The 113,457-nt window shown below is 33.4% G+C and overlaps 8 protein-coding genes and 1 pseudogene across 20 annotated transcripts; 3 read left to right on the plus strand and 6 right to left on the minus strand.

Annotated features, from left to right (window-relative positions):
- Positions 1–929: 929 nt before the first annotated feature.
- LOC126697160 (pullulanase 1, chloroplastic) lies at positions 930–16,941 on the minus strand. Of its 2 annotated transcripts, none has more exons than XM_050394038.1 (28): positions 16,541–16,941; positions 14,433–14,568; positions 14,249–14,301; positions 13,998–14,106; positions 13,286–13,422; positions 12,987–13,186; positions 12,657–12,806; positions 12,166–12,226; positions 10,857–10,977; positions 10,465–10,555; positions 10,283–10,376; positions 10,051–10,146; positions 9,315–9,455; positions 9,017–9,067; positions 8,535–8,605; positions 8,281–8,373; positions 7,836–7,926; positions 7,340–7,411; positions 7,025–7,081; positions 6,269–6,337; positions 5,141–5,197; positions 4,989–5,063; positions 2,777–2,865; positions 2,426–2,503; positions 1,949–2,087; positions 1,746–1,855; positions 1,565–1,664; positions 930–1,406 (listed from the first exon to the last, which is right to left on the minus strand). In XM_050394038.1, exons 1-28 carry the CDS (start codon positions 16,781–16,783, stop codon positions 1,302–1,304), a joined length of 2,889 nt encoding a protein of 962 aa, XP_050249995.1. In that variant the 5' UTR covers positions 16,784–16,941; the 3' UTR covers positions 930–1,301. The 2 variants fall into 2 exon arrangements, with proteins under 2 accessions (XP_050249995.1, XP_050249994.1); XM_050394037.1 differs by having other exon boundaries at positions 14,433–14,574; positions 16,541–16,940.
- Positions 16,942–18,314: 1,373 nt separating this feature from the next.
- Positions 18,315–23,889, plus strand: LOC126697161 (uncharacterized). 11 transcript variants are annotated; one of them, XM_050394042.1, is made up of 6 exons: positions 18,315–18,571; positions 20,567–20,613; positions 20,908–20,990; positions 21,721–22,105; positions 22,761–22,862; positions 22,953–23,603. In XM_050394042.1, exons 4-6 carry the CDS (start codon positions 22,034–22,036, stop codon positions 23,589–23,591), a joined length of 813 nt encoding a protein of 270 aa, XP_050249999.1. In that variant the 5' UTR covers positions 18,315–18,571; positions 20,567–20,613; positions 20,908–20,990; positions 21,721–22,033; the 3' UTR covers positions 23,592–23,603. The 11 variants fall into 11 exon arrangements, 10 of the variants coding, with proteins under 10 accessions (XP_050249999.1, XP_050249997.1, XP_050250001.1 ...); XM_050394048.1 differs by lacking the exon at positions 18,315–18,571 and adding exons at positions 23,610–23,675; positions 23,710–23,889 and having other exon boundaries at positions 18,578–20,990; positions 22,953–23,468; XM_050394040.1 differs by having other exon boundaries at positions 20,470–20,990.
- Positions 23,890–28,015: 4,126 nt separating this feature from the next.
- LOC126694049 (extracellular ribonuclease LE-like) lies at positions 28,016–29,088 on the plus strand (annotated as a pseudogene).
- A 4,583-nt stretch (positions 29,089–33,671) lies between these two features.
- On the minus strand, positions 33,672–36,757 carry LOC126697162 (extracellular ribonuclease LE-like). The gene is made up of 4 exons (XM_050394049.1): positions 36,485–36,757; positions 36,191–36,346; positions 34,171–34,369; positions 33,672–34,042 (listed from the first exon to the last, which is right to left on the minus strand). Exons 1-4 carry the CDS (start codon positions 36,590–36,592, stop codon positions 33,819–33,821), a joined length of 687 nt encoding a protein of 228 aa, XP_050250006.1. The 5' UTR covers positions 36,593–36,757; the 3' UTR covers positions 33,672–33,818.
- A 1,721-nt stretch (positions 36,758–38,478) lies between these two features.
- Positions 38,479–42,863, minus strand: LOC126697163 (extracellular ribonuclease LE-like). Its single transcript, XM_050394050.1, has 4 exons — positions 42,605–42,863; positions 42,326–42,481; positions 38,978–39,176; positions 38,479–38,856 (listed from the first exon to the last, which is right to left on the minus strand). Exons 1-4 carry the CDS (start codon positions 42,710–42,712, stop codon positions 38,633–38,635), a joined length of 687 nt encoding a protein of 228 aa, XP_050250007.1. The 5' UTR covers positions 42,713–42,863; the 3' UTR covers positions 38,479–38,632.
- Positions 42,864–62,030: 19,167 nt separating this feature from the next.
- On the minus strand, positions 62,031–63,194 carry LOC126697164 (uncharacterized). Its single transcript, XM_050394051.1, has 2 exons — positions 63,028–63,194; positions 62,031–62,908 (listed from the first exon to the last, which is right to left on the minus strand). Exons 1-2 carry the CDS (start codon positions 63,076–63,078, stop codon positions 62,207–62,209), a joined length of 753 nt encoding a protein of 250 aa, XP_050250008.1. The 5' UTR covers positions 63,079–63,194; the 3' UTR covers positions 62,031–62,206.
- Positions 63,195–68,656: 5,462 nt separating this feature from the next.
- On the minus strand, positions 68,657–72,279 carry LOC126697165 (SHUGOSHIN 1). The gene is made up of 11 exons (XM_050394052.1): positions 72,076–72,279; positions 71,145–71,311; positions 70,994–71,031; positions 70,771–70,879; positions 70,504–70,527; positions 70,336–70,401; positions 70,212–70,253; positions 70,002–70,113; positions 69,835–69,892; positions 69,583–69,717; positions 68,657–69,470 (listed from the first exon to the last, which is right to left on the minus strand). Exons 1-11 carry the CDS (start codon positions 72,125–72,127, stop codon positions 69,167–69,169), a joined length of 1,107 nt encoding a protein of 368 aa, XP_050250009.1. The 5' UTR covers positions 72,128–72,279; the 3' UTR covers positions 68,657–69,166.
- A 12,543-nt stretch (positions 72,280–84,822) lies between these two features.
- On the plus strand, positions 84,823–92,208 carry LOC126697166 (probable pectate lyase 18). Its single transcript, XM_050394053.1, has 5 exons — positions 84,823–85,513; positions 85,914–86,198; positions 86,295–86,916; positions 88,006–88,211; positions 91,901–92,208. The coding sequence occupies exons 1-5, from the start codon at positions 85,374–85,376 to the stop codon at positions 92,148–92,150; spliced, it is 1,503 nt and encodes a 500-aa protein (XP_050250010.1). The 5' UTR covers positions 84,823–85,373; the 3' UTR covers positions 92,151–92,208.
- A 7,497-nt stretch (positions 92,209–99,705) lies between these two features.
- Positions 99,706–110,663, minus strand: LOC126697167 (protein RNA-directed DNA methylation 3). Of its 2 annotated transcripts, none has more exons than XM_050394055.1 (18): positions 110,429–110,663; positions 108,015–108,268; positions 107,746–107,901; positions 107,465–107,623; positions 107,294–107,377; positions 106,469–106,536; positions 106,040–106,375; positions 105,894–105,945; positions 105,671–105,826; positions 105,413–105,565; positions 105,197–105,299; positions 104,952–105,101; positions 104,809–104,863; positions 104,651–104,715; positions 104,356–104,413; positions 102,761–102,794; positions 102,589–102,649; positions 99,706–102,493 (listed from the first exon to the last, which is right to left on the minus strand). In XM_050394055.1, the coding sequence occupies exons 1-18, from the start codon at positions 110,601–110,603 to the stop codon at positions 99,903–99,905; spliced, it is 4,710 nt and encodes a 1,569-aa protein (XP_050250012.1). In that variant the 5' UTR covers positions 110,604–110,663; the 3' UTR covers positions 99,706–99,902. The 2 variants fall into 2 exon arrangements, with proteins under 2 accessions (XP_050250012.1, XP_050250011.1); XM_050394054.1 differs by having other exon boundaries at positions 102,761–102,797.
- Between the last annotated feature and the right edge of the window lie 2,794 nt (positions 110,664–113,457).

Genomic DNA, 113,457 nt, shown 5'->3' on the forward strand with positions numbered 1-113,457 from the left:
TACCCTTCACGGTTATAAAACACGTCATACCATTTTAAATACTAGCCCACATGTATGGTCTTTCCCCTTTCCTTCCCCAGGCAATGTGGGACACCAAGATCATGTTACCTTTTGCACCAGTGTCACACAAAACATTGATGCTCAAGACTTCACATACTTTGCGAAGTAAATTATCAAGCTGACCTATCTAACCTGACTACCAAGAAAAAAAAGTTGAAACTTTTGTGAATAGCATTGTGCAAACAATATACACACACACACACCAACATTGTGCTTTGGTTTAATCACCTGATAAAATTCACTAACTTTAAATAAAAAACCTGAGATCAAATCCCATTTACACCAAATTAAAACTCATTAATGTTTTAACCTAACAATAAAGTGGAATCATTAAAGAGTGATTATTATAAGTAGAGAAAGCAATCCCTATTTATCTATTTTACAAGTGCATAAAATCGTTGACTTAAGACTATAATTTTACCATTTTATCGAAATATAGATGTTGTTTAACATGTAATAACTTACATTCATATAAAGGAAGATTTTGTACCTCTATGTTACCAACGAAGATCATAGCCATGTATCTTTAAATATTTTCAATTTTCACCATTTCTTCGTGAATACAAATAAAATTCTGAGAATAAAATACTCAGAAATAAAAAATTGTAATTATAATCATAACCATACCTTAGAAGTACCATAGAAAACCCTCCAATAAATACTTATGGAAAGGTTTGTTAGACTTCCCTCTTCTTTTTCTTTTTTAAATTCATTCTATTCATCATATGCCCCATTGGAAGTTTGGGTTACATAATGAGTAATAGCCCATCCCAAAAAACCTATTGGCCTCTTCTAATTCTTACGTGGATGCCTATGAATTTGGGTCTAACTATGTTATATTAACCGTTCATATGTTATAAGGTAATATGAAAGGTTGAAGTCTTAGTCTTTATTCATTCATCTCCAGTTTCAAGGTCATCTACATTGCTTATCTACAATTCGATCTTCAAAATATTTTGGCTAAATATTACACAAACATTTCATGAGTGCAACCAAAAAATAAAAGCCCTGGAAGCTTCACTCCATTGAGAACAGGCTTTAAAAAGAGTACAATATTTTTTTATTTTTTATTATCACACGTTTGGCGCTGTTGAAGTCACAACTAACTCCTGATAGATGAGAACTGTACCATTAGCTGGGAAGTCACCAGATTACTAGCTAATGATGGCTCCCAACCACTTTTAAAGTGAAATGAACGGTGAAATACCACAATTGATATCACAGACACTCAAATCTCAAATCTATCGGGGCTCAACAAACACAGATGTTGTCCTTGGGGGCACAGTGAAGCACCCAGAGGATCCTTCATATGTTGAGCTCTTAACTAGTTCATCTGTTGACATCACCTGCATGAAGTTCAATATAGGATACCCAAGAAGGTATGCCAACAAATATTAGAAGCTCTGGATGAACCAAATCATGAAAGGTCCATTTGGAAACTTCAAGGAACTTGAAGCATTTAACAGACCTAACCTTACAATTATATATCGAAATATCAGATTACCTGAATAGGATGCAATTTAAGAGTTCTTGCCCGTAATGCAGGGCAAGCAAATGAGACTTCAGTTGGACTTGCATTGACAATAACCACAATGTATGAATAGCTGTGAAGAACAAAGGATATCAGCTCTTTCATTAATTATATTATGCACAAGAAAAGAAAGTCAAAATTTATTTTTACGCACATGGGATCCAGTTGAGAGAACCCTGGGACACCTTCATAACCATCTTCAATGCTCATCACTATTGTACCAGGGATCCATGACGGTCCAGTATTGTGGAAGCGTACCCTTTCCTGAGAAGATATAACATATTACAGTTTTAGAACTTGGGGAGTTACATAGGTTTGTGAAAACGTATACTTTTCTGAAAAGATATGACATATCACCTGGATAGCATTTGCTGTCTTCAAACGGAAGAGCGGTGAAGAGTACCTTATACGCAACAGGTTTAAAAAATTATCCACAGCAGCAAGAATGTGAATTTTCTGAGGCTTGAAGGATGGATCTGCCAATCTTGGTTTAATTCTGTAACGGAAAAATAGATCCAAGATTATCAGTAAAAAATATGAAATATTATACCAGACGTTATAAAGGCAGAACAATAGCCAATACATAATAATAATGTTTGCTTCAAAAAGTAGTCATCAACTCATCACAGGAAGCTACTCATATTGTGAACCTCAAGGGATACAACAATCCTCATGCCTCATAAAGTGGAGGTCATTAGTTCGAATCTCCTATTTCCCCTCCCCTTGGGGCCAAAACTTATAGGGAAAAAAAATCAAACAAACTACTTCAATTGTGGCCTCAGACTAAAACATGCAAAATTATCAAGTAATGATTGGAGATAAGCGACTGCTTACAGTGGCCAGTTCTTTTCATTTTTCTCTTTTGGAGGAAGGCCAACACCCCAATTGTTAGAATTGTAAGTAAAGTCAAGCCTGAAAAGTATGAAAAGCAAAAATCAAATATGAGATAAAACTGAAAAATGTTACCTTTTGCACTGAATCCACAACCAGTGCCAAGAAGAAAGAATGTGAATGTCTACTTATGCTCACAGAAAGATCCCAATTTATAACTCTATTGTTATATTAACATGAAGAATATCAGATGCTCCTTTTAGAAGTCAAAATCAAAAGTGATAATGGTTGTCCAATATGTTTGATGAAAATTATTATTAGGAAAGTAACTTGAGCACAACAAAAATGGTGGACCTGTTGAACCAATCCCCAGAGTTGTACGAATCACGATCAAGAGATTTTGAGCGAAGCATCTCATCACCAGAGTGGAAAAATGGTATTCCCTAAGAAAAATGATTAATGGGGGTTATAAGTATTTCAGAAATAATGAATTATCTAAAGGATCAAACTCATGTTCTTTTTTTTTTTTTTTGATAGATAATAGAAGTTTATTCTTATCAAAAAAAGAAAAGAAAAGAAGAAGTTTATTAATGAAGAAAAAAGAAACAATGTGTTCACAAAGGTGAATCCACTGCACTTGTAACAAATCAAAGAGAAGAACTAATAGAAAATAAAAAATGGAAATAAACTGCTTGAACCCCCAAGTACGAGACTATCCAAACAAAGTTCCAGCTAGCATAGACCTCAAGAGATCTACAAGTCTCTCAATATCTTCAAAAATACGGGCGTTGCGTTCCCACCAAATTAACCACATAAGGCAGGCTGGTACCATATTCCAAACATTTGAAGAACTTTTCCCCAAAACAGAAAAGAGAAACAATTGTATCTGGCATCACCCATTGAACCCTAAACATCAGAAAAACTTCACTCCATAAAACATGAGCAAACTTACAATGAAACAGAAGATGATCTACAGTTTCCCCATTACAATGACATAAGCAACACTAATCAACAAGGGACTGAACCCTTAAAACAAGGTTATCGATGGTGAGAATGCTACCCCTAGCAGCTGTCCATAAGAAGAAAGACATCCTTGCACAGAAGGTATAGACATGACAGCATCTTGGAAGCAAGTGACAATTGAAGGCAAACAATGTCACTAAGTATCTTGTCCAGGATGCTAAGGTTAGAGCTGGAAAAATCCCCAGGACCCAGTTCTAAACTGCTAAAATTAACCAATTTATACCCCAACAATCAACTAACTATACATGGCTCCTAGCTCTGACACAAGGGCACCACAAAAAAAGATGCCTTGTTATACTAGTGTGTTCATGTTTGGGGGCATTCAAAAGGCTCTGATTGGTGGACCACTAGGACAAGACCAGACAGGAGGACTCAAGGGAAAATGTGCATATTAAGGGCACTCCCACTCTCTTTATCCTCTACTTTCCCTCACCTCCTTCCCTGACTGTACTCTGCTTTGATCCTTTCTAGCATGAACTACTCCAAAGAATCCCGAGCAGAAATAATCCAGGACAACCTTCTCATGAATAGGTTGAATTCGACTTAGTCTTACGCACTCAATGACCCTACATCTAAAGACCATGATCATTTTCAACTAATTTATTTTTTAAAATAAATTTTGTGGTAAATGGTAATGTTATTTAATTTAGTGTTACTGTCCAATAAACTAAGTTAATTGGGGTGGCTAATCAGTTTGACATGACCCCTAACAAATTCAATAAATCAAGGTTAATCCATTGAAGTTGTTAATCAAATTATAAACAGGTCATGCTTAAGCAAGATAGTTCCTGAACCAATCTATTTAATGAACTGTCCCTTTATTCACTCAACATCATGAGGACCTGTACCACTTCTGAACACATAATGGATATAAATGCATTAAGAGGATCAGAATTTGCAAAAGATGGTGCACAATCAATCAACTCATTGTCCATAAAACTCATGTTTTCCAAAATAACCTACTTATGCTCTCATTGAAATTAGCTTATTACTTAACATAAATATTTTTGTCAAAATGAGAAAAGACTAAGGCTTTATTTGGTTGGGAGAATGGAAAAGTAGGAGGATAGAAAATATGTGTTTTCCATCATGTGTGTTTAGTAGAGAGGATGGAAAAGTGAAAGGATAAAGAGTTAATTACGATTATGCCTTATTATAAAAAGTAGAAAGATGGAAAAGTGGGGAGTAATTTTGACATTTTGCCTCCCTCAAGTTTTCTCCCATGTTTTCTCTCTATTTTGGAGAGAATTGTGGGCCTGGAGAGAAAATTCCCCAACCCCTATCTTCCTTCCACCATTTTTTATCCTCTTACCAAACAAAAGAAAGTGGCATTCTCTCCTCTTTTCACTCCCCTATTTTCCATCCTCCCTAAAACACCTCCAACCAAACACATTGTAAAATTCATTAGTCAATTCATAAGTCTCAATAAGCTATGAATTACATTAACTTTAAATGCTATGATGAATGCAATTGTATAAAGCAAACAGCAAGAAAATAAATTACAAGATTTTATCACTATTTAACATTTTGGAACGGTTGGAACCTGTGATAGCGCTATTACACTTGTTGCCAAATGATTTATCCTGCATCTCTTGTCTACAGAGATTTCCGTTGGAGTCTAAAAGTAAAGGACCAAGTTAGATCAGAATTAAACATAATAATATAAAAGCAACTGCAAGAAAATGTTGAGCATACCTTCAAACTCACTATGTCAAACAGGGTCTCATTGTCATGAGCAGAAACATAATTAACCTTGAAAATAGAACAACAGTTAAAGTGTCAATCAACCCAGTGGTTTAGGACTAAGAATGAAACCTTGCAATCTCTTGCAGAAGCATCAGTTATGTAATCAATAATTGACTGCTTTATGGTCATTTCTATCAAAATCTTAATGTATCTGAGATCTTAGCTCGATATTTTTAACACAACACCACTCCACCTAACAAAATATTTTTAAGAGTAAGAAAAACCTTTGGTGTTTTTCTCATAACCCATGGTATGTAAGATCAACAATACTTTAGAAAGAGAGATGTAAGATCAACAATATTTTAGAAAGTCTGACAGTAAAAATTTGACTCCAACAAAATGTGTATGCTTTTAAGCACCACTGCAGCAAGCAGATGAGTGGTAACTGCACTTGTTCTCCTCACTCAATGGTCGGGCTTGAATCCCAGTCCACTAGAGTTATGGTGGGAGGTATCTAGATCTATGGGGTCAGGCAAGTATACCCTTCTTAGGGATGCCTTTTTGAGGCCATGGGAAGGGGTGCCACCAACCGCTCCTACCCATTGTTACTTGGCCAAAAAGAAGTGTATGCTTCGAAAGCATGTACTCCCACATTATACTCAAGATCAATTTGAAGACATGGAGTGCACATCAACACAATTGCAAGCATTCGTCATTAGTTCTCTTTATGAGTGGTCTTTTGTGTCGGGTCTCACAGATAGTAACTCTATTCATTCTTTCATAGATTCAATCCATATGTAGATAGTTCTCCATTTGTAATTCTTTAGGTTACTTTGTGCCTATTTTCACGAGGTAGTCTCATTTCAATAAAATTATTTTTACCTATAAAATAAATAAATAAAAACTAATAAACTACAAATTGTCCAAAAGGCTAGGAAATTGTGAATTTAAGCATTTAATCATCATTCTAACACTCCCCCTTACGTTTGGGTTGAGCCCCCCACCCCCTCTCTCCTTTAACAAGATGGGGCCCAAAACATAAGATTTTTAACTTTTTAAATGGAAGGTAGAGTAGAAAAAGGGTATTGATTACTATTTAAACAATAACAAAATATGCATACAAAATAAGATTCTTACTGTTTCTGTGGGAGATAAAGCATATGCAACAGGGGCCCCACCATAAGTTAATACCTCTGATCCTTTTACCTGAGCAGATAACTATCATTAAATGTCAAAGTAATGTATACCCTAGTTATAACATGATTGTACTAGGATCAATTTTATTAAAAGAGCAAGTTTATACTATAGGTTTGTGTGTGTATCACAAGGCAGGAAATGTAACCGATAAGTCAGGATAAGCCTTTCAAATGTGTGTGTGAGCATGTGTGTGCGTGTTGTTTCATAATAAGTCAGAATAAGCCTTTACAATATGTGTGTGTGTGTGTTGTCCGTGCACATTTATATGCTAAGAAGACTAGGTGAAGTTGCGATAAGAAAGTTGTTTGTTCTTTTCCCAAAATATCACAAAGGTTGTAGGGGCCCATGTTTTGCATAGTTGATCATGCATTTGGTTCTCCACCATTCAAAACAATGTGAATTTGTGATAACATTCACACATATGACATGTCTTTGTATATATATAAACATTAATCCCCAAAAAGCAAAGGATTGCTGTATCATTTAGTTGCAAATAGCAACTGATCTTCAACAACCTCAGGCAACTCACTTAAATCATAAGACTCATTTTCTGCAAGTAAACTTTCTAAGCAGATAAACACATATCACAATATATACAGCAATGAAAAACAATATTTTCCCAATTTATGTGGTAAGTAAACAAAAGCTGCTCTAAAGCAGAAATTTAGATGAAAACTGCATCAAACCATCACATACCTCTTTTCCTTCAAAATTAGTTAGCACAAAATCCCTCAAGTTTGCAGCCATGCCAACCTAAATAATGTGAACATACTTTAGTTTATAGTTAATCCAAGAAATATATATATATATATATATATATATATAAAACTTAGGGTGACTTGAATAATGCTTGCAAAGATAAGTAAATGTGCACCACTACTTACACGATTCCATGATTAATGTACATGGACTAAGAAAACTAGACAAGCCATGATGCTAGACCTGAAATTTTACTTCAAAAATCATCCAATTCAACACTACTAAATACAATGATTTTGTCAAGCAACTTACCTGGATGTGATCCTTTGCCACAGCAAGCATGCATTCTGCATTAGCTTCTGTACCATGATCATGACCATTTGGCTGCAGAAGAACAACTAATTAACTATTCAAACTAGTTGAAAATAACCAATTATTATAAAGAAATTGTGCAAGGAAATTTTTTTCCTCCAGAAATAGTCAACTTCTAGTAACAGAAATCACTATTTCACTGACCACAAATAGAATCGTTAGTCATAGGCCAAGAAAATGTGGGCAAGAAGCAGACCATCACCGCATTTCACTGATAATTGCATAATAAACATATTTCTTCAGCTCATTCAATAAATCTTCTCAATTCATACTATGTAGAATGTAGTAGTCATTTGAAAATTTAGTTCAAAAGGCTATCACAGTTTCTCTACTGATGCAAATTTTTCTCTAACAGAGGAACAATATTACAAAAAAAAAATTCATCCATAAAGGAAATCAAACATAAAACCATTGCAAAGAAGAAATTATTGAATACCTGCAAAAATAGACCAGTAACAAATCCTTGCTGAAGAGGATGGCCAAATGGAGATCCACCAAGCATTGCATCCCGAATTCGATCATTAAAGCTGAATAAATTCCAAAATAACTCATATAAACTAAATGCTTCATGCAGAATGAATAAAGAGTGCTAGCCAGTGATCAAAGAGTACGTAGTTTCCATTATATTGAAATTTGAATGGAAGCCATTGCAGTCAGACTTCAGGTCCAAAGCAAAATGCATCTAAATTTTCAGTGTCGAGATTGCCAATTATTTCAAATCAAACTTGAAAAACAGATGTTGATAGTATCCTCTGAGTGGTCAACAAGTCAAGCATGTAAAGTTGATTACAATAGTATACCCATTTTATAGTTAAATCCTGCATCAGATTTGCTTTGACACAGTAAGGAAAGAATGATATGAAATGAAAAAAAAATCTTACCTCCCAATTTGAGTTCCACTAAGATTGAACTGAGAAGCATTTACCCCCCGTCCATTTTTGGCAACTTCACCAAAGTCCCATCCTTCACCATATCTGAGAAAAGGAACAGTACATAGCAAAAATGAAAAAACACACCATGGGTACAAGTATTAAAGAGAAAAAAAATGGTTCACAATGAAAAGCCAAGCACCAACTCCAGTGCAGTAATGATGAAACCTAAAAGAAGATAAATCAGTTTATGATTTTAAACGTACATATAGATACTTGAACCATCAATCCCATCCCTTTCCTTTGTTAGGCTGTGGAGAGCATCCTTGGCTTTCACCTATACATAGGTCATAATATTATCTTGTAGTTGCATGGCTCTTGTACAGTAGCTCATTGCACCACCCTAAATTGGTTGAGAATCCCAAAACATGTTAACTATAATCTTTTATCTTACTAGCATTTCAGAGGATCCATCGTATAAAAGAACACATTGAATACACTTTCAACTACCAAGACATCTACATAGCAAACTTATATCCATGGATGGATGGATTGATGCAGTTGCAACATCTCAAACCAAGCAACTTCATGAAGCCCTTAAATGTGACATAAGTAACTAGAACATAGGTGGCTAGTATTTCAATTCACAGGATTTTTTATGGTTCTCACAAGTCACCAGAGAGAAATGAACTTAGATCTCTCTATAGTTTTGTGCAGTAACAGAACCAGAAGTCAGAGAGGCACGTACCATTGTACTTTTCATTATATGACCCATGAGGTCAAACCGAAACCCATCAACCTGAAAAATCATGACTCATTATCAACTATTTACATATTTCTGGGTTAAAATCTTAAAGCGTAACTGCAAAAAAAAAAAAACAAAAACAAAAAAAAAACAAAAAAAGAGTTGAAATGATAAACCTGCCTTAAGCCAACAATACACCAGTGTACTATAGAAAGAAAAAGGCATAAGCTTTCTAACTATATCAGAGTAACAGAGCCAAAATTGAGGTACTTAAGAAGACACCATAACACTGTGCAATCACCTTATAATGAACTGCCCAGTGAAGAAGATCATCAAGAATCAGACGCTCAACCATAACATGCTCACTGGCAGTGTTATTCACGCATGTACTATTCTCAATAAGACCATCAGTGTTCTTTCTCAGATAGTAACCTGGAACAATCTAGAGAGAAACCTTATGTCACAACAAAGAGCAGACAAACCTTCCAGGAAAATAAATTACATTATAGAGGATATCACTTATATACACAATGGAATGTTACAATCATGACTTAAAACATGTATCCAAAAACCATAAGTGGACATAAAATATTAAGGGAAATTTTTATTTTAAACTCTATAGTTCGGGATGTAACAAATTAAACCCTGTAGGTTCAAAAGTAAAAACTTAAACCATAAAGTTTTAAAAAGTAATAAATTAAACCCTATTGTTTCAAAAGTCACAAATCAAACCCTGAGTTTTCAAAAGGTAAACATTAAACCTCAACCCATTTAAGTGAAACAACATTATGTTTGGGGTTTAATATAGGCTGGGGGTTTTAGTTTGTTACTTTTTGAAAACCCAATGATTAATTTGTTACTTTTCAAAACTTCGGGGTTAAAGTTGTTACTTTTGAAACTACAAGGTTTAATTTGTTACTTTGTAAAACTTCAAGGTTTAAGTTATCATTTTTTGAAACAACAGGATTTAATTTGTTATACCCTAAATGATAGGGTTTAAAATGTAATTTTCCCAAATATTAACAACAGATCATCACCTTATCAAGGACCGAATTTTCATCAAAGGGCCCACTTCCATGCACATGATTGTAGACAACATCCAATACAATGCGAAGGCCAATACGGTTAAGTGCCTATAATGAATGTAGATCTTGATGAGGAACAAAGCAACAAAAAACTACTTAAGCTGATTGCAGACATATGTAAAACCCAAATATCTATTCTGCACAACACAAAGATCAAAATGAAAAGAATACAAACAATCCACACCTGAATCATCTTTCTAAACTCAATTATACGGTATGGACCATTTGGGTTACTTGCATAACTTCCTTTAGGGACCCCCCAGAGCACAGGATTGTACCTACATAAGACAGAGCAGACAACCCAATCAAGCAAACACAATATAAAGAAACTTGATAATGGCATCCAATTCAGCCCCAGGAGCTTACCCCCAGTTATACCCATCATTGTCTTGGATTGCCGTAATTAGATCTTGTTGCTGAACTGAATCAGGTGGTAATTTTTCCAGCATATTGGTATCTACAAAAACCCTAATGGTATTGAGATGAATGATTCCACTAGATAAACAATTATAAAAAATTGAGCCCAATCAAAATGTTCAGTTATCAACATGTCCAGAATGGACAATTAACTCTTTATATGGTGCCAAAGATTGACTTGGCCAAAACTGAACTATTATACCAATTAAAGCTGTGACAATTAACATTTTCAAAAACTACAACAGTAGGTCAAAGCATTTGCTCATCACCATAATAAAGTTTTTTTTTGGGGGGGAGAATGGAGAAATGTTTAAGAATCAGTAGATGAAAAACAATCTTACCCACACACTTCCAATTCTCCTTCTCATCATCAACACCAGCAAATTGGAAGGTTGGCAATAGATGGACATGAGTGAGACCAGCATTTGATAATTTTTTTAGATGGAGCACACCTGATGAATCCTTCAAGCAATATGCTTACTATTAGATAACAAATTGTTATAGCAGTCTTTCCACATGACTGTTTAAAAGCAACATAACTAAATGAGTTTGCTTATGTATAATCAATATTTTCTCAAACTTATTGTTACTCTTCTTCAGCTTCTTAGGCTTAAATCAATACAGCAATTCAGCTTCTTAGACTTAAATCAATACAGCAACAACAACAACCAAGTCTCGGTCCAAAAATTTTGGGGTTGGCTTTAGATATTGAACAAACTAGTGAGAGTCGACCACATGTATTCTTTTCCACCATTCTATTTTATCTTAAGTCATACTTTTTGTTACCTCCTTAATTGTCATATCTTTTTCACTTCTTCTACTAATGTTGTGATTTTTTAGGCCTACCATCTGTCTCTACCTCTTTTCGTTCCCTCAACATAAATCAACTCACTTTTTCTCACTAGTGCAATCACTCTCCTCTACACATGCCCAAACTGTCTCAAGCAACTCTAACCCATCTTTTCATAAGTATGGGTCACCCCTATTATTAGCAAATTTCCTCATTTCTAATCCTATCTACTACACTCATTTTATGAACATTTTGCTTCTTAACAACCCAAAATTCAGTACTATAGAGCATGGCTAGTTTTATGACAGTCTTAGAAAACTTTTCCTTTAACATAATAGGTATTCGACGATCACACAATACCCTTGATGCACTTCTCCACTTGATCCACCCTACTCTTATCTTATGGTTCACATCCTCTTCAATCTCTCCATCTTTATGAATTATTAATATAAGATATCGAAATCTCAAATCAATATATTTTGATAAATAACATAGTGAAAACCTTATTGGTAAAGACCATGGCTATTGTGCCAAAAGCATAAAGTTTTTCAAATATCAGCAATTTTACAAATATTCTCCCTGGAAGAGAACCACCTCAAAGATTGTTTCTGGCACCATAACTATGGAATTTTCCAAAACCTTTTTTATTATATCAACCAAGAAGACCAGCCAGGAAGGGAAAGAGAGACAGAGAGAGACTATCGAGGAAAGCAAAAACAATGACAACAAAGCAATCTCAGGTCTGAAAATCTATGTTTAAGTGCAGAGACAATATCTGTTATGGCATAGAAAGGTGGAAAAATATTTTTATTCTTCTAAGAACAACTTTGTCAGTAATCAGGATTGAAAGAACATAAAACCTGCAAAGTGAAGGCCAGATAACCACCACGAAATTCGGGATGCACAGTGTAGTCATTGGCACTGCAATAGCAACACTGAATATTAAAGGAACACAAACCTACAGAACTCAGCAAAAAGAAAACAAATAGTGAAATCAAGCAAGCAGTAACAACACCTATTAATTGAAACCTCCCACTAGCAGGTAAGTCAGACTTAAAATTCTTAGTTATTATTTGTATAAAGGTAGCATGAAATATGTCTCTAACTAAGGTGCAACATCAAAAGAAATGCAAGGGCAAAAGCCGCAAAACTAAAGACCAGTCAATTATGTTGTAGTTAGAACACAATATAAATGTAGAAAAAGCAGGCTCCACTAGTGAGTTTGAACATAAAAACCCTTGGAGGCCAAACTTCTCATTTAAGAGTTCCATGAACTATTGAAACAAGAATGAGGAAGTCCACTATCTGCTGATCTTCATAAAGTAATAAGCACAATAGATTGAGTTTGCACCTGAAATCCCTTATATGCAATTCATATATACTTATGTCAGAGAAAGAGAGTATATCAGATTTCTCATTTGCCAAATTATCCCACTCTTCAGGTTTCAATGTATCAGAATCAAGGTTGACCAAAAATGTCCGCCTGCCATCTGATGAGAGCCTGCTTCAACAAGAAAACAATTAATAAAAACATCACCGGATGTGCCCATGTGTATCTCTGTAAATACAATACACCATATGTAAACATGTATTGGCAGATGGTAGTCCAGTTTAACTTTAGAATGTAGAGACACCTTAGCCATATTCAGTAATTGTTGGCTAATTGAGACAACCAGCATACCCTCTAGCATATGGATCATTTACATGACATTTATCAATTCGCAAGGTGCTAGGATGATATACAGATACTTCATAGACATAATAACAGCCTTCCCATCTTTTTGGTCCTTTGGTACTCCAAACACCATTAACCTCCTCAAGCTGGACAATTTCCAGAGGATTCCCACCTACTGGATCCCTATAAATGCAAGCACATACTGCCTGTATGGACAAATTAATAATCAAGAAAAAGTAAATGATTTTGAGAATAACAAAAATTAAACTAAAGAAGGCAGAATTCTTTTAAAAAATATGATATACTTGAGCAGTAGGAGCCCAGAGGTAAAGTGACACAGATTCTTCTGAGTAAAGTGCACCAAGGGGACCATTGTATGAGAATAAGTCGTCAAGCACCCCAGGTAATTGCAAACCAGTAACATTTATGCATTTCCCATCAGCTGTAAGAAAGAGACACAAAGGATATGATTCAATAGACAACAGTAAATACAAGTGACCACAATAGAAGCCTTATTTTGATTCACAGCAAAAGAGAGTTTGTGCCAATGAGCCAGGGCCCAAATAGCACTTCCTCCTCTTGCAAGCACAAGACGGAGTATTAAATCATGGGTTCAAGACCCACTGGGTGTATGTGATACTTATCAAAAAAGAAGATCAAAAGAGATTTACATACACACACACATATATACAACTTCATTTAATGTTCATGCAACTACATAGCTGTTAATGAACCATGCAATAAATCAGATATCGTTTACATAATCATGTGATAAGTTATAGCTATAACTTAATACATCAAGCTGAGAGATATTTCTTATTATATTACATGAGAGGCCTGTAAATTTGTTAACAGATTGATCCACAAAATGAGAACTAATATATAAATATAAACCTCAACAGGCATACTAAGGATTCTATTATATCACTTGTTAGAGTGATATCTAGAACATTTATTCCTACTATTCTCCACTGGTACATATTCATGTTAGGAAGTAAAGTAAAACAAAATGCTTACAATTGAAAGTAGCAACTGCTAACTGGCATTTGAGGAGAGTTTTGGCATCCAAAGTAGAAGGCACTTTGAAAGCTCTGTAGTCTTGAATATGAGGAAATTTTCTAATCACCTAAAAAGATTATGTTTAGAAGAATAAGTTAGGGATTAGTAGTTCTTAAACTAGCACATGTAAGCAAACAACTACAACATCAGCAGTAACTATCAGAGCTAGGTCTAAATACTATAATTTGTTCTACAAATGACTATGTTACATTTTCTGGAAGCCCACAACTGTCTTCTTCAAGCTTAATTTGCATGTCCTTGCCTGTAGCACAGAAATCAGTTAAATTTGAATTGCAGTAATTTGCTCTCAGAAAAAATAAAAAATAAAAAATAAAATTCTTTCACAAAATCAAATGACCATATTAAGGAGGTAATCATTAGTAAAGTTTATACCTTCAACGCCATCATCCACAATTGCTAAAGCAGCAGTTTTACTAGCGAATAAGAAGCAGGAACCATCTCCAACATCCACATTCCAGGCAATAATCGATTTACTAACCCAGTATGCTCTTGAAAACAACAAACTATCCTGCAGCTGAGATCAACATTTTTTACCACGATATCAACACAAGAAAAAGGCAGTCTATACAAAATTATACCCAATATTCCATATCAAGGAGACAAAACCATATATGTGTGTGGTTTTGGGAGGGGGTTAGGTTTAAGTTACACCTAATATAACTTGGTTAATATAACCCCACCAAATATCGTTGCATTAGCTAAGTATTTCACTAAAACCCCCATTGAGTTATATGTTTTTCCACAATCTATTATGCTAATCAAATATCAAGATGATCAAGGATTAAGAGCCATCTCATCTATCAATTTCCAAATGCATGAATTGAGGATTTGATTGTAAATAACTTTTTATCAATATAAAATTTTACATAAATGATGAGCATGGAGTGAATACATCGTCCAAAGGTTACTTATCAAAAAATACATAATCCAAAGGTACGATTAACAAAATATAAATCTCATGTAAAATTATAAACGGTGTAACTTTAACCAATATATCCAATGCTAACCCAATGATTAAAAGGAAAATCAAAGGGAGGGGCCCACAACAATGACAAAACAACCCAGATAATCCACCCCTTTGCCAAGCAGAGTGTCTATATAGATCCTATTCATGGATTAACAAAAATGTGCAAAAGCTTTATTTGCCCTTATAAATGGGAAAGAAAAACAAGAGATACTTTTTCTCAAAATACAGACAAATGGAAGTTTAACTCCTAAAGAAGCACTTTATGAAGCCTAGATGCTTTTTCTTGAAACAGGGTTCTACGGTTGGTTCATGACCACTGGATGCCGAAGGTTTACTCATTGAGTCATCCATGTAAATTGATATGTTTTCATTCATAACCAACCATCACCAATTTGCCAATAAGCTCTAGTTCCAATGACACTTCTCCCAAAAGAATGGGTGAAAGGTGAGGTCACAAATTCAAAACCCAATGAGTGTGTGGGCAACTCACCAAATTATAAAATAAATAACCCATCACCAATCTACAACTTCAAATGTGAGCTCAACACATATTTTGTCAACTATCAATTGATGAGAATTGAGAAGTAACTAATTGACATAATATATATTGCTAAGCATGTAACAACCAGAGATGGAGCTATAATATATATATATATATATATATATATATTTTTTTTTTTTGTGTGGCCTCTCCAAAACTGAAATCTAGGCCCCAACATGATTAACATGAGCCCAAAAAATCCCAAAAAAAAATGGTCACCAAGTGTGGATGGTGGCTCCTCCCAAAAACAAATAGCAAAAATTCTCTTCTCCTAACAAATTTCTAAAATTTCATAAGAAGAAAAAAAATATATATATACTTATGCTTTTTGCCAATTACAAGAATTAGATCATTGGTTTAGTGGCATGCAGCGAAGTTGATTATTCTTAACTCAGTTCTAAATCCTCAAAAAGCATCCGAATGTCTTTAGACTACAACACTTAGGTACAGCTTCTTATGTATTATACACTACGTTTTCCAACTAAATTCATCCACGTGATTGCATTGATCAACCAATAAACAGCATTGTTGAATTTAATTGGAGGATAACACTATCTGTGATTCATTAGTCAATTCAGCCACATAATTGGATCTAATAAGAGTGATTCTAGAACCACAAACTATTCTACAACTTTTTTGTTACAACTCTGACATAGCAGACTGTGAGTGTTTCCTATTGCTCAACATCAATGTACTATTTTTCTTCACCACTCACACTCTATCGCGTCACATCACATCACAGTAGTGACAAAAAAGTTATGAAATAGTCCGTGGTACTAGATCTTTTCATCTAATAAGAACCATATTTACTGTACTAAAGAACTGTAACTAGGTTTTTTTTTCCAATTTTAGAATTGATGATATTTGTAGCAGCTAAGTAATTCGATGGTTTTTTCATCACAATACGAAGGAATCGTTTGGTCATTTTGGCTAAAAGGTGATTTTAAATTGATGGCAAAAACATGAACAAACCTGGGAAGTAGGAGTGGAGTTCTCAACAGACATGGAAGAGGAACAGCGAAGAGAGAGGTGAGTACTGTTTGGTTCGAGAAGGAGACGGCGTCGTATTGGAGAAGATGGACACGTGGACGATGTAGAAGTGCGATGAGGAAGAAGGAAGTGACGGTTGGACTTGGACTTGGACTTGTAAGGGAAAGGAAAAGGAGGAGGAAAAGGTCGAGTTTGTGATGAGAGAAGAGAGAATGAAACAGACATTACTGTTATTACTGTTAATTAGGATTTTGAATTCCTTGGGGTTTTTAGATTTCTTGCAATTGCAGTTGCAGAGAAAGAAAAAGAGTATTTTCTGTTCACTTTTCTTACTTCACTCTTTTATTTCTCTCGCTTTCTCGATCTTTCAATTTTCTCTCTCTTTTTCCTGTTTAAGATTTTTCTCGTTTTGTCTCTTCTAGTCGCTTTTGCGTGTTTTGTAGTACGACGGGTCGGTCTTTCCAAGAACTAAACGACCCGTGGCTTTTTTTTTTTTTCTTAAAAACGTTATTGTCGTTTGTCTGGATTCCCAACTCCTCACTATAGAACGACTAGTCGTTTTCTAAGGTTTACAGCCCTGTTTGGTGCGAGCTGGGTTTGTATTCATTTTCTATTCTCATTTTCTGTCTCAGGTTCAAGGTTCACATTCATCAATATACAACGACTATGGTTTTAATTTTCTTAGATGTTCTTGGTTTTGGGTGTGGGGCGTTAGAATAACGCTTAAATTATTAAATTCATTATTCCTAAATAACTTTAGTTTTTAGAATTAGTAGTAATTAGTCACAGACTCACGTGATGTGTGAGAATAAATAATTATTTTGTATTATAATATAATGTATACTTTTTTCTTTAGAATTTTTTGAAGATAATTTGTTCTTCCTAAATATTAAATCATTTTTATTTGGTCCAATTAGATCTATTTCGGTTTTATTCCAGTCAATTTCAATCCCTTGGGGGCTATAGTCACGTCTACAAAAAAATTGCAACTATAGCTAACCTAAGTGTGTAGCTGTGGTTTTTTGGATAGGCCTATAGCCATGTTCAAAAAACGTGGCTATAGGTTCATATGGAATTAAATTAAAAAAAAAAAAAAAAAAAAAAAGAAGAAAAGAAAGAAAAAGAAGGAAGAAGAAGAAGACTACCTATAGCCACTTTTGTTAAACACGACTATAGGTGAGTAAGGAAAGTTTACCAACAAAATTATTAGGGTCAGATTTGTAGGAGAATTTTTGTTTTTATTTTCAAAACAATATAAAAACAATTTCAAAAAATTGAACTTAAAACTACTTTTCATATAATAATTTTTATATTTTATGTGTTTGGCTCCCACTTTTAACAACAGTTTTCAAAATACTAAAATCAAAAATAATTTTTTGGGAGACCATTTTTATTTTTGAGATTTAAAAAAAAATATTAACAAAAAGTAATATATAGAATCTATAGATTACTTTTTTTTTGTGAATAATGATAAGGAAATAAATCTCATAATTTTTATTTTTAATGATAAGTTTCAAATTTAAAGTATGAAAATTTCATTTTGTGATAAAAATAAACTCCTAAATTTAAGAAATAAAAGAGTTTGAACAAATATATAGGATTCATTATTTTCAATTTATTTACAACTATACCATTAAAAATATTCTTTTTATCTTGAAAACATACTAAGTCGTTTTCAAAATCCTATTTTAAACAAGGATACAGTTTTTTTTGAAAACTATACAATGAATTCAAATATAGAACCCACCATTTTATGGAATACTATATTTAAATACTCAACCTAGTTCTCTCTCTCTCTCTCTCAAGTCTCAACTTCTCTCACTCTCCGCTGAGCGCCGATCCACGCCGCCGAGATAGCCCACTCTGAAGATAGCGCCGTTGTCCCTTGATCTTCCCGCCACCGAGCAGCTCCCTTCAAGTTCTCTCTGACTCTCCACGCCGCCGTCCCTTGCTCTTCCCCATTTCCAGAAGTTTGCTTCGATTAGAGAGCAGCAGATTGGTGGCATTGTTCAGGTACCTCTCATGTTTTTGGTAGTGGGTATTTGTTCCTCAAGTCGCTATTTTTCTCTATTTTCCAGCACACCCATTTCGATTCCTTGCTTATTTTCTATGTTACAACAAGTTTCCTGTATTGTACCCTGTTTGGTAGCTGAGAAAATTGAGGATAAATGGGGTGGAAGGAATGTTGTAACTGTGCAAACGCTGCTGTTGTGTTTTGATAATTGGAAAACATAGACAACTAGTGGTATAAAAGACTTATTGGGTGGCAAAAATGCTTTTGTTTGTTTTTTTCTTTTTGGGGTTCTGTGTTCAGACTAAGCAAAGATATTTGAGGAATAATTTAAACTGATGGTAGACAACTAGTTGTATAAAACACTAATGAGGTTGCAAGGTTGCTTTGAATTTAGTTTCCTTCATTCATAGACCAAACTAGGCTATTTGTTAGCTATTTAAGTTATTATCTTGGAGTTTATGTTACTGAGTTTGGTGTGGAATGCTAGGCTTGATTGATTACAATTTTGTAGTGATAAGGATGAAACTGGAAATGGATTAAGTAGAGATTGATAGTGAAAAATTGAGATACACCCATCTTCTCCAGATTTGGGAAAAATAAAATGAATAATAGTACATCTAAAACATAGGAGTATATGTCTTTCCTTTGACTTGCTTGTTTGCACATTGTATGTTGTTGATGATTTTATTTCGTTCTTGTTGACTTGTTATTAAATGAAGATATTGACATGTATACATTCTACAATTAATTTGATCCCTGCTTTCTTTGGAAAGTTTGAGTTTGGCCGAGAGCCTTTCACTGCAACTGGTTAACACTTCCTAGTGTTTCTAACGTAAACATCCAGAGTCCAAATCCCCCTCCCCTGATTATCGAATTATATTTGGGAAGTTTGAGTTTGGCATTGACTATTTGAACATCCAACCTTGTTTTGAAGTGGGTTTCTTAAATGCATGCAAACTTTTATGAACTATTTGCAAGCATTCAATGTAGATATATCTCTCTATCCCTGATAATGAACAATGGGTGGCTAAGGAAGCAGTGTTAGTTGACAGACTTGCTTAAAATAATTCATAAATGTTAATTACTTTTATCTTACTCAATTATCCTTTTTGTGGATCATTTTGGGGTCAGAACGAGACATAGAAACTCATAAAGGAGTTGAACTAGGTTGAAAATATAGATTTGTTGTTTGCCTCCCACTACAAAGAAGGAACACTTGATTTTCCAATGCTTATTTGCACCGTTTATTTAGTTGCTAATCAATGGTTTCCACTGGTGAAAGATCAATGTGAAGAATAATTAACTAAATTGACATTGATTTCCAATGAGTTCTAGCTCAAGAAGCACTTTCTTTTCCCATAAGAATGGATGGAGGGTGAGGGTGCGTGGGTAACTTACGTTTTAAAAAAGAAAACAAAATAATTACTAATTGTACAAAATCTAAAGGTGAGGTTGAGGATTCAGAGTCCCACCCACTTCTGTAACTTGCCATTAAACAAAGGCAAGCAAATTTGAAACATTTTACATGGTTATTATAGGACTGTATGCTTTTTTATATGATTGGGCTGTATAAAAATTTCATTTATTTATGTTTATGAATATAGTATCTTATATTATGCTCAATATGCATGCTAAATGCTTCAGTATTAATTGAAGTTGCTTTCGTATTGAGTTTGGGTTCATATGTAATTCTCTTTTTTATTATCTTGATGTGGATTAGCACAATGCTTGATACTCATCTTTTTGTCACCTGTTAATAGTCACCATTTAGACAGCTCTATCATCTGTGAACCTTGGCCAATAATAGGCTAGCTCAACAGTTTAACATTACTATTAAGAGAGTGTGGTACTTGTTATATCTTAGCCACGCTTTTGGCTTTTATCGATGACTCTGCAGATATGTCATTATCCAAGCTTGTTTGCTACTGAGACAACAATTAGATTATTATATTTCCTTTTGAGAGTATATTCATGGTTGTGTGCAAATCTTTCAGTTTGTCCATGCTTTCAGAGCTCAGATCCCTGTAACTAACCCAGGAAGGTATGTGATGTTTATCATATTTATGATATCAGTTATGAACTTATGATGCTTCCTACAAATAATTGTGAGTGCTAAATGTATTTGCATTGTAGACAATCAGTGGGACGACTATGTTACCTTTATATTTGCAAAAAATTTTGTATGGTAAAATGAATTCACATAAAACTCAATTTAGTGGTTGAAGGACTCATTAGCTCTTACTAATACATGTCTTAACATTGATGACAATTTTGCTTATAGTTCATTTCTTCTAGCTCAGGGACTAATCATAATTTTTGCAATTCCTCCATCTAGGTCTATAGAACAATCACATCTAACCTTACTACCTTGAGCTTTGCTATTATCTCGCTCTGTACACTTTAGTAAAATCAAATACGGTAAGTGTTTTAGGAGTACTATTACTCAATCCATTTATTGTTGTTCAAGTATCGTATGATTTTGAGATATATTATCACATGTAGTAGACAACTGCTTCATTTTTGGAAGTACTTATCTTTGTATTACAGATTTAATAATTATTACATTTACATTCATATGTGATTTGTTAAGATCAGACATACACAATTATGTTCAAATTTTTTAAGAACTTATCACACTAAGTTATGCTTGAATTAGTGCTATATGTTTTAAAAAAATTTAAGCATAAGTTACTCTTGAATTAGTGTTATATGTTCTAACAAATTTTAAGCATAATTGGGTATGTCTGATCTTAACAAATCACATATGAATCTAATTGTAATAATTATTAGCTCCATAATACCAAAATAAGTAAATGTGTTACCTAAGAGTTTGGCTTTACATTGTACCAAATGTATTAATGTTAAACCAACTGTAAGAGCATGTTATAATAACTATAATATATTACTTTATAATATTTGTATCTTTCTCATTTTTAAGGATCTTATGTGTAAAATTTTGGAAATTTCTTTATAGGGAAATTTTAAATTACAGTTTTCACCATATTTTGGAGACTGGAACTTTCAAATAATAGAAATTAGGAAAATATTTAGACATGTACATGTATATGAGAGATGCACGGATCAACACTCGTCCATAGGAACTTTGGATCTAACCCTTGTTATGTGCATTATTGAAATGTTGTTGTAGGTGAAATTCCGTAAATATTGTATAGCAATGGATAAATGTTGGATGGACAAGAGGAGGGATTCGATGGAATATGTTCAAGGTGTGGTCAAATTCGTGGAGTTTGCATCTCTAACTGCACGCAATGGGAAGATCTTATGTCCTTGTAACCACTGTGTGAATATGAAATTATTACTGCCCAATGTTGCACGTGATCATTGTTGGACTTGGGGGATGCTTAAAAATTACAAACTTTGGAAATTTCATGGGGAATCGGCGGCTGCAACGAAGGCTACCAAATGTGGGAGTACTCATGTGCAAGAAAACCTAAATCAATATGGTGATTTCTGTGGGATGTTGCACGATTTGTAACCCACGCATGAAATGGCACCCGAACCAACGGAACAAGGTGAAAGTGTACAACACAACCAGCTGAAGGTTTGAATGATGATGCAAAAAAGTTTTACAATATGATACTCCCCACCCCTCCCTCCAAAATGTTTATAATACTAATATTCTACTAGTCTCCTCAAAAGTTCAAATTACTTTGAAAAAAAGAGTGCAGTGGGCAGTGGCAGTGGCAGTATGTATCACATGACATGCAAATCTTATCAAGTGACCAAAAGTGGGTGAATAATGTTGGGGGATCCATAAAATTACATTATCAAGGTCCACTAAAGATTGTGTATCATTTTGTGTAGTTTCATTTCATTTCTTTTCTTTTTAAATATTTAATTCAAGTCAAAATGATGATCAATGTGGGTGATCTCTATGAAAGACCTAAAGTGCCAACTCAACTGTGGACACCTTACAGTTAATCCAAAAGTGGGTGCAGGTCAGGATTGGACCATGTTTATTGTCACTCTTTAAACTGTTAAATAAGTTGATGACATTTTATTGATGGCTGCGCTAGTTATTTATTTAATACAAGTTGATGATGACTATATATATATATATATAGCAGTAGTAGTATTTGTAGTTGAACATTGATAATGTTAACAGATATCACCAACATCAATTTTCACCCTATAACTAAAGTGCTGATCTTGTTGAACATGTTGTAGTCGAAATCAATAGAGGCGGCAATAAAGCGTGCAGTTGTTTATGAAAAAGTCTACAATGCCAAAGATGGGACTCATGTTACTGTCCGAGCGAGAGAGAACATAGTAAGTATTATTTGTATCCTATATCTTATGTGGAATTGTTTGTATTGTTTATAGAAAGTAAGATGTTATTTGGTTCTTGTGGGAAAACAGGCTAGGATGAAAGAAATTTTGAATGAAGAGGGCACACCACTACAAGGAGATAGTAGTGGTGGAATCCTATGGTCCAATGATGATGCGTTTGCTCGAGTGATGGGTCCAGAGCGCAGTGGACGTGTACGTGGGGTGGGTTTTGGACAAACCCCATCAAATGAAACGACCCAGAGGATTATGCAATTGGAGACTGCATTTGCATCTATGAAGGAGCAACTAGCCCAATTAGATGCGAGGCATGAAGAGCAACTCGCCCAATTAAAAGCGAGGCATCAAGAGCAACTCGCCCAATCACTAGCCCAATTAGAAGCGAGGCAACAAGAGCAACTCGCCCAATCACTAACCCAATTAGAAGCGAGGCAACAAGAGCAACTCGCCCAATTAAATGCGAGGCTTCAAGAGCAACTTGCCCAATTAGATGCGAGGCTTCAAGAACAAATGAGAGAAGTGATGTCGCAAATGAGAGAAATGCTGTCCCAATTAAGCCCACATATGCGTTCTTCACATCTTTTTCAGGTACCAAAAAAAATCTTCACATTAATGAAACTCAAGTTATTGCAATGCGTTGGATTGAAATTAGTTGTATTGTATTCTTTTTTTGCCATTTCGTACGAACATTGTTATGTGATATTAATATGATGCCTTTAATATATGTAGAATGATGATGATTTTGAGGATTGATGGGGACTCTCTACAACTGACGTTGATCAATGCATAAAGTAGGATAGTTAACTTCTTCTTTTTTTGAGAAAAGTAAGATAGTTAACTTAGTTCTTATATTTTTGGGATTTAGGAGAATTATTACTCAGTTATTGCTGATCATGAGTGAATATCTTAGGATATCTGTGTTAATTTGAATGTACATAATTTATTATTTTGATATGTTGGTTTGTCCACTGATTTATTTAGATGGACAGATTGATAAACTACTAAACAAGTTGATTTGTGATTTGCCTAAGGAAAAAAAAAAACTATAGCCGTGTTTATAAAACCCGCAGCTATAGTTTGAGGTCCTATAATCGCTGTTTTCAAACGTGGCTAATGTAAACCCTTTAACCTCGTTTATAAAATGTGGCTAAAACACGTGGTTATAGCTCACATTTTTAGTAGTGGGCCATTTAGTCCATTTTTAATTAATTGTCTTAAATTGATTTTTTTTTTTTTTTTGGTAAGTTTTCTTTTCAAGTTTAACTTTAAAAAAAATCTTAATTTTTAATTTGAAAAGTATGAAATTTTATTATATTTGGGCTAAGATCTTTAGTTTTGAGTTAAAAAATACAAAGAAAATACTAAAATAGACATTATAAATTAGAAATATGATCCTTAAAAATGCAATAAAAATTATTAATATTCAAAAGTCTTATTCGGTCTGCGTTGGTTCTATTTGGTCTATTCTGTTCCATTCGGTCTAATTTGTTTTATTCGGTACTGTTTAGTGCATTTTGTCTACTAAAGTTCTATTTGGTCCAATTTGTCTATTCGGTCTTATTCAGCCCACTTCAATCCAATTTGCTCCATTCAGTCCACATTGGTCCTATTCGGTCCATTATGTCTACTTTGATCCACTTCAGTCCTATTTGGCCAATTCAGTCCATTTTGTCCACTTTGGTCCAGTCTGTTCATGTCGGTCCAGTTTGACTACTTTAGTCCTCTTCGATCTAATGTTGTCCCTTTCGATCTATTCTGTGATTCGGTCTTATTCGGTTCACCTTGTTTCTATTCGGTCCATTTGGTCCTATTCTATCCATTTGGTCTACTTTGTTCCATCTAGTCCAATTTGGTCCATTCAGATCACTTCGATCTATTTTTGTACACTTATATGATGGGAAAAGACATGTTTAGGTTGAAAGCACCTAATCTAAATTTAAATTTATTAATATATATATATATATATATCAAACTACGGATGACAATTTTTACCTGACTCGCAAAACAGTAGGGTCAGGTCTAGGTTTTCAAAACCTAAAACAAGTTCGGGTCGGGTGCGGGTTTTAGTGATCTTGCCCCTAACCAGACCCGTATACATATATAATATTAAAAAGAAAAATTAAAAACCTTAGGTATAAATACTCCTCTTTCTCATTTCTCAATTCATTTCCCTAACCCTAATCCTTAACCTCTTAGCCGCCCTTTCTCTCTCTCAAGCTCTCACGCATTGCTGTCGCCCACCCTCTCTTGGCCTCACTTAGACGCTCCCCTCACAACCTCTCTTAGCCTCGTGGCCCTATGGCCTTATTTAGCCTCACGACTATTTTTTTTTTCTTTTTCTTTTGGGGTTCATTTCGTCTCTCATTGTTTTTTCTTTGTTCTTTCTGTTTGTGTTTTTGATTTTGAAAGGGAAAATCATAAATCTAAAATTTTTGGGGTGGCTTCAAATCGGTTTGGGTGGTTGGGCTTTGGATCGGCCTTGGCAGTGTCGGGTTGTGGGTTGTTAGTGGCTGTGGTGGGTCATGGTGGGCGTGGGGGCCATGGGGTCGTGGTGGGCGTGGGGCTATAGGGTTGTGTTGAGTCATTGATGTGGAATCGTGGTGGGTCTTGGTGGGCGTGGGTTGTAGGATATGAGTTGTGTGGGTTTGGGTTTTGGTGGGTCATTAGGTAGTGGAGTTCTGTTTGTTTGGTGGTAGATTGCGATGGTGGTTGCTATGTTTTTTGTGATTGGTGGTTGTGGGGTATGGTTTAGATTTGGTTTTTGTTTCTTTTTTCTTTTTTTCTTTTTTTGGGGTTTGTGAGTATGGATTTGGCAGTGTTGGTGGTGGTTGCTATGCTGTGGGTGAGGGTCGTGACTGCTATGCTATAGTAGTTTATTTATTTATTTATTGCTATGAGATTGATTTTTGGATTGATTTGGCATTTGGGCCACCATATAAATTTTTTTTTTTTGTTGGGCCACAGATTGGGCCCTGAAGTGGTATGGTTGGACAGGGCCCGCGGGGCCCGATGGGGCGAGTTTGGGGGTTAAAAAAAACCCATTTATTAAAAGAGGTGGGTTTGGGTAACAAGGGCAGGTTCGGGCATAAAGAAACCTACCCTGAACTCGACCCATTGCCATTTTTATCTCAAACTCGTAATATCTAAAATCTTAAGCATAACATTTATTGTTGCTACGCTTTTCTTGAGTCACATTAATGTAATATTTCAGTCAACTTCGGTACGATTAAATTTAAGTGAAAGTCTTTATAAACATAAAGGCTATGAATATATAAATGTAATCTTTAAGGCAGTTATTCATTTGTTTTAACGTTGTTACTTTTAAATGAATTGCATGAAGTTGATTATATATTTAAGAAAAATATATACATGTATCTATGTATGTATAATTTTTATTATTAAAATTCATTCTTTTAAAAGAGACTATCATGATAATCAAAACTCATATCAAACTTATACTGAATATGTATAATTTATTCTCTACATTTTATTGTAGAGAGAGAGATTACTTGTAATGGGAACTAAAAAAAACAACACCAAAACATATGAATCCAAAATAGAATTTTAAAAATCACAATGAGTTACAAGAAAGAATAAAAAATCATGAGAAAGAGAATAACCACTTTTTCAAGAAAGAATGTGAAAGAGAATAATAAGAAATTTATAGAAAATAATATAAGAAGAAAAAAAAGTAAATATAAAAAATATAGTAATAAACACCAAATTATCCAAGTCATATTATGTAATAAAATAATATTATATTCTTATATATTATCTTTATAATGCAATATGATAATTAACATCTATGAAATCAAAGAGAATTAAAAAGATAACAACTTAAAAACGCAAAACTTAATCATATCAACCCAAAGTAGAGTTTCAAATAATACAAAAATTCATCAATCTAAAGTAGTGATGCAAGAAAAATAGGAAAAAAAAAAAAAAAAAGAGGGAGAGAGAGAGAGAGAGAGAGAAATACCCTTTTGTGTGTGGAAAATGAGAGAGAGAGAGAGAAGTAACATTTTGCGTGTGAAAAAACTATGAATAGAATGGAAAAGAGAATTGTAAATTGATAGTAAGAAGAGGGGAATAAGAAAAAAAAATAAAAATAAAAGAAAAGTGATATTAAGGTACATAGTTGTAGGAAGATGAAAAGGTAAAAGGGAGGGAAGTTAGAAAAGTATAATTAACAAAAAGTTGGGAAATTAATAAGAAAAAAAATTAAAAATAAGCAAGAGAAAGTTGCAAATGAGTGGATGATGTGGCTGTTAATGTGACTCAATAAAAGTGTAAAAATAATAAATGTTATGCTTTAACTTTTATATATCCATCCCCAAAGCCTTCAAAGGTCCCCGGGAATCTTTCATGCCAAGACTGGGAAACAGAGAGAGAATATCAGACACAAACTTAACGAGGAAACAAACATTCCAATTTCATTTAACAGGCCAATATCTGATGTAAGATGAGCAAATCAAATTGTATTATCATTAAACACCTACTTGCCCAACATCGTACAAAAATAGATGAAACATATCCATCTTTGGAATCTATTTGTACAAATAAATTAGTACCAAAGAGAGGAATAAAGCCTTTTGTTGATTTGTACAGATAAATTGGTTCCAAAGAGTTCAATAAAGCCTTTTGTAATTTAGGCAAATCAATTCCTGTTAAAGTCAACTTTTAAACACAAAGCAAAGGAAAATGATGTGGCAGAAGTTGTTCCTGCTCTCAGTGAGGACATTTTTCTGGTCTGAGTGTCTTTTTATTGCTTCTTCTTTTTTTCTTTTTTTTTCTTTTTTTGTGGTTGGATTTCTCTAACTTTTTATGTAGCAAGGAAAAAAGAAGTCAAAGTTAGTTGTTTCAATATGATAAGTAAATAATAGTTTAATTTAATTTTTCACAAAAATACAGACAACCAATTGTGGGAATAAGCCAATAACTTTGTCCCAAACTCCCACTGTGAAAGGCTAATCCGGTGCATTTGTTTCACACATCGCAGGTGATAAATTAATAGCAATAGCAATAAGCATTTGCTGCACCAAATGTTCTGTACACCCTTACATTTTTGCCTATATGTACTGCCATTCATACCATGACACTACTACCCTAAGTTCAAAAGCAAATCCCAAAACTCACAGAGAGAGAGAGAGAGAGAGAGAGAGAGAGAGAGATGAAACCCAATTGTGCAATCTTCATCAAGCTTTTATTAGTACAATGCCTAGTAATTGGTTGTGTTTCACAAGATTTTGATTTCTTCTACCTTGTACAACAGGTGAGTGGGATTATTTAAGAGAGAAATTATCATTTTGAACGCTAATTACTCTTATTTGATGTTGTCAAAACGTTAGAACTTTTTTTATTTAATTTTATGGAAAACCCAAAACTGATTTCGGCATTCATGGGCTTTGGCCTAATTACAACGATGGCTCATACCCGTCCAACTTCAATCCTAACAGCCCTTATGTTCAATCCAAGGTACCAATGTTTTATTAGGAAAATGTTAAAGTTGTTATCAATTTTACTATATGAAACTTATAAACTAACTTGATAATAAATGTAATTGATGCTACATCAACAACATAAGTACTTAAATTCTATCACTAATAAAGTTCATTGTATATCATTCATTTTATAGATCTCAGACCTAATTAGAAGAATGCAAGTAAGTTGGCCAACATTGGCCTGCCCAAGCGGCATTGGTCCTCATTTTGGTCACATGAATGGGAGAAACATGGTACTTGCTACGAGTCCATCCTTAACCAGCATGGATACTTTCAAGTAGCTCTAAACCTCAAAGACAAAATTAGACCTCCTTTTGAAAGTGCAGGTAACTCTTCATCTCTATAGTAACTTGAAATTGGTTGTCCAAGCTTAATTTCATAAACCTTCTCCTTTTTTTTTTTTTTTTCATTTTAACATTGAGTGGGGAAAAAATTGTTACAGGGATCCACCTAGATGGGAGTTCTTACAGCTTAAGTAGAATAAGCGATTCTATAAAAGGAGCAATTGGGTATGCTCCTGGGATAGAATGCAATGTTGATGCATCAGGGAATAGCCAACTTTACCGGATTTATCTTTGTGTAGACACTTTGGGTCAAACCTCATCAAATTTCCTGTGCTACCAAAAGGGGGATGTGCCTCCAACATTGATTTCCCTACCTTCTAAATATAATAGAGGAAGAAAGTGGAATGTCTCTCTTAAACATCATTTGCTGAAAGTGTATTGGATATTTCGACCGTTACCAATCATTTGTATTCTCTTGTGGCATAATATAATTTAATGGAAAAATAATCACATCTATTATGTACACCTTTAAATTGAAGAAAAATAAAATTTTCATTATAAAAATGAAGCCTCTGAATCCTGATTCATATTCTGTGGGTTGATATCAATGATCTTATATTGAGTGAGGTGCCTCGCTTTTTTTTTTCTTTTTTTAATTCTAAGAATATTTGTTATATAGAAAATCCTAAATGGCCAATTTTTATGACCTTTGGAGCATGATACAAACATCTTACATTGACAATAGCACCAAACTGCAAGTAGTGTGTGCAACACATGTTGATATAATAAAAAGAGCGTCCCTTCCATCCCTTTTTTATACAATAAGGATCTTTTTCATTGAAAGTTATATATGGATAAGAAAAAGCCACACGTGGTTCAAAGAAAGATATTTCCACAACCAGCGGATGTGGTACAACTGGTAGGTGACTGCTAAGGCTTCACTATGTCCCAGGTTCGAGTTCTCACGAGAACTGTAATTGCAATTTCTGAAAATCCCAGAAACTAATAAAGCCTGGGGTGTGTGTGGATTCGGAGTTTCCGAGCTCCAGTTTGAGCTGGTGGTACCCATGGGCTTACCCAACTGTATCGTAGAGCGTGGGATAATAACTACTACACGCGAGTCCCCCCCCTTTTTTTTTTCTCAAAAAGAAAAAAAAAAAGAAAAAAGAAAAAGATATTTCCAACCTCAATTATTGGTCTAATGGTTTTTAACGCTTCACAAAATCCACGAAGTCTTGAATTCAAAACTCTTAATTAACATCTTGAAGTCATTTTAAATTAATATTTTTTCTATAATTATTTGATATGTATGAGAATTGAGATGAAGAGACTCTATATATACTCAAAGAAATAATTAGGTGATCAAAATTCGAAAGACACCAACATTAAATAATAAATAAATAAATAAACATTTTTAATCTTGATATTAAAATTGCGGAGAACATTGGCATGGTATTTACATACGAGGTTGAATAATGACACTTCCAAAAGAAACTTTAAGTCAAATACCACACCAAGTTAAATGACAAGTCATAATATAAATAATTGTTTAGAATTAGTTTTAAAATGACATTGATTACTAACATGTAAAATAAATATATATGAACATTTTATTTAAAAAAAAATTAAAACAGACGTTGTTTTTGACTATAGGTTATAGAATATCCTAAATCCCTTCCATCTAGTTCATATCCGAGGATTTTATCTCAATATTTAACTCTATAAACTAATGAGTTTAAAGGGTTATAGATTCCAGGTGGATTTTGTCGCTTTGAGTTTGGGTAGTTGGCGTGGCCCAAAAATTAGATCTACAAGGACCGCAACATCATTGAAAGTTAGAAACTATAGGCTGTTTTGCCTTTTCTTTTGGATAAGTAATCCTTAAATAAACATTTTTTATTCAAAGAGTCGCACGTAAAAAAAAAAAAAAAAAAAAAAAAAAAAAAAAAAAAAAAAATTCACAATTTTTTTCTTTTTTGGATAAGTAATCCTTACATAAACATTGCTATTTATTTATTTATTCTTTGATAAGTAATCCTTCCATAAACATTGTTTTTAGTCAAAGAGTAAGGCATAAAAAAAAATTCTCAATTTTTTTCATAGTTTATTGGAATGATAATTAAGTTATGAGTGATACACTGGAGAGTTAATAACTATTTAGCCTAAATGATTTAGGTATATGTTATGTGATTAAATCATATGTAAGTGGTTAATTATTAAAATCACCATATGGTGAGTTGGAATAATTTTCTTTGAATTGATTTAGAGGAGAGTTATCCATATAGATATAAAGTTAATTACCAATGCAAAAAAGAAGAAGATATAAAGCTATCTATAATGCTTTTTCTTTTTTCTTTTTAATAGGTAGATAGTGAGAGGGGAAGGTAGGATTCAAACTACCGACATAAGATACCATTGAGGATAACATTATTGTTGGACAATCACTTGAACCCTAAAGCTAAGTGGACATCCCAACAGGTCCAGTGTTCCTATGTATTAGACTCAATTCTTACCCATAAGCTAAGTGAGCATAAACCCGGCCAACCCGACCACCCCTTCAACCCAACACGACCCGAATGGTATTGGACAGGTTAGATGGGTGTTCAGGTTGGGTCTAGGCCAAAAAGTCGGGTCTCTTTTGGGTTTGGGTCGGTTTCAGGTCCAACCTGACCCATCCGATTATTAAATAAATAAATAAACAATGCACAGAAACTAATCTTTGCTTTTTTCCTTTAGACAAAACATGGAGAGAGAGAGAGAGAGAGAGAGGGAAAAAACATAAGGTCGATCGAAAAAAGTTATTCATCTTCTTTTTTCTTCCTTTTCCAATTCTTGTGTTTTGCTTTGCTTTCTCATTAAACTCGGATTGAGTGGTTCAAATGTATCCCAAGAAGGAGTAAGAGATAAAGAGAAAGATCCATGATATGTAAATGTTTGACAATAAATTTAATTATGACCATAAAACTCTTTAAATTCCAAAACAAACAATTAAAAATAGACTAATTTTATATAGAAATAAGTGAAAATTTGAAGAAGTCTTTAATTGATTCATAGGTCATAGCCATAGCCGCATATATTCCTAAATGGAATTTTTTTTTTTTGAGAACCCTAAATGGAAATTTGAAAAAAGAGCAACATGCACACCACTACTAATGGCAGGCATTATAAAAACTCTTTGTCCATATATACAACACTAAGTTAAACCTTTAAAAAGTTTCTCAAAAAAAATTAAACCATTCAAAATTATGAGCATTAACATTATCCAGCAAGTGATAAAAAGTTCAGAAATTCATTTTCCTATCTTGATATTTTTTAGGAAATAAACTAGCAACGTTTTTTTTTTTTTTTTTTTTTGTGAGAAGAAAAAACTAGCAACCTAGTCCTGTTGGAAGGAGAAATCGTTCGGTACACTAGGAGGACTGTTGATGTGGTCCTCCCAACCAAAAAGATGATGTCATCTATGTAAATATATGAGTGAGCTTCCTAATCAGTACAAGGAATAAAAAATAAAAAATTACTAGGTGATGTCACATTTGCATAAATAATTGCATTTTATTAGTTGAAAAGTCAGGGAAGACCATATCAGCAATCCTCCTAATGGACTTAATAATTTCTCCTGGTGTCGTGGAACTCAATGTTGGACAATATTTTAGTTAGTCCAACAAATGGAACTCAATGTTGGAAAATATTTTAGTTAGTCCAACAAATTCATTAATCCAAAATTTAAAATTTAAAATTTCAATTTTCAATGACAGCTGCAGAACTAAGTCCTAGGGTCTTGCAATTAAAATTATTTGAAGTATTCCTTATTAAGTCTACCATTCTTCAAGCAATTAAAATTATTTGAATATTCCTTATTAAGTCTACCATTCTTCTATCGATTAAAATAAAATAAAATTGTTTAAATGGAAACAATTAATGTATTTAAGGGTATAAGATATTTGTTTCAACGTATAAAGCATTGTAATTAGTCAAAGAATATTAAAAATGGCAGGAGCATTGTAATCGGAAATTAATTCCCTACAGTCATGGGATATGTTGTCAAAAATGGCGGGAGCATTGTAATTAGAAATTAATTCCCTACAGTCATGGGATATGTTGTCATTCGTTCCTTTTTTTTATACAAGATAAAAATTCTACTATAACATAATTTAGGTGCATATGTGTGTAAAGCTTCCTCTTGGAAACTTGAACCTTAGCCCTTGCCCATTCCCCCCCCCCCCTCTCTCACACTTCACAAGCACTTAAACTTGTGAAATGACTATTGTACCAAGGGTGTTGTCATTCATTCGCAATCATGGGATACGTTGTCATTCATTCCTACTTTCCTTATCTCTTTCCCCCTCTTTTAATGCAATTCCCAAGTTTTGAGCTCCAACATTAATTTTTAAAAGCTGGTAATTGGATTTAAGTTTTTCTTATTAATGTCAATCAATAAATTAGTAAAATAGCAACAACAAAAAACTGACAACTTTTAAAGGAAAGTTTGAATTATACAATAAGTAATTTTTCCCTATTAATAGCTCTTTAAAGTCCGGTTGTTTCAATGTTTCTATAAGACTTCTCATGGTTCACACGGTTTGAAAATTATATAATAAATAAAAAAAAGAGGCCCGACCCGACCATACACCCGCATATTTCGGGTTGGGTCAGGTTTTTCCTTGTTGAACCCAATTACTATCAGATCGGGTTTCGGGTGGCAATGAAACCGACCCAAGCTCAGTCCTTATTCAAGTCATGCTGTTTGGTTTTGTTTGGCATTTTAAAGGCATATACTTTAGTCAACTTTTTGATCCACTCAAATAAGAAAATGAGGTATTTCCAAAAGCAACCAAGTAATACTTTATATTCACATTTCATATTTTGTTATTGAGCCAAGAGCCTTGTATCTTAACTAGTTGGCAAGTTGAACTTCCTGGTGTTTCCAAATAAGATATAGTGAGGGTCAAATCCCTCCCAATTATAGAGTTATAAAAAAAAAAAAAAAAAATCCTTGCAGTTGAAAATTTATGAAGAAACACCACCCCCTTTTGAATTAATTAACATTCTTATATTAGTTGAACGTACAGTATTGGTCATCAAAACAATGATGACTTTGAATTGATGATAAGAGGGTAGAAATGATATCATAAAATGGTTATCACCACCATTTTTTAAAAGGAAGGGAACTCAATCTCTGAACCACATTTTCCCTTAGGAAACACAGGGCATTCGATTAGGCTTGACCCAGAAGTATCCACACAGAGGTAAATCTGGTAAAGCTGGCTATTTCCAGATGCATCCACATTGCACTCTATCCATGGAGTATATCCAATTGCACCTTTTATTGCATTTTTTATGTTCTGTAAGCTGTAAGAGCTCCCATCTGGATTTATTCCTGTATTTATTTTCACATAATGCATGAATTATTATATTGAGGACATTATAGGCAATCAAAACCTAAAATCCAGTAAACTAAGTGTTCCTTAGAAAACAAAACACTACAGTATTGAAAATTGAATTTACCTGCACTTTTAAGAGCTTTAAGGAGGTTTGTCTTCCCTTTCAAACTGAGAGCTGTATCAAAGTATCCATGTTGGTTAAGTACAGACTCTGAGCATGTCCCATGTTTCTCCCACTCGTGTGTCCAAAATTGTATACTGTTGCTACTGGGGCAAGCTAGTGATGGCCAATTTTTTTGCATATTGCTTATGAGGTCTGATATCTATAGCCATGATAAACAGGTTGACTGAAAATCATAGTTCATTCTAGAAAAATGTAAATAAATGATAGCAGTATTAACTAATTTAATTGAAGCCATCCCATAAAATAATAATAATTGAAGCCAAAACTCCAAATGTTTTTAAGATGGGAAAGGTTTGGGTTCATTTTGTCCTTAGTACTGAACCTAATATGATATGGACAGATGAGTCGTGACATAAACTGGACTCGTGGCAGCAACATATCTGGTCCAGTGCAAAAAACACTCGACTCAAGAGACGTCCTTTCAAGACACTACACTTAATTGTCATGATTGAAAACTATGCAGTTTCTACTTTTTTTTTTTTTTAGCCCAATGCACTTTCTACTTAAAAGTGATATCTTTAGAAAATGTTTTACACTGCTGTGTTTGGCAATATGTAAATTATTTTTCGAATGTAAAATATTTTCAAGTGAAAATATTTTTGAGAAAAGAAAATATTTTCTAGTATTTGGTTACATTTTGAAAATTGTATTAGAAAATATTTTTTGGTGTTTGGTAACTTTCTAAAAATGAAAACTTTCTACTAGTTTCTCACATTTTTTCAGCTTCCAAACAAATTTTATAATAGAAAATTTCAATATATAAACTTTTAAAGAAACAAAAATCAAAATAAAACCATTCATTAAACTCTCAAACTTGGCCAAACTGAGAGAGGGAGGAAGAAAGTGTGAGAGATTGAGGGAAAGAGAGAGGTAGATCGAGAAAGAGATAGAGATCAGGTCAAGGGGAGTCGATCTAGAGGCAGTGACGCCGATCTTTGGAGGTGACGACGAGATCAGTCATGGGTGGGTCAATTTAGAGGGTAGTGACGATGAGATCAAGAGAGGTGGAAAAGATGAGCTACAAGGTAGCAGTGACGAGAACGAGACGACAAGGCTCCAATCTAGATGGCGGTGATGACGAGTTTCAGGTGGTGATTATAAGCCAGCAGCGACAATGAGATTGTCCTAGGTTCAAGCTCTCTCTCTCTCTCTCTCTCTCTCTCTCTAGGTGTGTGAGTTGGAAAATGATTTGAAAGTAAATGAGAAGCATAAACCATTTTACGAGTCAAAGGGCTTATTTTACAGTCAAATTTTATTATTTTCAGTTTAACTTTAGTTTACATGTGCAACCAAACATATATCAGGGTGTAAAATATTTTTCTAATTAAATTTACACTCGAAACAAACATAGCCTTTGTGCAAAAATGATGTAAAATAATAAAGAAAAGTTAACGGATGCCAGTATTAGTCTAGAAAATATTTTTAGAAACTTTTAATAGGAAAAAAAAATTTAATTTTTTAACTGCTTTTTATAGTTTTCATGAAAATAATATCAAAACTTCTATAAAATGGTTGAACATCCATTGACGGGACCCATAATAATAAGTACAGGATGCCATTTCTCTTGCCATGAATTAAGGAATTAAGGAAGGAGATAACCAAAAATGTTTTAGATATGCATTCAATAAAAAAAAAAATAAAAAAAAAAAAAAAGAAGGAAAATAGGAGATCTCTATAGTAATAGTATACAGCTAATGCCTAATAGTCTAGTCATTTCCAAAAAAAAGGTCCAATTAATAAAGTTGCTGTTAATTACGTGGCTAGACTCGTAGAAATTGATGGAATTTCATAGCTAAATCACACTGTGTTATACTTGTGACTGGTCATCTCAGAACCTTGTTTCTTCTAATACAATAGAAACGATTCACAAAAACATTAAGAACAAAATTTGCTATGATTTTGATGCCAAAAGACAACGATATATGAAAAAAAAAAAAAAAAAAAGGAGGATTTCAAGTACCTTAGCCTGATTAAAGGAATTGTTAGGATCACAATTTGAAGGGTAAGAACCATCCTTGTAATTAGGCCAAAGCCCATGAATGCCAAAATTTGCAGAAGGCTTCCCAGTGTTTGGGTAGCAACAACTTTGCTTTGTGTCACAGTATGATCCAGGCCACTATAGAAATAATTGAAGATTAAGAAATGAAAAAAAAAAAAAAAAAAAAAAAAAAGAAGTTTCACAAGATTAATTTAGTAAAAAACAATGGACAAAAGAATGATATGATAGAGGAAAAAAAAAAAAAAACTGGCTCACCTGTTGGACAAAGTAGAAGAAATCGAAATCCTGTGATTGTGAAACACAAAGGAGTGAGAGACATTGTAGCATCAAAAGGCTTAGCAAGATTGAATTTTTGGACTCCATGTCTCTTTCTCTTCCTCTTGTCTCTGAGGGGGTTTGGAATTAGTAATGATGATTAAAGATGAGATGGTATATAATGGTTTAAGGGATAGCTGTATTTAAAAAGAAAATGGAAAGGTTTTGGGTAGAGCTGTATTTATAGAGAAAATGGAAAGGTTTCGGTAGAGAATCAGGGTATAGGATATGCTTGGCTTTAGCAATCATATTCATTTATGCCATCATTTAAGAGTTTATGTGTGTAACAGTCGGTAGTAATGATTGGTATATGTCGGCTTAACCCTTATGCTTGTCATATTAAATTTTGGCTACTATTTCCTTATTTGCCTCCTTTCCCAAAAATTACAGTGCCAAAAGCCATTAAAGAGAATCATGTCAACTAAAATAAAGCAAAATTAACCAGTAAACTTGTTTTTGTTTTCCAAGTGGTATAAAATAAGTAGGTTTCAGTTAGCTTAATTGGTAAAATCTCTAATGGTTGTATAAGAAATCTAGGGTTCAATCTCCGTTTATACCAAAAACTGACCGGTGTCTTCGTTTAATGACAAAAAGCTACCATTAGGAGTGGACGCCATAGATTGAAACTCTTTTTAAAAAAAATTTGGTATAAAATAAGTTATTATTTAGAGCTAGTATTAAAATGACATTGATCACTAACCTTTATAATAAATAAATATGAATATTTTATTTTTTAAAAAATTAAAACAGTCGTTGTTTTTGACCATAGGATATAGAATATCCTAAATCCCTTCCATCTAGCTCATATCCTAGGATTTTATCTCAATGGTTAACTCTATAAACTAATGAGTTTGGGTCGTTGGCGTGGCCCAAAAGTACAGAAAAGAACAAGGAAAGGAGGAAAATAAAAAATTAGATCCACAAGGACCACAACATCATTGAAAGTTAGAAACTATAGGCTGTTTTTCTTTTTCTTTTGGATAAGTATTCCTTTAATAAACATTGTTTTATTCAAAGAGTCACACATAAAATAACAAATTTCACAATGTTTTTGTTTTTGAATAAGTAATCCTTACATAAACATTGTTATTTATTTATTTATTTATTCGTTGATAAGTAATCCTCCCATAAACATTGTTTTTAGTCAAAGAGTAATGCATAAACATAAAAAAATTCACAAATTTTTTCACAATTTATTGAGATGATAATTAAGTTATGAGTGATACACATCATGGAGAGTTAAAGTTAATTATAATGCTTTTTGTTTTTCTTATTAATAGGTAGATAGCAAGGAAGAAGGAAGGTAAGATTTGAACTACCGATACAAGACACCATAAAGGAGACCAATATTGTTGGACAATCACTTAAAGCCCAAAGCTAATTATAATTTTAAAAATATGAATTCATGTGAGCCTAATTGTATTGTATTTTTTAATTTCTAGTTAATAATAAACGGTGCCTTGGTTGTTAGTAATCTCTTCCACCTTAAAACTGGTATCATGAGTTCAAATTAATTTTTCAGTCCAGCTTAGGTCCAATGCATAGGAGCACTGGACATTTTTTTTTTTTGATAAACGCACTGGACTTGTTAAGTTGCTGACACATGTCAAATATTTGCCACTTGTCAAAATTCCACCAAGTCTAGTGCTCCTATGTATTGGACCCAATCCTTACCCATGAATCTCTATCTTACTATTCAAGTCACATTGTTTGGTTTTGTTGGAATTTTGAAAGCATATTTAGTCAACGTTTTGGTCCACTAATATAAGAAAATGTGGTATTTCCAAAAGCCAACCAAGTAAATAATCTTGTAGTTCAACTAGTTGAACTTCCTATTGTTTCCAAATAAGATATATGGAGAGTTCAAATCCCCTCAATTATAGAATTATAGAATATATATATATATATATATATATATATATTTCTTTTGAAAATTTATGAATAAACACCATCCCCTTTTGAATTTAGTAACATTCTTATAGTACTTGAACGTACAATATTGGTCATCAAAACAATGATAACTTTGAATTGATAATAAGAGGGTAGAAATGAAAATTAAAACATCATAATGGTTATCACTACCATTTTTTAAAAGGAAGGGAACTCAATCTCTGAACCACATTTTCCCTTGGGAAACACAGGACATTCAATTAGGTCTGACCCAGAACTATCCACACAGAGGTAGATCTGGTAAAGTTGGCTGTTTCCAGATTCATCCACATTACACTCTATCCATGGAGTATAGCCAATTGCACCTTTTATAGCATTTTTTATGTTTACTAAGCTGTAAGAGTTCCCATCTGGATTTATTCCTGTATATTTTCACATAAAGCCTGAATTATTAAGGACATTATAGGCAATCAAAACCTAAAATCTTGTAAACTAAGTGTTACGTAAAAAACAAAATACTAAAGTATTGAAAATTGAATTTACCTGCACTTGTAAGAGCTTCGAGGAGGTTTGTCTTCCCTTTCAAACTGAGAGCTGTATCAAAGTATCCATGTTGGCTAAGTACAGACTCTGAGCATGTCCCATGTTTCTCCCACTCATGTGTCCAAAATTGTATACTGTTGCTACTAGGGCAAGCTAGTGATGGCCAATTTTTTTGCATATTGCTTATGAGGTCTGATATCTGTAGCCATGATAAACAGGAAGATTGAGAATCATAGTTCAATCTAGAAAAAATTATAACAATATTTAACTAATTTAATTGAAGCCTTCCATGGATTCCAGTTAGTTCAACTGGTAAAGTCTTTGATGGTTGTATAAGAGATTTGGGGTTCAATCCCCGCCTACACTAAAAACTGATTGGTGTCTTGGTCTGATGATAGGAAACGAACGCCATAAGTTGAAACTTTCTCTTAAAAAAAAAAAAAATTTTGAAGCCTTCGCGTAAATAATAATAATAATAATTGAAGCCTAAAATCCAAATGTTTTTAAGATGGACAAGGTTTGGGTTCGGTGCATCCTCTACGCTGGACCCGATATGATATAAACAAGTGAGTCGTGACATGTAAGGATTCATGGCAGCAATTTATTAGGTCCAGTGCACAAAACACTCGACCCAAGAATTGTCATTTTAAGGTACTATTAATTGTCATAATTAAAAAAGACTAAAAGAGTAATGCTACCATCACAAACTATTTTATAATATTTTTATAAACTATTTTGTGTGCAACTTTTTATTAGTTTTTAATCAGGCCCACCACTAACAACAATTTTTTATTTACCAGTAATCACTTGCCACATCAGTAATTTATAAAAATGTTATAAAATAATTTGTGTTTCTAGCATTACTCATTAAAAAACTATACAGTTTCTACCCTTTTGTATTTTAGCCCAATGCAGTTTTTAGACTTTAGCACAATGATGTGAAAGCTTTTATTTTGCGTTTTCAAACAAAAACACATGTTATGGTAACTCATTCAAGGCGTCACAATAAGCACGCCCATCATTCAAGGAAATTATCCATATGGACTTTGGTTCAAGTAGCTGAGTAATACCATCGTGCACCCTTGGCGCGATGGTCACTCCACAAGTATAAGTGCTTATGGGGTGTAGGGGGACAAGGGCTAGAGTTCAAGTCTCCAGGAGGAAGTTTCACATACATATACACTTAGATTAGGTTAAAGTAGAATTTCTATCTTGTATTAAAAAAAAAAAAAGTAGCTAAGTAATAAATATAGAATTTGAATAAGTTTTTTTTTTTTTACCAAATAATACTCTATAATGATAATAGAGGGAAGTCAACGAATGCTGGCATTAGTTTAAAAAATATTTTTTAGAAATGGTATCAAAATATTTTTAGAATTTTGACATTAGTTAAAAATATATATATTTAGAAATTGTATCAAAATATTTTTAGAAATGTTGGCATTAGTTTAACAGTTTTTTATAGTTCCATGAAAATGGTATCAAAAAAAAAATATGGTTCATGCTAACGAGTGACTCATTAATAATCTATTTTAAGAAAGTTTTGATACCACTTTTATGGGAAATGGAAAAGGCTGTCAAAATATTAATTACTTATTTTTCATTTCCATAAAAACTTTCTTTAAATGGATTATTAACCAGTGCCCTAAGGGCACTCATTAGCATTTCCCAAAATATATATATATATATATATATTCACCTAAAAAAGGGAAAAATATATATAAAATGGGAAAATTTATAAAAAGTAAAGGGACAGTTTTCTCCTTGAGAGTTGGCATTATTTTAGTTGGTCTAGTAATGGTATACAGCTAATAGTTTAGTCATTTGGGTACTCTACCATGTAGAGTTCTTTTAATCTTAACCTTTCATTTATAATAAAAGGTCTAGATTTTGTCATATCATTAATCCACTAACAAATCTACAAAAATAATGATTTTAAAAAATAACTACTCATAAATGATAGTTATTACCTTAAATGTGAATAGTGGCTATGACATTGCAGCATTAAATGCAAAAGAAATTTACTTATTTAGAAAATTGATTATTATGCATATATATATATATATATGGATAATTAATGCTGACTTTAAGGTAATAACTAATAATTAATGCTGCAAAAAAATTTCATAGCTGACTTTAAGATAATTACTGCAAAAGAAAATAACTGCTCACATTTAATTATCTTAAAGTCAGCATATATATATATATATATATATATATGCAATGTGATATGAAATGTGATAGCCACTATTCAAAAATGTCAGCTATGAAATGTGATAGCCACTAAGCAAATTCTTTTGCATTTAATGCTGCAATGTCATAGCCACTATTCACATTTAAGGTAATAATTATCATTTATGAGTAGTTATTTTTTAAAATCATTATTTTTATAGATTTGTTAGTGGATTAATGATATGGCAAAATTTAGACCTTTTTATTATAAATAAAAGGTTAAGATTAAAGAACTCTACATGGTAGAGTACCCTAGGAACTCTAGAGGATCACAATCCTAGTCATTTCCAAAAACCTGTCCAATTAATAAAGTTGCTATTAATCAGGTTCTTAATTGGTGCATGCTGTTCCTCCTTGGTTTTTTACTAAAAAACCGATAGAACCAAAGCCAACTCATTCCAAATGTTTTTAGTTTTTACTGCAGAGAGCCTGAGACTGCAGTCAATATTTTAAAACTCTGTTTGCTAATGAAAAGATAAAGGTATATAAAACAAGCAACTATTTTTTCACATGAAATCCTTGTTTGGCTTCTTTGTAATGGGTTTTCTTTTCTTTTCTTTTCTTTCTTTCTTTTTTTTTTGGCAAAAAAAACCATAAATTAATAACCTTTTTATTTTCCATTGCTAATTAAATTCATAAATAACCTATTATCACATTTACATTTTGGCCTATTGCCTATCAATTCCTCCACCTAAATACAACATTAGTGTAACTTTGGAAAATTTAAAAATCCCACCACCCCCCCCCCCCCCCCCCCCCCCAAAAAAAAAAAAAATTATTTCTTCTATGGACCTCTCAATCTTAAGTCTTAACTTAATTTTATTCTCAACTTTATTTTGGCCCCTCCAAGTTCTGATTCTTGCTCTGATGAAGAAAAAAAATATTATTTTGATCCTGTCATGCATGCTCCATACATAAAAATAAAAGTAGCTAGTCTTGTTGAAATTGATGGAATTTCATAGTTAAATTACACTGTGTTATACTTGTGACTGTTCATCTTAGAACCTTGTTTCTTCTAATCCAATAGAAACAATTCACAAAAACATTAAGAACAAAATTTGCTATGATTTTGATGCCAAAAGACTATGATATATGAGAAAATAAAAATTCAAGTACCTTAGCCTGATTGAAGGAATTGTTAGGATCACAATTTGAAGGGTAAGAACCATCCTCGTAATTAGGCCAAAGACCATGAATGCCAAAATCTGCAGTAGGCTTGCCAGTGTTTGGGTAGCAACAACTTTTCTTTGTGTCACAATATGATCCAGGCCACTATAAAAAAATTAAAAAAAAAATTTTGAAAATTAAGAAATGAAAATTTTTAAGTTACCCAATATTAATTTAGTAAAGACAATGCATAAAAAGAATGATATGACAGAAAATAAAATGGCTCACCTGTTGGACAAAGTAAAAGAAATCGAAATCCTGTGACTGTGAAACACAAAGGAGTGAGAGACACTGTAGCATCAAAAGGCTTAGCAAGATTGAATATTTGGACTCCATGTCTCTTTCTCTTCCTCTTGTCTCTGTGGGGTTTGGAATTAGGAATGAAGTTTAAAGATGAGATGGTGTATATTGGTGCAAGGGATAGCTGTATTTATGGATAAAATGGAAAGGTTTTGGGAAGAGAATCAGGGTATAGGATATGCTTAGCAATCGTCTTCAGTGATGACATCGTTTAAGATTTTATGTGTGCATTGTTTGAGAGTAATGATTGCTTGTCATATCAAATTTTAGGTACTTTTCCTTATTTGCCTCCTTTACCTAAAATTACAATGCCAAAACCCAAAAGCGATTAAAGGGAATAATGTCAACCAAAATAAGGCAAAATTAACGGGTAAACTTGTTTTTGTTATAGGTGGGATGGAGAGATTCGAATCTCAAACTCTTGATTCTTTTTATTTTTTACAAAAAATACTATTTTCACAATATTATTACTACTCTTTCGTAATAAATTCTAAGTGACAGATTGTTATTAGTCGTTATTGATGGGTAAAAAAATAATTTCAGTTATGAATTTAAGTTAAAACGTAAGATTTGTTGTGAAAATATTGTAAACGCAACACCTCTTTCTATAGGACCATAGAGAAACACAAGACTTTTTGGCTTTTGCCTTTCTTTCCCCACCACCCCCCCCCCCCCCCCTAACTTCTCTACTTTGATCTTGATTGTGAGATGTTCAAAGAAACTATAATTAAAGTATTTTGTAATTAACTGAATAGAGTCCAAAAAGGAATGGTGAGGGAGTCAAAGCTTTCAGACTTGTTTTGATAGGTTTAACATAAAAGCCTAATACAACAATTTATGCTTTCATATTTGGGACAACTAAGATTAGGATAACGTGTTATGATTGAACATGTTTATGGCACTTAGCTTGTCCAGGACACCTAATATACAATTGGTTGGATTTGGGTCGGTAGTTTTGTTTTGATTAATTTGAGAACCAATAACTTGTTATTATTTATGTTTTTGGGTTATAGAAAATTAGAAACACAATTTTCTTTTATCAATCACATCTCAAAATGCCTTCACTTTCAAAAAATAGCCACACTGAGAAGTCCTACGTACATACCATGGACAGCTCAATGCATTGGAATATATTTAGAGTGAAAGATATTATTCTTATGAAAAATGCCCTTGAAATCTGATAGCCCACAACCTAAAATTGTGTTCTCGCTCAGTCTAGTGTGTGAATGCCACAATGAGAGTCCAATTTATGGTACATCTCTTTGTGGATGGAGAAGAGAACTGAGTTGATGGGAAATGGGGTTTCAATGACTAATTATTAGGTTTTATTATATTGGAAGCTTTGGTAAAAGAAAAGTAAAGAAGTTAATAGTCTAACTCAATAACATTATTTGATTTTTTTTTTCAATGGGGAGAACTTAGATTTGAATCCCCTACCATACTTAGCAGAAAAATAATACTGTAATACACTAAGTTCATATGTCAATGTTTGTTAGAGGAATTTTATTTGGAGAGATTTTGTTGGATTAAATAAAGTGAATCAAATAGTAGAAGGTTCATGTTTCTTTTGAATCCTTTGTTGAGCCTTCCCACCTAGTTTCTATCTCTTTTGAATGAAATTGGTGTACCCTGTGAAGGTGGATTGTTTGGGGTAAGCAAATTGAGTGTCTCTTTGTTAGAAGACCTCCTCTAAAAAAAAAAAAAAAGACCAAATCAATACATTAATTTCAAGATAAAATTTATGGGATTAGTTATTCAAGAAATTTGTTGGATTGGGACAATCAATATGCAAATAAAATTCTAATTATTTTTTTTTATTTTATTTTTTAGCTTTACTTTCTTTTCTTTTTTTAGAAACATTTTTTTTAGCTTTACTTAGCTGTTTCGTTTCACATCCATCACCACTTCATTGCAATAATATTAATGCACTTATTCTCTTTCTCAAGAACTTAATTTTAGCCTATCCAAAAACAAAACAAAAAAAACTTGATTTTAGACTCGTGTTGAACTCATACAAGAGTGTAAATTGATTCTTTAACAAGCCCATGCCTAGCTATTACAAAGCCCAAAAGTACATTTAATATACACACGAACCTTTGAAACTCTATGTACTATGCAAAGAAAACACAACGGATTCTTTAGCAAGCCTATGCCTAGCTATTACCATTCTAAAAGGAACCCAGTTTAGATTGTTTGATCCCATTCTTCCACAAATGAAGACTCTCACATAAACTTAACCTTTCATAATTCTGTCCAACGAGAGAAAAATTATTCAAACAGAGAGAAGCAAATAATGTAGATAGCTCTTCAAGTGCTGGTCTCAAAGTAACGTCTTTGTCTTCTTTGAGTGGAGCAGTGGGTTAGTGAAGTTCCAAAACAATGGTTTTTTAACTGAATTTTTTATTTTTATTTTCATCAACAAAAAAAACTGAATTATTTATTTATTTTATATATCTTTTAACTGATTTAACTGAAGATTAAAGTGAAGATATAGAATATAGACCATAGGTATCTTCAAATTTCAGGGAAAAAAAAAAAAAAACCTTTATTTCCTAGGTGATAGAGTTCATAAATGGATGAAAGATTTTCCTTGTTAAGAAAATGAATCATAATTTATTTTTTCTTTTGTTTATTGATCGTTGAAAGACTTGAGGAGCTATATTAAGTCCAAAGGGCATTACATTCATTTTTTTTTTTTTTTTTTTTTTTTTTGCTGAATAAGATATTGCATTAACAGAGAAAGGAAAGACACAAACACACAAAACAAACAAAACCACAAGGAAAGGATGGGACTGAACCAACTCCTCCCTCTACAAACTCAGAAACTACAGAGAAGGGTGGAGTCCCAAACCTGTCCCAAAAATAAAACAAAGTTTGTCTCTAAATATAAAACAAGCATTCCAGCATACAAAGAATTTAAAATAACACGAGTCTCTTCTAGAATAGCACTGATGGACCAATGCAGCGTTGCAGATAGCTTGGGCATCTCCTTCTAACACAACTCTATCAAAACTTTCTCACCGAGCTAATCTGGCTACTAGTAGAGCAGCTTTTGATTCTGCCCAAATAGGCTCTCCTGGGCATTCTTCTTGAGTCTTGAGCTGCTATTATAGAACCATTGCTATCTCTACAAACCACTGCTAACACCACTTTATCAGGCTTCACTGCTGAATCAAAGTTATACTTGATCCATCCTAGAGGAGGAGGAGGAGGAGGAGGCTTCCATGAAGAAGAATTCTCTTTTTTCTCAAGGTTCAATTGCCAAGCTTGTTTGTGTTGTATAAACACCTTATTTACTTGGTTGAAGAGGTTGACTGAATCTACTGATTGGTTTCCCCAGTCCCCACACTGCTTTATTTTTATTCATCCATATTTGGTCACAAAGAACAGCTGCAAAAAGGCTAAACTGCATTGCTTCCCCACCTTGTATTCTCAAAATTTCACTAGGATCAATTATAACCTTTATCCACTGATCAATATTCATATCCTAAAAAGCTCTCATGTTTGTTTAGAGGCCAAGTTGAGTTTGCCCAAACCTGAACTGTGACGGGGCAGCGTATGAAGATGTGTTCAACGGTTTCTTCCTCTTTAATTGATAATGTCCTCTAGGAGTGAGTATAAATTCCTAGTTGGAATCCTCTGAATATGAAATACACCTTTGTTTAGGTGTTTGTTTGAAACTTTTGGAGCCTTTTTGGTTACCGTAACCCAATCATTTAATTTAGGATTCGTACACACGAATCCATATCCATAAGCCGCCAAGGGTGCATGGTAATGTTCGCGGGTGGAGTATTGCTATTGCTATTGCCATTGAACAATAATGCTCCCACAGAATTAAGAAAATTCAAAATTATTAGAGAGGAAAAAAAAAGATTGAATAGGCAAGATAAATAGCAAAGGAGCTGATCGATATTTATTCTAAGAGAGATGTTACGTCTACAATATTTTTACAACAAATCATAAGTGGTTAGTTATTATTGGTTCAAATTTCAAACTAATGCTAAAATTACTTTTTTGCCTCAACAATAACAACTAGTAACAACTTGTCACTTAGAATTTGTTGTAAAAATATTGTAAAAATATTGTAGACATATCATTTCTCTTATTCTAATAGTTATATATACTAGTCTTTTATCCGTGTCATGATATTTTATTGCCTAATTAGAAATATAGTTTAGTGACTAATTTAGAAAAGAAAAAAAAATTTATAAACCAACTATACTCATCACAAGCACTTTACGCATACAATTAGGCTTAAGGTAAAACCTAGACCAATACAGAGAAAAGATGACTTATTGCTCAAATTAGAATTATGCACAAGCTTGTCATCAATTTATTATAACTTAGGAAACTGGTGACAAATTATAGTAACTAGTCGTGGACCCTACACATTTCACGCGATAATTTTTTTTAAGGCGGTCTCATTAAATTCTTTTTTTTTTTTTTTGAGAGAGAATTTCAACCTATAGCGTTCATTCCTGATGATAGCTCTTTATCATCAGACCAAGACACCAATCAGTTTTTGGTGTAGGCACGGATTGAACCTCAGATCTCTTATTCAACCATCAGAGATTTTACCAGCTGAGCTAGCTGGAACCCACCTCATTAAATTTATTTATTATTTCATTTTGGACTAATTTAATAAATAGTAATGTAATTTATAATCATATTTTAATTTATTATATAGACAATCACAAATGTAATATATATATATATATATAAATTTTTGTTGTACCAAATCAAAACAATAGAATTTTTCTCAATACAGAGAAAAGATGACTTATTGCTCAAATTAGAATTATGCACAAGCTTGCCATCAATTTATTACTCCCTTCATCCCACTTTGTTTGTTCTCTATTCTATTTCGAGATATTCCAAAATATTGTCATGTTTTTAAAAATAAAAGTCATTAATTAACTAATGTTCTTATTATACCCCTACTTTATTTTCAAAACTATTTGAAAAGAAAACTAACAAATATTTAAAAAATAATCTAATTGGGGCATCTTTTTAGTTGCCTCATTAAGAATAACTCTTTTTAAAAAAAAATTGATAAATTTATTTAAGAATAGTTTTGTAAACTTATACATTTTTATAAAGCAAACAAGACAATAAATGATATTCCCTTAAAAATTTTTACTTTTCAAACAGAACAAACAAATTGGGACAGAGGGATTATAACTTAGGAAACTAGTGACAAATTATAGTAACTAGTTGTGGACCCTGCACGTTTCGCGTGATAATTTTTTTTAAAGTGGTCTCATTAAATTCATTTATTATTTCATTTTAGACTTCTTTTTTTTTAAGGAAAATCATTTTTTTGGACTAATTTAATAAATAGTAATGTAATTTATAATCATATTTTAATTTATTATATGGACAATCACAAATGTAATATATATATATATATATATATATATATTTTTTTTTTTGTACCAAATCAAAACAATACATTTTTTCTCAATAATTCAAAAAGTAAGTTAGCGAAAATATTAATTTTTTAATAAAATTTATTTATAATATTTTGTGTATCATTAAAAATTATATAAAATTTGAAAATTTTTCTTTTAATTTAAGAAAAAAAAAAACCCTTTCTCAAACCAGAAATTTTCTACCATAAAATCAAAAACACCGAGAAACTTATCTAAAAAATTAATAAAATTAAAAAAAAAAATACAATTTAAAAAATATATATAAAATAAAAGATTGCAACTCTTTTTCCATAAAAAAATAAAATAAAAACCAAGAGTACAATTCCAAAGGGGAAAAGTAGAGAAGTTTTTTGAAAAAAGAAGTATTGTGTTAATGTTGTCATTATCTAATCTAACATCTAATCCAATATATGAAAAATGAGTAGATAAATAAATAATTTTAAACACAAAGTAGAATTTGTTTTCTTAAAAATCTCAATGAATACACTATTGAAATAAAGAAGATGAAAAATAATATAAAATATTCGTAAACACTTAAAACAATTACTTAAGCATCTAAGAACATTATATAATAAAGATATAACAATTTGCCGCTAATATATTAAATATAATATTTACAAACAGTGAAAAGAAATTGCACAAAGACCATTATCTTCAACTACACTAACTGTTCTTCATTAGTTTGTCCAGATTATCCTGTTGTTTTTCAAATAAACTAAAATCTGACAACAACACAAAATTTGACATATTGTAATATGAATTTTCCCCAATTCAGATCAACATCAAATACCATTCATTAAAAGCATTTAGTGTTGCAAATAAAATGATAAAAGACAAATAGATTCCATTGCAATTTTTTTCCAACAAGATTCATGATCTTTAATATACCATTGAGATTCAGGCACAAGTTGACATGTTAACCATCATATTTTAGCTGTTGTGCGATGTCGAGTCCCAAAGATGGGCTCTTACTAAAGCTAGAGCTGGACCAAATTTTTATGATGATAAAATAAAAATAAAAAATGTTCTAGGCTCATCGTTTTACCATAATCTCAATCCACCCATAAAAAAAAAACTCTCAAGCTATACTAAATAAAATACATCATATATTTATATATGGACCCGAAACAAAGTTATAAAATTTAATATCACATAGTTATGTTTCATCATATTAATTGTGGGGTCCAATAATTTATGGGTCCAGCCCACACGCTTATGGGAAGCCCATCGGTCTTAAACTGAAGGAGGCCAGGGCCCAAGCTCGAAACTAAGAAACATAAAAATAGCCCGAAGACATAGCCGAGGACGGTTTCGTCCTCGGCAGGCCCAAAACCTCAGGGATAGGAATGGAACACGAGTAAGCTAGAAAGATCAGAAAATATCCTGGGGAAGTTGTCTTTAATGCCCTTCCCTGACATGACACTGCCCCTAACAGAGCCGGGATCTTAGGCTTTATGGATCATCTACAGTAATTTTGGGATTAGATTAATGGGACAGATATCTGTCCTGGAAAGATCAACCCTACACGTGGACGGGGGACAACAAACGTAGGCTAGTATAAAAGGAAAGGTAAACTAATAAGGAAGGGGGTCTCCCATCTAGCTTCTGAAAAAGACTTGATGAAAGAGAATGCCTGGAGAATACACGCCGGACACCACCTAAAAACCCGCCAACGGGTAACCGAGGACAACACCATCGCTCCTCGGACATGATCCGAGGAGCCAAATCCTCCTAGACACAAGATTGAAGGGCCTGAATATCCAGCCCAAAGCTTTATCTCATGTTGGTTCACCTAAAGTCCGGCCCGAAATGTCCCCCTGTGATCCAACGCTGGCCTTTTAATCTCACTTTCTACAAATATTATTGTGAGGGACTTTCCGTGTGCGAGCCCAACATTGTTGTTGGGCCGTTAAAGATTTTGTGCCCTTACATTAATATTTATTTGTTATATTTATCTGTATAGATTACATGATAGGAAATTCATAGTTTTTAGTAATCAACTTTATTTTTTTTTTTTTATGAGAAAAAAGATTTAATAGAGGTGAGTGTAACCCTTTTCCGTTGCAATTTTTTTTCCAACAAAATTCATGAGCTTTAATATACCATTGAGATTCAGGCACAAGTTGGCATGTTAACCCATAAGATTTTAGCTGTTGTGCGATGTTGAGTCCCAAAGATGGGCTCTTATTAAAGCTAGAGCTGGCCCAGATTTTTATGATGATAAAAAAAAAAAAAAAAAAAAAATTCTCAACCTATACTAAATAAAATACATCATATATTTATATATGGACCCGAAACAAAGTTATAAAATTTAATATATCATAGTTATGTTTCATCATATTAATATTTATTTGTTAGACTTCATAATAGGAAATTCATAGTTTTTAGTGATCAGCTCTATTATTATTATTATTTTTGAGAAAAAACCATACTCATTGGAAGTGATCAACTCTATTAAATTTACCAAGCTAAAAAAAATCTATTGAATTCCCCTTTTTTTTTGGTGGGGGCCGGGGGGGGGGGGGGGGTGAATAACTCTATTGAATTGTCTATAAAAATAAATAAATAAAAACTCTATTAAATGGGCTTGCTTGGTGATAGATCCTTAAGAATAAGCCAATCACACCAACGGGCAACAACCAAGCCCACTGTTTGGGTTTTGAGACAGATTTGTCTCGTTATTTCAGTTTTTCAATCAAAAAAGCCCTCCGCTTGATAGTCACCATAGATATGAGGCCCAAACAACCCTCCAACCACTTTCAACTTCAGGCCCTTATACGAGCATCAAATGTGTTCCAATTTAAGCCCAATTGAGGTAAGAATGCTTCTCTAGATCAGTTTTTGTTTGGGCCAATATTGGATATGGTAAATACAAAAATTCTTTCTCTTGTGAATATTTTTTAATCAAAAAATAATAATAATCTGTTGTGATTTTTTTTTAAATATTTCGATAGTTAGAAGGAATTTAAATCTTAAATTTCTTTATTAAAAATATCAAAATTGGTGTTAATTGAGTTATAAGACTCTTGGCAAATCTATTGTGATTGATTTAGAAAAAGCATTGTTAAGGACCTTTATGCAAATGATATTGAGCATTCCCATTAGCTATTCTATAAAAAATGTCATTTTGACACACCAAAAGTTTATTTTATTATTTTAACACATCATTTTATAATATCCCCTACATCACATGTTTTATTCTTCAATTTTATACATTAAAATAATATTTACAACATATTAAAATAATATATTAACTCCTCAACAACAACAACAACACAACCAACACTGCTTCAACAACGGCCACCAACAACAACAGCCAACAACAACAACACCAACAGCCACCATCAGCACAAACCCATTACCAAACTCATACCCATAACAAATCCACAGCCACCATCGGCACAAGCCCACATCCACTAACACCACAAACCCACAACCACCACCGGCATAAACCCATAGCCACCAACGCCACAAACTCACAACCACCACTGTCGGAATCCTCTCACAATTTTTTTTTTTTTTTTTTTAAAATTTAGAGAGTGGTTTGAAAGCCTAACCTAACCGATCAATCAATGACCCAAAACCTCGACCCACAACCCACACAATGTCATTGAATGCCGATCCAAAATGCCGAATCCATAACCCACACAACCACTACCAAATTTACCATCAAATAACAAAAAAAAAAAAAAAAACCACTGCGATAGAGATCGACTTGGCTTGATGCTCCAACCTAAGTTTCGTCAGAGATGGAGGCAAAGACGTCGAGCAAAGGGAGAGAGAGAGAGAGCAGAGAAATGGTTGGAGGCTCAGAGCAAGAATGAGAGACAAGGAAGAAAGACGGAAATGAGAAAGACAAAAAAAATAAGAAGAAAAGAAAGCGAGGCCCACCTGAATAAAAAAATAATATAAGTTTTATAATTTGTGAACAGTGCGTTCTCAAATTTGAGATTGCATTGTTCATTAATGCCAAATATTATGGCATTTAAAACACCTGATGAGAGTGGTTTTTTAGTGTTTGGTGTGTCAAATGCCAAATATTTGGCATTTGACACACCTGATGGGAATGCTCTATAACTATTTATAATCTTAATAATTTATTTATTTTTAAGTGAAAAATTTGTATACCCAACCTTACTAAATAAATATTGTTTAGATAGAAGTTGGAGGGACAACATATACTTGATAAGGATATCTATTGTAATATTTCTTGATAAAATATCTATCTTCCAATATTTAGCATTCAATATTTTCTTTTTCTAAATCTTATGCAATAAAAGATTCATCCTCAATTTTTCTTTTTGGTGCTTGTTGAATGAAAACGATCGATTGATGCATTATTTGACATGTAATGTGGATTTTCGGATAAAACTATCACTATAAAATATAAGTCAATTTTGTGACTATGCCAAGGCTCTATATAATATAAATAAATCAAATAAGATAAAACTGTTTATATGATATAATATACTATTAAATGCAAAGAAACATTGTCGACATTTGTTGTGTCATTTTTTCATGACCCCTTGGAAGAGAACTTTTCACTGACATTTTGGAGCTTATGCATTATTTTTAAGCTTGGATATAATTGACATTGGATTCTAAGCAATGTTACATCACTCAATATTTTTTAACTGAATGTGAATTTTGATAAATCCACCATTAAATTATATTATCTTTGTATATTCTCCATACTTGCAAAATTTCAAGGTGATCAAAGATTAATAGTCATGTCATCAATCAATTGTTTAAATTCAAGTTTTTGTAGTTTAACATAATGTATAAAAGATAAGTTTATGGATTAAATAGTAAATAACAGCCAATTGACATGAAAATTGGCATGAATGTTAAGAACATATAAAATATGTAATTCAATGGTGGGATTTTCAAAATATGAATTCTATAATAAGTTATTGGGTGATGTAATATTACTTAGAGTTACACTATGTGTAACTTGAACCCAACCCGATTAAGAAATACAAATTTACTACACCCTCAGTAATGCTACCGATTTTTTTTGGGATAGAGAAGGATGCTAACTTGAATAATTGATATTAGTTATCACAGTTATACTAAAATAATGCAATAATGGAGTCATCAAGTTATTAATTATTTGATTCTAACATTTTCTCAAAAAATTATCATTTAATTAATCCCCAGATGTTAAATAAGGCTTAATACATTTTCATATAGCAAAGGTGTATATAATACTTTAGTCATAAACCCATCTTTTGTTTTTCCCCGGTCCTTATGAGCAATGCTAAAACCACATAGTTGTACACAACTTTGGTCAAAACTCGCCATATACTGCACTTTTTTTTTTTTATTTTAAATCTTATTGCACTTTACTTTCAATATTAGGAAACATACTGCACTTATAATAAAATAAAAAATAAAAATAAAAAATTCTTATTGCACTTTACTTTCAATTATTATATATAACATACATTATAACAGAGTGAGATATACATCAAAACACAATAGAATTAGAAAATGGAAAATGTATCATTTTTATTAGAACATGAAAATGAATCTTGATGGTTTCATACGAAAGCTAACATTATTTTGCATTTTTGGAGAAGTTAGTGGGCAATTTATCTAAACTTTGTTTCCATTTTATCACATAAGAACTATTAAACAAAGTTATAACAATTTTTATTTTGATAATCACTAAACTCATATATGAGAATCAACTATTACAAAAAAATTTCTCTCAAAACATATATTGATTTCTATTTTTCCTTTCCATACAATTTAAAAAATGTGAAAAACTAAGGAAGCTAAATGTATAGTTGATCTTAGTCAATCAATAAATAACATAAAAGGGGTAGGGGAAAGCAAACGTATTCATGGTATAATTGTTTATTTATGTCCATATTTGTTTTTGTATATGTTAATACTCTTGTTTTCTAAAATATTCATATAGCAACTATGTGTATGTTTGGATCCACGTTTTCCTGCGTTTGCTGTGTTTTATTTATTTATTTATTTTTTTTTCACGCGTTTTGAGTATTGCGGTTACTGTTCAATGAACAGTAACCGCAAAAGTGGACTTTTTGCCGTGAACAGTGCACATATGCACTGTTCACGGACCCACAAATTTCATTTTTTATCAATTTTTTCATTAAAAATGGGTCCCACAGCACTATTCACATATTTAAAAATTATTTTGCTACAGTGTTTTCAGTTTTCAGTTTTCAGTTTCAGCAAAATAAGTTCTATCCAAACACACCCTATATCTTGTTTGATCTCACCCAGGTCTTCAGTTTTAGCCCAACTCACAACATATAAACCAATGATCATGAAAAAAGAACCTAGCAAGATGAAGCCAAACACAATTTCTAAATTTTAACAAATGGAAGATCAAGATTATATAGAAATCGAAACAAGAGAGACAAAGAGAGAGAGAGGTACCTTTGATAGTAGATATAAAAAATAAACACGTATTGGGGAAGAGGAAGAGACCTTGTATGTTTTGGTAATTGAAAAATATATTTATAACTAGTAAGTTGCATAGTTAATATATATATATATATATATATATATATATATTCTAAAAAAAAAAAAAAAAAAAAAAAACTCACCAAATCCAATGTGGTAACATAAGTAGAAAGTATGAATAAAGGACTTTTGGGTACCATATAGGTTTATGAGAAATTTGAGACTTTCTATATTATTTTTTTTTCCCCAAAACTTTTTATCAGAGAAAATAATTTCCTTCATAAATTAGAATTTTATGGTTTTTTTTTTCAATTAAATAGAAGAAAAATATAGGTAGGGAATGACTTCTCGCCCCTCATTATACCAAAAGGGAAATTGTTTGTACAAATTAAGGCCCTGTTTGGATTTTTTGTTTCATTACTCATCACTCATCACTTAAAATACCCTAACTCCCTACAACCCACCTGTTTGTTCTCTCTCATGCATAGATCGATGGACTAGGTTCGAGACGACTTGTTCATTGACGGTGGTGGATGGCTTTCCACGGTGGCCGTTGATTGGTGGGTTTGGTGGTGCGATGGGTTTGTGGTGTTGCTGCTGAAGTGTGGTTGTAACTGACAAAGTGTGGCTAATGGATTTGAGTTTGCTTTTTTTTTTTATGATTGAGAAATCTGGGTTTTTCTTTTGGGAGATTGGTTGAGAAGTGTGGGTTTTTATTTTTGGAGAAATCTAGGTTTGGTGATGCTTTTTTTATGATTGAGAAGTGTGGTTGTAACCGATGAAGTGTGGCTGATTGTTTGCAACCAAACCCAGAAACCCAATGTGAAAAGGAAAGAAAAGAAGAAAAAAAAAAAAAAAAAAAGAAGAAAAGAACGAACTGAGATGAGAAAGGCGAAAAGGGAGAAAAAAAAAAGAAAAGAAAAAAAGAACAAAACGAAGAACAGAGAAAGAAGAAACAACAAAAAAAAAAAAAAAAAAGTGAGTCAAAAGTTGCGGCTGGTGGGTCCTTAGTGTGTGTTTAATTACGAAAATGCCATTGAAAACAGAGTTATGGAAACTGAAAACAGCTAAAATGTGTTTTTTGTTTCCATAACTCATCACTCAAAAATTAGAGAATTGAGTGATGAGTTATGGAAACAATAACTGGAAACAAAATCCAAACAAGCTTCATAACTTGTTTCCATCATGAGTCTCACCATTTTTGAGTTATGAGTTATGGAAACAGCAAATCCAAACAACCCCTAATAATTTAACACTTGCCTTTTAGATTACTCCCGTCCCCCCCCCCCCCTCCCCCCCACGCTTCCCTCCAAAAAAAATTGACTTTTTAGTTCTTAAAATAAATGTGTGTGTCTCTTAGGAATAATTTAAGAGGAAAATTATACCCACTTTAGGGTAAAAAAAAAATTGATTGCGTATCTAAAAAAGCTAATAATGAATATTTAAGTACATATTATTTAAGAATTATTCTAATAGTGGAATTTATAGTATGCAATTAAGAATTTTTTTTAAGTACAAAAGAAATGCCTAGTTGATTTCCTATTGTATTTATCTATTATATTTCTCATTTTATTTCTATCACATTTTTGTATATTTAAAGAGTATGATGAATTGAAGCGCAACATATCATAGCCAAATTGAACTCAGAATAAGATATAAGATACAAGTTCAGGGTCTTTTTTTTTTTTATCTCTCTCTTGAGAATTAGATAAGTTTATTTAACCTAACTAAGGCAATATGATTTAATTTGTGTTGGACTGTACAAAATCATTCTATTCATGTTGGATATATATATATATATATATATATATATTGGTTAGCATGATTTGAATTAAGTTGCAGAATTTCCTAAGAATGAGATCACATTGAGGTATATGCTTCAATTGAGGGAATTTTTTAATTCCAAAGTAATGGACATTAATATTACCATGGAAAACATAAAGCAATACTATATGCATGTCCATAGGCATAAAATGGATGCAATAGTGCAACATTGTAAGCATCCCAAAGTTATTTCCTTAAAAATTATAAATTGTAAGAATTTTTTTTTTTTTTTTTGGTGAGAAGATATATTGTAAGAATTATAGATTAGATCTATTTTTTTTTTTTTTTTTATAAAAAAACTTTAGTATGTCTAACTTACCATAATGTAATTTACATCATAATTTGTCGAAAAATTAATGAAACTAACCATATAAAGCTAAGTTATAATCCCAAATACAAAGAAAAAGATGAACATCATACAGTCCATACCTATCAATCAAAATATTTTGTTTCCTCTTCCAAGTTATCCTAAGATGTTAGAAATTAGCATAGATTTAGATGAGATTAAAAGAAAATTAGCAAGAATTTATGCTGTATTTAATTTTAAAAATTACAAAGCCATTCAGAAAATAAAATAAACAAATGGGAGGCAAATGATCATGTACTAAATCAATAAAACACATTCTAATTCTTTAGACACAAAAAATTTTAATGGGTAAAATGCAATTATGTAAAGAAAAATTGAAAACATGAATACAAAGAAATAGACTAACAATTGAAAATTGAAAAAAAGAAACATGGTATTTACAACCCCGGAAAGAAAATCCTATACAAACCTTTACATTGTAATTTGTTGAAAAATAGATGAAAATAACCATATAAAGCTAAGTTATAATCTCAAATACAAAGAAAAAGAGGAAAGCATATAGTCCATACCTATCAATTATAAGATTATGTTTCCTCTTCCAAGTTATCCTAAGAAGTTAAAAATTAGCATAGATTTAGATTAGATTAAAAGAAAATTAGCAAGAATTTATGTAGTATTTAATTTTAAAAATTACAAAGCCATTCATAAAATAAAATAAACAAATGGGAAGCAAATGATCATGTACTAAATCAATAAAACACATTCCAATTCTTTAGACATAAGCAATTTTAATGTGAAAAACGCAATTATGTAAAGAAAAATAGTAAATATGAATACAAAGAAATACACTATCAATTGAAAATTGAAAAATGAAAAATGAAAAATGAAACATGGTATTTATGACCCCAGAAAAGAAAATCCAGTGCAAACCATAAAAGTTGCAGTAGAAAAGTAAAGAAGTTCAAGGGAAGAAAAAGAAAAAGTGATCTCAAATGGACTTTCCAATTCTAGTTGTAATTTGGTAACTTCTGTTGCAGAAAGAAAGCAATTCGAAATCTATATATGAAAAATTAAATCAGTGGGTTTTAAATTCGAAGGGAGGCAAACGAATGTTTTGATAGGGAGAGAAGCCGTTTGTTTTATAAGGAGATGAAAATTCAGAGAGAGAGAGAGAAGGATTGATTGCTGAATTTAAGGCAATTTGGATTCAATGGGAAATTCATTAATAGTATAAACATTTGTTGTTTGTTTGATGAGAAGATGATGAGTTAACAAAGAGAAAATGAGATTGATTAAAGAGAATGTGTAAAGTGGAAACCCAAAAAAAAAATGAAAAAAAAAATTGTGACATTGCGATAATGTGGCTCAACAAGAGCGTAGCAATAATAAATACTACGCTCCAGCTTTTATAATCCCAAATACAAAGAAAAAGAGGAAAGCATACGGTCCATACCTATCAATCATAAGATTTTGTTTCCTCTTCCAAGTTATCCTAAGAAGTTAAAAATTAGTATATATTTAGATGAGATTAAAGAAAATTAGTAAGAATTTATGTAGTATTTAATTTAAAAAATTACAAAGCCATTTAGAAAATAAAATAAACAAATGGGAGGCAAATGATCATGTACTAAATCAATAGAACCATTCCAATTCTTTAGACATAAACAATTTTAATGGGTAAAACGCAATTATGTAAAAAAAAAAAAATTGCAAATATAAATACAAAGAAATAGACTATCAATTGAAAATTGAAAAATGAAAAATGAAACATGGTATTTACGACCCCAGAAAAGAAAATCCAGTACAAACCATAAAAATTGCAGTAGAAAAGCAAAGAAGTTCAAGGGAAGGAAAAGAAAAAGTGACCTCAAATGGACTTTCCAATTCTAGTTGTAATTTGGTGACTTTTGTTGCAGAAAGAAAGCAATTCAAAATCTATATATAAAAAATTAAATCAGTGGGTTTAAACCCAAAGGGAGGCAATTGAATGTTTTGATGGGGAGAGAAGCCGTTTGTTTGATAAGGAGATGAAAAGTTAGAGAGAGAGAAGGATTGATTGCTGAATTTAAGGCAATTTGGATTCAATTGGAAATTCATTAATAGTATAAACATTTGTTGTTTGTTTGATGAGAAGATGATGAGTTAACAAAGAGAAAATGAGATTGATTAAAGAGAATGTGTAAAGTGGAAACCCAAAAAAAAAAATGAAAAAAAAAAATTTTGTGACATTGCGATAATGTGGCTCAACAAGAGCGTAGCAATAATAAATACTACACTCCAGCTTTTATAATCCCAAATACAAAGAAAAAGAGGAAAGCATACGGTCCATACCTATCAATCATAAGATTTTGTTTCCTCTTCCAAGTTATCCTAAGAAGTTAAAAATTAGTATATATTTAGATGAGATTAAAAGAAAATTAGTAAGAATTTATGTAGTATTTAATTTAAAAAATTACAAAGCCATTTAGAAAATAAAATAAACAAATGGGAGGCAAATGATCATGTACTAAATCAATAGAACCATTCCAATTCTTTAGACATAAACAATTTTAATGGGTAAAACGCAATTATGTAAAAAAAATTTGTAAATATAAATACAAAGAAATAGACTATCAATTGAAAATTGAAAAATGAAAAATGAAACATGGTATTTATGACCCCAGAAAAGAAATCCAGTACAAACCATAAAAATTGCAGTAGAAAAGCAAAAAAGTTCAAGGGAAGGAAAAGAAAAAGTGACCTCAAATGGACTTTCCAATTCTAGTTGTAATTTGGTGACTTTTGTTGCAGAAAGAAAGCAATTCAAAATCTATATATAAAAAATTAAATCAGTGGGTTTAAATCCAAAGGGAGGCAATTGAATGTTTTGATGGGGAGAGAAGCCGTTTGTTTGATAAGGAGATGAAAAGTTAGAGCGAGAGAAGAATTGATTGCTGAATTTAAGGCAATTCGGATTCAATGGGAAATTCATTAATAGTATAAACATTAGTTGTTTGTTTGATGGGAAGATGATGAGTTGAGAAAGAGAAAATGAGATTGATTAAAGAGAATGTGTGAAGTGGAAACCCAAAAAAAAAAAAAAGGAAAAAAAAATTTGTGACATGGCAATAATGTGACTCAAAAGAAACGTAGTAATAATAAATGTTACGCTTTAGTTTATATATATATATATATATATATATTAGAGCAGTCTTTTTTTTTTTCTTTCTTTTGATTGAAGGGCAATTATATTTTTCAAATAGCTTAAACTTTTTTTTATATATCAATATTTGGGAGGTGGGGGATTTGAACCAAGATGTCTCCATTTGAAATACTAAAATGTGTTAATTGAGCTACAAGCCTATAAGGCTTTTGGAATGATTAAAATCTTTAGTTTTTTAACAATAATAACAATCAAGTCTTAGTTCCGAATTTTAGGGTCATATTCAACCGTATTTTGTTTTGCATCTCTAATTGACATGTCAATTTTAATCTTTTTAGTCCCCCATTAATTGACATGTCATTTTTTTTTCATTTCTTCTACTAGTGTCATTTTAAGTATTCCTCAACATGTTTTTGTTCCTCCAATTGAATCAACTTATCCCTCCTTTGCAAATGATTAAAAACTTTCAATTGACTGTTTTTCATCCTTTCCTTTCATCAATAGGCGACTTTTCACTTTTCTAATTTCTAATTAATATCTTTTGTTTTATTTCCACCTATCTAACCATCTCATGTGCTTCAGGCCATCTTCACGTTTCCTTTTTTAAGTTCATGATGAGATTTTGCTACGTACTAATTCAAGTCAAAGCCAAAATAAGCTGTTTTATTATATATATAAACCGTTAACGAGCTAGTAACTTGGTTGTGTGAATCTCTCTCATCCATATATCAATAGGGCATCCATATCTTTAAGCAAATTCCTACTTTTTCAAATGAAATCTTTCATTGTATTTTCACTTATCCATCCCTCATTTTTTGTATTTCACGCCAGCTTACATTACACGTTTACTTTTTCAAATTCATTGATGATAGATTTTGCCATGAACTGGCACAAGAGCACAGAACCAAAATAAGCTGTTTTATATAAACCTTAACGAGCTAATAAGCTTGGGTGTGTGCCTCCATAGTCCATATATGTAACTTGTCTAGGCTGTGGAACATGCTCGAATGAACCAACTAATGAGCCTAGCTATTTGTTTGTTGACTATTGGTTCACCAGACGGGCCTATGGCTATGTTCGATGATAAGTATCCTTTTCAACTATTCCTCAAATGAGTACTATTGAATTATTTTACTAAGCTAGTATTGGACCTGTAATATTGGAAGATAAGGATGTAATGAAGCACTAGTCAAGTCTATGTTATACTAAAGACTAGTCAAGTTTCAATAGATTACTCCTAATCGCCAGTGAAAACCCAACACAAGTCCGCAAAATACAAACTTATCAAATCCAATCCACATAATTCGTGATACCACAAAGAAAATGTCTGAATCCAAAATCTAGCCAAAGATTAACGGGATCAAGTTTGTACAGACCATCTGATGCATGGACCTCCCTTTTAGCTAGTGGTTTTGTTAGTCTGAAGAGAGACTATAAAAGTAGTCAAAACTTGGCCTTTACAGAAGTCCAAAACAATGGCCCTGCAAAAGGTGTGTGGGGGCCATAGTGGTATACCACAAACTCAGTAGCATGTGCAATGCACGACAATGGCTAAAGCGCTACAAGAATGAAGCATTCATAAACATCTTTAGTTAATGCAATTTTCGTTGACTTGTTTCGGTAATGGTCTAAATCAATCAATGACCACAACCTCTCCATGTGAAGTGAACTTCATTCGTTCATAATTTCAAACTTGATTTTACTGTGGTAACTTGATCAATTGCTGCCTTTTTGGCGGGCTAACAAGGTGTTTGATGTGGATCAAGTCTGATATTTTTAGCTAGATCTAGCTTTGATTCATTAATTGTGATAGTGAAATCTGATTGGGTGTAGCTTTAGTGGCAGACACACACCATGGATGGTAGGTATGCTTCATGGAAAGGAAAATCCCTGAGAAGATTTATGATTGCTTGTCTTGGTCATACTTACCATCATTATTCTACTTTATTATAACAAAAAAAATAGCAAAAGCAAGATTCATTCACATGAGCACAACAATTGCTTATATTATATTATACCATCTTGTGAAATTTGGTTACATCACCTCAATCTACCAACACAAAGATATGCATAATATATGTCTGAAGGAGTAACGAAATTCCAACTTGTTTGTGGACCTGAAATCCATTTCACATTATATACTATTTGAGTAGTTATGTAACCGGAGAAAAAAAGAAAAAGAAAAGAAGATTCAAGTCACCATTCAAGAAGCTAGAAAGTTAGGAATTTCATTTCTAAGACAAAGTTGTGTACAAATTCTGAAACCGATGCATAACAGCCACATCCATTTCATGCTGATTATACCTTTTCATGATATAATAGTATGAAAAGGATGGGCATACTGCTACAAGTTATGTGAAAGCGCTAATTGGTCAATGGAGCCATCACAGAGAATTAGACTTGCTATTAAAACCACCATTAAAATTGATGCAAGAGTCCTGCTGTAAAAGGCGCGGCGTTGGCGATGAAATGGCAACAGGTGGAATCTCAATGGAGTTAAGTTGAGGAGGTGGGTGCTGCCACTGAGGGAGTGGTCCAGCCAGGAGGAGGTTTTTCAGGAGCGGACCAGCTTCTATCACTGCCTGCAGGAGCTTCCCTTTCTCTGGCAGTGGCCTCTTGGGTACTAGTTTCAAGGTTGCTTGTGATGGCAATGGTTGTGGTAATGGTGGTTGGAGAATTGGGTCTGTACCCGGAGATGAAATGATGTTTTCATCAGAGTCAGAAGAGGCAAAATGCTTGCTTGAGTCAGTGCCTTTTGAGTCATCCTCATTGTTTGAAGCAGTTTGTTGTTGTTGTTGTTGTAGTTGTAGTTGTTGTTGTTGTTGTTGTTGTTGTCGTTGTTGTTGTAGTTGTAGTTGCTGCTGTTGCTGCTTTTGTTGTAGTTGTTCTTGAAGCATGAATTTCTCCAACATTAGATTCTTGCATCTTGACTCTGCCTCATCTCTCTCTTTGATGGTCCTGCTCAAAAGATCTTTGACATGAATCAGTTCATATTCTCTTTTTGTAATCTCCTCCTTAGCTGCTAAAAGTGTTGTCTCTAGCTCAAAGGTTGTGTACAAGAGAGAATGCCTTAACTCCTCCATTCCCTGCCAATTTAATAGTCTTAGAAAACTGTTTCCTCCAAACACAGCACATTCACAAGAAGTAGAAAATAGTATCTAACAAAAGAAAGCATTGAAGTTAAGATGATTAAAGAATGTCTAACCTCTTCATGGTAGCTGAATTCCCAGCTAAGAGGACTGCATTGATCCTCCATTTCTTGCAGTGGTCTGACCAAAGTAGAGAGGGAAAAGAAGTTGGGGTTGTTATGTGTGGTTTCTTTACTTTTTATAGAATTGAAGCACTTTGTCGCTATTTACAGTCCTTTTTTTGTCACTTTAATTTTTTTTTCCCTGGGACATGAGGTTGGAAAAATACACAAGAGGCCAAAAGTATAGACAGGCCAAATTTGCTTAGCGTATAAATCTTTATGTATTTTGGAATCTGTGTGCATGACCAAATTGTGTGGGAAGGAATGTGAAATCTGCAGTAAAAGTAAAGCATAGTTCTTCTTCATATTCTACCTTTTTGGTATGACTAGCGGCGGATGACACGTGCTCATTCACTTGTGAATGCAAAAGTTAAGATGTTGCGGAAATGAGGACTTATTGCATATCCCCTTAAGCACCTAAAAGTTTATGAAAAAAAATCCTAATTTATCATATATTTTATTAAATTGCCCTGCATTTTATATTTTTACATATTTGTTTTCAGATTATCCATATACACTATAATAATTTATTAAGCTGTGTTCAATAGAAGAACCTTCTTTTCTTTATATAGCTTGGAGATAACATGAATCCAATTTCTTACTTTCAGAAACATTCTCAATTTTTTTTTGGCTGAAATATTTGAGATAATTTCATGATAAGTCATGGTTATTTTCTGCCAATGAAGTTTTTCTAATGGTTTTACTAAATGGCGTGAAGCCTAGCATAGGCATTAGATAGCAATGACCATATTTCAATCCAATCACAAACTGCTTGTCATTGAAATTCTTAGCTGTCTATTGCAGCTAATTCTTATGATCAAATTTTAATGGCTCAACAAGTAAATTAGGCAAGGTAGAGCAGCAACTAATTCTCAGAAATCAGAATATAACTTCTCCTATCTCAATTATATGCAAAAGCCTTGTAGTAGAATTAGAAGCTACAAGATGATATGGATGAGAAATTTAACCAAAAGAACCAACCAACTAGACTATATGGCCTCGCATCCAGGACCGCGCTGGCTGAAATTAATAGAACTAGTATAAAACCATTGATTTCCGGATTGATTTGTTGAAAATGCATAACTGACCACAAAAGTTTGGGATAAATAAGGCTTGGTTGTTGTTGTTATCCATTCCTTATGGAAACTCAGCCACCTGTTTGGGCTAATACAGGGAAAGTATCTTGCTTTGTTATATCTAACAGAAAAGTAGACAAAAATGCAGAAAAAAACAGTGATATTTTGATCAAATATTTAACATGACAAGATCCTATAAAACTTCTTGTCTCAGTTTATTGATGATGAAAGTCAAATCAAGGGTTTTAAAAGTTGGTAATGGGACAAGGAGAAGGCAAAAAGGATTGAACTTAATAAAACTAATCTTGTATTATACTTTAATCCGGGAAAATCTCCTCGGTCAGGCTATAAAAGAGAAAGTACTATTTGATGAATGATTAAAGCCATCTGATCCACGCACTTTTTTTCTTTTGTAGAGCCATACTGAGGTTTTCTTTTTGACTCTTGAAAGAAAAATTGGATGGATAGTTGTACTATAAAACCGTAATAGCATGGTACATCATGGTTTTTATCTTTACCTTGAAGAGGGAAATTTTACCAGACCACGCCATACATGATACATAGCTACCATGACTTATTATGAGCTAGTTGCTGGTACAAATGTTATCTATTTGTGTCCAGTTAGTGAGAACCAAAATTTTCAACTCAAATTGCAGTGTCTAATAATCCATCTTTCATTTTGACTTATTTATGTAATCAAAACAAGAATCCATTCCAGATTTTTTTTTTTTTTTTTTTCTCCTTTTGACTCGGTAAGATTTGAACTTAAAATCTCTCCCATTGTCATTCCACATTTCCACCATTTTACATTTGAGCCTGAATCCAAGTAGCAATGTAAGGTAACAAAAAATAAGTCTTCTTTTCAGTTTGTTTTTCACATTGTTTGAAAAGGAAGCCCACAAAGTTTATAGGATCAGTTCTAAGTTCTTAGAATCATTTACAATTGAACTTTGTTTCATTTTACTACTAAGCTCCAAACTTTGTGGTTAAACTCAAAAGTAGCTCACCAAAAAAGAAAAGAAAGAAAATGCCAACATTTATTATGTCATTATCATCCGACCATGAAAAAGAAAAGCATTTATTTTGTCATAGATTATTAGATTGTAAATGAAACATGTTTTCCCACCTCACTTGAGAGAGTGTACGCATGCACCTGTCTCAACCTCTTTCATGTTTTATCAGTCAGAGAAGGGAGCGGAACCGAAAAAAAATTTCCACCAAAATATGGCAAAGTAGAAAATGGTAGGGTCCTTATGGACCCCTTTTGGATAACAGAGTTATCAAAAAAAATAGAATAGCGGCTTCCATATTGACTCATTCAAAACTCACTGTTTTGTGTGGGTGACGGCACAGCCTCTACATGCATTGTGGTGTATTTTACTATTTTACACTAGGGACAAAGTCTAATACGCGGCGTATTTCAATTCCTGAATTCGTGAATTTAACTCACAATTTCAGTTCATGAAAACACTCCAAGTAGTGTGATAAACATTTCCCTTTGTACTAACATGTTCATTAGAATTCAAGTTTCAACATTAAAAATAAAATAAAATAAAAAAAAGGTAAATTGCAAACTACGCTCTAATGTTTGAGGTGTTTGGATTTTACATCCTGAAATTTCAGAATTTTGATTTACCCCTAAAGTTTGGGGGTGTTTGGATTTTATATCCGGAAGTTTCAAAATTTGGATTTTACCCTTGAAGTTGTATTCTATTTGCATCAGCAACCTCTCCGTCCATATTTTCCGTTAAACGTCACTTAAACTTGTCATGTTTGTTTAGTTCATGCTACGTCATTTTTATTATACCATGCCATTTTAAATTATTTAGTTTTTTTTAGGCTACAAAAATGATGTGACATCATTTTATTGGATAAACCAAACAAACATAGCACTTAATTGAAAATATGGACGAAAGGGTTGTTAATGCAAACGGAATAGAACTTCAAGGCGTAAAATTCAAATTTTTAAACTTCAGAGTGTAAAATCTAAACACCCTCAAACTTTAGGAAGTACAATCTAAATTTTGAAATTTTATGATGTAAAATCCAAATACCCTCAAACTTTAAAGGTGTAATTTGCAATTTAACTTAAAAGAAAAAATCCCACACCTCTGCGACACTCTAGTATTTAACTGGGTTTTCTTGTGTGGTGCAATAAGCCAATAACAATGTTGTGAAACATTAATCATTACAACATGGGTTAAGCCCTCCTTTTCTTTTCTTTTTTTTTCCTTTTCTGTATGTGTGTTCTTTAGAGGGTTACCCTAAAACTGTTTCAGAATTCAGAACAAAATTTGCCCTCCAGCTCCTTATTCTAAAACAATGCGAATCTTTTTTTTTTTTTTTTTGAGAATCAAAAAACAATGCGAACCTGATAACTTGTAGGCCAACCTAAAAGTATCATCGCTTGTTATCTTTACAAGAAAGAATGAAAACACAGGTATCACATAATCATCAACTATTCCGTAGTCCCATAAATTCTGAATATTTTTTTAGGCTGTTGGACTCTAACCAGCAACATAAATTATGACGACAAATAGTTTTTTTTTTTTTTTTTTTTTTTATATATATAGAAACATGACAAATGGTAATATTGTGAAAACAACTTCTTTCCTTTTCTTTGCGCGTTTTCTATGCTTTTGTTTTAGAGCGATTCCCTTTCAGCTGGATGCCACCGCAATCAATTTCTAGGGATGAGGTCTTTGATTGAATAACCGAAACCATAAATCACATCAAAAAGGATCTAAACATTGATCCCTAGTGGACCCACATAGACGAGGTGATATTACATACATCGAGTGTATGTATCCTTCTCTTACATGAGGGTATGTATCCTTCTCTTACATGAGGGTGTGAGAGGGGGGATACATACACCCGATGCTTGGTTGATTTTCTCCACATAAATAGCCATCAAGATTTTATACTATTATTCCTTAAAATTATTATTTATAATTTACAATTTTATAGATAGGATAGGATTTCAACCTATATCGCCTAACCCATAATGATTATTATTTATCACTAAGATAAGACATCAATCAGTTTTTAATGTAGATAGATTGAGTTTGAACTTAAAATCTTTTATTTAATGACATGTACGTTTATACTAGAACCACATTTCCCTTACCTTATGTGTATGCTTTTTTTTTCCCTAAAAAAATGTTTAATTTCATATAACAACTTTGACATAATTTGTTTTTCATAAATTGTTTTCAATACACTTGAATCACAAGATTTAAATTGCAAACAATACTCTCACATGGACCATGGTATCCACCGCTAATAGTATTTTTATTACTTTATTGCACACGACTTATTCACATTTATGAACAAAGTTGTTAAGACTATTCTTCGCATGAAGAAACATAGTACCGAACTAACAATTACTTTAACTACACATCATTTAACTATTATAACTTCTATTCTAGATGCTTTGTTCGTGCACTAACGCGGTTTATAGTTGTAAAAAGGTCGATCTTTTTCAGCTTCTTTCGTTTGCATGTGCAATAGGGTTAAAGTTGCAGGACCCACGCGTCAAGGAAGCTATAGAGGGAAAAGTATTGATTGGATTGTAAGCAAGAAAACGAAAAAAGACATCTTATTGAAGGGAAATCCTGTATTGACTTCAATGGATTATATATTGTCAATGATAAGAACGAGTAAGTTTGAAAATGGAATGCAACTGTCAAATAATCTTTTCTTTTCTCCTCTTCTTTTTTTTCTCAATATGTAGTATGTAAAATTCTAATTTCACATAGTAAATCACTGTTGAAATTTGCTAAACTTTAGTTTGTTTTCATTAAATTGTAAATTCCAGGACTTGATTTCAAGTGCCCTTAATTAGTAAATCAACAAACTTCGAATTGCAGATGACAAAAATTTAGCATTTGACACACCTAATGCTGATGCTCCTACTTAACATATGCTGTTTGCCTCTCCCTAATATGAAAATTCAAAGGCAGGTTAAATCTCATTAGCTTTTAGTAACCACATGTTGTATGTGATCTAAAATATATCGTTCACTAATTTAGTGCCGTATATGAATTCAAATACACCAAATTTGGAAAATTGTGAACCCCCCTCCCACCCCCCCCCCCCCCCCCCCCATACACCGAATTTGTCAATATTCCATAGATACAATGTATCTCATGGAGGGACGATCCCGTGGGCATGCATCCAATGAGCTAAGAAACATTCTCGATTTCAAAAAATAAATAAATAAAATAAAATCTAACAGTTCATTGTACTATTTTTTTTTCTTTTATTTAATTCAGATTTTGACACCTTTAACTACAGCTTCTCAATTCCTATCTTCCTTTCAACAGAAAAAAAAATAATAATAATAATTAATTACAATTACAATTACAAATTCTCACATTAAAGATTTTAGAACTCCTAGTTGCTCCTCTTATAGAAGAATCATTAGCTACAAATGTACAGTTACAACCAAACAAGATTTCACCCAGACATTCCATGCATCAGATAATAGCTTTTGGAGTGAACATACATAAAAAATTACTCCCCGAAGGAATACCATCAAGGCATTAATCATTAGCCTCATAGTAATAGTTATACAACAATGGAAATCAACCATGTCCACGTAAGACCCAAATTACACCTCTTATGAAATAATTGTTACTCGTAATCAACCATCTCCTCAACACAACCCCAAACCACGAGGACCATATAGAATTAGAGAAAATACAACTCTTTATAATAATGGAATACCACTGAGCAGTTCAGCAAGAAAATCTGTGTGTTCTTCAGATACAACATCAATGAACAATATTGCATTAATATTTTGTGCATTCTTAGTTATCATCAGCAGGTGATAACAAAAGAAATTAAAAAATTTACAGTGTGTTGGGAGCATGCATCCCAAAAAAGGAAGTTGTGCAACTGGAAGGTACAAAAGAATAATATCACAAGGCACAAAAGATTGCAAGATGCAGAAAATGCTGCTCTACTCATTCACCACATTCAACAAAACGAAGGACAAATTTGAAAAATAATTTGACTCACTCATTTCGCCGCATCTTTATGTTAAGTGGAATTTCCTTATAGGACTGAACCTTCTCAGCTGCTCGTCGCAATGGCCTTCCAACTGAAGATCTTCGATTTTCTTGAGATTCAAATCTTAGGGCAGTATTTCCTTCATCTTCTTCTTTGGCCGACAATCCTGATAACATTTGACCACTTTCATGCACCAGATCGTCATGTACAGGAGAGACAGGAAATTTGGCACTGTCTATCTCAAACAAGTCTTCAGTTTGTTCTGGCTCTATAGATTTAAACCTTGCAGATTGCCTTCTCAAACAACGCCTGTTAAAAAATTGTTAAAGTACACCTAAGAATCCTTCAATTCTCTGGATCATTGGTAAAGTCCATTGGAAAGACTAGCCTAGAGTGATAAAGCAAACATGCATAAACAAACCTCTTATTGCCAACATTCTCTTCAGCATGGACTGGTTTAAGACTAGTAGGGCCCGAAGCCTTATCTATCTCAAACAAGTCTTCGGTTGGTTCAGGTTCTTCAGAGTTAAACCTAGAGGATTGCCTTCTCAAACACCTGTTGGAACATCAAAGTATATGAAAGGATCCTTTAATTACCTGCATCATTTGTAAAAATCCATAGGAAAAATTGGCCACAATCTCACACAAAGCAAAGAAACATGCATGGACAAACCTCTTCTTTTCAACATTCTCTTTAGCATGTACTGGTTTAGTAGTGGTGGGACCCAAAGCTGTCCAAAAATCATATAAGAAAAAAGTTGATATCATAAACAGATTCAGATTTTCAAATGAAATAAACAGATTCAGATTTTCAAATGAAATGCCTAGTATGCTAATTACATTGTTTTTTGGATTGCCTTCTCCGGTTTGTATTACAAGGTTTACAGCCCCCCTTATCTGCTTGAGAGGATTCCCCCGCCTGAGCTGCCTCATCACACTCAGTTAAACCTACCTTAAAGGAGTGAAAGAAAAGGTGTAAATAACACAGGGGACAGAAAAATACCAATTGTCAACTTTGTTAAGAACCACTGAGGTGATTTGTATAGGTACCTTATTTCCTTTATCCTGACAAATTAACATTTTCTCTTTGTCCTTGGAAAAAAAAACGTCAAATCAACGAATGATCTTACATGGAATGATGGAACTGATTAACATGGATACTAGTTAAACTGACCTTTTCCAGTTTTCTTGCTTTGAGCAAGCCATTTTTGCATCCAAGCTCATGATAAAGTGCTTTTAGCTGAAAAGGAACAAAACTACAGCTGTCAATTTATAACAGATTATAACATAAGGCATCAAGGCATAAAGTTTTACTGCTTTCTTGCAACATAAGTTAACTTACCCTATCTTTACCTGAATTAAGTTCCTGCAAAGATGCAAAACACGTTAGTTTCACCAAGGCATCAAATACAGTCTCTAAAAAGTTGCTACCAGTTTTAATTAAAAATATGTGATAGCAAGTTACATATGCACCCATTGAGTTTTTAATCAACAGTCTCAACCACTACCCATTCTTGTGGGAGGAGGAAATACCATTTGAGCCAGAGCTCATAGGCACTGCATGATTTAATAAAATTGTACAGCTAGCTATTAAAAGATGTGAAGGTACCGCCAACATCTGGCTGTTTGCTTGGGCAAGTTGCAAATTCTGTTGCTGCACTTTCTGCAGATTGAGTCTAAGTTTCTGTAACTCCATGCCACTCAGTTCAATAGTTTTACTGTCAACCAATATTAAGGAAAGCCAAAAGGCACAAAGTAAAAACCCTGGAACCATATCACAGAAACCAATTTAAGAAAATAAATAGATAAACTAAGTTGATCGTGAAGGATACTTTCTGTCAGCAAGAATCTTCATCAATGTCAAGTTTTCCTGAAAATCGGATCAAGAAATACCCAGGTGAGCTAAACTGACAATATAGACCTAAGGAACACGGATATCCACGCACATGCAGTACACAGAATAAGGAACCACTTTGAACATACCCTCTGTAGCTTTTCAATGTACTCCTTAGTTGTAAGTGATACAGGAAGTTTTTTCACCTCTTGGTCTACTGGTCTAGGTCGCTGCTGCAAGTTGCTTATGTCAGCAAGCCTTTTCCTTGGGGCACTTCCAATTTTTGAACCCTTTACCATTCCTTTTGTCTTATCATCTGCCACCCAAAAAAATAAAATTTTCTCAGTAATTGAACAACCCAAGTACTACAAGAACCAAAGCCCCCATTGGGTGCAAAGAAAACCAAAACAACAACAAAAACTTAGTCCCAAATTTTAGGGGTTGGCTATGGATTCTCAACAAATTAGTCAGGATCGGCTACATCTTTTCTATCATTTTATTCAATCTGAAGCCATACCCTCTACCATTTCTTTAACTAGCATATCTTTTTTTACTACATCTACTAATGTAATTTTTAATCTTCCTTTAACTTTATTTGTTCCCTCAACTTGAATCTACTCACTCTTTCTCACCATTGCATTACTTGCTATCCTATGAATAAGGCCAAGCCATCTCAGGAAAATATCCCTCATCTATGCTAACAACTCACATAAACTGAACCCAATAGCTGTATTAGGTGGAAATGGAGGTCAAACCCATTTTGAATTTTTTTTTTTCCACACATTTTCTCAGCAACCAAACAAACCATATTACAGATTCCCAATTCCATGCTAAAATTCCAAGTCACTACGAAAACCTAACCCTAGCAAAGTCAATGTGTAATACCAAATCCCTCACTGTATCAAGTAAACCCTAACACAATATATATTAGGTAATCAAAAAACGAAATCAACACTAAAAAAATCAAAAATCAAAATGTAATTTTACTAAGAATACCACAATATATAGGGGTTTAGAAAAAATGAAGAAGTAAAGGGAAAATAAATAAATAAAAATGAGGGCAAGTAGGGATTTAGTTACCTCGAGCAAGAGCAACACAATTTTCTGAATCAAGAACCGTGGCAGCGTCCATGGTGGAACTCGAATCCGAGCTAAAAACCCTAATCCCTCTCTCTCTCTCTCTCTCTCTCTCTCTCTCTCTAAACTCGCTGTGTATGTGCGCGAGGGAAATAGGAAATTGAATGTGAGGAGGGAAAAGAAAATGAATTAAATATGAAGGGTAAAATGGTAAATGGCTCTATGGTATGGGGAGCCCAACGGCTTTCCGAAGCAAATCCGAGCCTGTTTTAGATTTGGGAATGCGTGAGCAGAGATAGAGTTATATAGTCTGTCAGTCACAGCAATATGTGCGAGGTCAAATTGAATATGGACGCGTGGCAGGGTTAGAGATGTTAAAATAAGTCTATTTTGGGCTTCATAGTGGATTGAGGTATCATAATTTTGGTGTTGGATAACTGAGCCTCGTTTTGCAGATTACAAGAAGCATTTTTGAGATAAGAAACTTGGCAAACAAACAAGCTACTGATGAGTGTCAAATGGATTATATACCAACATCTGCTAATGTTTTGTAGATAAGCTATAATGATTAATGACATTGTTATCAATGGCCTCCATTGCAACAATTCCAATTCCTATGGGTTACTTAAATGACATTTCTTGTCGTTTCCAATCAAAATCGTTATGGTTCATATCCCCTCCCCCAGTTAGAATATATCAACAGAAAAACTTTTAATAATAAAATGTGGTGTCATCAAATGCCTTATTTCAGTCTTGAGATATATAAGTTCAAACATTAACATGAGCAATTCATCTTTTTTGCTCTAACAACATGAGCAATCCATTTTCATACATAGCAAAGTTTGTTATATGCTCTAAACAATAGATGATAGTCTAGATTTATAGTCGTCAATCAGTTGAGATTAGTGAGAAAGTGTGAGATCCACAAACTACAATTGATCATATTATGTGTCTTCTAGTAAGTCGTCCTTAACACCAATCTTTGACCTTTGCATCTATTAGGAGTATTTTTGTGGTTGTGACATGTGTCATGTTTTGTTGAGCTAATGGCTAAACCCTGGTTCTATTCGAGTAGTCAAGTCTAGTACTCACGCCAATGGATCACCTGTTGGCCACTATCATTGCGTTTTCTCCTAAGTGAAAATACAATATAATGAATGATGAAAATATCAAATTAATAGGAAAACTAGTTTTCTCGTATGTGAATATGAGGCATGGACATGCAAAAATGAAGGACAATGTTAAGTTATTGTAAACAAGGCAAAGCAAGTATGGTTGGTGGAATTGGACGGTAATATTTGTCTATGCCCAACTTAATATATACAGATTTAAATCCATGTCAATAACTGTATCAAGCAACATCACTTGAAGATGTGTAGAAATGTATATATGGAAAGTAAGGAACTGGAAACTTATCTTGGTTGCAAGTAACATGGGCCGAAGTAGACATGAAACATGTGCAAGGAGGTTGAGCCCAAAGACTTGCATTAGCAAATGTAATATGGCAGCAAGTATAAAAGCTTGTAAAAATAGCTCCAATGATTTGAGAGAGTTAAATGTTAGTACAATGAAATAAGAAAAATAATGAAGGATGAGTAGAAGGAGAAAGGGGTATGCCAAAATTAAGAGCTGTGGTAGCCTTGCTTTATTGGTGATTGACTCTTGTTTTATGGAGGTAAATATGGTGTTGGCTGATACTTTGTTAAACAGGAGGTGTAACTTATAGTTTTTGTGACTTCCTTCACTTACACATGACATCAACATACGTGCAATGGTCTCACAAGTGTTCCAAGCTCCCTTGTTAGACTTTGAGTGAACTTAAATTGATGTGGCATTTTGCATTCCAATCCACTGCTCCTCATCTTTTCCTTTTGATGAGCTTGGTGGTTCACAAAATGGAGGGGAAATTTGGATTTTAATTTGATGCTTGTCATTTGGTTGATTCCTTGTTATTTTTGCCTCAATTTAACCAAGTTAACATAGCAAAATAGCCATGGTTTCTTTCGTATTGGCATGGTTATGCTAACAGCTTTGACCTCCTTGGGCTTAGTTGAGAGTAATGTTATTTCACTCATTTGCCCCACATACCAACTACATGAGAAGATAGTCCCACGAATTGTGGGTTTTCTTTTTGAAACCACAAAATTTTTCACAAATTTTTGCCACAACTATAACGTGACAAAATGCAATCGGTGAAGAAAAAATAGTGGGTTCATGTGTAAGTGATGGTTAACCACTCAGTCTATCATGTCAAAGTTGTGATAAAAAAAAATTGTGGAATAATTTGTGGTCCTATAACTGCTCTTTCTTTTCTTTCATGGTTGATGTACTGGTCCGTTTAGGATCTGAAACTAAAAATTTTTGCTAAAACTAAAAATTTTTTGCTGAAAATACAGTAGATAAAGGTAAAAGTTAGCTGAAATAATAAAGTGTGCCCTATGAATAATACCAAAAAGTGCAATGGGATTCATAAATAGTAGCAAAAATAAGCTAAATAATAAAATAAGTTGACAAAAATAATCTTTATCAAACTACATGTATTTATTTAATTTATTTTGAGGACCACCTTGGACCAATTTCAATAGGCCTTGAGCTGGAGATTTAATTATTTTAATGAAAGATCCAGTGGGCCTTGGGGACCGATTTTGTGATCCCAATTTCACCCAACTCGAGGTCCTTTTTTACAAGGGTTATGGACTACCAAAAAAAAAGCGTTTTGGATTGGCTTTATGGGCTTTGGCTTTGCTGATTTTCTGTCCAAAAAAGTGCCCTCTGCTAAGAACATTCTCAATTGTAAATGGTATATATGGAGAAAATTTAGCATAAAGGTACAAAAAATCCAGTATTTGGACTTGAAAAATCTTACAATTGTAATTTTTTTTGCAATTGTGCTACAGTGTCATCCTAAATGTGGGATGGCACTGTAGCACTTTAGTAAAAATTATAATATATTTTACTTGATAAAGTGGAAGAGAGGTGGGGGAGAAGAAAGAGAGAAAGTTGTATTGGAATATATTATATTATTTTAGTGGGTAATATATATTATTTTAATAAGTAAAATAGAAAAATAAAAGTTGGGATGTTGATTGTGTTGTGAAATGGTATGGTATAATTGATATAATAGTTTTTTGAGATGGTAAAATAAAATAGGATGGAAGTTACGGATGCAAATGCTCTAAAACATCATCCATCGATTCCATCCAATCTGCATGAAACCGAAATACAATCTTAATTCTTGTGGGTCTCACTTATCCTCGAGCAAACTTTTCTTCCCTACTAGTTGGTTTAAGAATCTATATTATCTACTTTAAAAATGTTTTTTCTCTTTATTTTATTTTATTTTTGAACAATATGCTTCCAAGTTTCAACAATCCTTATCTCAAAGTTTGTTCCTTCGGTAAAGAGATCTCCTTATCTCAATCTGCATCAAGCTTCCTTTCTGCTAATACTCTATTTGCATTTTTTTTTTTTTTTTCATTTCCCTGTTTGCATATTTCTTAAAAATGCATTTTGTTATCCCTTTTCACAAGACTTTCCAAGTGAGGCAGAATTGCATAGCAAACAAACAAGCCTAATTTTCATTTTTAAATTCCACAAGTTTGGAACTTTGGAACCATACTTTTAGCTTCCATGTTCGATGTTTAACTTTTTTCTCTCTCGAGGCAATGTATCGGAGGCTTTTCTTCCTACCAAGACAAAATACACGTAGATTAAGCATCACAAGTCTCCCATTCCTTGTCAAAAAAACAAATTGCTATTTTTTATTCTTTTTTTTTTCTCCCTTTATGTGTCAATAAAACCCGAATTGCATTCATACGAAGTACTAGGGATATTAGCCTGTATATTAGAGTTCTTATTACAAGTGTATAATTGATAGGGCAACAAGTCTTGCAAATTGCAAAAAGCGTATAGAGCAATTGAATTATTTACATAATTAGTCTATTAGAGCCTTTGATCAAATCATTAAATTTTGAAAGATTGTGTATTATGTGAAATAAAGTACAACAATCTACTTTATATATCGGTAGATAAGGTGTATTTTTGTATAAGTAACCTACAACTATGGGCCTAAGTCCATTGAGTTTATATTCTAACAGCTCCCCTCAAACTCATGTTGGGTGAAGTAATATCAACTTGAGTTTAGAAATCAAAGCATGAAAGCATCCTGGTGAAGGAGGCTTAGGGTTGGCTTGGTTGGAGGAGTGGAAAAATGAGAGGATAAAAAATGGTGGGACAGTGGAAAAGTAAGAGGATAGAAAAGATTTTAATTTCCCTCATTTTTGTTTGATTGGGTGTGAAAAAGTGGAAGAATGGAAAAAATGTCTTTGTATAAATTTACTCATATACTCTTGTTAAAAAATGATGCCTTATTAAAACCAAAAAAAAAAAAAAGTGACAAAAAAACAATCACCCAAATTTATTAGAAAATAAAAATCATATCTAGAAAAAAATCACCAAAAAAAAAAAAAAAAAAAAAAAGGTAACGGATTGGACAAGCCCATGTGCACTTGCACATGGGCATTTTTGTCATTTAGCTAACAAATTCCTTCCACTAAGTTTTCTCTCTATTTTGGAGAAAAAACATTTTGGTGAGCCGGAGAGAAGTAGGAGGATAGAAAATGGTAGGAGGATGAAAAAGTGGAAAAGATAGAAAAGATTTTAATTTCTCTCATTTTTATTTGGTTGGGAGTGGAAAAGTGGAATGATAGAAAAAGTGAGTTTGTATAAATTTACTCATACACCCTTGTTAAAAAATGGTGGCCAATTAATACAAAAAAAGTGACAAATAACCCCCAAAAAAAAAAAAAAATCACCCAATTTATTAAAAAATAAAAAACATGTCCCAAAAAAAAAATCATGTCTAGTTAAACCCAAAAAAAATGAACTGGACATAGGCATTTTTGTCCATTAAGCAGTCTCATTTTCTCCCTTCAATTCTCTCTCCATTTTGGGGAGAAAACTTTTTGGTGGACCCGAGAAGAAAACACCTGAACCCAACCTTTTATTTTCCTTCTTCTCCACCCAACCAAACACACTCAAAAAAGTTTACATTCCCATTTTTTCTCCAAAGTTTTCCATCCACCCTATTTCACTTCCAAACAAACACACCCTTAGTGAAGATGTCAGCAAACTGATTTGGAAAGAAATTGACTACAACTATAGAGCACTCTAGAGTAAATAATGACAAATAAAGTGATAATTAATTTTAATATGTTTGGTACGCTCATGGAAGATGTTATTGTGGGCCATTTGAATAGCACTTCTATTGTCATAGTAGATTGAAGTGGTAGTTGAGAAGTTAACTCCAAAATCCTATAGCAACCAAGCCACAGAAGCTCAACTATGGTGTCTACAAGAGCGTGATAATCAACCTCAGTACTAAATCGAGTAACAGCATTTGTTTCTTGCTTTGCCAAGAGATGAGAGAGTCACTAAGAAAAAAACAATATAAAACAAAAATGAAAATGCTATTAGGTTAGGTTTCCTTTCTACCCTGTGGGGTCTGTACTCGAGCATGAGCTTGACAAAGATTCAGCATAAGTTGCAAATGTTTATCTAGTAAGATTGAAGCAAGCATGATTAACGGACCTTTTGTTTTGGGGTCAAGGGTTCCCATCATTCCATCAAGATGGACGCAGTTCAGAACTCGTGCTTTAATGCCCTACTAGCTAGTAGTTACTACCCCTTAAATTAGATGTTACCTTCACTGAATTTGTGGCAATTAGAATATAGAGGGAAGTGCAGAATTATGTGTACGAGGGTCTATCATCAAGGCACCTAATGGTCCAAAACTCCAAATTGTAAATTGGAAATATTGTAACGATATCACTAAATAAAACAAAGTTTAGAGTTTTTCTGATCCACTATGGGGTAACTTAAAAAGGAATATATATATATATATATACATATATATATATAATTTTAGTCAAATGGCATATCATATTTAAGATATATGTTACTTATTTAAATAATTTTATGAATTATGTAATTTAATACACGTGAATAATCTTATAAACCATCATATAATACGACGGAATAGATTTCTCAAACCTAGTTTTAGAAGAAAGCCTTGTCCCAATTAACAAAAATGGCATGTTGGGACGAAGCATTTGAGGACTCCGGTTGACCACAAGTTGAGGTAGTTTGCATCTTAAGAAATACCAACCACAACAACCTTACAAAAATATAAGAATTGAATCTATGGAGCCATAAAGTCTATTGGCATCATAGGCACCTTTTTTTTAGTTTCATAATCATCGGCTGCTTTTTGATCTTTTCATAGTGGAGGTGAATCTGTATTCCAACGAAAAACGTGAAAAAGAAACATAAATTTACTGGATTCTTAAAAAAAAAAAAAAGTTAACAACGACCCTTACTTTTAAAAAATAATATAAATTTTTTTTTGATGGCCAATATGGGTGAGGGGTGAACATAATGGTGGACTCTATTATGTCTCAAGATCACAACTAAGTTATCCATTAGATTGCAGTTTACTGCAAACTCCACGAACGTGATTGTTGGGGCACTCACCCGCTAGAGAATGTTAGATTGAGCTATTATTAATGTTATTTAGGATGATAACAGACCTCACCTTATTTCAAATATGGGACCTCAAGCAGTGCTACAGTTTTGCATTCGTGTCAAGACCACCCTTCTCGGTGGTTAAAAAATAATATAATGATAATAATAAGATTAATATAATATATGTGGGCTCAAAATATTTGTATGGTATATTAAGAACTTAATTGAAGTCTTCCCAAAATATTATCTTTCTAATAAGTGATAATCGAACTTAAGGTGAAGTAGAAATATTATTAAGATCTAGTTGGATGAGGGACGAGTATACATACTTGGAACCCAAACAAGTTTACATCACAATATCACATATAAGGCAAGCCAGCATAGCTCATACCATAAGATTCACATACGTTGTCTTGAAGTTTCAATTGAACTATCTTCGAGATATTATCCCCTAGTTTCAATTGAACTATCTTCGAGATATTATCCCTTACATTTAAAACATTCTTCTTTAGGAAAACCTAATTTTATCACCGATAACAAACTAAAGCTTTATAGTTTACAAAAAATTGTGATTTAGATATTTTGTATGTGAATTTAATTCTAATGCCTAAATCACATCCAATATATCTCACGGACTTTTCATCAAATCAATGCATAATGTGCCATGATCATATAATCTCATAAAATAAAATATTTTATTAATTAAAAAATGTCATACAAATTGAATTTTATGGCACAAATCCCCACAATTCCAAATTGTTTAAGGTGTCTTAAATGTTCTTTTTTTTCTTTTCTTTTTTTAAATAAAGAAGACAAGCACTTACAAAATTATCAAGAAAAAGAGTAAACACAGAAAATTATATTTTTCTTCCAAAAAAAAAAAAAAAAAAAAACCTAATGATTAAAGAATAATAAGTATTTCTTAAATCACTCTGTCACACAGCCGATAACCTTTAAATAAATAAACTAATTATATTTTAATATTTCACTCTCACACAGCCGATATTATTGAACAAAGGATAACAGAGAAAAATAGAATGAAAACGAGATCATTGTTTTTCTTCTGCCTTAATGGTGAAGAGACTAAGACAGATTAGAATTTAAAACATATTGTTCTGTTTAGTCAAAGTGTCTATTAATAACAATGTTTCTTATTCATCCCTTTTCATGTTTAGAGTAGCATGCGTGTATGTATGGAGGCTGCGCAGTACCCAAGTCAGATTAGAGGTTTACTCTCAAAGCCACTTTAATTCAAAGACATTGACGCTAGAGAGAAAAAGTATACTGTCATAGAATTGCACATTTGCAGTTTCTTGTAGAAATAGCAAAAGTACTTGCTACTGCCATATATTATAAGGGAAATGCAGATTCTTTCTGCAAATCATTGTTCAGTTTGAGTATGAATCCTATGGAGATGTGTAATTTAGATTTTTTGGACCTAGACTTGATTACTAAGCTGAATATAGCATTACAAGTATAGCATTTTTTTTTTTATCCTATCTCGAGTCAAATGCCACTTAATTATTAGGCTAATTCTCGAGTGATCATAGAGAACAAGAAGGAAAAAAGACATACAGGTATATAAAAATTTAAGGCACGAGAGAGACAGGTGAGTGTACAAGTGAATATACCTGGCTTCTTTCTTAATCACATACGTATTAATCAATTTTCGTATCAAAGTCAAGTTTGTTATCTTCACTAATCTTCACTGTCGCTTCTGATTTGAACATCAATGCCCAAACCCAAGATCTAGCTAGATCCATGAAATTAAATCCCATTTATATCTACACTCTCCTCAAATCTACATCCTAGTCCTCTCATTGTCGTCTCAGTACCTCACACACCTTATGCTTCGTCTTTAGTCCAAATCATGTACTTAATCACAGTTGCGTGCTTTAACAGTTTAACTCATGCTTTGAAGATACCCTTCATGTGTCTCACATTGTGCTCAGAGGCCTCATGCACCAGTTTTCTCTGGATGATGTGCTCTATGCTCCACATAGTACATATGTTGGAGACGCACCAGGGCTCTTAAATGTTTTTCATGTGCATCAACCATCAAGTACTTCACCAGCTTCTACTCATTGGCAATTATCTATTTTAGGCATTTCTTAGTAGTTCCATTTCATTCAATTGGCATTGAAGACCTTCCTTACATTACATACTTACCTTCCACCCTCAAGTTTTCGTCAAACCACCTTGAGTTCAAGGGATAATTATACAATACTTTGAAAGTACAATAAGATTCTATAGTGAGTTTTTACTAATTAAGGGTCCATTTGGATACAGTTTATTTTGTTGAAAACTGAAAACATTATAGCAAAATAATTTTTAAATGTGCGAATAGTATCGTGGGACCCATTTTTAATTAAAGTTTTGGTGAAAAAAATGTTTGTGGGTCCCGTGAACAGTGCACGGGACCCACTGACAGTGCCATTTCAATGAAATGTGTGGACGTTGAAAGTGGTAGTGGATCCCGTACACAATGCATTGAACCCACTAGCAGGTCTGCGTTCACGTGCTTGTAGTAAAAAAAAAAAAAAAAAAGGCAAACGCAAACGCAAAACACACTGCAAATAATCTAAAGGTCCGTTTGGATTGAGCTTATTGTTGTTAAAACTGAAAACTGAAAACATTGTAGCAAAATAATTTTTAAATGTGTGAAAAGTACCGTGGGACTCATTTTTAATATTTTTTAATGCGTGAACAGTATTGCTACAGTACATGAACAGTACTGCTACAGTGCAAAACAGTAATTTTTGTCCACCAAAGTCAACATATGCGGGCAAAAAAAAAAAAAAACAAAACAAAGAAAACGCAGTGATCAAAACGTGGGATCCAAACGCCCTCTAAATCCAAACACTCACTAAATTTATGATGAAATTTAATACTGTATGCAACAAGGAAGTGCAACATTATTATAGTCCCAAAATATTGTATTCCCTTCATCTCATTTTTTTTGTCCTCTATTCTATTTTGAGATGTCCCAAAATATTGTCCTGTTTCTAAAAATAAAAGTCATTAATTTACTAATGTTCCTATTATACCTTTATTAATTTACTAATTCAATTTTGTTAAGAGTAGTTTTGGAAACTTATACATTTTTAAAAGGTAAACAAGATAATATATGATATTCCCTTAAAAAGTTTGACTTTTTAAACATGACAAAAAAAGTGGGACGAAGGGAGTATAATTTTCCAAGTTTGAGTGGAAACATTAGAAAATAGTAGATATTATTATAATGTGTAATCAACAAAATATATTTATTATATTGTTATAAATGTGTAAACTATTGTTTTATAGAATACCATAGCATATTGCAATTTCATGGTTGCCAAGCCAACTAATAAGTAATCTATTTGTATTTATTTTTACTCCAATAAGTAATCTATTTGTGCGTGTGTATATTGATTTCCTTATAACACAATTATGAATAGTGAAATATAGCTGCTATGTGCTTTTTAACGTGGACATAAGTTGTTAGGTTGAAGTATTTTCTTCTACTTTTCTCTTTTATTTCTATATTATTCTATTTTCTTCTTTATATTTTATCAAACTTTTAAACTGATTTTCATTAGTTATCTTCTTCTTCTTTTTTGGCATGGTGCGTGATAACCTTTTCTGCCTATGCGGCTATGCCTCTACTTCTGTGTGAAAACTTGAAGTTGACCATGAGACTCTATTTGGAATCCTCTTATTTTATTGAAAGTGAATTTTTTTTACTAAAAGTACTGTAGATAAAAGTAAAAGTTAGTTAAAATAGCACAATTAGGTCCATGAATAGTACTAAAAAAATGTAATGAGGCTCATAAATAGTTATAAAAATAAACTGAATAATAAAATAAGTTAGTTTTTTAATTTAAAGCCAAACGCATACTCCATTGGATTGGATTGGATTTTCTTTCAAAATTTATCCACCGACCTTGAATCACTAAATCAAGTGTAGCAACCCACATCACATCGCGAGGATTGATAAGGTAGGTCCTTAATAAAAATAGCAAAATATTTTAAACAGAGCAACGAAAGTTAATAATTTAGAAAGGAAAAACAAATACTAAACAGAGTAGCTAATACTAATAATGTGTTTATGACAAGCTCCATATTGATTTTTGAACCTATCAACGAGGAGAAGTCATGTGTTTATGACAAGCTACATATGCAGTGGACTCATTAAGTCATCAATTTTTAGAAATATTTTATCGGGAATTGAAAAGGTTGTCAATACTTTTTCAATTCTCGAATTTTTTTTCTTCTAAAAATGATTAATTATTGTGTACTCTTAGGCACACATTAGCAAACTAACTTATTTTAGGACACACCCTCTCTCTCTCTCTCTCTCTCTCTCTCTCTCTCTACACACGTGCACATGTGCGCACACACACACAGCCCACAATAACAACTCCCTTTCTATAACAAAAGGTTTTTGGGTGTTTTGATATTTTTGACCTTTTTTTTTTTTGGGATTATGAGGGTAAAAAATGGAATGAACAACAAATTGAAAGGCTTAGAAGTAAAAATTAGTCATTTTTTAGACAACGATTGCCTACACTCAAATAAATTTCTAAAGGATTAGGGTTGTAAATGAATTAAGTCATTCACAAATAGCTCGAGCCTTAATTTTTTGCTTGTTTAATAAATGAGTTAAACCCAAACAATTTATTTTTTCCCCCATGAATGGGCTTGTTAACAATAGAGCTAAATTAAAACAAGAAGTTGAGCCTAGCCTTATTTATAGGCTTGGTAATAAGCTTGCTACTGGCTTGAAAAATCACTTCATACTTTACTAAACCTTTAATTAAATGAAAGTTGAGACAACTTGGTAAAACAAAATGAGTTTGATAATATGCTTAGTATAGGTTTGATATTGTACTTGTGTCGCATTTCAAGCTTAAAAGCTTGATATTGAGCTCAGACTTAGCATGGCTAATGATTCAAGCTAAGCTCAAACTTTGGGATGTTTTGATGAGCTGAAGTTCGAACATGGTTCGTAGGCTTGGTTCGAGCTTAAACATTTTACTTTTATTGTCGACCTTAGCCGAACATTTAATACTCAACAAAACTACTCATTTACAAACCTTGTCAAGGCAGATGTGTCTATAAAATTAAGCTTGCCCTTTTGTTGGAAATTTGATTTATTATATTATTTTGAGAATTAGTATGATTGAATTTGGATATTTAGATATAATTTAATTATATTATGGGAATTATAATAATTTATTAAAAAAAGTTGTTAAATTTTGATGAAAGCCAAAAAATTTAGAAGAAATAAAACAAGTAAACATAACTCACTAACCTAAGCTTATTCATTCAAGACTATGAGTCTATTTGGATACCGCTTATTGTTGAAAATTGAAAACTGAAAATACTGTAACAAAATAATTTTTAAATGTTTGAATAGTGTTGTGAGACCTAGTTTTAAAGTTGATTTTGCCAAATTCCTTACTTACGGGTCCCATGAACAGTACATGATACTGCTTATTGCTAAAAATTGAAAACTAAAAACACTGTAACAAAATAGTTTTAAATATTTGAATAGTACCGTGGAACCCAGTTTTAAAATTGAATTTGCCAGATTTCGTACTTAAGGGTTCCATGAATAGTGCATGAGACCCACTGTTTAAAACGCAAACGCAGATGCAGATGGATTTCAGTGCAATCCAAACTTGCACTAAGTCAATCCCTTTCTGCCCGTTAGCTAATTCCGTTAAGTCGATTTGTATACAAATAAAACTTCAGTTTATTGTTAGAGTACTATCAAATTAATCATTTGACATAGACATACAATTTTCAAACAAAAAAGATGCTGTTTTATTTTTTTTGGGATCTCTCTACCCCTTTTTTTCTTTCGTACCATTTCTTCTTGTAGGAGCACTTTATAAAAATTAAAAATTATTGTTTGAAAATATGTGTGTAAATACGTGTGGATGAAAAAGTATATGAAAATACGTATAATGTTGTTTAAAAACTGAAAATATGTGTTTGAATAGATGTACCAAATAGAGATAAGGGCGCCTGTGCTCCGTTCTCGTTGATTTACTTTTACTTTTACCGAAACCAAAATTACCTAAACCTGGCTGGAATCTTGATTACTGCTCTAACCTTCAATCTTTTCCCACCAAAAAAGTTTTTGTCTAAATTCGAGGATGATTATTGTAATAAATCCTTCCCTTAAAGATTCTTAACGCGCAGACAAAGCTGAAAAACTAGTTTTACGGGAGAAGAAAGGGCTTCAACGTTTTGTCTCTCTTTCTAGTTCTCTCTCCCATTATCTTTTAGAATGTTATCTTTCCACTCTCCCTCGAATGATTACCATGCAAGATAGGAATGTGAGCTACTGAGGGAGTGTGTGGAAGGGACAATTTGAAAGAGAGGGATCCCTTCTCTCTCCTTCTCTTCCATTCTCCAAGATACCCTGGCTATATATATATATATCAGAGGCACACCCAGCTTCCCTTTCTCTTCCTTTCTTCCCTGTTAAATAGAACATTAAACCCTCCAAAACCCTAACCACATTTTTAAATTATAATTATTGCTACAATTTGCAGCAGTAATTATTTATTATAATTATAAACCTGTTTATTATATAAAGACATCACATTTTCCCAAAATTTTCCGCATCCTAAGTTGTTTGCTGCTGACTCCTAGCTGTGCATTCAAGGGCAAGCCTTTGGCTTTAAGCCCTTGGCCAAGCCAGACACATCTCAAAGAGTCTGTTTTACAGAAGCTAACAACAAATCAAATAAACCCCCCACACACCATTATTATTTTTCTCCTTCAAGATGCTTCGTCCCACCTGCATTTTCTTTATATGTTTTCTTTTGAGCTCTTCTCCTTCTTTTCTCACCAAAGCCATTATCTACAATCTCACCCTCCCTCACCAACACCCTGACCCTGAAGCTGTTGTTCAACATGTACAAAGGTAATAATCATGGTAGTAGTACTACACTACACCCAAAAACACAAAATCCCCCACATGGGTTTTGCTCATTTGCTTGTTTCATTGTCTTTGCATTTTGGGTTTGCCTCATTTTCCAAGATTTTCGTCTCAAACATGAAACATCCCCACCCACCTGGATTCTCCCCAATATTATTAAACCCCAACTATAAAAATCCAGTCTTTTCTCATTACAAAGTTGAGTTTTCACAAAATTTCAAGCATTTTAGTAGAAAACAACAAAAACCCCCATCTGGGCAATCCTCATTTTTCTCTCATTTCAGCATTTTTCACAAACAAAATCCTTTCCCTCAGTCTCACCCTTCCTTTTTTGTTTGTTTTGCTCTGTCTCACCCTTCCTTTTTTGGTTGTTTTGCTTTTGCAGTAGCGTCAATGCCTCTATCACACGAAGACAAATGTTATCTCTCCAAGGAAAGGACAACCAACAAGCATGCCTCACCGGCAACCCCATCGACGACTGCTGGCGCTGCGACCCAAACTGGGAAAACAACCGCCAAAGACTCGCGGACTGCGCCATCGGCTTCGGCCGCACCGCAGTCGGCGGCAAAGGGGGCCGGATCTACGTCGTCACCGACTCCTCCGATCGCGACGCCGCCAACCCCATCCCGGGCACTCTCCGCCACGCCGTTATCCAAGACGAACCCCTCTGGCACTACTCTCACTTAAAAACACAAACACACTCTCTATTAGGCATTTTATCAAACACATAACGATCTACTTTTCTTTTTGTTTAAAACAAAAACAGGATTATATTCTCTGCGGACATGACCATAAAGCTGAAACACGAGCTCATCTTCAACAACTTCAAGACCGTCGACGGCCGAGGCGCGAAAGTCCACGTAACCGGCAACGGCTGCATCACACTCCAGTACGTGTCCAACATTATCATCCACAACATCCACGTGCACCACTGCAAGCCCTCGGGCCACACCATCGTGCGGTCCTCGCCGACCCACGCGGGGTGGAGGGGCGTATCGGACGGCGACGGAATCTCCCTGTTCTCGGCGCACCAAATCTGGATCGACCACTGCTCCTTGTCGTACTGCGAGGACGGTCTGGTCGATGCCATAATGGGGTCCACAGCGATCACTATCTCCAACAATTATTTCTCGCATCACGACGAGGTGATGCTGCTGGGTCACAATGATCAGTACACGATGGATTCGGGGATGCAAGTGACGATTGCGTTTAACCACTTCGGTGAGGCGCTGGTGCAGCGTATGCCTAGGTGTAGGCGCGGGTACATCCACGTGGTGAACAATGATTTTACCCAGTGGGAGATGTATGCGATTGGTGGAAGTGCTAATCCTACCATTAATAGTCAGGGTAATCGTTACACTGCTCCTTCTAATGAAAATGCCAAAGAGGTAATTTTATTTATTTTTATTTTTATTTTTGGGTTTTTATCTTTGTTGTGACTGGTTTGTGTGTGAAATGGATTATATGGGGGGTTTGTGGATTGTGAAAGGGAGAATGATTGATTAATTATATGTGTGATTTAGTGAGACCCACATGGTGAACTTTTTGGGTTTCTGTCTGTATTGTAATTGGGTTATCAGCTGGGGCTGGATTATCCCACTTGCAATAGATGGTATTTTGTGTTTTCGTTGCAATTTTCTTCACTTTCACATTAGGGTGGACTTTACAGTGGGGTCCACTCTTATATAAGGGTAAAGAAGCATGCAACGCAAACAGGATATTATTCTTTTTCCACTTGCAGAGGTGGCGCCTGTGTTTACGCGCCGCTGGTTGTCGTTACTACATTATTTTTTGGTTAGTTTGCATAGGGAGGGGGGTCAGTTGGATTTGTGAGAAGATTTGCGTAACAGGTAATGGTATGACCACTTGGACTGGAAAAAATTGAGCAGTTGACTTGAAGGTCTTACCTTTTGAAAAACTGTGCCGTTTTAAGAAATGGGTCCATTTTTCTAGAAGTGTTAGGCACCGTTAGTTTCTTTAATTCAAACATATTTTTAAAAAAAATTAAAAACTGATATTTAAACACACTTACCAAAATGTACAGTAAAACATCTGATATCTGAGTGGACTAGAGCCTCCATTTTTCTAAAAGTGTTATAGGCTCCGTTAGTTACTTTGATTTAAACAAATATTTTTAATTTTTAAATAACATTATATATATTTTTATACATAATTTACTCACATTTATCTCTAAGAAAAATTGAAAACACAGTTAAACAGCCGTACTGAACGCGCAGTAAAAAATCTGAGTGGACTAGAGCCTAGGAGCTAAAGTGAGGGGTATGGCGGGGTAAATGTCAGTGTACACAGTGAATCAAGTCCATTTCCATTGATAGATTTCGTAATTGATAATTCATCCTTTTGCTTCTTGGAATTACTTGCAACACAACAGTACTGTAAGCGCGTGGACCATAAATTCACAACATGTATATATATATATGCCGGCTTTATGATAATTTTGATTTGGTAATTGATAGGTGACAAAGCGCGTGGACACAGACGAGGGAGAGTGGACTGGGTGGAACTGGAGGACAGATGGGGACATAATGGTAAATGGAGCATTCTTCGTACCATCAGGAGCAGGGGCCAGTATCCAGTACGCCAGGGCATCCAGTGTGAATCCCTTTTCCGCAGGACTCATTAACCAGCTCACCATGAACGCTGGCGTCTTCGGCGGAGCCAGGTACACGCTCCGACGACCCCACCACCCCCACCCCCCACATCCTTTTTCCTTTTGCTTTCGTATTCACCACTATTTTTTCCTAAAACAGAATCAACTGCAGTTACCTGTCAAAAGTAAGGGCCCGTTTAGTAAAGTCGAAACAACAGTTTATGGTTCTTACGCGCTGAAAAACTGCGGGCTCAAAAAGGAAAAAAAAAAAAAAAAAAAAAGAAAAGGTTTGATAATAGTGTCTAACAAAGCATGATTGCTGTTTCAAAAGTTAAACACTAAATCGAGAGAACCACGTGATGTTGACCGTATAAAAACAATACAACCAATCACTGATTAGAGTTTTCATATCCATATCGAATATCATATCTAATCGCCCAAAAAATTCCGTCCATTTTAGTACAGGAAATTACCTTTTTTTTTTTTTTTTTACATATTTTTCAAAATAAATTAATATCAATTTTTTTTAAATTATTTTTTTCTTCACATATAATAATTACATTTTACTCTCTTTCTTTAGCATTGGGTATGTAAAAATAAAAAATAAAAAAGCTATATGTAAATGAATAATGTCATAATAAATTTACTAGCAACTTTCAAAATTTTCATGTTCTTAGATGCGAGTTATTTTGGGGATTAAGTGTAAAATTAATATCTTTTTCTATATGCAAATGCTTTAAAAATGTATCTTTAGTTTTTATGATGGGTTAAATCATCCTATTAAAGAAATTTTTTATGATAAATTTTTTTAAAAAAAAATTGTCAACAAAATTAGTCTTATTTTTTTTCCAAATTTTGTTAAAAAATAATAATTTACAAACACAATCCTTTAATCCTTTTATAAATTCCGAAAATAGTAAAATACACTACTTCTTCTTCTTCTTTTTTTTCTTCTTCTTCTAGATACCTATAATCCTGCTACTAATAAACAAAGCCCTATGGTCTTATTTTGGTACTGAATTTCGAATTACAAACATACCCCTTGAACATAGTTACTTTCTGTCCATCCTTTTTGAACATTTGTTGTTGGACATTGTCAGAGGAACAGTTTGTTTTAGTTGGAAATACTTCCAATTATTTTATAATTATCGCTTTTCATGACCTGGGTTTTCGCTGGAAACTCACTTTAGCTGCACTAAAATGAGGATGTATACGTCATTAAAACGAAAAAATTGAAGTTACGGAGAGCTCTGTAGGGTCTTTTCATCGATGCACGTGATGTTTCAGGCATTGGGAATCTAGCTGACGAAGCAGCCTGTTGTCTCTTTTTAGTTTTTAGTCTTTGCCTTTGTCTTCCCCAATGCCTACATGGATGCTTAGCAGTATGGCACCAAATCTTTTTTCTCATTGGTAAATTCTTTCTTTTTGCGCTTTGTTTTGACTCTTTTGACCTAAGCATGTGGTGTGGACAGGTTGTCAAAAGCCTTTTTCTAAGGAGAAAATTTTGGATAATTTTGCCAAAAATTTAAACAGTTTATTTAGCCTTTTAAAGTGTTTTAAACTGTACTTTTGCTTTGAAATTTTTTTTTTTTTTAAGTTGTATATAAAAATATAAGTTAAGAGTTGAGCTTATAAGTTATAATCAAACAAATACATAAACAGTAAAAAAAAGAATAATCAACGGAAAAGTAATGAGCTACCACTTATAGTATGTTATATCAGAGTTGTAGTCTGATTGATGCAGCAAAAATAATTAATGAAAATAACAACTCGTTTTGCAGGTCCCCCACTTATCTCTAGGACAATACACTAAAGTCAAATTTCCCATGTGGTATATAAATAAAAAGCATCTTTTTTATTTAAAAAATCTATATATAAGGTTGGGAGAGGGGTGAGGTATAAGTATAACTACTTTTATGTGACATTATAATAAATGTCATTATTATATTAAATTTCAAACAAAATTAGTTTGGTTTAATTTGTTGTCTTTTTTTAATTCTGAAGTTTAATTTTATATTTTTTGAAATTACATTGTTTAATTTGTTACATTTTAAATTATTGGTTTAAATTAAAAATATATTTCTAATTAATCACAAAGTTTTTATACAAAAAAAAAAAAGACACCAAATATATCTGCAATATAGTATTAATGCGCTCAAATAAAAAAAATATTAAAATTACTTTTTTATTTATTAATAATAATTAGGAATTGACTGTGTTTGTGTTTGTTGCGAACATCATTTCTTAAAAAAAAGAAAAGAAAAGAAAAGGTGGGTGCATGTGTGAAAACAGGAAAAATGTGAGTTGAAATCTGAGACTGATTAGTGAGTAGGACAGTCACACACCAGGCCATGTTCCGGTACATGTGTTTGCAGGGAGAGATATGAGTCAGTTTGTTCCTTTCTTCTGCTTTCCAGCCCGAAAAATGTAGGTCCTTGTTATATATTTATCAGAACCTAGGGGCCCATTCTGATTTTGATAGAAACCAGTACATGGACAACTAGGCTATCTGCATCAGTATTGGGAAAGGGTGAATTTATTTGCTGTATTCCATTCCTCTCTACTACTTGTCTATTTTATTATAGACTCCTTTTTCTTTTTCTTTTTTTGGGTTCGGCCGAGATTTTAGGTTGCTGGCTACTAATTACTACTAATTAGTGTACCATGCTCATTACCAATTATTAGTAATTAGTATACAAAACCCATCAAGATTTGAATATGGAAATTCATTATTATGTTGATTCAAAACTCAAGTTGTGGAACAATTGGGCACCATTTATGTTTCCTTGTTCCTAAATTATAAAGTGAGTGTATATTATATCTGTCTGGCATTAGGTTAAAGTAGATTTTTAACTGTAGAGTTTAGTAGTAGAGCTTTTGATTAAAAGCTCCAAATCTCAGCTTTAGCTGAAGGACCCATTAAAGCTAATTTTTAGTGGATTGCCAACTTTTCCGAATTGGAGCTTTAGTTCAGTTTGAAGGATATGGGCCCATTAAATTTGAAGCTAATTTGTAGACTACTGCCAAGTTTTGTAAAAGAATTTTGGAGCTCTCAAAACTCGAAGCTACCTTTTCTTTCATTGGGTAATTCATATCTTCAAACAGAATTTTCAGCAAAAATTGATTTGTTGCCATGTTTAAATAAAATTGTATTGTGATGTAACCAATGATTCTAATAGCATTGTAGTAACTTTAATGCTCTTCTTCAAGAATCCGTTTGGTAGTATAACTAGAATAACAGTTTTCAGTGTTTAAATAACATTACACATATTTTTACATATTTTTTTATCCACACGTATTTTTAAAAAATACAAAATTACTAGAATAACATTACGAAACGGCTCCAAATATCAAATATTTGAATGATGCTTGTATAATTTCTATACACTTTTTTCAGAATATAGGCCTACAAAGCACCCCTTTATCCCCTATGAGGGCCCATTCCTTTTCCTTCAATTTGCGTATTTGTTTGCTCAGTGGGACACAAGGCATGGCTTCATGGATTTTGATTGGACTTTTGAACTAAATTTTGATAGTCAAGAATTTGGTTGTGTCCAGGGAATGTAGGACTAGAGGAAGGCTAATTCCCAATTATTTTATAAACTCTCAACAAACTCTAATCATATTCAATTACTTTTTGTTGAATATTTGATATCCCAACTACTCACAACTTAATTCTAATTATTACACAGAATATTGTATTTTTTTATATTGTGTCATATGTATATATTCATTAATTTGTATTTAAAAACATTGTGCAGAGATGGGCAAGATAGCGGTGAGCCCATCTCAAGTGGGACCAGCCCCGGCGGCACCAGCAATGGCGATGGTGGGTATAGTGACGGAGGGAGTGGTGGCTACTTTGACATGATATTCAAGAACGCGGCGGCACCGCCCGCGTCATCTACTATTACTACTACAATCTTCTTGTCCCTTCTCATTATTTTAATTTTGTACACTACCACCAACCAAGGTGTCCTATTATCCTTACCATTATTGTTATCATTATAGTTGAAAGAAAAAAGACAAATTATTTATAAATGATTAAAAAAAAAGGAAAATTCGGTGATTTTTTTTTTGTTTTGGTCCCACATATTATTATTATTCATGGACAGATCCTACTAATATTGTTATTATGGTCTGGTTAATGTACAGGTCTTAATGATATACATGGCAAATGTAAGGATTGGGTCAATTGGGTTGTGGGTTAAACAATCCATGATAAAAAACGAGTCATTTTAAACAGGTCAGTCAAATTTTTAGAGATAATGAATCAAATCAATTAAGAAAATGAATTGCATATAATACTTTTTTTTTTTTTTTTTTCATTAAGTGGGTACCGATTATTATTCAATTATTCATGTTACTGTTATACATGTGAAGGGGAATATATATATATATATATATATATATATATATATATAAAACTTTCCATACCCTTCCAATTCTAATAGTTTTGTGCATGACTAAAATTCTTTAAAATTATGATAACAAAATATTTCATTTGAATAACTCACAAGCATCATGTTTATAACTACAAATTTACAACTTAAGAGAGAGATAGATTTTAAGGAGCACAAAAAGTGTATATTTTAAGTTTACACATTTAGATTCAAAGTTCACTAATGGTATGGACTTTTGGACTTTTTTTTTTTTTTTTTTTGGGTGCTAGTTAGACTTTAGTGTTAGTAACTTTTTTTTTTTTTTTTTTTTTTTTTTGAGAAGGTAGTGTTAGTAACTTAGTCCCAGTATTTAACTCTACTACTTAATATTTAACTTAGTGTTAGACATTTAGTGAGTGTTTGGATCTGGATGAACCTGTGTTTGCATTTTTCTTTTTCTTTTTTTGTTCTTTCTGCATGCGTTTCAGTTTTAGGAGACAAGTGCACTGTTCATGCACTGTTGAGTACTGTTCACGCATTGTTGAACCATGATTTTTGACATTTCTGTGCACACCAGTGGATCCTGTGCACTGTTCACTAGACCCACAAATCTCACTTTTCAGTAACTTTTTCATTAAAAATGGGTCCTATAGCACTATTCACATATTTAAAAATTATTTTGTTACAATATTTTTAATTTTCAGTTTTTAGTTGTATTCAAACAGACCCTTAGTAATGTAGACATGTAGTTGTGGATGCTTTTGCCTTTTGTATATATTATTTTCTTTTAATTAGCTTCTTTTAAAATAATTAGGGGAATGGTCACGACCATTGATGGCTACTAAATGGCTAAGTAATGTCAGTGCAATGCTATGTGCCTTTATGTCTATGCACCTAGCACCTTAACATATAATCTAAATAATTTTTAGGGGAAAAAAAGTTTAAAAATGTGTGGGCCGTGGGTTAGTCTATTTTTTATTCAAGCCAAATTATATGGGTTCGAGTCGGGCCTAAACATGCAGGTTCAGGTTGAGTCAACAAATTTTGGCCCGTTTTACCATGTCGACTTAAGAGCATACATTAATCATCTATTTTAGAAAACTTTTTCATAGGAAATTGAAAAAGTTACCAATTTTTTTACAGCTTTTTTAATTTCCTAGAAAAAGTTTTCTAAAATAGTTTACTAAGGTATGCCCTTAGTAAAACCTTATTACTATTTAGACCTTGGTAAATTTTGGCATTATCAAATTAACTTTATTAAATTAACCAATTATGAAGTTTCAATGGAATTTCTTCTTCTTCTTTTTTTGACAAAGTTTCAATTGAATATATGTTTACAATGAACAAATCACCATATAATATAAAGTGCACTAAAATAAATACCATAAAACAATTTATTTACAGAGTTAAAAGCCGAAGGATGAATTCAATAGGAAAATCACTTCAAGGTTTATTAGGAACCCAAGGAAGATTCCATTACTTGAATTGATGCTTTTATATATTTGAAAAAATAGGGAAATGTTAATGAGTTTATTAGGAACCCAAGGAAGATTCCATTACTTGAATTGATGCTTTTATATATTTGAAAAAATAGGGAAATGTTAATGAATGTTCTTAAAGCATTTGTTAGTGAATCATTTTTGGAAAAAATTTAAGATATAAGAAAAAAAAAATCGATTAATGATTTGACAATTAATGTTAAGTGCACCCGTCAACAATACCCATTGAAATATACTTATATTCCTAATTCCAGGATTACTTATGGATGTAACCTCACAATACTTTATGTCTCCTCCACTTTTCTAATTTGAAAATTCTTGCAAGAACTGCATTTGTGACTTTAAGGGCCATCTTGAAGATTCTTCATGTAATCGATAGGGAACATATTGTGACTTCAGCTTTGATTACTAGTCTAGTTCTCAATAACTCAGCTTTTACATTTTCTCTCCAGATATTTAGATATTTTCATATTTACTTTCTCAAAAATTAAAAACAAACCAATCTATCTGATCCGGCTTTTAAGATCTTGGTGTGAAATCATCATTATAATAAGATCCAACTGCTTTTTAAGCAATTATGTGGGCTTTCCCACACATTACAATAACTAACAAGCTTGGTTTCTTTGACTTAAAAGCCGCAAATTCTGACTAAGTTGATCTTTGGATCTACTATTTTTCTTCCTTTTTATTTTTTTTTGGGGAAAATCTGTTTGATGATATTTGGCTTCAGGTAATGCAATGCACAAAGGTAGACCACATTACGGGATAACAAAATTGAAAAAGAAAGGTACGAATAATAAACAGGATAGGATATGTGTGGATGGTGTGGCATTTTCGGCTGCCAAGTCAGTTTCAAAGGCCTATTATTCGCTTACGTTAATCAACCTTTTGTGTCATTTTGATTTTATGTGGTTCCTAAGTAATAATAATGTAATTCAACATGTCATGTCTCCAATGTCGGAGAAAATTGCCAAACCACCGTCCAGTTTGGCCTATGCATTTTTATAATTCATTGTGCTCTTACAATCTCTCTCCCATCACATAGTCCCATCTCTCCCAAGCACGCTCTTGTCTGCCTGTGTATTTGACTCTTTTGTGCTTTGCACCAGAGCATATGATTATATGAATGTTAATTATTAGAAAAAAGAAAGTGGGAAACAGTAATTTAGGATTTCTAACATAGTGGAGTAATAAGGGTCTGTTTGGGATCCGCTTATTTTGCTGAAACTAAAAACTTTTTGCTGAAAGTACTGTAGATAAAGGTAAAAGTTAGCTGAAATAGTATAATGAGACTCATGAATTGTACCAAAAAGTGCAGCGGAACCCATAAATAGTAGCAAAAATAAACTGATTTTTTAAGCTGAGCCAAACGCACGCTAAGTTAGAGTTTGGATACAGCTGAATTTGGGTTTGCATCTGCGTTTGTGATTAAAACAGTGGGTCCCGTGAATAGTATTTTTTCACCAAAAACAACTTTAAAATTGGATTCTACGGCACTATTTATATATTTAAAAATTATTTTGCTACAGTATTTTCAGTTTTCAGCAATAAATGGTATCTAAACGGATCTAATTCTTCTATATGGTCTGTCCTGTCACTCTCTAAATTTTAGTAGTAACAGTACATTGTTATAAACTAAATGACCGTGCACATTTTAAAGAGATGTAATATTGGATTTTCTGACAAAAAATGCGACTTTATGTAACATGTCCGTGTAACCCAAGTATTGATACAAAACTTTCCAATAGAAATGAGCATCTTGGTGACTTGTTCCGAAGGCTCTAGTTGGTGATTCTGACTCATATGGCCAATTGGAGAGTAATGTTATTTCATTTTGAAGGCATATCATCCTAGTATATTCTGTTTGGACAAATTCCCTTGGTTATAATTTGCATACAAGCCGAGAGAGAGATGTTAGTATATAATAATGACGATTGATCATACCATAGTATGATTGTACACTTGTTCCTTCACTTATGCAATAATTCTCATTTGGTAGATGGTGTTGCTTCATCAATCTAAAGTAGGGAATAAATTTAACATTAAACTGGTTCTTAAATAAAAAGGTATATATATTGATTAAACTTATGATTGAGATCAGGTGCAATATTCACCCAATGCAAATGTTATGAGTGGCTGAGGTTTAAAGTTGCAAAAAACAACTTTAAGTCTCAACCATTGAATAAAAAAAATGATAAAAAGTAAGTATAGTAAAAACATGTGTTGAGAGTGAGGGGGTTAATTGTACCGGATCTTAATCCGTTAAACTTATCTTTTCACAAATAAATGTCTGTTACCAAGAGTTATGAAAAAGTTTATAAATACTAGAATTCCTCATTTATTCACCAAATTAGATTTTCTCTCTCTATTGTTGTGTTGGTGATTCCTACCTTACCGGAATTAATATCCACGCCATTGGGACCTACTAGAGAGAGAGAGAGAGACCATGAATTAACAAGATTTTGTCTTGCTTGTTAAACGTAAGAGTGGCTGCATTATCAATACTCATGAGTGAGCCCATTATATTCTTGCATTAAAGATTACCTATTGTCTTAAAATATTTAAGGCATATGGACCCTAGTTTATTGGTGATCCGCTATATTTTATCAATTCTGAATTCTCCGCATAAGACATGTTTCAATGAATAACTTCTAGGGGTTCAATCAATGTTTGTTGGGCCACAGTTAACATTAAGTTGCAATTTATAATACAATAATGTTAACATTTAATGGGAGTATATGCAAGTTTCACTGACTAGGGTTGCAAACAAACATGGTTGTTTATAAAACTTTTGGATTTGGTTAGAGGGAAACAGTTGTGTATCTGACCATATTCATTTTTGGGTTTAATTATTGTAGAAAGGCACCTTAAACAATGAGTTCTTGCACTTTGCACCTAAAATATAAACTTATACTCACCACCTAAATCATAACAAATGAGACAAATAAGGTTGTTGTTTAGCAAAAAAAACAAAACAAAACAAATGAGACAAATGACACCCTACATTGTAAATTGTCTGTTTTACCCTTCCATACAGTTAATGGACTACATTAACCCTACAAACAAATTTACTTTGACTAAAATGCCCTTAATTTTAATTACTTCACCCAAACTCAATAATCATTTCTAAAAAAATCATTCTCCCTCTGTCTCAAACTCTCATCTATTGTTGTGTGCTTAACTTGATCCACACTAAGAAAACTCCATACAGTGATACATTACCAACCATACAAATCCAAAGATACATCAATTTCAACGACAATGAAGTGAATGGTTTCAAATTAACTTTGATGCCTTAGGACTCAATATAGATGATTATATTTTGGGTAATTATTGAGTACTTCCAGAATACCATAAATGCAAACTCCTCTCTCTAACATAAGTGTGAGTCCACTAATTAAATTCATAGTGGAACTCACAATTCTTGTGAGAGGGGAGAATATGCATTTATGATACTCCCGGAATATTCAATAATTTTCCTTATATTTCAATATGAATTGAGGATGTTCCTCTACATTTTAATGCTGTAATCTCAGTCAATTTGGCTGCTCTTGCTTAATAAAATTACAGTTTTTTTCTAAAAAAGGACAAAAATATATTGCATTTATCGAATAACTTAGTACAAGCATGAACCAAAATAATAAATTTTAACTGCATGGGCACTTCCTCCTACAGAGATTGAACCAAGTATTTCACTATGTCATCTGGTTGAAAAAACCATCAATCCCAACTTCATCAAATCCTAGCTGCACAGCAACGAAGGAAATGTTTTACAGAGCATTGAAATCACACAATCAAAATTAAATTATTAAGAATTAAATTTATAAGCATACTCAAAACAAGAGCACAATAATAAATAATAATAATAACTAAATAAATAAATAGATAAATAAAATAATAAATAGTAACTATCAATTAAACAATAATAGCTATTATCTTGAAGGACTCCAACGATGCTTCTATACAGAGATGGTCCAGATGGATTATGAAATGTAGTAGAGACTATAGTAGAGGACTTCTTTTAAAGTGAATTGGAGAAGAGTATGGCTATTCTACCCATATATTTTAGGCAGGATTGAACCCACCCATTATACACGTTCACAACCATAGTTGAAAGTTGAAACCTCCAACAAGACACTCGAAAGTTATTTTTATGATTTTCAAAACATTTTCTATTCTCTCGAATCTGTAAATATTTTACCATCGATCCTTTTAAGGATAAACATTTTCAGTCCCAAAAGACTTGTTTTTCCTAGTCAATCGATTTCAGATTGACGACTTCTTTTTTTCGCCACACCAAACTTCCATAATCGAGGGGGGGAAAAAAAAAAAAAACGTTCAACACCAGAACAAATAGAGCCTAAATTTTCAAAGTTTCATATGCAAAGAAACAACAGTAAAATCGTATCATAAATGCAACCAAAAGGGGTAAACCAAAAAGCTTTAAATGGAAATAATCATATCACTTTTTAGGCCTAGGTCATAATTTTAAAAAAGCCCTCTAAGGGACCGTGGGGGCGTCGGGAAATTACTACCTCTAACGGAAAAAATCATCATTCGTGTCAATCTTTCTCTCAAGATTGACATGAATAACTAAGCAACATCAGCTTTGATTCGCAACATTAACTGGCTAACAAGTGATCGATGCATTTCATAAATAGACACGATGGTAAGAATTTAAGGTAACAATAAAATGTCACAGAACTTTTGATGTGACAAATTCTGAGAACCCGTCGTAAGAAAGATAAGAGTGAATAATTTCTCGAGAAAATACAATTCGGTGATTAATAAAAATAACTTCAGACCATAGAGAAAGCACCAACAGCTCTTTGGCGTTTGGACTATCACCTGACCTTTTTGGTAGGAATCCCTCTGAGTTTGATCCCCAGTATCTTAAACTTAAAACAAACAAAAAAATCCCTCTAAAGAAAGCATTATATTTAATTCATAAACATACAAGAAACAAAAATACAGATCGGTTTTGGGAATTCTTGTGAACCACTTTGGGTTTATTTGTCTTCCGCGGTCCCCATGGTGGGTTCAGGGTTGAACACAAGACAACCTCTTTGGTCACTAGGTTTGAACCATGGTGCTGTCACATTGGGGTAAGTTTTTAAGCATCAGGCTGCATTAAGAACACCCCACAAGAAATGCACACCCATCCGCACTGCAGATTATCTTATAAAGCAGACCTCTCACAAGCTTGAGTCCCAAGCACAGAGACTAAAGATCATATATTCCCTAATCCTTCTTAACAAAATAAGGCATTTTCGCACACATGCATGCACACACACGCATACACATATTCTGCGCATTTCAAACTCATTAGACCACTTAGTCGCTAGCACCTGTTATATAAGATTAAAATAACCACCAATTGCACAACAATATCTGTACATTAACATCTAAGGTTCATACACAAATATAGCATTGATATATTATAACATCACCAGCATGCCACGCACAAATTCTGAGAGTTTCAACATCAGCCCAAGTAGCCAATATCAGTACATTAATATCTAAGGTTCATACACAAACAAAAGCTATAGGATCGATATATTATACCAGCACCAGCATGCAACACACACACACATTAACAGAAGCTATAGAATCGATTAAATTATACCAGCACCAGCATGCAACACACACCCATATTCTGAATTTCAAACTCCTTAGACCACTTAGTAGCTAGCACCTGGTATATAAGATTATAATAACAACCAACTGCACAACATCAGCCCTAAGTAGTCAATGTCTCTCACATAGGAGTACATTAATCTAAGGTTCATACACATAAACAAAAGCTATAGCATAGACATATTTATACCAGCACCAGCCTACATGAGCAAATTTTAAAACCAAGGTCGACTTGCATCTTTTGATTAATTCCAACCAGATGACTGAGTCTTACCCCCATTACCTGTACCTTTGTTCCAACCTGAACCCTGGCTATTCCATCCACTAGATTGATTAGTAGTTCCACCACTTCCTGCATTAACAGCTTGATCTCCATTCCCTGCATTATCTGAACCTGTTCCTTTGTTCCAACCTGACCCCTGGCTGTTCCAACCACCAGATTGATTGCTAGTTCCACTACTTCCTGCATTCCAACTATGCGACTTGTTCTTATCACCACTTCCACTGTTCCAGGTTCCTGCACCATCTTTGTTTTTCCACCCCTCTCCTGCATTAACAGCTTGATCTCCACTCCCTGCATTATCTGAACCTGTTCCTTTGTTCCAACCTGACCCCTGGCTGTTCCAACCACCAGATTGATTGCTAGTTCCACTACTTCCTGCATTCCAACTCTGTGACTTGTTCTTATCACCACTTCCACTGTTCCAAGTTCCTGCACCATCTTTGTTTTTCCACCCCTCTCCTGCCCCTTTGTTCCAGTCAGTGGGCCTATCCTCACTAGAGTCATTTCTGCTGTTCCAAGTTCCCGCACCATCATTTCTGCTACTCCAAGTTCCTGCACCATCATTACTGTTGTTCCAACCACCACTTTGATCCCTCCTTCCACGGCCTCTACCTCCAAATCCTCCTCTGTCTGATCTACCCCTACCAAAACCACCCCCGTCTCCACCTCTACCACCAAAACCACCCCCTTCTCCACCTCTACCACCATAACCACCCCCTTCTCCACCTCTACCACCATAACCACCCCTGTCTCCACCTCTACCTCCAAAACCACCTCTACCTCTAAAGCCTCCTCTATCTGAACGGCCCCTACCTCTAAAACCTCCCCTATCTCCACCTCTACCTCCAAAACCTCCCCTATTACCAAAATTCTCAGTTTGGTCTTCACTTGCATCGCCAGATCCAGAGTTCCAATTACTTTTGCCCCAATTAGAACTCTGGTTCCCACCTCCATTCCAATCACTTTTTTTACCCCAACTAGAATCCTGGTTTCTATTGGCATCACTTGACCCAGCGTTCCAACTACCTTTTCCGCCATCCTGGTTTTCTCCAACATTTGATCCACTTTTCCAACCAGAACTTTGACCCCATCCAGTTGCTGAACCTTGATCTGAAGTTTTTCCACTGTTCCAGCCACCCCCTTGATTTTTATGCTCACCCTCTTCTTTATTTTCAGTGGTCTTCTTATTCCAGTCAGAGGACCTGTCTCCAGACACTCTGTTGGTACCCCATCCAGATGATTGGTTTCCATCCATATCATTAGCTTTACTGGTCCACCCCATGTTTTGATTTTCACCAGGACCTTTTCTTTTGTTCCAACCAGCTCCATCATCCCCAGCACTACCAGCTCCTTCATTAGCAGAAGACTTATTGTTCCAACCAGATGACTTGTCATCATTTGAAGCTTTTGGAGCACTCCAATCACCACGAGAAGGTTTTGAATTGTTCCATTGGTCACCGCTTTCACCAATCTCCTTACCTGCTCCCCATCTTTTGTTCCATCCAGATCCATTATTATCATCAGGTGCATTAGCATTCTGGCAACCATCATCTTTTTTACCCCAATCAGAAGCTTTGGATTTAGCCCAACCACCTGTTTGATCATTGTTCCAACCAGAAGGATTCCCTGTTGACATTCCATCACCAGTCCAACTATTTCCCTGACCACTGTTCCCACCAAACTCTCCCTGACTCGATGATCTTCCCCTGCCAAATTGATCTCCACGCCCTTGGCTTCCTCTACCCCTTCCTCTCCCACCAAACCCACGACCCTCACCAAATGCTTTTGGCCTCGCCCAACCATCTTGCTGTTCTGTATCCTCTTTATTTTCCACCCAACCCTTCCTCTCCACATTTGTATCAGCTTGTTTACCCCACGAAGACCCTCCAACTGATTTATTCCAAGAAGAACCTTCATTTTTATTCCAAGATTTTCCATTATCCCCAACAGCATCTTCACTGGTATTTTTCACATTACCCCAGTTTACATTTTGACTTCCACCAGCAAATTTGGCTTTATTCCATCCTGCTTCATCAGTTTTTTCTGCATCATCAGCTTTGCCCCAAGCAGATCCCTCACCAACAACTACATCTTTGCCTTTGTCCCAAGATTTCTGTTGATTCCATGACCCAACTTCAACTGTATCTTTACCTTTGCCCCAAGAATCTGGTTGATTCTTTCCACCAGTTGGGCTTGCACTAACACTCTTACCCTTTTTCCAGGGTTCCTCTGATGTTTTCCAACCATCTTGATCATCAGACACTGTATTCTTTTTCCAGGTGGTTGCAGCATTATTTGAAGAATCAGTTGGAGTTCCAACTTTAAGGTTTCCTTTGCCCCAATTGTCTCCAGCAACTTTTGAAGAACTTCCCAGATCTCCATCGGGTGTAGATTTACCCCAGGATGATTTCTCGTTAGCTGCAGCAGCACCCCAAGATGAATTTTCTTTAGCTGTCCCAGCACCCCAGGATGATTTCTCATTAGCTGCTGCAGCGCCCCAGGATGAACTCTGATTTGGAGCCGCTTTGGTCTCCCAAGCAGCATTTTCCACATCTATTAAATTATAACAGAGAAACAATGAACCAAATTTACACAATTGACGAACTTATTATAAATTTCATAGTTTATACAGACAGTGCTCTACATACCTTTTTTGGCATCATTGGCCTCGGAACTGAAAGGATTTGCTGAACTGGACTCTGGCTGAAGCTGGTATCACCAGAAAATTTTTGAATTAAGAAATTGCCACAGATGAATGAAAAACTTAAACACACAAACACAAAGATGAACTGAAATATTTAGAGGAAGTTCAGAACCAACCGAAATGCCTGAGGCAGGGAAACTAGGCCAAGAGCTACTGCAAGAAATTGCTCACCAGGGTCAGAATATAAATAAAAACGAAGAAAAAGAGCATGATCTCCTGCAAGAAATTGCTCACATAGACATAAGATATCTTTTTTCTAATAAAACATTTGTGGAATGATAAATGGACAAACAACATGACATTCTAGAGTGAGGCAGTGATACTAATATTACTGTTATAAGTTCACTCCCAAATTAGAACTGTGTTTTTGTCAATGTGTAGATCATGAGTTAATGCATCAGGTGCGGTTTGAATGCAGGGCTTGCCCCTGAAAGAAAGGCTGAACACCAACAAGCCAGAATCATTTTTTGATAAATACAATAGGGGACTTTGAACACATGATGTCTGTTACAAGATGATGGCTCTTTACCATCAAGCCAAGACACTAATAGTTTTCTTTTTGGCGTAGGTGGGATTCAAACCTAGTTCGCCCGTTAAATGACAAGAATCTTTATCAGTTGAGCTTACTAGAACCCACACCACCAAGCCAGAATCAATAACAAAAGAAAAAAAGAAAAGATGCATAGAACAAGAAGTCAATAATGCAGTTTCATTGTTATGTACATTATATACGTAATCTACACAAAACCTACATGTAGAACCATCCTCACCAAGATAGGAAACCCAATTATAGCCCCCAAATTATTAAATCTTCTAGGGATTTCTAGAATACACTCAGCAATACTACCACACTTCCATTTCAAATAAGTAATGTCATGATTAATCCAGTGAATTTGAGCAGTCATTCAGGTAAAAAGCAAAAAAGCAAGTATTTCAAATAATCAGATGAAAAAAATCGGTCCAAATTTTATAACACAAATAAATGTGAATAAAGAACAGTAGGCAACGAATTAGAAGAGCTTCAAATATATGTTTTCTCAAAGTGAAGTCATACAGCAATATACCTAACATCCTGTCATTCATAAGTGTTTTAATTAAAAGGGTGAACCCCCACTTCCACACTAATCTTGCCTAATTAATGGAACATTTCTCATTTTAAAAGGCTCTGCAGGATCTCCATTATATTCAAAAGACCAATGAAATCAGCTCCCACACATATCATGTGGTTTTTGATTCACTCAATCCTAGACCATGATCAATGCTTATGCATGACATTCTTACCCACATTTAAACAAATGTATCTTTTAATAATTACACAGGTTGCATAAAAAAAAAAAAAAAAAATTTAAAAAGCACAGGTTGCATCAAAAAAGGTTCATATACCAACAGAGGCAAATCATTTATGGATGGTTTGGTTGTCCTAAAAATTTGACATCTCCATTCACATTTTGTACAGTTTGAGAAGAACAAATCCAACACTGAATGGGGAAATTCAAGAGTCACAAGCTTGATCGTGAAAAGTTTGAAAGTGATGGCTTTTGATAAATATGAAAAGATGACAACAAGCCCTAAAGCAAAAAAAAAAATAAATAAATACACAACATCATTATGCAAGGTCCAGTAGCCATCTCCAACATATGCTTTAAGATTATTTTGGAAAGTTTTACAGCATGAATTGAAAGAGAGATACAAGATATCACCAGAATAGTACCTTCCTCCAGAATTCCACCCAGAACTCCCTGCTGATGTTCCTGCTCCATCCATCCAATCTTTAAAAAAAAAAAAAAAAAAAAAGAGGAGGAAGAGAAATTCTATAAATCACACTCCATAAACATTAAGCTGAAAAACTAGAAGAAAAATATATATCTTAAATGAAACAAAAATGCAAGGTAAAATAATAAAACTAAAACTTTGTGTTACAGAGGGAGAATCTTCTCCAATTATTTTCATGAATATACTGCTCCAGAATTTATTTTCAAACTTTTGACAAATAAATAGATCCCTACCTCTAGAGCTGCCTTCGGCTCCAAGCAGATCAAATGGTTTTAAAGAACCCGACTCCAGATCCTCACTTTTAAGTTTGTAAGAAGCAAGTTAGAATGGATATTGCATAAAAGTAATCAAAATCATATCGAGAAGAATCATTATGGTTGTAAAAGTGTACCTCATAGGTACGGTAGAGCTTTTCCCACGAACCTCAGTAAGATGCTCACTTTTAACTGCAGGAATAACAACACATGGAGATACGTCATACCAGTGACAAAAAACCAAATCCAACAGAGTAAGAGCTGACCATCATTAACAAACCTGTAAGAACCTTGTGCTGAGAATCAAGTTTCACTGTAACATCAGAATGGCGTATAGCTAAAACACGGCAGAGGTATCCCTTTAGAGGACCAACACGGATTCTCAAGGTTTGACCAATGGAGAACATTGCATCTTTATCCCCACGATTGACTGCATTGAAAAACATTTGTTAAGTAGGCAGGCATAAGTCCAGGCATCCACAGCTGATAGCTCAAAATTAGGACTCTGAAAACACCAATACATACATTCCTGACGGTTTTCTCTAGCTTGCCATGGCTTTTTTGGTGAAAGAGGTGACTTAGGAGATGATGGGAAGTCTTCGAAACCAAAGGAAGCTGATTCACCACCCTGAATGAGGGAGAACAAGGAATATTAAAAATAACACCAGGAACAACTCCCCCTCTCCCCCACCAAAAAAAAAAAGAAATGTAAAAAAGGAACTATGGGTGCTTTCTCACAACCTTTTCAACCTTTTCATTGCACACATCACTAGATAATTTGACTTTCTCACACATTTGAGATTTAGCACAGAAATAACCACCATTTTCTGCTTCATTCTCATCATATAAAAAGATGGTGCCTCTGTAGATTTGCCTAACAATGCCTTGCCTACCCTGCAAAGTGAGATAAACAAGCATACAAAGTTTAAGTCTTCAAAGGTTACCATACTCCAGAAAACTACATTTAAAAGACATTTCAATTTGAAACTAGTTTCAAACCTTAGATGATCCTTCCAAAACCCTGATAGTATCACAGGCAGATATGGGCTTCATGTGCTGATCTAAAGCAGTAAATTTCATATCAAAGGGTCCACTCTTTAACTCTTTCAGTTGGACATACACCACAACAGGTCCTTCTGGACCCTCTTTCAAAATCTAGAATATTAAATAGGAGGTAAGTGACCAATAATAAAAGAATAAAGAAAATTAACCAATTGCATACCTTGTAACTATCATCTTTCTCAATGCCTATGATAATTCCAAAATCTTTCCGGCTGAGGTAGCAAAAAGAACAAATACAAAGAAGTTAGATAAGAATAAGGAATATAAATGGATAATGAATGCTATGTAAGTTTGTATAGGACTCACCCAAAACAAACAAGATCATGCAGGTCAAAGCTGTTCGCACCACTAGATCCTGATGAGCCTTCTCCTTTCCCACCACCTTTATCACTTCTTATAACCCGTTTTTTCTTTCGTTCACCATAAAGCTGTGTAAGCCACTCCAAATCATCAGTTTCATTATTCTCAGAAGATTTAAACTTCAGGAGCTCCTCTTCAGATGGCATAACTCCCGAGCAGCTTAAAGAATCTATTGATACTTTCTTGTATAAATATCCATCCTTGAGCATCAGACCATCAAGAACCTCAAAAAGCTTGTTGGTGTCACGATCACGTCTGTACTGAATGAGAGGCCGGAACTCCCTACAAAGGTTTAACATGAACACACACACATAAGAAGCTGAGAAATCCAAGATGAACTATATAAAAAATAAAAGACAAGATCATGCATATTACTCAAGTTCACTTGTGCTGATCAATCTTGGTGCTGGAGTGGCATTTTTCTTGAGGCTAACTCCCCCACCCTGTAAAAAAGGATGTTCTGATTTTAACACACACAGCACCACAACTTCTAAACAACTAGATATCCAATTAAACCAACATCTGATTGTAACAAACTTAATTGGAATCTACTTATTTATAGTGATAAGAAAAAGGGTCTAGCAAATATATAAATAAAGGCAAAAGGGTTCATGTTTAAAGTGTTGCAAAGACAATGAGAGACCCAAAAGGTACACTGGTTTAAGAAAGGCCATATAACAGGGTTGGCAATAGAACATGGCTGTCTAGTATCTTTGAGAGGCTCAGTTCATAGTAGAGTAGGCCAAGTTCAACTGAATATCAACTCCCAACATTTCTTGGTTGCATGAAAACTAAGAAGAATATTTACATGACAACACATATTTGGAATTAATTATTTATAACTATTAATGAATTAGCAAACCATAATTTTGAGAACATCATCTACACATCATAATTTCCCCCCATGGGGAAGGGGGAATTATAATGGTACAACTCTACTGTTTAAAAAAGCAAGAGATGATATACAATTATGGTAAAATATAAAAAAGGTAACATAAAATGCAAGTTTTTGCCTAGGAAATAGCCACTGACTCTGAGACTTGTCATTGCCAATTCCATAAAACCCATCATTTAAGCAGGTACACAAATTTGATGCAGTCATTTTTTTATATCAAATGATACTGGCAAAAAACATTAATTATTTCCACGAAAATAAAAATAAGGAAACTACTGCGGGAAAAAAAAAAATTTTGGCATTACAAATTTTGCAGTCATTGCTTGTAGATCAATTCTTGGTATAAGCTTCACTGTTGCTCTTTTTCGTGCATCATTCACAGCCACAATCTACAAAAAAAAAAAAAAAAAAAACCATATGTATGTAAGTAAAAAATGCAGCCAGAAAGCAACAAAGTCAAATTGAGTACACAGTACCTGTGCCAAGTCTCCCTTGTATTTCCCATTCTTCACACGAGCCCATGAGCCCTCAGAAACTTCATTGCGCGTAATTCGGGAAGATAACAAATGAGAAACTTCATTTTTTGGGACTATAGCTATTCGAGAGGAGTATATAGTAGTAAGCCCTTTACATGCCTGAATACAAATTCATATCATAGCCATTAGTATACTAATAATAGCATTGGCTATAGGAGAAACTATACTAGCACTGGCGATCACAATATCATCAGATTATCCAATATGCAAAAATATATTACCTCAATAATATCAAATTGCTTGTCAGCTTCAATGTAAATACAACCCTTTATATGATCAAGAGCAAATGCAGATATTATCTGAAGTTTGGTACCTAATGATTTCAAGTCTACATACTTCTGCATAAGACAAAAAGCTGAATTCCTCTCACGTCCAACCTACAGTCAACGAGTTTCAATTAAACACAACACAATGGAAAGCTGACACAAGGGAAAGAGAAGTTTTAAAATAGGCATTGTGAATTATCAAAACAATACTCCGAGTACTATACCATGCATTTAACTTTCCAGATGGTTGGATCTCTAGCTGAAGGTATAATATTATTTCTATCAATCGATCTTTTGTTCTCAAAATCATCCTCAGCATATCTGACGAAATTAGAACCATCCTTGTAGCGTTCTTCCATCATTTTATCAAATTCTTCCTCATTCATCTCCTCCTCTTTGGGATAAAGGGGAAGGCTCTGGGCTTTTCCTGGTTCCTTGTCAATTTTTGACTCTGTATCAAAATCTTCTTCTGCAAAATCTGTTCCCAATGATTGGAAAAGGAAGCGGAAGATAAATTAAACATGCCCACATTGATCAAATTGCAATGTTAAAAATTTTTTATTATTATTTTTTGGGTGGGGGTGGGGGGGGGGGGGTGTTAATGAACAATAAATCCAAGTAAAATTGATCAAATTACATTGTGCCATCAGCACTACTGTTCTGGTCAGAAATCAAAATCCAGACTAAATAACCAGCCAGAAGACCATGCTCTTCTTTATTTTATTTTGGTAAGTCACAGATGCTCCTGATGGGTCTTGAACCCAAGCCCTCCACCCCAACACCCCCCCCCCCCCAACCAAAAAAAAAAAAAACCTTGCTCTAACAAGTGGAGGTAACATTTGAGCTAGACCTCATTGGAAAATCATGCTCCTTTGTCAACAAATGTTTTTAAGTTTTTAACATCAAGTGGAGCAAAGCATTTATCTTCACATCAAAATCTTTTGGAGGCACCCTAAATTTATATATAAAACAATATGACACAGTTGTAGACTAAATGCAAAGAAACAGTGTGATAGAGTTGTACTCTTAATGCATGTAATGTGCAATCAATAAGCGAATTCACTCGTGACGGCACATGCCAGGCCATAAGGATTGAGCACAAGAAACCTTATTTCATTTCAAGTTGTACACTAAAATCATAGATCATGACCCATCTTGGTATAAGTTACATATAACAAAAAAGCCTCTAAATTCAACTCCATTAACTCTAACTAGAGTTATATCTTCTATTAAATCTTTCTATTCTAGTCTATTCTCAAATTGATACATGTCATCATACTTTTCATGCCAGCATATGCATTGAAATAGGTCATAGATCGAAAAGTCATATTAGACCAGTTCCCCTCATCCATCCATAATAAACAAATAAATATTAGCAGGAACTTCTGGCTCAATCTCTCCCTCAGGAACAATCGATCTAAAATTAGGTAAAAGGCCTCTTTTAGGCATAAATTTTCACCACAGCCCAGTTCTACTCCTACTTTTACCAATATGAGGTGCCACTTACCTTTCTCAACCAAGTTTCAGTAACAAAAACTATATCTGTAGCAAACAACATGCAGCCAGCCTGGGACATCTCCCCAAAAATGCTCAATAAGCTTATGACAAATGAGACAAGATAAAGGTTTGATGTTGGTTTGTGGCTTTGATGTCCACAATATCCTATTATACTCAAAAGTCTGAACCATGAAAAAAACCCAGCTACATAATAGTAGCCCTTGCATCCGGCCTTATTATAACAAGAATAGAAACCAACCATCTAATGGGGCATTCAAAGAAAGAAAAGTTAAAAAAAGTAAAAATCAAATAAATGAACCATTTACGTATATCGTATATATTTGCTGCACATAATAATCAAAGAATGGTTTTACAGGCATTACCGCAACAATTCACCAGAACTTAGTTTGAGACCAGCAACCATGGCAAAAACTAGTACATACACGTGCAGTATTTCAAGTATATCACATATATGTCCGTGCATGCGATGAGAGAGTACAAATTACATCATTTCTATTCTGTACTATTACTACAAAGAAAAACATTTTAACAATCACATCCTAAAAGCCAATATCCTGCAAGCAACTAAAGCAGCAGAAATTCAACAGCATTGCTAAAAAATCAAGCACCGTAAAGGCGTAAACCTATTACTCAATCCATTGTCCCAAATCATCCAAACAAAACCCCAAAACAGAGACAAACACCCACATTTTTCAATCAAAACACACAGAACCCTAAAACACTATGATCAAACACATTTCAAGCTGAACACCACAAAATTCAAACGAAAATATTTAAGGAATTTAAAAAAAGAAACCCCAATTTTAGCTCCGCATAACCCTAAAATCCAACTTTTTTTGTTAAAATTCAAAACCATTTTCACTAATCAAGCTCCAAAATTGTCCCCAAAACCCTAAATATCCCCACCAAAAACCTGAACGCAAACAAAACGACCATCCAAGGCACCAAACATAGAGAGAGAGAGAGAGAGAGAGAGAGAGAGAGAGAATTTCAACAAAAAAAAAAGTAGGTCCATTTCAAAAAAATCACTCCAAAAATCCACCTCAAAACCCTAACCTAAACGCACACAAAGATAAAGAGCGATCATACAAGAGAGAGAGATTGGAAATGCATTATATACCAAACTCATCGTCGAAGTCGAAGCTGGAATCGGAGTCCTCGCCAGCAGCGTCCTCGAAGAACTGAAGGATCTCGCGATTCCTCCGCTTCTTTCCGCCGGTCTTGTCATCGTCGCCGCCCTTTCCTTTCCCGGCGGTGGTTTTTCCGGCAACGCCTTTGCCCTTCCCCTTCTGCATTTGAAGAGACGAACTGAAAGAAGAGTGAGAAAGAGAGTGCGGATGAGAGTGACTGGGAAAACACTGGACCGAAAATTTATACGTGGAATCTTATGCGAATTTACAGTCTTGTCCTTTCTCTCTTGGTTTGTGATTTTTTTGTTGTTTTTTTATTTTCCATATTTGCGGGATAACCGTTTTTTTACATTTTAAACCCTATATTATGGTTTTAAATTTTAAATTTATTCGTTTCTCAAAAAAAAATTATTATTATATAATCCATCAAAATAAATTATCCCATAATTCTAAAGTTTTCAGTTAAAGCCCATACTTTTTATAAGGTTTCTAATGAAACATTCTATTAATTTTTCCTATACAAAGTCGTTTTTATTTGTAATTCAACAAAATGGTGGTGGATTTCTTCAATATTATTATAAAAGAAACTAATTAATGGACTAAATTGAAACTGTTTTAGAAAATGTGTGTTTTAATTTGAAAATTTTGAGATTATAGGTTTAAATTGAAAACCACCCATATATGTTTAATCTCTAATAAAGTGATGAATTTGGTTAATGATCTTTTCTTTTCTTTTTGGATTAGTAGGCTTGTTGCTTTTGACATTTATAGGTTGTGTATGATCATTCAAATATTGTTATAAAGGCATATGAGTAGGATATATTTTAGCCATTTTGAGTTATTCTAAACTGCTTTGATACAAGTATGTGAACTAGTTGTAATCTGTAATTTCTTTAAAATTATTATATCTCTAACAGATTGAAACTGATCCTATTAATCTTTTATAGGCAGGATTTTTATTTATTTATTAATAATTGATACTTAGGAAATATCAAAAGATTAATGTACAACAAATAAAAACTTGTGAAGTATGTTTGAAGTTTTAGAGTAAATATTTTTTTTATTTGCACCCAGGAAATATCAAAAGATTAATATGTAGCAACTACCATATTAGATAAAAACTTGTGAAGTACGTTTAAATGCGTGCAGTGACAATACGTTTACTGCATGTGGGTTTTTTTACCCTCTTAAATTCCCCTCTTAAAATTCTGTCATGAATGAAAGTGTATTTTTTAGTTAAATAGTCTCATGGTTAAATATTAAGAGAAAAACCTAAGATACAGCACCTAAGATATTGTACCTTAATTTTATCATTTACGTAATATTTATCCAAATATATAGTTTTAATAACTTTTATGTTAGAGCATTCACATCAAAGATGTGAAAAATGCTAAAAACTTATTTTAGCAACTCATTCCAAAAAAACACACTACAGCAAGGTTGTTGTACTCAAAATTTTTGGCAACTAAGCTACAGTAGACTGCCATATATGACAGTCGATTGTGGCTCAACACTTAAAAAAGAAAAAAAAATTACTTCTCTCTCACTATTCTCTCTCTTTTCTTCTTTCTTTTTTTTCTCACCGGTCTCACTTTATTCTCTCTTTTCTTCTTTCACCAACCTTTCTTTCATTTTCTTTTTTCACCCCAAGAGGAAAACCTCGAGATTTTAAATTTGGGTTTGAGCAAAATCAAAAGAAAGGAAGCGAGATAGAGAGGATGGCCAGAGCAAGGGGCTACTGAGAGAGGATGACCGAAATGTGGGGTTGTGGGTTTATGGAGGTGGCCTTGTGGGTTTGCTTCAAACAAGAAGAGAAGAGATTCATACAAAGAAAAAAAGAGAGAGTGACACTGTGATAGAGAGAGAGAAATTAATAAAAAAATAAATAGTTTTTAGATAATGTGAAAAATAGAAGTTTTGATATTGGGTATATTGTAAAGTGTGTTATTAAAATAGATAAAGTAATTTTTTGAGTTGATAAATGTTAAAAATTTTAACTTCTTTTTTTTTTTTTTTTTGTTTGAGAAGGAATAATTTTAACTTCTTTGCTATGAATAATGTAAAACTAAAGTAAAATTAAAAAAAAAAAAATTGAGAGAGAAATTAAAAGCTATGAGCTATCTTGTTTTCAAAAAAACCAAAAATTATATTATTGATAAATAATAATAAAAAAAAAAAAGACAAAAAGCTAAAAAACTTTTCCCAACACACTGTACTGTTTGTTGTTGTTGTTGTTGTTGTTGTTTTTTTTTTTTTTTTTTTGGTAACACACTACCCTATAGTCTCACTATTTTGTATGTTTGATAATAAAAATTAAAGTTCTACCAAAAAAACTTAATAACAAATTAAAGACTCACGTCACTAACTAGTATTAAATAATTGGAAAGGAAAACAAAAAGTTTTTTTTTAAAGAAACGACAACAAAAAATTGTGATTGGGTTAATATTTGTACTACTTCATTCCACATTCCACAATAAGTTCAATTGTGGTCCTTTCACATTCCACAATAAGTTCAATTGTTATATATGCTAATTAGCAATATCTAGCACAAGACTGTTCATATACGACACAATCAAAATTGTCAAGAGCTTTTTGTAATTCAACAAGTTTGTTTTTCAAAAGAAAAAAAAAAATTTCTATCTCAACAAAAATATCCAAACCCATATTGTTGCTTTTTGTTATAACTATTGAATTATAATTTTTTTTTTTAAAGTTGATCTAGCTTTTTTTCTATGATCCAACTTACTCAAGAAACTTGGATCATAAAAATTGTGGTTGTTCTAAAAAAATATCTTACCTAATTATCACATGTACAACTTTTAAAAATAATTTTATTATAAATTTTTACTATTAACTTTACTATTAATTTTTTACTAACATTATTTAATAGATGAATGGTTTTGTTCTTATCAACTTTTCGTTATTCTACTATTTGGTTTTATTTTTATTTTTATTTTTTTTAACTTAGATATACTTTTGACCCTTAAATATTGGGGCTGTTTTCATTTTTATCCTTTAA

The sequence above is a fragment of the Quercus robur genome, chromosome 8 (assembly GCF_932294415.1).
Source record: "Quercus robur chromosome 8, dhQueRobu3.1, whole genome shotgun sequence".
In the NCBI taxonomy this organism is placed as follows: domain Eukaryota; kingdom Viridiplantae; phylum Streptophyta; class Magnoliopsida; order Fagales; family Fagaceae; genus Quercus; species Quercus robur.

Coding starts and splice junctions, on each gene's coding strand:
- LOC126697160 (XM_050394037.1), bottom strand. CDS start 16,783: ATGTCTGTTTCATTCTCTCTTCTCTCATCACAAACTCGACCTTTTCCT. Junction 10,556..10,856: donor GGAGAATTGGAAGTGTGTGG/GTAAGATTGTTT, acceptor GGGTTTTTGTAG/ATACCAATATGCTGGAAAAA. Junction 6,338..7,024: donor CTAATTTTGAAGGAAAAGAG/GTATGTGATGGT, acceptor TTATCTGCTCAG/GTAAAAGGATCAGAGGTATT.
- LOC126697161 (XM_050394040.1), top strand. CDS start 22,034: ATGGTGATTTCTGTGGGATGTTGCACGATTTGTAACCCACGCATGAAA. Junction 22,106..22,760: donor ACCCGAACCAACGGAACAAG/GTGAAAGTGTAC, acceptor AACATGTTGTAG/TCGAAATCAATAGAGGCGGC. Junction 22,863..22,952: donor TCCGAGCGAGAGAGAACATA/GTAAGTATTATT, acceptor GTGGGAAAACAG/GCTAGGATGAAAGAAATTTT.
- LOC126697162 (XM_050394049.1), bottom strand. CDS start 36,592: ATGGAGTCCAAAAATTCAATCTTGCTAAGCCTTTTGATGCTACAATGT. Junction 34,370..36,190: donor ATTCCTTTAATCAGGCTAAG/GTACTTGAAATC, acceptor TCATGGCTATAG/ATATCAGACCTCATAAGCAA. Junction 34,043..34,170: donor TAAAGCTCTTAAAAGTGCAG/GTAAATTCAATT, acceptor AAATAAATACAG/GAATAAATCCAGATGGGAGC.
- LOC126697163 (XM_050394050.1), bottom strand. CDS start 42,712: ATGGAGTCCAAATATTCAATCTTGCTAAGCCTTTTGATGCTACAGTGT. Junction 42,482..42,604: donor TCTTTTACTTTGTCCAACAG/GTGAGCCATTTT, acceptor ATTTTTTTATAG/TGGCCTGGATCATATTGTGA. Junction 39,177..42,325: donor ATTCCTTCAATCAGGCTAAG/GTACTTGAATTT, acceptor TCATGGCTACAG/ATATCAGACCTCATAAGCAA.
- LOC126697164 (XM_050394051.1), bottom strand. CDS start 63,078: ATGGAGGATCAATGCAGTCCTCTTAGCTGGGAATTCAGCTACCATGAA. Junction 62,909..63,027: donor AATTCAGCTACCATGAAGAG/GTTAGACATTCT, acceptor TTAAATTGGCAG/GGAATGGAGGAGTTAAGGCA.
- LOC126697165 (XM_050394052.1), bottom strand. CDS start 72,127: ATGGACGCTGCCACGGTTCTTGATTCAGAAAATTGTGTTGCTCTTGCT. Junction 70,402..70,503: donor TTAATTCAGGTAAAGATAGG/GTAAGTTAACTT, acceptor GTTCCTTTTCAG/CTAAAAGCACTTTATCATGA. Junction 69,718..69,834: donor GAGAATGTTGAAAAGAAGAG/GTTTGTCCATGC, acceptor ATGTTCCAACAG/GTGTTTGAGAAGGCAATCCT.
- LOC126697166 (XM_050394053.1), top strand. CDS start 85,374: ATGCTTCGTCCCACCTGCATTTTCTTTATATGTTTTCTTTTGAGCTCT. Junction 86,917..88,005: donor CTAATGAAAATGCCAAAGAG/GTAATTTTATTT, acceptor GGTAATTGATAG/GTGACAAAGCGCGTGGACAC. Junction 88,212..91,900: donor GGCGTCTTCGGCGGAGCCAG/GTACACGCTCCG, acceptor AACATTGTGCAG/AGATGGGCAAGATAGCGGTG.
- LOC126697167 (XM_050394054.1), bottom strand. CDS start 110,603: ATGCAGAAGGGGAAGGGCAAAGGCGTTGCCGGAAAAACCACCGCCGGG. Junction 108,269..110,428: donor CGACTTCGACGATGAGTTTG/GTATATAATGCA, acceptor CATTGGGAACAG/ATTTTGCAGAAGAAGATTTT. Junction 105,566..105,670: donor TTTTGGAAGGATCATCTAAG/GTTTGAAACTAG, acceptor CTCACTTTGCAG/GGTAGGCAAGGCATTGTTAG.